The following is a 144,179-nucleotide window of genomic DNA, read 5'->3' as shown; positions in this document are numbered from 1 at the left end:
GGAGGCAGTTTGGTGGAGTTGAAGAGGCTTTTAGACTCATGAAGATGAAGGGAACGGAGGGATCTGGATGATACACAGGAGGAGGACATTTTGTCTAAATCAGCATCAAGATTGGCACAACATCATGGGCCGAATGGCCTGTCCCGTGCTGTACTGTTCTATGTTCTATTAAATGATTAACCAGACTGGGTCTGCGCACTCTCAAGGTTAGAAGAATGACGGGTGAACACATCGAAACATATGAAATCCTAATGGGCTTGGCGTGGGGATGATGTTTCCTCTGGCAGGTCTAGAACCAGGGACACAGTCTCACAGTAAGGGGACAGCCATTCAGCACAGAGATGAGAAGAAATTTCTTCACACCAGGGGTGATAATTCTCTACCCATGAGCTCTTGGAGGCTCACTGAGCATTCAAGAGAGGGGTCAAAGTTATTGTCACATGTACCGAGGTACAGCGAAAAACTTGTCCTGCATACCGATCATACAGATCAATATATTACACAGTGCACTGAGGTAGTACAAGGGAAAACAATAACAGAACACAGAATAAAGTGTCACAGTTACAGAGAAAGTGCAGTGCAGGCAGACAATAAGGTGCAAGGCCATAAAAGGTAGATTGTGAGGTCAAGAGTCCAGCTTATCGCACTAGGGGACCGTTCAATAGTCTTATAACAGCGGGATAGAAGCTGTCCTTCAGCCTGGTGGTACGTGCTTTCAGGCTTTTGTATCTTCTGTCCGATGGGAGGGGGGAGAAGAGAGAATGTCCGGGGTGGGTGGGGTCTTTGATTATGTTGGCTGCTTTACCGAGGCAGCGAGAAGTGTAGACAGAGTCCACGGAGGGGAGGCAGGTTTCCGTGGATATGAGGTTACTTCAGGAGGGTGACGCAGAGGTGAAAGATCTCTGATGTTATTGAATGGTGGAGCAGGCTTATTGCTGTGTGGGATCTTCTTGTGCACACACGTGTCACGGTGTTTTTTTACAGTCCAATATGATGGTGTTTCCAAACACCTCGGGACGTCCTGAGATTATGTGTGGTGGAGCAGCACTGTCCAGGGCTGAGGCTGCTCCAGTATTGGCTGGTGTGGTGGGGTGAGGGAGCCCTGCTACAACTGAACAGGTACTGGGGAGACCTCCGCTGGAGCACCAGCCACACTCTTGTTCTCCTTATCTCTGGAAGGACACCGGCACTCGTCTTGGGAGCGACACGCGAAGGTTGACTGCGTCGGTGGGTGGGAAGGGAGGGACGACTGTGTGAGGGTGCTCCAGTGAATGAGAGACTTTTTCACTGAGACGGAGACAGGGTCGGACAGGGGTGATGCTGAGTGTCTGTTTCCTCAGCTGGGGTTCGGGAACCAGGGACACGTCTCAGAATGAGGGAGCGGCCAGCTAAGGCAGAGCTGGAGAGGGTTGCCGATCCTTGGAACACTCCAGTGCTCGGTCATTGAGTTTATTCAAGGTTGGGATCAAAACTTCAGAGATGAGGATGGTGACCTCTGGATTCAAAAGTCAAGAGGTGAAGACTGATGCCAGAGGCAGAAACAAAGATATCCAGGCCAACCCTGCCGGTGCAGTTTCGTGGGAGAGATGTTGTCTCTGAGCTGAGATGTTACGGCTCACCTGATCTCTCCAATGAACTGAGAAGGTCCCACGGTGTATTTTTGACGAGGTGCAGGGGAGCTCCTCAGACCAGCAGTGTAGCGGTTAGCATAACGCTATTACAGCTCCCACGACCTGGGTTCAATTCCCGCCACTGTCTGTAAGGAGCTTGTATGTTCTCGTCCTGTTTGCGTGGGTTTCCTCTGGGTGCTCCGGTTTCCTCCCACATTCTAAACAGTGCGGGTTAGGAAGTTGTGGGCATGCTATGTTGGCGCTGGAAGCGTGGTGACACTTGCGGGCTGCCCCCAGAACACTCTATGCAAAAGGTGCATTTCACTGTGTGTTTCAATGTACATGTGACCAATAAAGAAATCTATCTACCTTCACCCTCCATACTAACAGTCACACCTAGTTTACCAGCGTCAGCAAATTCGGGAATGTGACATCAGGATCAGAATCAGGTTTATTATCACTGACTTATATGACGTGAAATGTGTTGTTTTGCGGCAGCAGTACAGTGCAAGGCATAAAATTACACTAAGTTACAAAAAATAAATAAATAGTGCAAAAAGAAGGGATAACGAGGTAGTGTTCATGGACTGTTCAGAAATCTGATGGCGGAGGGGAAGAAACTGTTCCTGAATTGTTGAGTCTTCAGGCTCCTGTACCTCCTCTCCGATGGTAGTAACGAGAAAGAGGGGCATACTTGGAGAGGGTGGGGGCGGGCAGACAATCAAGAGTCACAGAGCCCTACAGCATGGAAATTGGCCCTTCAGCCCAAGTGATCCATGCTGACCAAGATTCTAGTTTAATCTAGACCTTTAAACCTTTCCTATCCATGTACCTGTCCAAGTACTTATTAAATGTTGTTAATGTACCTGCCTCAACCACTTCTTCTGGCAGCTCATTCCATATACTGACCACTCTCTGGGTCAAAAATTTGCTCCTCAGGTTCCTATTAAATCTCTCCCCTCTTGTCTTAAACCTATGCCCTCCAGTTCTTGATTTCCCAACCCTGGGAAAAAGACTGAGGACATTCACCCTATCTATGCCCCTCATGATTTTATACACCTCTGTAAGATCACCCCTCAGTCTCCTACTCTCCAAGGAATAAAGTCCCAACCTGCTCAACCTCTTTCCATAACTCAGTCCCCTGAGTCCCAGCAACATCCTCGTAAATCTCCTCTGCAATCAACAAACTGCTGGAGGAATTCAATGGGTCAGGCAGCGTCTGTGGAGGGAAATGGACAATTGATAAAGGGCCTTGACCCGAAATGTCGCCTGTCCATTCCCCCCCACAAGTGCTGCCTGATAAACTGTTCCTTCAACAGTTTGCTTGTTGACTAAACTCTTCTGTGTGTCACAAACCAGCAACAAAAGAAACACACTGAGCATGATTCAGTGTTAAAAACTATTTTATTAATCACTACTTATGATAATACGTAAAATAAAAGTTAAAAAAATGTTAGTATGTTAGAATTCAAAAATGTTAAACCTCGAACGTTAACCCCAAAACTAAACTCTTCGTGTGTGTGTGTGACAAAGTCCAAAACTCCCAGTTCCGGAATGGTTCTTAAAGTTCGGTTCCGCAAGCCATAAGGTGAAACATGAGCAAGGGCTTCTTCAACAACCACCGTTGTCTGAAGATAAGACGTAGACGTAGAGAAACATAGGGAGAGTAAATACGAAATCCAAATGTTCCTCGATGGAACCCAAACGACACTTCAGTGTTTACTCGGTAGTGACTTCCTCACCCCGAAAAGCATCCGAACCGTGGTCGTCCACACACAAATACCTGTTTCCTTCTACAGGTCAGCAACAAAGTGAACTCCACCGGATTACTTCCAACTTCCATACATGGATTTCAGTGGCAAACACAGTTATTGTTTCTCATCCATCGATAGAGAAAACAAGCAGGCTGGTGTCTCTCTCCCTTCTCTCTCTCTCCTTCTTCTTCTAACCTCTTCAACAACGTCATTACGTCCTTTATCTTCTATTGACGTAAGCACGCCCCACACACACATACACACACACTCTCTACCTTAAAGGGACTTTCACTGAGTCCGTAACATGTGGAATCTTCGGAAAATCTAAATGCACTACATCTACTGGTTCCCCTTATCTATCCTCTGCTCACATAGAACATAGAACAGACCCTTCAGCCCACTATCGTACCTGTTCCCACCACCACCCCTGGCAGCCCGTTCCAGGCACCCACCACTTTCTTGCCCGCACATCTCCCTTAATCTCCCCCTCACCTTAAATACATGTCCTCTAGTATTTGACATTCCCATCCTGGGAAAAAGATTCCGATGGTCTACCCTATTGGTGCCTCTCATAATTTTATAAACTGCTATCAGGTGTCCCCTCAGCCTTCAATGCTCCAGAGAAAACAACACAGATTTGTCCAACCTCTCCTTATAGCTCATGCCCTCTAATCCAGGCAGCATCCTGGTGAACCTCTTCTGCACCCTCTCCAAAGCCCCCACATCCTTCCTGTAATGCAGAGACCAGACACACAATACTCTAAATGTGGCCTGACTGAAGTTTTATACAGCTGCAACGTGACGTCCCAACCGATGAAGGCCAGCACTCTGTACAATCTCTTACCCCATCCACTTGTGTTGCCACTTTCAGGGAGTGATGGACTTGGACCCCACATCCTCAAAGACCAACTGATTATTCAGCCATCATTTCCCTACATACTCCCATACCGTCTCTGCTCAATCCTATTATTCTCTTTAAGAGGTAGTGTGTTTATGTCTTTCGTGATGTGTGGTTGGGACAAATTGCTGGAGGAACTCAATGGGTCAGGCAGCATCTGTGGGGGGAAATGGACAGTTGATGAAGGGTCTCAATCTGAAACGTCGTCTGTTCATTCCCGCCCCACAGATGCTGCTGAACCCGCTGAGTTCCTCCAACAGTTTGTTTGCTGACTCAACTCTTGTGTGGAATCTTCTGAAAATCTAAATGCACTACATCTACTGGTTCCCCTTATCTATCTGTCCTAGAACATAGAACAGGCCCTTCAGCCCCCTATTGTACCTGTTCCCACCAACACCCCTGGCAGCCTGTTCCAGGCACCTACCATTCTCTTGCCCGCACATCTCCCTTAAACTCCTCCCTCACCTTAAATACATGTCCTCCAGTATTCAACATTTCTACCCTGGGACCAGGAAGGTGAATCCAAACACCTGCCGCATTCCCAGTGGTTGGCAGCAAATGCTGGAAACACTCAGCAGGTCAGGCAGCGTCTGCGGAGAGAGGAGCAGATGGAAACTGGGTGGGCAATGGTGTGGCAACTAATCTGACTCCCCCTCCACTGCCTTCCTGTAGTCACCCAGTGCTAACCCTCTCCTTCAGGGGGAATGGCCGGGTCTGGCGACGTCATAGGTGATTCCGATGATGTCACGAAGGCCCGCCTCCTATTTTGGGTCCAGATCTGAGCGAGATTGGGAAGGTCATCCAGAGATGGGACGGGGGTGGGGGGGGGGTGGAAATCAATGGGGGGGGGGGTGGGAGGGGGTAGCGAGAAGGGATGTGGGCGGTGGGCTTCAGGAAATGGGCCCATGGGGGAGAAGGGCTGCAGGATGCTCCAGGGGAGGGGTTTCCAAGGGAGGGGATACGGGTGAGTAGGGGCAGGAGCCCCAGGGGTGAGCACTCTGGGGCAGGGGTTCTCTCTTGGAGGGTTCTCTCTGGGTGGGGGGTTGGGGGCTCCAGGAGGCTAATCAGGAGGGGTGATCCAGGGGAGGGCAATGATTTCCTCCCTCACCCCCAGGCTCGTTCTATCAGCGGGCGGGGGGGGGGGGGGGGGTTGTGGGCAGACAATTCTTTTATCTCTTTTCTTGTTGATCAGGAGGACGAGAAACTGCCCCTGTCTCCCCTCCTTGCCCCTCACCACCCCTCCCTTCCCCTCCCATCCCTTCCCTATCCCTCCCTGCTCCCCCTCCCATCCCCCGCCTCGTACCCCTCCCCTCTTTCCCCTCCGTCCCCCTCCTCCCACTGCTCCTCCCCTCTTCCCCTCCCCTGTACCCATCCCCTACACTGAACCCCTTCCTCCCCTCCCCTCTCCACCCCTCCCAGCCCTCACCCCCTCCTCACCCTTCCCTGCCCCTCCCCTCCCCTCCCACCCTCCCTGCCCCTGTACCCTTTCTCTCCCCTCACTGCCCTGCCCTACCCCTCTTTCCCTTCCCCCCCTCCTCCCACTGCTCCAGTCCCATCCCAACCCCTCCCTTCCCCTCCCCCCCTCCCTCCCCTCCCCCTCCCCTCCCCCCCCACTCCTTCTGTCATTGGGAAGCCGATCACCTGGTTTTCCCACCGGAAATGCCCGCAGTTTCGTGGGAGCCCAGCAGAGAGAGCTGCTGGATCACACGTTGCTGGGAATGGCCTTGTTAACGACGTTCCCCCGGTCCGATGGACTGGGTCAGGAGACGTCAGATGGACACCCACCAGAGGAGCCCTGGGTCTTTGCTGCAGTTCTGTGACCCCCTGCTGGAGGGTGGTCTGTCACCGGTGTGTGTCCGAACCCAGATGGTGACTCTCCTCCTCCGGACCCCGCAGAGACACCTGTACGTGGGGAATGCGCCCCAGTGGTGACCCTCCACCTCCAGACCCCGCAGAGACCCCTGTATGTGGGGAATCCGCCCTGGTGGTGACCCTCCACCTCCAGACCCCGCAGAGACCCCTGTATGTGGGGAATCTGCCCCGGTGGTGACTCTCCACCTCCAGACCCCACAGAGACCCCTGTATGTGGGGTATGTGCCCAGGTAGTGACCCTCCACCTCCGGACCCCACAGAGACCCCTGTGTGTGGGGAATCTGCCCCAGTGGTGACTCTCCATTGCCGGACCCCGCAGAGACCCCTGTATGTGGGGAATGTGCCCCGGTGGTGTATCTCCTCCTCTGGACCCCACAGAGATCCCTGTACGTGGGGAATGCGCCCAGATGTCGTGCGCTGGCAACGTACGTTTTCAGCCGGGGGATGACACACAGTTCCCAGCAGTGAGCGTTAGCCGTGCTGCACCGCGGGAGCTGCCTGTCTGTTACCGGCACCTTTCCTGAGGGTCTGGGACATGGTGACCTCTGGTCAGAGCGCTCACTGGTCAGTGGAAGGAGGAGCTCTGTCTGCAAGGGCTGCCGGACATGGGGATGTGGGGGAACTACTGGCGACTGAGGCTTGGACAGAAGGACCCCAGTGGTCCCATCGCCTGGCTCCTCCTCTCACAGGGCACTCGGGATGGTCTGTGCAGACCGCTGGCTGATGGACTCAGAACACAGAACACAGAACGCAGAACACAGAACACAGAACAGTACAACACAGGAACTTGTACATATGACAATAAACTTGACTTTGACTTCGGCCCACCATGTCTGTGCTGAACACGATGCCGAATTAAACTAAATCTCTTCTGCCTGCACATAATCCACATCCCTCCATTCCCTACATATTCTGTGTCTGTCTAAAAATCTCTTAAACACCACTGTCGTATCTGCTTCCCCCATATCCTCTAGGGTTCAACATTTCTACCTTGGGAAAAGACTCTGACCGTCTACCCTGTCTCTGCCTCTGATAATTTTATAAACCTCTATCAGGTCTCCCCTCAGCCCCCGACGCTCCAGAGAAAACAACCCAAGTCTGTCCAACACTCAGCAGGTCAGGCAGCATCTGTGGAGACAGAAACAGATGGAAAGCCTTTGTCAGAAGAGTTCAATGTTGCTCCAGTCGTAAGCAAAAAGATGGACCCTAAAACGCGCTTCAGTGGCAGGTTTACAAGCCGCGAATTAGGAGCAGGAGTTGGTCCCTCAGTCCCTCGAGACCGCTCCACCACTCGATGAGATTGTGGCCGATCTGACTGCAAACTCAGCTCTACATTCCTGACCACCGAACCCCCTTGTTTACCAAGACTCTATCTACCCCCTGCCTTAAACATATTCCTAGACTCTGCCTCCAACGCCCTCTCAAGAAGAGAGTTCCAAAGACTCACCACCCTCTGAGGGAAAAAAAAACTCACTTCATCTCTGGCTTTAGGTGAACTCTTACTCTTAAACAGTGACCCCTCCCTCACCCCACAATTCACAAGTATAAGCAGATATTGCTGGAAATACTCGACATGGCAGACTAGGTCAGTGTGAAGAGAAACAGAGTTAGTGTTTCAGGCTGAAGACCCTTTTTTTTGACCTGAGACATTAACTCAGTTCCTCTCTCCACAGACGCTGCCTGACCTGCTGAGTGTTTCCAGCATTTGCTGATTTTATTTCAGACTTCAAGCATCTGCGATTTTCTTTTTTAGATTTTCATTGACCGTTCCCCACCCCCCCATTCTAGATTTATGTACGATAACACAGGTGGAGACCACTCAGCCCGTTGGGATCATGCCATCTCCGGCAAAGCAATCCTATTAATCCATTGCCCCCTTCTCACCTTCTTTCTCTGTGACCCCACAACTTACGTTCTCTCCCACATTCCCATCAACACCCTCCCCCAGACTCTACCCCTCACCCACACACTAGTGGCAGTTCACAGCGGCCAGTTAATCCACCAACCCGCACATCATTGGGATGAGGGAGGAAACCCATGCGGTAAATTGGTTTATTATTGTCACATGTACCAAGGTACAGTGAAAAACATTGTTTTGCATGCCGTCCATACAGATCATTTCATTACACAGTGCATTGAGGTAGCACAAGGGGAAACAATAACAGAATGCAGAATAAAGTGTTTCAGTTACAGAGAAAGTGCAGTGCAGGCAGACGATAAGGTGCAAGGTCATAACGAGGTAGATTATAAGATAAAATAAGGTAAGATATTTATTTATCAGTCACATGTACATGGAAACACACAGTGAAATGCGTCTTTTTGCGTTACTGAGAATGTGCTGGGGGCAGCCCGCAAGTGTTGCCACGCTTCCGGCGCCAACATAACATGCCCACAACTTCCTGACCCGTATGTCTTTTGGAATATGGGAGGAAATCAGAGCGCCCGAGGAAACCCACGCAGACACGGGGGGAACGTACAAACTCCTTGCAGACAGGAGTTGAACCCAGGTCGCTGGCACTGTAATAGCATTACACTAACCGCTACACTACCGTGCTGCTAAGAGTCCATCTTATCGTATTAGGGAACTGTTCAATAGTCTTATAACAGTGGGGTAGAAGCTGTCCCTGAGCCTGGTGGTACGTGCTTTTAGGCTTTTGTATCTTCTGCCCAATGGGTCACAGGGAGGACGTGCAAACTCCACACAGACCGCACCGGAGGTCAGGATCGATCCCGGGGTTCGAACCATGTGTAAGGTTCTCCCACCAGAGGAAGTCCCTCTCCATCACCACCCTGTTCAGACTCCTCAGGATTCCTTTCGTCTGCTGGTGCCCTTGGCAAACACCCTCGACGCAATGTCACATCTGAGGCGCAATATCAATGAAGCTGTTGTTGTGCCTTTGCAGTTTCCAGGAAGCAAGAGGTGGCAGAGGAAGTCGCAGGGAGCAGAGCTGAGCCTTGTGTGGAGAAAAACACGGAGCCTTTCCTCACAAACAGTGACCTAAGCTGGAGTTGGGACAGGGGGATAAACAGTGTGTACGGAACAGATATTGGGAACTGATTCCCTTTTGATGCCAAGCCTGCTTAAAGTGGCAGCATGTTATCGGATAGATAGTGGACGGCGATGTCCAAACAAACAAGGCTGGTGCTGGGAACAGGTGCCGAGCCCGTTAACCCTTTGATTGCCTGCCTGCCGTGGGGAATGATTGCATGAGGACACCGGGAGTGGTTACAGAGTCATAGAGCCACACAGGCCCTTCAGCCCAACTGGTCCAGGCCTGGCCAAGGTGGTCACTCACAGGTCCCGGCAGTGGGCTGTCGAGGTTCCGCCCAAGCCGACTGCCTGCCCCCCCCCCCCCCCCCCACTTCCGAGGATACGTCCGTGCCTGGGGTCCCTGGAAACGGAGCACAGTGTCCACTGGCTCTCTGGAGGTCTGGGACTGGTGGGCACCACAGGAGCTGGGATAATCCTGGATAGGGGTGGCGATGAATTCTTGTAAAAAAATTAATTGAGCATGACATAAATATAAAAGTAAACCACTTTATTAAAAATGGTGTGTGTGATGGGAAAGTGTAGAGGGAGCTTCACCCTGTGTCTGACCCCAGGAGTGTGTGATGGGACGGTGTAGAGGGAGCTTCACCCTGTGTCTGACCCCAGGAGTGTGTGATGGGACGGTGTAGAGGGAGCTTCACCCTGTGTCTGACCCCGGGAGTGTGTGATGAGACGGTGTGGAGGGAGCTTCACCCTCTGTCTGACCCCAGGAGTGTGTGATGGGAAAGTGTAGAGGGAGCTTCACCCTGTGTCTGACCCCGGGAATGTGTGATGGGACAGTGTGGAGGGAGCTTCACTCTGTGTCTGACCTGTGTTGTATTTGCCGTGTATGACTGATGGTGGCTCCTGTCTCTGATTCTGACTGTATCTGTAAAGTGCTGGGATATCCCAACACTGGTTCAGTGCCAGAGGATGCAGTTCAGTGTAACCACACCTGCACTGTTCTCCATGTGAAGCTGCCACAGACCATGAGAGGGTTCAGCGATAAGATTATCTCAGTGTAGCCACAGAGCAAAGAGTAAACAGAGGGTCTGTAGTCTGTGGGTCGGGCCACTGTCGACAGAAGTACCACAGCCCCATGTAGGACAGTACCTGGGTGGGGACACTGTGTCCTTGGCTCAAATGTTGCCTCGTTACTGGAAGTATCGGAATAACATCAATCATGGTGTCATGCTGCAGTTGTCCAGAACGTTTCCCTTCTTAGTCTATGGCGTGAATCTTGTCTGGTACTGCACTTGTTGTGGGAATATCTGCTGTGGTCCAGTTGTGTGTGTGTGTGTGTGTGTGTGTGTGTGTGTGTGTGTGTGTGTGTGTGTGTGTGTGTGTGTGTGTGTGTGTGTGTGTGTGTGTGTGTGTGTGTGTGTGTCTCTGACTCAGGAGTCTGTGGGTTCAACACTCAGCCTAGACTCCAGGTGTCCCACTGACTCACTGCGGGATACTCTGTGTCCCACTGACTCACTGCGGGATACTCTGTGTCCCACTGACTCACTGCGGGATACTCTGTGCCCCACTGACTGATTGCGGGATACTCTGTGCCCCACTGACTGACTGCGGGATACTCTGTGCCCCACTGACTCACTGCGGGATACTCTGTGCCCCACTGACTCACTGCGGGATACTCTGTGTCCCACTGACTCACTGCGGGATACTCTGTGTCCCACTGACTGTGGGGATACTCTGCACTCCACTGACTCACTCTGCAGAGAAACCTCTCAATGGCCTCCCTCCTCGCAGTGATCCTGGTCTGGACTCCAGCTTCCAGCTTCCAGCTTCCAGCTTCCACTCGTTTAATCAACTGCAACTTCCGTTTCAATGGCACTTTGTGGAATCATTTTCCTGTGTGTTCTTCAGAGCACAGAGACTGATTGACACCTGAGGGTGTCTTCTGTTTTACTTCTTGGTCGGTTGGATGCGGAGAGGTGGTTTCCTCTGGAGGGAGAGCTGGCTCACCGACAAGCACCAAGACCTCACTTGGCTGGCAGTGAGAGGGGCCCTCCCAGTCAGATCCTTCCCGCATGGTCGGAACCTCACTCCCAGCACGCACTGCCCCCGGGAGGACTGCGCTGGGGACGAGACAGTCACCTACCTCTTTGCGGGCTGTGGGTTTGCAAGGAAGGTGTGGCGAAAGATGTAAGGGTCCTTGTCATGGTTCATCCCCAGTAGCTGCGTAACAGAGGATTCTCTGATCTACGGGCTGTTCCCGGACACACACACACAGACGGACATCAACTGCTGCTGGAAGGTTATCAACTCAGTGAAAGATGCCCTTTGGTCTGCCCGAGACCAACGTCTCCCAGCAGTGCGAGATGTCTGTCGGGGAATACTGCCGATTGGCACATTCCAGGCTACAGGAGTACGTGCTGAGGGATGCACTGAAGCTGGGTGCAGCCAACGCAAAGGCTTGGTGGGGAAGGACTACAGTTTAGGGTTCTTCTGCCACTGGAGAGGGAGGGGCGGGATCAGGCAAGAAAGCTCCTAAATATTGTAAATATGGGACTGTGTAGCCCCCAGGGAGCCACACGTGTGGCATCAGTGCTGAACTAAGAGGGCACTGTTTGAAAATAAGGGAGCATCCATTTAAGGGAGATGAGATGAATTTTTTTTCTCTCAGTGGGTGTCAGAATGTTGAACTCCCTTTAAGGTGAGAGAGGGAAATTTTAACAGAAATGTGCGGGGCAGGTTTTTTACACAGAGAGTGGTGGGTGCCTGGAACGGGCGGCTAGGGGGAGCAGTGGAAATAGATACAACAGCTACTGAGAAACAAAGGACTGCAGAAGCTGGAAACTAGATGAAAACCACGATGATGCTGGAGGAACTCAGCAGGCCAGGCAGCATCTGTGGGGAAAAGCAGGCGGTCAACGTTTCGGGTCAGGACCCTTCTTCAGGACTGAAGATAGGAAAAGGGGAAGCCCAATATATAGGAGGGAAAAACAGAGCAGTGATAGGTGGACAGAAGAGGGGAGGCGGGGTGGGCACAGGGTGGTGACAGGTAGATGCAGATAAGAGATAGTGATGGGCAGGTGTGGGGGAGGAGGGGAGAGCAGATCCACCGGGGGATGCGTCAGAGGTAAGGAGGAAAAAAGGAGGGGGTACAAAGGGATGGGCAGGCACGGTAGTGTAGCGGTTAGCGTAACACTATTACAGCGCCAGCGACCCGGGTTCAATTCCAGCCACTGTCTGTAAGGAGTTTGTACGTTCTCCCCGTGTCTGCTTGGGTTTTCTCCGGGTGCTCCGGTTTCCTCCCACATTCCAAAGACGTACAGGTTAGGAAGTTGTGGGCATGCTATGTTGGCGCCGGAAGCATGGCGACACTTGTGGGCTGCCCCCAGAACACTCTACACAAAAGATGCATCTCACTGTGTGTTTCGATGTATATGTGACTGATAAACGTATCTTATCTTAAAAGTGGTGGGGGTTGGGGGTGTTGGGGGTGTTGGGGGAGGGGGTTGGTTGAAGAGATTTCTTAAAGGGGAAGATTTCAATGTTCATGCTGTTAGGCTGCAAGGTTCCAAGACCTTCAAAGGAACTTTGATCTGAAACGTTGACCGCCTGCTTTTCTCCACGGATGCTGCCTGGCCTGCTGAGTTCCTCCAGCATCACCGTGGTTTTCAGCAACATTTAAGGCACGTGAAGAGGCAGGGAATGGAGGGATACAGACCACGAACAGACAGATGTGCAGCTGAGACAGGCATTGTGGTCTGCAGCATCTGGTGGGCCAAAGGGCCTGTTCCTGTGCTGCACCGTTCTCTGTCCAAAGGGCAGTGGAAGGAGAGTATTGGAATAATTCAGAGGCAGATAGATTACTGATAAGCTTGGGCATGAAAGGTGACTGGGATGGGAGGTCACTGCCAGGTCACTGTATGAGGAGGGAAGGTATGATGGGCCAATTGGCCTCCTCCTGCTCCTTATTTGCATATGTCTGTACCCAATGTAAACTGACACTGAGCCACATTATGTGATATTGGCTGAAGTGATGGTCAGACAGAGGTTGGAGGAGATGTGGTATTGGTATTGGTTTATTATTGTCACTTGTACCGAGGTACAGTGAAAAACTTGTCTTGCAAACTGATTGTACAGGTCAATTCATTACACAGCGCAGTTACATTGGGTTAGTACAGAGTGCATTGATGTAGTACAGGTAAAACCAATAACAGTACAGAGTAAAGTGTCACAGCTACAGAGAAAGTGCAGTGCAATAAGGTGCAAGGTCACAACAAGGTAGATGGTGAGGTCAGAGTCCATCTCATTGTATAAGGGAACCGTTCAATAGTCTGATCACAGTGGGCTAGAAGCCCTCCTTGGACTCTGTCTTTACCTCTCGCTGTCTTGGTGTAGCAGCCAGCATAATCAAAGACCCCACCCACCCGGGACATTCTCTCTTCTCCCCCCTCCCATCAGGTAGAAGATACAGGAGCCTGAGGGCACGTACCACCAGACTTAAGGACAGCTTCTACCCCACTGTGATAAGACTATTGAATGGTTCCCTTATACAATGAGATGGACTCTGACCTCACCATCTACCTTGTTGTGACCTTGTACCTTATTGCACTGCACTTTCTCTGTAGCTGTGACACTTTACTCTGTACTGTTATTGTTTTTACCTGTACTACATCAATGCACTCTGTACTAACTCAATGTAACTGCACTGTGTAATGAATTGACCTGTACAATCGGTTTGTAAGACAAGTTTTTCACTGTACCTCGGTACAAGTGACAATAATAAACCAATACCAATACCAAAACCAGCACTGTTAAGGATCTTGGCATTACTAATGTACTGTACAGTGTAATAAACTCAACTTTGACTTTGACCTTGCAGTTCTTAACCGACAGAGCTTTGTTGGGTTGGGCAAAGATGGGGTTAAGCTGCAGGTCAGGGAGAAGGTGATCGAGGAGCAAAATGACCGCCCTGTGCTCCAACCCTTGATGGAGCGGTGGATCAGACCAGCTGCTGTTGTTCAGCAAAGGCATCCCTTACCCAGATGGGAAAACAATTTTACCCAGCAGAGGAAATGAAGGTCAGTTGTTTGAAGCTTACACCACCCAGTCCAGGAAGCATGCTGGTACGTTATGCAACTATCAGTGTTGAGGCACATTTCATCCTGGGTGCCATTTATCAGCTCAACAGCTGCAGAAATCTTTCACTGAAACCTTTTGCAGTTGCAAAGCCTTTCACAATAACATATTGTTCCGAGCTAAAGTGTTTATTTAGAAGTAAATCAATTGTATAAAGTAATTTCCGGCTCTTATGCACAGTTTTGCTTTGGACAGGATGCTGTGGGCAGTAGATTAGGAGTTTCAGTAATGGAATAGTTTGTCACCAGCCGGCTATGTTACAGCAGTGGGGGCAGTGGCAGTCATTGATGGTCAGGACATCGACAGTTCAACAGAAACAGTGAGGGGAGGAGGGGAGAGAGAGAGAGGCAGAGAGAATTAGAATCAGAATCAGGTTTATTATCACTGACTTGTATGTTGTGAAATATGTTGTTTTGAGGCAGCAGTACAGTGCAAGACATAAAATTATCATAAATTACATAGCTTCATTCTCCTAACCCCAAAGATCTATCTGCCCCTGCCTTGAACACACAGTGACTGAACTCAAGCAACACTCTGAGATAAGGAATTCCAAAGATTCAGTACCTTCTAGGTGAAGAAATTTCTTCCCATCTCTGTCCTGAATGACTGACACCTTATTTTGAGTCTGTGACCCCTGGTTCTAGACATCACAGCCAGGGGCATCATTACTGTCGCATGTACCGAGGTCCAGAGAAAAACCTCTTGCATACCTTTCACACAGATCAATTCATTCCACAGTGCATCGAGGTAGTACAGGGTAAAACAATACAGAATGCAGAATAAAGTGTTACAGTTACAGAGAAAGTGCAGTGCAGGCAGACAATAAGGTGCAAGGTCATAACAAGGTAGATAGTGAGATCAAGAGTCCATCTTATCATACTAGAGAACCATACAATAAGAGCCGGATAGAAGCTGTCCTTGAGCCTGGTGGTATGTGCTTTCAGGCTTTTGTATCTTCTGCCTGATTGGAGAGGTCTTTGATTATGCTGGCTACTTTACTGAGGCAGTGAGAAGTGTAGACAGAGTCCAGGGAGGGGAGGCTGGTGTCTGTGATGCGCTGGGCTGTGTCCACAACTCTTTGCAGTTTCTTGCGGTCCCAGGCAGAGCAGTTGCCGTACCAAGCTGTGATGCATCCGGATAGGATGCTTTCTGTTGTGCATCAATAAAAATTGGTGAGAGTCAATGGGGATGTGCTGAATTTCTTTAGCTTCCTGAGGAAGTAGAGGCACTGGTAAATTTTCCTGGCCGTGGCGTCTACGTGGTTGGACCAGGACAGGCTATTGGTGATTTTCACTCCTAGGAACTTGAAGCTCTCGACCCTCTTGACCTCAGCACCGTTGATTCGTGCTGGGCTTGATAAGTAGAGATATAGAGTTAATCTCTACCTTGTCAAGCCCAGCAAGGATTTTATAGGTTTTAATGAGATCGCCTCACATTCTTCCAGACAAGAGTTTCACCTTGCAGATTCGGGAGTTGGAGCAAGATCTGGAGCGGGAGCTTTGAAAAGAGGTGAGTCTCTGTGCCTGAGCTTGTGAGTTTCACCTTGTAGGAGTCTAAAAGAGGCACATTTGGAAATTGTTAGTAGCTGATTGGCTAATTAACAGCAGCCAATAAAAGGCAGGGTCCAGCAGAGTGGCCATTGTTGGATTGGACAATGGGGCGATAGAGTTGGGGAATGAGGCTTTGGCTCAAGAGGCTTCGGCAAGAGGAAGCTGAGGCAAAGGTATGTCTCTGGTAAGATTTTTTCTTTCTAATGCTAGGCTAGAGTGTGTAGAATTGCTCCAGGGTCAGTGGTGTGACAACCTTGTGAGATGTGGGAGTTCTGGGAGACTCCAATCTTCCTGATAGCAACATCTGTATGAGATGCATCCAGCTGCAGCTCCTTACAGACCGTGTTAGGGAACTGGAGCAGCAGCTGGATGACCTTCAGCTCCTACAGGAGAACCAAGAGTTCATAGATAAGAGCTATGGAGAGGCAGTCACTCCAAAGCTGCAGGAGGCAGGTAGCTGGGTGACTGTCAGGAAAAGGACAGAGAATAGGCAGGTAGTGCAGAGTACCCCTGTGGCCATTCCCCTCAATAACAGGTATAATAACAGGCTTTGGTAAGTCACCGGGTCTGGATGGGATATATCCAAGATTATTATGGGAATTTTCCCATTACTGAGTGATCCAATACCAGAGGGCATGTGTTGAGAGGGGGGTAGGTTCAGAACAAATGTGAGGGGTATGTTTTTTGCTGAGAGAGTGGTGGATGCTTGGAATGCGTTGTCTGATAGGGTGGTGGAGGCAAATTCATTGGGGGCTTTTAAGAGGGGCTTGGATGGGCACATGAATGAGAGGAAAATAGATGGATATGGGCATTCTGTAGGTAGGAGGGAATAGCTATGTCGGCACAACATTGTGGGCCGAAGGGCCTGTTCTGTGCTGTACTGTTCTATGGGAAGCGAGGGAAGAGATTGCTGCGCCTTTGGTGATGATCTTTGTGTGCTCACTGGCCACAGGAGTAGTGCCAAATGTTGTTCCCTTCCTTAAGAAAGGGAGTAGGGATAACCCTAGGAATTACAGACCAGTGAGTCTTACTTCAGTGGTGGGCAAATTACTGGAGAAGATTCTTAGAGACAGGATTTATGGGCATTTGGAGAAGCATAGGCTGATTAGGGACAGTCAGCGTGGCTTTGTAAGGGGCAGGTCGTGCCTCATGAGCCTGATTGAATTCTTTGAGGATGTGACAAAGCACATTGAAGGTAGAGCAGTGGATATGATTGGTGCACATGGATTTTAGTAAGGCGTTTGATAAGGTTCCTCATGGAAGGCTCATTCAGAAAGTTGGAGGCATGGGATCCAGGGAAACTTGTCTGTGTGGATTCAGAATTGCCTCGACCATAGAAGACAGAGGGTGGTTGTAGATGGAGAGGATTCTGCCTGGAGGTTGGTGACCAGTGGTATTCTGCAGGGATCTGTTCTGGGACCCCTGATCTTCGTGATTCTTATAAATGACTTGGATGAGGGTGTGGAAGGGTGGGTTAGTAAGTTTGCTAATGACACGAAGGTTGGTGGTGTTGTGGATAGTGTGGAAGGTTGCTGTAGGTTACAACAGGACATTGATAGGATGCAGAGCTGGGCTGAGAAGTGGCAGATGGAGTTCAACCCAGAAAAGTGTGAAGTGATTCACTTTGGAAGATCAAATTTGAAGGCAGGACTCTTAGCAGTGTGGAGGAACAGAGGGATCTTGGGGTCCACATCCATAGATCCTTCAAGGTTGCCACGCAGGTTGATAGGGTTGTATTGGTCTTCATTAGTCAGGGTATTGAGTTCAAGAGCCACGAGGTAATGTTGCAGCTCTATGGAATTCTAGTTAGACCACACCTGGAATATTGTGTTCAGATCTGGTTGCCTCATTATAGGAAGGATGTGGAAGCTTTAGAGGGTGCAGAGGAGAATTACCAGGGTGCTGCCTGGATTGGAGAGCATGTCTTATGAGAATAGGTTGAGTGAGCTAGGGAATTTCTCCTTGGAGAGGATGAGAGGGGACTTGATAGAGGTGTACAAGATAATAAGAGGCATAGATTGAGTGGACAGTCAAAGGCTTTTTCCCCAGGGTGACAATGGCTAACACGAGGGGGCATAATTTTAAGGTGATTGGAGGAAAGTATAAGGGGGATGTCTGAGGTAAGACTTTTTTTTACAGTGGTGGGTGCGTGGAACACACTACCAGCAGAGGTTGTGGGGGCAGATACATTAGGGACATTTAGGAGACTCTTAGACACATGAATGATGGAGAAATGGGGGGCTATGTGGGAGGGAAGGGTTAGATAGATCTTAGAGCAGGATAAAATGTCAGCACAACATTGTTGGCCGAAGGGCCTGTACTGTACTGTAATGTTCTATGTTAGGAGAATATGGACCCAGTCTGTTTAAGCTCTTCATAATACAAAGCCAGCCTTTTAGGTTTATAAAATTTGAGAGGTGTATATAGGGTAGACAATCAGAGCCTTTTCCCCAGGGTAGTTATGTCAAATACTAGAGGGCATGTATTTAAGATGTTGCACTGTACTGCTGCTACAAAGCAACACATTTCACATCAAATGTCAGTGACCTGATTCTAAATTCTAAGGTGAGGGGGGGAAATTTAAAGGACATGTGCAAGGCAAGATTTTTTTTACACAAGTGGTGGGTGTCTGGAATGGGCTGCTGGGGTGGGGTGGAGGCAGATACGACAGGGGTGTTTCAGAGGCTGTTAGACAGACACATGACCTGGCGGGGAATGGAGGGAGATGGATCATGTGCAACGAGATGGGATTGCATTAATTTAGAATCGTGGTCAGCACAGACATCGTGGGGCAAAGGGCCTGTTCATAGAACATACAACATTGAACACTACAGCGCAGTACAGGCCCTTCGGTCCACAATGTTGTGCTGACATTTTATCCTGCTCTATGATCTATCTAACCCTTCCCTCCCACATAGCCCCTTTTTCTATCATTCATGTAATGTCATTCTATCGTTCCTGTGCTCTACTGTTCTATATTTTGTGACAATGGCCATCAGAATAAACAGTCCAGAAAACAAAAGAGCTATGTTCAGAATTATTGATTTGTTTGAGTAAATGAGGAAACGTTTTCCTTTGAGCTCACAAAGAGTCATTAGCAAACCCGCATGGATTCAAGGTAACCAGCAAAAGAAACGGAGAGTTTTTAATGCAAATGCAGTGAGCTGCTGTGATGGGATGTGATGCCTGAAAAGGAAGTTTGATAAATATGCGACAAGAAAGAAATGCAGGGGTCTGGGGGAAGGGCAGGGAGTGTGAGAATAATTGAACAAAGAGCACGTGTGGGCACAATGTACTGAATTCTGTGTTGTGTGATTCTACATGGAAGGAAATCGTAGAGGCTTATTCCATGAATAGTGTTGATTGTCAAGGATGAAATTGAAAGGGCTTTTGAGTTTCAGTGCCTTCAGAGCTAAGCAAGTCCGACAATGCAGCCTAGCCTACGTGTTTGGGGAGCGAAACTTTCACAGGTCACAGGAGATAACGAGCAAACTTTCAAGTGGTCCAACCGGACTGTCTCCGCCACTGATCATCGATAACTGGGATGTTCGACCAGTGGAGATTCAGAATCAGGTTTATTATCACTGACATATATCGTAAAATTTGTTGTTTTGTGGCAGCAGTACAGTGCAAGTAAAAATTGCTATGTTACAAAAATAAATAGTGCAAAAGAAGAATAATGAGGTGGTGTTCATGGGTTCATGTATCGTTCAGAAATCTGATGGCAGAGGGGAAGAAGCTGTTCCTGAATCGTTGAGTGTGGGTCTTCAGGCTCCTGTACCTCCTCCCCGATGGTAGTAACAAGAACAGGGCATGTCCTTAGTGATGGATGCCGCATTCTTGGGGCACCGCCTCTTGAAGATATCCTCGATGGCAGGGAGGGTTGTGCCCATGATGGAGCTGGCTGAGTCTACAACCCTCTGTAGCCTCTTTCGATCCTGCGCATTGGAGCCTCCATACCAGGCGGTGATGCAACCAGTCAGAATGCTCTCCACCGTACATCTGTAGAAATTTACAAGAGCCTTTGGTGACATACCGACTCTCCTCAAACTCCTAACACTGGCGTGCCTTCTTGATTGCATCAGTGTGCTAGGCCCAGGATAGATCCTCTGAGATGGTGACGCCCAGGAACTTGAAGCTGCTCACCCTTTCCACCGCTGACCCCTCAATGAGGACTGGTGTGTGTTCTCCCGACTTCCCCTTCCTGAAGCCCACAATCAGTTCCTTGGTCTTGAGACTGAGCAAAAGAGAGGACAATGGGATCTGACCCACATGTTTTGGGGAAAAATTATGTAAAGAAATTGGAGACACCCTTCACCCCAGGAAGGAAATGTCCAAGTTGATCCAGAGTCGGGTGTAAGAATGAAAAACAAAGAATGTTGGAAATGCTCAGCAGATCAGGCAGCATCTGTGGGGAGAGAAACAGTGAATAATGCAGGTCAACGACCTTTCAACAGAACTAGGGAAGATTAAAAATCAAAGGTAGAACCACGGAGCATGGTAACCAGCCGTTCCATCTCCTACTGCCTGGACCACTTTGGATCCAATTTACCAACTTTCCCTGATCCCAAGGGCCCTAATCTTTTGGACCAGTGTCCCATGTAGGATCTTGTCAAAGACCTCACTGAAGTCCACGTAAACCACATCTACTACACTGCCCTCATCGATACACTTTGTTACCACTTCAAAAAATTCAGTCAGACTGGTCAACCAGGATCTGCCCTTGACAAAGCCCTGCTCGCTATCTCTGATTAGTCCCTGCCTTTCCAAGTGATCAGTAATCCTGACCCTCAGAACGCTTTTTCCAATAACTTCCCCACTACAGATGTTATGCTCACGTGTCAGTAGTTACCAGCCTTTCCCCAGCAGCCCTTCTTGAAAAGGGGACAACACCTGCAGTCCCCCAGACCCCCTCATAATAATAAGAAGATATCTTTATTTGTCACATTTACATTGAAACACAGTGAAAGGCATCTTTTACGTAGTGTTCTGGGGACAGCCCGCAAGTGTCGCCACGCTTCCGGCACCAACATAGCAGGTCCACAACTTCCTAACCCGTACGTCTTTGGAATGAGGGAGGAAACCGGTGCACCCGGAGGAAACCCACGCAGACATGGGGAGAATGTACAAACTCCTTACAGACAGCGGCCGGAATTGAACCCAGGTTGCTGGCACTGTAATAGTGTCACGCTAACCACTACACCAACATGTCTGCCCACCTTTGGGCCAAACACTGACAAATGGGACTCGTTCAGGTAGACGGCTTGATCGGCATGGACGATGTGGGCCGAAGGGCCTGTTTCCGTGCTGTATAACTCTGACCAGTTCTGATGAAAGGTCACTGATGTGAAATGTTGACCTCTTTCTCTCCCCGTAGATTCTGCCTGACCTGATTTCATGATTTCATGCACCTTCAGGGTTTCCCACTTGAGGTGTAAGGGATGAACATGTTTTAAAGTGCAGGGAGAGCTGGAGGGAGAGACCCGCGATAGGGCAGAGCACAAAGTGCAGGAGGATGGAAGTCAGTCATGAGGGAGTGATTCTGGAGTGGGACTTGAACCCACAAATGTGTTTTGCAAGCAGATCTATTCTCAGCAGTCTGGCATATATCTGGAACCCATTTGATAGGAGTACATAAAAGAGAATGGGATAAATATAAGATGGAAATTGCAAGGCACGGGAGAGAACAGGGAGAGGGACTGACTGGATGGCTGGTATAAAGAGCCACTCACACTTGACCACACCTCCTCCTGTGCTGTGCTATTCTAGAATCCCATGACGTGCTGAGCATCAGGCTAAAATGTGTGCAAATTTCATAGACTCCATGGACTCTGTCTACACTTCTCGCTGCCTCAGTAAAGCAGCCAGCATAATCAAAGACCCCTCCCACCCCAGACATTCTCTCTTCTTCCCCCTTCCCATCGGGTAGAAGATACAAAAGCCTGAAAGCATGTACCACTAGGCTCAAGGACAGCTTCTGTCCTGCTCTTATAAGTCTATTGAATGGTTCCCTAGTGCGATAAGATGGACTCGACCTCAATCTACCTCATTATGGCCTTGCACCTTATTGTCTGCCTGCACTGCACTTTTTCTGTAACTGTAACACTTTATTCTGCATTCTGTTATTGTTTTCCCTTGTACTACCTCAATGCACTGATGTGATGAAATGATCTGTATGGATGACATGCAAAACAAAGTTTTTCACTGTACCTCAGTACATGTGACAATAATAAACCAATTTACCATTTTACCAACCTATCTCCAGGTCCCACCTCACCTACACACGAGGGGGAACTTACAGCGGCTATTAACCTACCAACCTGCATGTTTTTGGGATGTGGGAGGAAATTGGAGCAGCCAGAGCAAACCCACACAGTCAGAGGGAGAACGTGCAAACTCCACACAGACAGCACCCAAGGTCAGGGTTGAATCCGGGTCTCTGGAGCTGCGAGGCAGCAGCTTTACCAACTGTACCACTATGCTGCCCAATTCTCATTGTATATTGGTGAATAAACCAGCCTCGTATACATTCCTGTGACTGACAGTCTTGCGGACTTGAAGCAGTTGCTTCAGACCACTACTTTAAACTGTTTTCAATCAGCTAACACAGAGGTGCAGTGTGATGGGGGTGTTCTCAGACCAGGCCATCGTGCAGGTTGTGTTCTGGAAGAACAGGATTTAAAAGCATAATGTGAAAGTGAATGAGTCACCCAGTAATCTCCCTGACAACACTGACTCCAGATATCTGTATTTTGAATCTGTCCCACCCACTGTAAATGGCAGTGAGAAAATTCTGCTTTCTCTTCCGTTCTCCCGTATCCCTTCATTGTATTAAGAAATCACTTTACAACACAGGAAAGTCGCCCTTTGTGACTACTTCTGGTTCTATTACCTATGGCAACTGTGGTTTGTTATCCCAAATTATTCTCTGAAAAGAACACGGAATACTTTCCAGCCTCTGGGAATTCACAAAACCCAGCTCACTGCATTCCACATTTACGGGGATAAGGACTGATATACTGCATCCTAACTCAGATCGTCCTCTGTGAAGCACATAGAGGGGGTGTTAAACCCTTACCTTGGTCAACTCACTTAGGTAAATAACCACACAAATCTCAACTAATTCAAAACTTGTACTTAATTGTATCAATGTAAATACCATGTAAACTTGTTATAATTGACCTCAATGGCTTAGATTCCTGAATCTGTTTATTATTGTCACATTGGTATTGGTTTATTATTGTCACTTGTACTGAAGTACAGTGAAAAACATGTCTTGCATACCGATCGTACAGATCAATTCATTACACGGTGCATCGAGGTAGTACAAGGGAAAACAATAACAATGCAGAATAAAGTGTTACAGTTACAGAGAAAGTGCAGGCAGACAATAAGGTGCAAGGTCATAACGAGGTAGATGGTGAGGTCAAGAGTCCACCTTATTGTACTAGGGGATCGTTCAATAGTCTTATAACAACAGGATAGAAGCTGTATTGTACCTTTTGCAGCAGTACTCACCCAGACCCCCGCTCCAATTTATAACACTGAAATAGGGGATCTTCTGTTAGCCAAACGATTGATCCTTCTCCTCCCTGCTCCTGGCACAGGGGTCTTCCTTGTGATAGTTAGTCTCCGGAGTTCCTGCTGCTCTACATCCGAAATCCTTCATTATGATTCTCTTTTCTGATCAGTTCTACACTGTTATAGAACACAGAACAGTGCAGCACAGGAACAGGCCCTTTGGCCCACAATGCTGTGCTCAACTAATTAAACTAGTAATTAAATGCCCAACTAAACTAATCCCTTCTGCCTACACAATGTCCATATCCCTCCATTCTCTGTACATTCACCTGCCTACCTAAGAGCCTCTTGAACACCTCTATCGTATCTGCCTCCACCACCACCACCCCTGGCAGCACATTCCAGGCACCCACCACTCTGTATGGGAAAAGCCTGCCCCACACACCTCCTTTGAACTTTTCCCCTCTCAACTTATGCATGCCCTCTAGTATTGGACATTTCGACGATGGGAAAAGACACCAGCTGTCTACTCTGTCTATGCCTCTCCTAATCTTATAAACTTCTGCTGCATCTTCACTATCTCCCCTGACCTTCCCCTCTTTGAGGCTGAACATTCTGTCCTCAGCAGGAGCCTTACCTTTGTCCCCCTGCACCCGCACCTCAACGAGTTCCATGCCCACCATGACGCTGAGCTCTTCTTCTGCTGCCTCCGTCTCCAGGCCTCCTCCTTTGGCGAGGATTCACCACCCTCCAACGATGACCCCTTCTCCCACCTTAAACCCTCTCCTTCCTCTTGGACACCTCATTCTGGCCTTCTGCCCGCTCTGGATCTCTTCATCTCTAACTGTCGATGGGACATTAACCATCTCGACTTCACCACTCCCCTCACCTATTCCAACCTCACCCCCTCTGAACGCACTGCCCTCCACTCCCTCCGCACCAATCCTAATCTCACTATCAAACCCGCAGACAAGGGTGGTGCAGTTGTCGTCTGGTGGACTGACCTTTACATTGCCGAGGCCAGACGTCAACTCTTGGACACCTCCTCTTACTTATCCCTCAACATGGACTCCACCACGGAGCATCAGGGCATTGTCTCCCGCACTATCAGTGACCTCGTCGCCTCCGGAGACCTCCCCTCTACTACCTCCAACCCTCCCCCACCCACCTACTTTCCACCTTTCACCTGGACTCCCCTATCCCCTGCCTGCGTGTGCTCCTCCCCCTCCCCCCACCACCTTATTCTGGCTTCTGCCCTCTTCCTTTCCAGTCCTGATGAAGGGTCTCGGCCCGAAACGTCAACTGTTCATTTCCCTCCACAGATGCTGCCTGACCTGCTGAGATCCTCCAGCACTTTGTGTGTATTGCTTATAAACTTCTAACAAGTCTCCCCTCAGCTTCCTCCACTCCAGAGAAAACATCCCAAGTTTGTCCAACTTGTAGCAGCTGCCCTCTAATCCAAGCTGCATCCTGGTGAACCTCTTCTGCACCCCCTCCAAAGCCTCCACATCCTTTCTGTAATGGGGCGAGCAGAATTGCACACAATACTCCAGATGTGGTCCAACCAGAGTTTTATAAAGCTGCAACATAACTTCCTGACTCTTGAACTCAATGCCTTGACTTATAAAGGCAAGCATGCAGTACGCCTTCTTTACCAGCCTATCAACCTGTGCAGCCACTTTCAGGGAGCTATGGACTTGGACCCCAAGAGCCCTCTGTACATCAACACTGTTAAGGGTCCTGCCATTAACAGTGTACTGTTCCTTTACATTTGATCTCTCAAAGTGCAATACCTCACATTTGGCTGGATTAAACTCAATCTGCCATAGGAGGTGGAAGGTTTAGAGGGGATCTGAGGAAGAATGGAATCTGGAATGCACTGCCTGAGGGGGTGGTGGAGGCAGAGACTCTCACAACAAGAAGCATTGACACAAGCTCTTGAATTGCCAAGGCATAGAAAGCTAAACGTGGGTAAATGGGATTAGTGTGGATGGGTACAGTGGTTGGCACAGACATGGTGGGCTGAAGGGCCTGTTTGTGTTGTACGCTTCTATGACTCAGTGGGCTGAATGGCCTCCCACAGCATGAAAGAAAGAAATATTTTGAATTCATCCGTAGGGCAGGCATGGTGGTGTAGTGGTTAGCGTAACGCTATTACAGCGCCAGCAACCCGGGTTGAATTCCCGCCGCTGTCTGTAAGGAGTTTGTACGTTCTCCCCGTGTCTGCGTGGGTTTCCTCCGGGTGCTCCGGTTTCCTCCCACATCCCAAAGACGTACGGGTTAGGAAGTTGTGGGCATGCTATGTTGGCGCCAAAAGCGTGGCGACACTTGGGGGCTGACCCCAGAACACCCTAAGCAAAAAAAGATGTATTTCACTGTGTGTTTCGATGTACATGTGACTAATAAAGAAATCTTATCTTGTCTTATCTTCCCCAGTGTCAGTCATGGCTTAGAGTGTCCACTCCTGACCAGGGCAAGGGGTTTTTGTGTCGGGCTCCCACTGCAGAGACGACAGCACAAGTGTCGAAACAAATTTCAGTCCTGCTACAGTGTGAGAGGATGAGATGTCACACCATCAGCTCTCTGAACATCACTCCCCCCACTGTTTTAGTTCAAAAAATATACATTATTTATATATACAGTGTGCAATTCTCAATGCCCCAGTACAGGAAGGATGAGGAGGTTTTGCAAAGGGTGCAGAACAGATTTAAAGCCAAAGTCAAACTGGAGTTTGTCATCTGCACAAGTCCATGTGTGCACAGGTGCAATGAAAAACTTACCTGCAGTAGCATCACAGGCACAGAGCATCATATAAGCAGCATTCACAAGAAAAACATAAATTAAACAAATTATACACAATTTTTACAGGAAAAAAAATCACAATTAGAACAAAAAGAAAGTCTATTTTAGTGCAAAGTGATCAGAGTGGTCACAATGTTGCTAAACTGTAGTGGTGATCAGGGTTTTGCTGGTTGGTTCAAGAACTGAAAGGTTATAGGGAAGTAGCTGTTCAGGGTGCTGCCTGGATTAGACAGTCTGAGCTATAAGGAGAGGTTGGACAAACTTGGACGCACAAGAGACTGCAGCTGCTGGAATCTGGAGCCACAAACAATCTGCTGGAGGAATTCAGCAAGTCGAGCAGCATCTGTGGGGAGAGAGGAATTGCCGACAATTCCCTTGCTCTCACAGATGCTGCTTGACCTACTGAGTCGCTCCAGCAGATTGTTAGTTGGACAAACTTGTTGTTTTCTCTGGAGCGTCGGAGGCTGAGGGGAGACCTGATAGAAGTTCATAAAATTATGAGAGACAGAGGCAGTCAGAACCTTTGTCCTCAGGGTAGAAATGTCAAATACATTTAAGATGAGAGGGGGAAAGTTTAAAGGAGATGTGCGAGGCAAGTTTTTTACACGGAGAGCGCTGGGTTCCTGGAACGGGCTGCCGGGGTAGTGGTGGGAGGCAGATACGACAGTGGTGTTTATAGACCCATAAAACCATAGAACAGTACAGCACAATACAGGCCCTTCAGCCCACAATGTTGTGCCGACCTTTAAACCTCGCCTAACATTATCTAACCCCTTCCTCCCACATATCCCTCTATCTTAAATTCCTCCATATGCTTATCTAGCAATCTCTTGAATTTGACCAATGTACCTGCCTCCACCACCACCCCAGGAAGCGCATTCCATGCCCCAACCACTCTCTGGGTAAAAAACCTTCCTTTGATATCTCCCTTGAACTTCCCACCCATTACTTTAAAGCCATGCCCTCTTGTATTGAGCATTGGTGCCCTGGGAAAGAGGCGCTGGCTGTCTACTCTATCTACTCCTCTTAATATTTTATCTATCATATACTCCTCTATCGTGTCTCGTCTCATCCTCCTCCTCTCCAAAGAGTAAAGCTCTAGCTCCCTTAGTCCCTCCTCATAATCCATACTCTCTAAACCAGGCAGCATCCTGGTAAATCTCCTCTGCACCCTTTCCAACGCCTCCACATCCTTCCAATAATGAGGTGTCCAGAACTGGACGCAGTACTCCAAGTGTGGTCTAACCAGAGTTTTGTAGAGCTGCATCATTACCTCGCGGCTCTTAAACTCAATCCCACGATTTATGAATGCGAACATCCCATCAGCTTTCTTAACTACCCTATCTACCTGTGAGGCAACTTTCAGTGATCTGTGGATATGAACCCCCAGATCCCTCTGCTCCTCCACACTGCCCAGAATCCTGCCATTATGAGGCTTTTAGACAGGAAAATCAAAATGCAGGGAATGGAAGGAAATGGATCATGTACAGGCAGAAGAGACTTAACTTAATCTGGCATTGTGTTCAGCACAGACATTGTGGGTACTGTGCTGTACAGTTCTATGTATGGTACACATCTTTCTTTACATTCATTGTTTCATCAATTCAATACATTTGGTCATAATATATCAACACCACTCATGTTTCCTTCTTAAACAATGCAGTGTGAAGTGTTTGCAAAGCTGTTACACAGGACCCAGCCCTTCAGTGCCCAGAGGCGGCAGGACCCCAGACTGTGGTTCCTCCCCACAGAGCCTTTGTGATGGCTGCACCATGTCCCTCAGCACGTACTCCCTGCACCTTGGAATGTGGCAGTCGGCAGCATTCCCTTGCAAGCATCTCCTTACTTTGGAAGACCAGCAAGTTTTAGGCAGACCAAAGTGTGCCTTTCACTGAGTTTGATAATTTTCCAGCAGCACTCGATGTTTGTCTCTGTGTGTGTGTCCCTGGGAATGGCCCGTAGATCACAGAGTGCTCTGTTATGCAGCAGCTTAGGATGAACCTCGACAAGGTCCCCTGCATCCTTTTCCAGATCTTCTTGGCAAACACATAACCCATGAGAAGGTGGACAATTGTCTCATCCTCATTGCAGTCACCAAAGTCCCAGGCGTACAGATTAAGAGAGTTTTACTGCAACTCTGTAATTTAACCACCGCCATCACTGTACCCTGTTGGTGACTATCTGAATGCTGCAGTTGTATAAGTTATTGGTGATGCTGCACTTAGAGTACTGTGTACAGTTTGGTCACCCTGTTATAGGAAAGACGTGGTTAAACTGGAAAGAGTGCAGAAGAGATTTACAAGGATGTTGCCAGGACTAGAGGGGCTGAGTTATAGGGAGAGGTTGGCCAGGCTAGGTCTTTATTCCTTGGAATGTAGGAGAATAAGAGGCAACCTTATAGAAGTGTTTAAAATTATGAGAAGGTGATGGTAACAGTCTTTTCCCCAGGGTAGGGGAGTCCAAAACTAGGGGGCAGAGGTTTAGGGTGAGAGGGGAAAGATTTAAAAGGGACCTGAGAGGCAACTTTTTCACGCAGAGGGTGGTGAGTGTATGGAACGAGCTGCCAGAGGAAGTGGGTGAGGCAGGTACAAAAGTATCATTTAAAAAGCACTTGGACAGGTACATGGAGGGGTGGTGCCTAGAGGGATATGGGACAAATGCAGGAAATTGGGACTAGCTGGTTGGGTACTATGGTCAGCATGGACTGGTTGGGCTGAAGGGCCTGTATCCCTGCTGTATTGCTTGATGACTCTATAAGTCTACCTGACCTTTATGCTTAGATGAATTCTCTCCTGCAAGTTTACCACACCAATCCTCATAAATCCTTTGTTCAATTTTAAAGAACCTCATAGAAACAAAGCTCCAAAAATATGAAACAGAAAGAATTCCCCACTCCTACCGAATCCTGTTGGTGTTTCTGTTGGAGAATTCCGCCCACAGAGGGAGATATGGATCTCAGAAGCTTCAGACCCAGTGTTCCCAGTGGGTGATGGGGGGGGGGGGGGGGGGGGGGGGGCTACTGGGCAGAAATTGGTGGAATTGTAATTGGCGGAATTTGAAATCCAGCATCCTGCTGGGATGTGTTCCCATTGTTAGCTTCTCCATTCCAACACAGGGAGGGTTTGGGTGTTCAGACCCCCGCTCCCTGGAGGCATGCAGAACCCCTCGTCCTCACCCATTCCATGGGGACCATTCCAGATCCTGCAGCACTTTCAGCGGGAGTGTTCTGTTCAAACAACTTTCCCACCACCTGACCTTACTGTACACCTGCAACCCCATCAATAAGCGTAGTTGCTTCTTCAGTTTAGGAGCAATTAGCAAAAGGGGCATAAATGCCTGCGGTGCCCATGAGGTGCACATCGGTGAATGAATAAGTCATGAGGGAAGTAAAAGCAGAGAGGGATTAACCACGGGGAAAAGGATATTAAATAAAACAGAGAATGCTGGAAATGCTCAACTTGCCAGGCAGCATCTGTGGTGAACGACAGCCCAGGCCGGACCCGCCCCCGACTCTGATTGACAGCCATGGTTGGACCCACCCCCCCAGCGCTGACTGACAGGCGGGATCCCCGCCCCCTTCGCTGACTGACAGCCCGGGAGACCCCGCCCCTCGGCACTGACTGACAGCCCCGGTCGGACCCGCCCCCGACCCCGGTGCTGACTGACTGTCCCCCCCCTGAGCCCCGCCCCTCGGCGCTGACTGACTGTCCCCCCCCTGAGCCCCGCCCCTCGGCGCTGACTGACAGCCCTGACCGGAGGGGGAGCCCCGCCCCCGGCGTTGAGTGACAGCCCTGACCGGAGGGGGAGCCCCGCCCCGCCCCCGGTGTCGAGGGACAGCCCGGCCGGTGAGGCGGGAAATGGAGTCGCTGAGCGAGGTGGAGGTTGGGCCCTGCCGCCACTCCCGCTTCCTGCGCCCGCTGCGGGTTCACTACACTCAGGTGGGTGCAGGCGGGGGGAGGCCGAGCGCCGGCCCCGGGGCCCGGGTCCGGGTCCGGGCCTGGGCCTGGGCCTGGGCCGGACCCCCGAGGCGGGGTCTGAGCCTGGCCTGGGGAGTGGCCTGGCTCCCGGTTCCGGGGGCTGAGGAAGGTGTTGCCCTTCTCGGGCCACCGACCTACTCCCAGCAAACTGCGGGAGGAATCAGCGGGTCGAGCAGCATCTGTGGAGCCGGAGGGATTTTGAAATAAATTTTATTGGTGCAAGATATGTGCAGGAAATACTAGAATATAAAACGCAGGTTATCTTTACATTGGTCGTGTGGTTCAGACATTTACAGCATGGAAACAGGCCATTCAGCCCGACTCATCCATGCTGACCAAGTTGCCTACCTGAGCTGGTTCCATTTGGCCCATTTCCCTCTCAGCCTTTCCTATCCATGGTACCCGCCCAATGTCTTTTACCAAATGTCTTGTAATTGTACTCACCTCTACCACTTCCTCTGGCAGCTCGTTCCATACCCACTGCCCTCTGTGTGAAAATTCTTCCCCTCAGGTCCCCTTTAAATCTTGCCCCCCTCTCCTTAAACCTATGCCCTCTCCTACCCTGGGGAAAAGACTGTGACCATACACTTTATCTTTGCCCTCCCTGTTATAAACCTCACCCCTCAGTCTCCTACGCTCCGGGGAAAACAGTCCAAGCCTGTCCAATCTCTCCTTATAACTCAAGCCTTCCAGTTCAGGCAACATCCTTGTAAATATTTTCAGCACCCTCTGTAGCTTAATCACACCATTCTTATAGTATGGTGACCAGAACCACACACAATATTCCCGGAATGGTCTCACCAACCTCTTGTACAGCTGTAACATGACATCCTAACTCATACTCAATGCCCCATCCAATGAAGGCAAGAATGTCATATGCCTTCTTCACTACTTGGTTTAACTGTATTGCTTTCAGAGAACTCTGTTTAAGTTCAAGTTATACCTTATTGTCATTCACCCACATGCTGTAAAACACATGGAGGAACGAAATGTCATTTCCCCCAGACTCTCACAACAGAGGACATACATAGAACAGAGGACGTACAATAAATGCAGACAGAAAAATTGTGCAAGCACAAATAGTGCAAAAAATGGTATATACAGGATACAAAATTAGTGCAAAACCGAGTTGGACAAAGAAAATACAGAACTCAGTGTATTGCACTAAGTGTATAAACATGTTCAGCAGCAGCCAAAGTTCTTATGCACTATTGTGCAAACCAGGACTTTTGACGTGGCATTTGTCTGAGACTAACCAGGTAGAAAAACTATCCCATTTCCCCTCTTCCCCCCCCCCCCCCCCCATTACCAGACTCTTCACCCTCCCCACCTGGTTCCATCTGCCCACCACCCACATACACGTGAGAATAATGTGGCATGTGACAGGCACAGTAGTGTAGCGGTTAGCGTGACGCTATTACAGCGCCAGCGACCTGGGTTCAATTGAACCGGCCGCTGTCTGTAAGGAGTTTGTATGTTCTCCCCGTGTCTGCATGGGTTTCCTCCGGGTGCTCCGGTGTCCTCCCACATTCCAAAGACGTACGGGTTAGGAAGTTGTGGGCGTGCTTTTTTTTTTCTGGGACCCCTGCTCTTTGTGATTTTTATAAATGACTTGGATGAGGATGTGGAAGGATGGGTTAGTAAGTTTGCTGATGATACAAAGGTTGGTGGTGTTGTGGATAGTGTAGAAGGTTGCTGTAGATTACAACAGGATATTGATAGGATGCAGACCTGAGCTGAGAAGTGGCAGATGGAGTTCAACCCAGATAAGTGTGAAGTGATACACTTCGGGAGATCAAATTTGAAGGCAGAGTACAAGGTTAATGGCAGGACTCTTAGCAGTGTGGAGGAACAGGGGGATCTTGGGGTCCACGTCCACAGATCCCTCAAGGTTGCCGTGCAGGTTGATAGGGTTGTTAAGAAGGCGTATGGTATGTTGGCCTTCATTAGTCGGGGTATTGAGTTCCAGAGCCGCGAGGTAATGTTGCAGCTCTATAGAACTTTGGTTAGACCACACTTGGAATATTGTGTTCATTTCTGGTCGCCTCATTATGGGAAAGATGTGGAAGCTTTAGAGAGGGTGCAGAGGAGATTTACCAAGATGCTGCCTGGATTGGAGAGCATATTTTATGATGATAGGTTGAGTGAGCTACGGCTTTTCTCTTTGGAGAGAAGGAGGATGAGCAGTGACTTGATAGTGTACAAGATGATAAGAGGCATAGATCGAGTGGACAGTCAGAGACTTTTCCCCAGGGCGACAATGGCTAACACGAGGGGACATAATTTTAAGGTGATTGGAGGAAGGTATAAGGGGGATGTCGGGTAAGTTTTTTTACACAGAGAGTGGTGGGTGTGTGGAACGCACTGCCGGCAGAGGTTGTGGGGGCAGGTACATTAGGGATATTTAAGAGACTCAGATAGACACATGAATGATAGAGAAATGGAGGGCTATGTGGGAGAGAAGGGTTAGATAGATCTCAGAGCAGGATAAAATGTTGGCACATTGTGGGTCAAAGGGCCTGTAACGTGCTGTAATGTTCTATAATAATAGACCTGAGACAGGTACAACAGTGTCGTTTAAGAAGCACTTGGATAGGTACATGGAGGGGAGGGGCTTGGAGGGATATGGGCCGAACGCAGGAAATTGGGACTAGATGGGTGGGCACCTTGGTCGGCATGGACTGGTTGGGCTGAAGGGCCTGTGTCTTTGCTGTGTTGCTCTATGACTAATACCATTGTTGCTGGTTCTTGTTACTTCGGGACATACTGCCAAACAGCCTCCTTACTCCATCCACCCTCTCTCGACTTGGGGTGCCAGTACCTCATAAACCAAAGCTCTCTTCCAGACACCACCCACCTAACCAGTTGTTGAGCACCTCGATCTTCTCTTCTCTTAACCTGGGCAATTAAAATCCATCTGATTTTACTTGCCCTGAAACATTTCTCTTTCCACAGATGCTGCCTGACCAGCTGAGGGTTTTCTGTTTTATTTCAGATTTTCAGCATCTAGGGTTCTTTTGATTTTCATTTACTCTTGAGAATAGAGGCCCAGCCTACTCAATCTCTCCTTGTACAGCATGTCCAGCATCTCTGGAACTAGAATGGTGAATCTTTGATGCACTCTCAATAGCTAGTGAAAAGGTAGGGAAAACAGAACTATACCATTGTAGTAAGGCATCTTGTACTCAAATCCTGTTGCTATAAAGGGCAACATACCACTTGTCTTCTTGACTGCCTGCTGAACCTGCATATTAGCATTCAGTTACTTGTACAAGGAGATACAGATCAAAAAACAAACTGCTGGAGGAACCCAGCAGGTCAGGCAGCACCTGTAGAGGAAATGAACAGTTGACGTTTCAGGTCAAGACCCTTCATCTGGACTGAAAGATGGAGGGGAGAGAGCCGGTATAAAGAGGTGAGGGGGAGGGGTGGGACAAGAGCTGGCAGGTGATAGGTGGATCCAGGTGAGGAGGGGTGATGGAAGGGTGGAGATAGTGACAGAGGCTGGGAGCTGATAGGTGGAGGCTGCCCACTCCCTTAGCTTGAAATTCCTTTGCATCCTCATCACACTCACATTCCCACCTGGTTTCCTTTCATCAGCAAACTTGGAAATATTACAGTTGATCCCCTAGATGTAGGTTGTGAATAGTTGGGGCCCAGAGTGCTGTGGGATGGGGTGAAGGGCACTCGTTTCAAGGGCAATGTCACTGTTGAGAATTTCTTCAAAGTGTTTCTTCCAGTGGATTCTGGCCGTCGGTTCTTGGTGGGGTGGGCTCTTGGGTGTTTGGATTATGGATGGTCTTGACTGCACTGAAAAAAACATAGGTCCTGGTTAACAGTGAGCTGCTGAGCCTCATGAGCTCTTTCAAGCATTCTCTCTCCCTTCATTAATGTACGTGCCGTGGGCTGTTTGTAACGCCGCAGTGAGGTGTATGCTAACCACCTTTCTTATTGGGATTTCTTCAGGGTTAGGATGACTTACTTCCATTCCGGTACTGTAGTTCCTAAGGTGACTGATGAGACCACTGTGAGGCCCCAGCCTTTGCCGCAGGAGTCAAAGCCGAGTTTATTGTACTCTGCACAAGTCCATGTGTGCACAGGTGCAATGAAAAACTTACTTGCAGCAGCATCACAGGCACATAGCGTCATATGAGCAGCATAAATTAAACATACTTTAACCACAATTTCTACAAGAAAGAAAACAATTGCAAGAACACAATTGGAACAAAAAAAGCAAAGGCCATTGCAGTGCAAAGTGATCAAAGTGGTCACAGTGTTGCTAAACTATTGTGATTAGGGTTGTGCCGGTTGGTTCAAGAACCGAATGGTTGAAGGGAAGTAGCTGTTCCTGAATCTGGTGGTGTGGGACTTCAGGCTTCTGTACCTCCTGCCCGATGGTAGCTGCGAGAAGATGGCATGGCCTGGATGGTGGGCATCTTTGATGATGGATGTTGCCTTCTTGAGGCAGCGCCTCCTGTAGATACTCCCGATGGTGGGGAGGAATGTGCCCGTGATGTATTGGGCTGAGTCCACTACTCTCTGCAGCTTCTTGCATTTCTGCGCATTCCAATTGCTGTACCAGACCGTCATGCAACCAGTCAGGATACTTTCAACAGTACATCTATAGAAATTTGTTAAGAGTGTTTAGTGAGAAGCCAAACCTCCTTCAACTCCTAAGAAAGTAAAGACACTGGTGTGCCTTCCTTGTGATTGCATCTATGTGCTGGGCCCTGGACAGGTCATCTGATATGTTAACGCCCAGGGAATTTAAAGCTGCTGACTCTCTCCACTGCCGATCCCCCAATGTAGACTAGCGCATGTTCACCCTCCTTCCCCTTCCTGAAGTCAGCATTCAGCTCTTTAGTTTTATTGACATTGAGGGAGAGGTTGTTGCAGTACCACTCACCCAGGTGTTCTGCCTCACTCCCGTAAGCTGACTGATCACCACTGTCTAACAACATCGGTGAATTTTTATGTGTCCTTGGAGCTGTGCTTAGCCACACAGTGATGTGTGTACAGAGAGCAGAGCAGGGGGCTAAGCACACAGCCTTGAGGTGCACCTCTGTTGACAGTCAGCGAGGAGGAGATGTTGTTACCAATCCTCACTGATTGAGGTCTGCCGATGAGGAAGTCAAGTATCCAGGTACAGAGGCCCAAATCTTAAGGCTTGATGACATTTGGATGGGATGATTGTCAATGAGCAGCAGCCTGACATACGAGTTCCTGTTGTCCAGGTGGTCCAAAGCAGAGTGAAGAGCCAGAGGAATCACATCTGTTGTTGGCCTGTTGTGGCAGTAGGCAAATTGGAGCAGATCCAGGTCATCTCTGAGGCAGGAGTTGATTCGTGCCATAACCAACCTCTCAAAGCACTTAATTACAGTTGATATAAGCGCTACTGGATGGTAGTCATTGAGGCAGGTCACCATGCTATTCTTGGGCACTGGTGTATAGATGCCTTTTTGAAGCAGGTGGGAATCTCAGAGCGCAGAAGCGAGAGGTCCTCGATGGGGTAGGTGGTTTGGGATGTGCGCACTCCCTTTGTTGTTTGCACTTGGCCTCTGTGTGTCCCTGGTTTAGAGACTTCAGATGTTCCTCCTTTAGTCAGAGTGGAGATGGGCCAGGGATTCCCACGAGTCGGTGAGCACATTACTACAAGGTCTTGAAAAATTCCTTGAAGTGTTTTTCGCTTTCCCCTGGAAAATCTCTCCTCGTGATGGAGCTCGGGTAAAGTGCTTGTTACAGAAGTCTGGTGTCAGGCATGTGAACAGTATGATTCACCCATTGGAGCTGGTTGTGTTTCAAACGAATTCTCGATACTGGCGCCAGAGAGGACAATGACGTTAATTTTCCTATTAGATCCTAGTTATCAAATGATTCTTGAGTTAAGATTCACTATGTTCATGGCATGGTCTCGACAGGCTGTGCCTCTGTGGCTGCTTGTGATTCCTAAGTGTGACTGGATGCTGGTCACACTTCTGTGGAATTCAGGAGTGCTAACCAATATTGTGTAACCCCCTGGCACACACCTGTGAACCCATGATGACGGCTGGTGTAAGAAAGTATTCTGCCACAACAGTAGGGGGTGCTCTGAGCATGTCCTTGAAGAGTTCTTGAGAGAAGTCTTTACTCTGTATCCAGCCCTGCATTTTTTCTTTTAAGCAGCAGCTCAGTGATTGTGCTCATTAACTATACAGTGGCTGCTCTGGATATGTTTGACGGGATTGTGTAAAGGGAGCTCTCCCCTGTACATAACCTGTGCTAACCCTGCTCTGGGAGTGTTTGATGGGCGGTGAAAGGGGAACCTTGCTCTGTATTTAACCTGCTCTGGGAGTGTTTGATGGGCAGTGAAGGGGGAGCTTTGCTCTGTATCTAACCTGCTCTGGGAGTGATTGAGGAGGAAGTGCAATCAGAGGATTAACAGGACATACACCACTGATTCAGACCATTTGATCCAACCAGTCTATTCATGCTTCTCTGGATTTTCCTCTCATCTTTCCTCACTTAAATATAGGAGCATAGGACTATATAAGTATAACTCCTATACTTGAATATAGGAGTTGGAATTGAGTATAGGAGTTGGAAATTGAGTATAGGAGTTGGAATTGAGTATAGGAGTTGGAATGTTTTGGTGAGGTTGGATAAGTCATTGGTGAGACCAAATTTAGAATATTGTGTGCAGTTCTGGTCGCTGAACTACAGCATGGATGTCAGTAAGATTGAAAGAGTGCAGAGGAGATTTACTAGAATGTTGCTGGATCTTCAGGAGTTGAGTTATAGGGAAAGATTGAGCATGTTAGGACTTTATTCCTTGGAACGGAGAAGAATGAGGGGAGATATGATAGAGGTTTAAAAAATGATGAGGGGCATAGACAGAGTTAATGCAAGTAGGCTCTTTCCACCTAGATTCGGAGAGAGAAGTACGAGAGGACTTGGCTTTAGGGTGAAAGGGGAAAGGTTTAGGGGGAACATTAGAGGGAACTTCTTCACTCAAAGAGTGGTGGGAGTGTGGAATGGGCTGCCATCTGATGTGGTAAATGCAGGCTTGCTCTTAAGTTTTAAGAGTAAATTGGATAGATACATGGACGAGAGAGGTCTGGAGGGGTATGGGCTGGGGGCAGGTAAATGGAACTAGCAGAATAATGTTTTGGCACAGACTAGAAGGGCCAAATGGCCTGTTTTCTGTGCTGTAGTTTTCTATGGTTTCTGAATCTCCAGTGTATTCCCTCCATTCCCTTGCCCCACATGTGCACGTTCAGCTTCCCCTTAAACACAACAATGCCATTCGCTTCAACACTCCCACGGGAGCCACTTCCACATTCTCACCACTCTTTGGGTTAGAGTGTTCTCTGTACTCCCTAATGAATTTATATAGAACAGTACAGCACAGGAACAGGCCCTTCAGTCCATGATGCCAAATTAAACTGATCCCATCTGCCTGCACATGATCCATACCCCTCCATTCCTTGTTTGTTCATGTGCCTCTCTAAATGTCTCTTGAACATTGCTATTGTATCTGCTTCCACCACCTCCCCTGATAAGGCATTCCAGGCACCCACCGCTCTCTGTGTAAAAAAAAACTTGCCCCGCACATCTCCTTTAAACGTTCCCCCTCTCAACTTATACTCTCTAGTAATTGACATTTCCACCCTGGGAAAAAGATTCTATCAACCCAACCTGTGACTGTCATAATTTTATAAACTTTATCAGATATCTCCTCAGCCTCTGATGCTCCAGAGAAAACAATCCATGTTTGCCCAACTTCTCCTTATAGCTGAAGCACTCCATGCCAGGCAACATCTTGGTGAACCTCTTCTGCACCCTCCATATCCTTCCCATACTGTGGCAAGGAGAAATGCACACAATACTCCTAACCAAAGTTTTATATAGCTGCAACATGATTAACCAACTTTTATACTCATTGCCCCAACCAATGAAGGCAAGCATACCATATGCTTCCTTTATCACCCTATCCGTTTGTATTGCCACTTTCAGGGAGCTATGAATTTGTACCCCAAGATCCCTCTATTAGTCCTCCTAAGGGTCCCGGCATTTATTGTATACTTTCCTCTTGAATTTGACCTCCCAAAATGAAACACCTCACACTTGTCCAGATTAAACTCCATCTGCCATTTCTCCATCCAAATTTTCAACTGATCTTTATATCCTGCTCTATCCTTTGGTAATGGTCCTCACTATCCACAAATCTACCAATTTTCGTGTCGTCTGCAAACTTACTGATCAGCCCACGTACACTTTCATCCAGGTCATTTACATATATCTTGCAAACAACAGAAGTCCCAGCATTGATCATTCACTGATATGTCCTATCCCCCTCTATGTAACATTGATATTACATTATTATTAACAGTCCTCTTTTTCAAACGAATTAACTTCTAGTGCAGAAAACATGAAGCACTTTTATCCAATAACATAAAGTGTAAGTGTAGTTTTAAGAATTTGATCTAGACTAATTCTATGCTATATATATCTGCCCCTTCTGAAAACATTCCACTGTTGAATCTCGACAGTATTTCTGCCACCTCCCCTAATCTCACGTTCTGCTCTCTAAATAGTAGCACGTGCCCTATTCCAATCCAATATCCTGTATTTTGTCTTGACTTTGTAATTCAAGTTTTAACCTGTTCACAGTACCATCACCGTACTCATTGTCCTTATTCGCCTCCAACTCAAGCCTTCCAAATTTTGTACTTTTTAAACAGGCTCCCCAAAATTTCTGCCAGTGAGGGCACAGAAGAGTCTACCTTAGAATTTCCTGCCCTTTTTATTTATCTCTCAGTTAAGGAACGGGTTATTAAATGCTTGAGGAATGCTAATTCTGTAATCTCTGCTCGCCTCACTGATCTGTCCACAGGTTCCATCCTGCGGTTTGCTAGGGGAGGGAATCTGTCATTAAACCCACTAATGGAGCAATCTCTACTTTTTATCTTTGATCTCTAATCACACTGATTGTCTGAATTCCTGTCATGTGCACCTGCCCTCTCTCCATCAGGGAATCTGTCTCCTGTGTCACCATTTTGTTTTAGACTGTTCTGGCTCTTAAATAAAATATTGCAACCTGATGAGTTCACTTTATTACCACCGCACTGTTTGCAGCCAAGCTTTTGTGTGATTAAATCTATATTTTCCTGTGACATTGTTTTAAGTTTCCCTGGTTTATTTTCCCACATTTCAAGCATTGTAATACATCAAGTTTTTTTATTCATATTTAACATAACTTCTTGAGCCTTGACTTATTTTTAATCACAGATTGTACTTCATTCCTTTATCTCAACCTTTCCTATTATTAAAAGTTAAATTGACCACCCTCTAATTTCCTTTGGAATTCTATATTCCTTTTGCTCCTTTATAAGAAAAAATTTGTGGGATTACCTCATCCATCACTACCTTTCTATCTTGCCACTTGAGTGCTTTGATTTTTCCTTCCTATTTGCTCAAATCTTTATGCTATTTCCAGTTCATTAGTTTGCTTCCTGTTCAGGCGTAGGCCATCTTTGCAGAACAACCTTTCCCCAGAACTGGTGCCAGTGCCCCATAAACGGAAGCTCCTTTCCTGACACCATTGTGTAGCCATTTGTTGAACTCCTGGGTCTCCTTTCGTTCCTCTTAATCTGGGCAAATAAAATCCATAGATTAGCACATGTGAAACCCTGCTCCTGAAAACTGCTGCCTGACCTTCTCAGCACCTTCTCCAGGAGTTTGGATTTCTCCTATATAATTGGTATTGGTTTATTATTGTCACTTGTACCGAGGTACAGTGAAAAAATTATCTTGCATACCATTCGTACAGGTCAATTCATTACACAGTGCAGATACATTCAGTTAGTACAGAGTCCATTGAAGTAGTACAGGTAAAAACAACAATAACAGAGTACAGAGTAAAGTGTCACAGCTACAGGGAGTGCATTGCAGGTAGACAATAAGGTGCAAGGTCACAACAAGGTAGATTGTGAGGTCAAGTCCATCTCTCCGTATAAGGGAACCATTTAATAGTCTTATCACAGTGGGATAGAAGCTGTCCTTGAGCCTGGTGGTACATGTCCTCAGGCTCCTGTATCTCCTGCCTGATGGGAGAGGAGAGAATAGAGAATGACCTGGGTGGGTGGGGTCTTTGATTATGCTGGCTGCTTCACCAGAGCAGCAAGAGGTATAGACAGAGTCCATGGAGGGGAGGCTGGTTTCCATTATGCGCTGGGCTGTGTCCACAACTCTCTGCAGTTTCTTGCGGTCCTGGGCAGAGCAGTTGCCATACCAAGCCGTGATGCATCCAGATAGGATGCTTTCTATGGTGCATCGATAAAAGTTGGTGAGTGCCAAAGGGGACATGCCAAATTTCTTTATCTTCCTGAGGAAGTAGAGACGCTGGTGAGCTTTCTCAAATCGAAAAAGTATATTAGCCATTCAGCTCCCTCTATTTCCCATAATCTTTTCCTGCCTTCCTGAAGTGTTTCTCACATCGAGGCCAACTGTGCTAGTGTTGCTTTCTTCAACTGAAACCAACATGTCTTCAAAAACAGAAGGTTCTGATTTATAGGGCTGTCACACTAACTTACCCCACTCCACTGCAGCAAAACCTGGACTGTATACCTTGGTAACTGGGCTGCTTAGTCGCCATCAAACACTGCTGTCTGAACTTGTTCAACGAAATGTTCTTTCCCAAGTCAGAGACACCTTATAAATCTAAACTGGTGCCATGGTGAATACACCAGAACAGACTCATTGGTTGTAAAATGCTTCGGGATGTCCTGAATTGCAAAAGAAGTGATACTACAAAAGTGCCAGGCAATGATGGTCTTCGACAAGAGGGAATTTAACTCATGACATTACTATTTCCAAGTTTCCCATCATCAACGTCTTGGGGGTCACCACTGACTAGAAACTCAATGCCACATAAATGTTATAACTATAAGAGGCTGGGCATCCTGCAGTGAGTGAATCACTTCCTGAAACCATATGGTCTTTCTACCATCTGCAAGGCATAAATCAGGAATATCGTGGAATGCTCCCTGGTTGCAGTACCAGCAACTTGATACTCTCTAAGACAAAACATCCCACTTGATTGGCACCCCGTTCACCACCCTAAATATTCATTCTCTCCACCACTGGAGTAGAGTGGCTACTCTATGCACCATCTAAAAAATGTCTTAGTTACTCTCCATCAGCTTCATTGAGTTATTCGCATGCCTGACGCCAGTTTCCAGGAGCATAATCCTAGTTCTGTCATGAGAGATTACCAGATAGACAAAGAAAAGGAGTGAGGAATGGGATCAAAGCTTCCTTGAAGATATGCAACGTCCCCATTGACTCCTGGGAACCTCTGGCCTATATCTACTCAAAATGGAGAAGGAGTATTCCAGAGCTCAAAGAACCCTGCCTAAGCAGTGGAAGGAGACATAAACCATGCACCCACCTGTCCCTGTCAGCCACCATCTGACCAATCCATGGAAGAGTCTGCATTCCAACACGGGCCTCATTAGCCACCACAGAACCAAGTGGAAGCAAGTCATCCTCGCTGCCGAAGAAGGCTGTGTGCTGTACTGGTCTCCTTATTTCAGGTAGGATACAAATGCATTGGAAGCAGTTCAGAGAAGGTATACTAGGTTTATAACTGGAATAAGCAGGTTATCTTGTCAGGAAAGGTTGGACAGGCTAGACTTGTATCCACTGAAGTTTAGAAGAGTGAACAGGGTCAATTGAAACTCCTGAGGGGTCTTGACAGAGTGAACGTCAAGAGAATGTTTCCTCTCATGGGAAATCTAGAACTAAGGGGGCCACTGTTATAGAGTCATACAATGCGAAAATAGACCCTTCAGCCTGACTGTGTTGCCCAGCGAGCTAGTCCCATCTGCTCATGTTTGGCCCATAGCCCTCTAAACCTCTTCTATCCATGGACTTATCTAGATGGTTTTTAAATGTTTCTCATGTGTCCACCTCAACCGCTGTTTCTGGCAGCTCATTCCAAATACACACCACCCTTTGCGTGAAGAAGCTGCCCCTTATGTCCCTTTTAAATCTCTTGCCTCTGATAAACCTATGCACTCTTGTTTTTAGCACACCTCCTCCCTGGGAAAAATAAGAAGTTCCCTCTATAAGGCAACATTTTTCTCTCAGAGAGACATGAGGCTTTGGAACACTCTTCCTCAATGGGTAGTGGAAACTGAGTCTTTGGTCAGACCCCACTTGGAGTACTGTGCTCAGCCTCACTACAGGAAGGATGTGGAAACCATAGAGAGGGTGCAGAGGAGACTTACAAGGATGTTGCCTGGATTGGGGACCATGCCTTATGAAAACAGGTTGAGTGAACTCGGCCTTTTCTCCTTGGAACGACGGAGGATGAGGGGTGACCTGATAGAGGTGTATAAGATGATGAGAGGCATCGATCGTGTGGATAGTCAGAGGCTTTTTCCCAGGGCTGAAATGGTTGCCACAAGAGGACACATGTTTAAGGTGCTGGGGAGTAGGTATAGAGGAGATGTTGGGTAAGTTTTTTACTCAGAGAGTGGTGAGTGCGTGGAATGGGCTGCCGGCAACGGTGGTGGAGGCGGATACAATAGGGTCTTTTAAGAGACCTTTGGATAGGCACATGGAGCTTAGAAAAATAGAGGGCTATGGGTAAGCCTAGTAATTTCTAAGGTAGGAACATGTTCGGCACAACTTTGTGGGCCGAAGGGCCTGAATTGTGCTGTAGGTTTTCTGTTTTTATGAATATTTATAAGGCAGAGGTTGATACTTCGATGTTTGACAATGGTGGAGCAGGCTTGATGGGCTGTGTTGCCTATTCCTACACCTAATTCACATGTAAGTTTGTAAATTTTGAAAAAAATATGCTACTGACAAGCTCGATGATTTTCCACCATTGACTTTATAATGAATCAGTTGCTCAATTATGTAGGAGAGTATGAAGGTAATATGTTTGGGTTGAAATTCAGGAAATGAAGAAGCAACAATCAGGGTTGTTCAGCTGGAAATGGAATGAGATCAGTTTCTGATAACTTGTGATTTATAGCTGAAGGTTGGAGCACAGCTGTCCAGCGTGTATACCTGTGAACTTGTTGTGGAGATTTAATAAGCCAGGGTGTTAATTATACCCCCTCCGTCATTACACTCCCATCCTGCAATGTGTTTGTGGCTGTTTTACACAGCAGCAGTTAGTTTTTACTTCTCCAGTACTCAGTAACGTGGAAACAGACTATGGGAGAGCTTCTGTGCAGTTTTGTCACATCAGAACAGACAAAGCCATTCAAACCTGTTCATCCTTTCTGTGAGCTCCCTATCTTAACTTCAGTTACTTACTTTAGTACCGTTACTCTTAATGTCCCTTGACATTGTACGCAATTGAGGTCTGTCATTCCCAGCTTGCACTTTGTAACTGACCCACAGCCTTGATTTTGTTGAGAGAGGGAGACACACCCTTTGAGTGAAGGACACTTTTCCTGCTTCCTCTAACAGCCAGGCTCTAATTTCAAGGTTTTACACCCTTATTCTGGACTCTGTCCATCTGTTTCTCTCAAACTTTGCTATAAAATCCTTTGAGTACCTGAATTATCATGCCCATTATTTTGATCCCTCTCTTCACTCTGGCAGGGTGGGGGTTGAAGTGTTGTCAAGCATTTAGGGGTGAGCATAAAACAGAGAACAGTACAGCACAGGTACAGGCCCTTTGGCCCACAATGTCTGTGCCAATCATGATGCCAAATTAAACTGCACATGACGTGGGTTCAATTCTGGCCGCTGTCTGTAAGGAGTTTGTACGCTCTCCCCGTGTCTGTGTGGGTTTCCTCCGGGTGCTCCAGTTTCCTCCCACATTTCCAAAGACGTACAGGTCAGGAAGTTGTGGGCATGCTAGGTTGGCGCTGGAAGCATGGCGACAGTAGCAGGCTGCCCCCAGAACACTCTACACAAAAGATGTATTTCACTGTGTGTTTCAATGTACATGTGACTAATAAAGATTCCTCATCTTACATGGTCCATATCCCTCAATTCCCTGCCTGCTCATGTCCCTGTCTAAATGCCTCTCAAGTACCAGTATTGTATCTGCTTCCACCACCTCCCCTGGCAGCCCGTTCCAGGCACCCACCACTCTCTGTGTAAAAAAAAATCTTACTCTGCACATCTCCTTTAAACTTTTCCCCTCTCACCTTATACCTATGCTCTTCAGTATTTGACATTTCCACCCTGGGGAGAAGACTCTATCTACCCTATCTATGCCTCTCATAGTTTTGAATGTGAGGTGTTGCACCTTGGTAGGACTAATGTCAAGAGGCAGTACACTCTTAAGGGCAAGACCCTTAACAGTGTTGAAGAGGAGAGAGATCTTCGGTTGCAAGTCCATAGCTCATTGAAAGTGGCTACACAGGTAGATAGGGTGGTTAAGAAGGCTTACGGAATGCTTGCTTTCATTAATCAGGGTATTGAGTATAGGAGTCAAGAAGTTATGATGCATCTCGATAGAACTCTGGTTAGGCCGCATTTAAAGTATTGCGTGCAATTCTGGTCACCTCACTATAGGAAGGATATCGAGGCTTTAGAGAGGGTGCAGAGGAGGTTTACTAGGATGCTGCCTGGATTAGAGGGCATGTGCTATCAGGAGAGGCGGGACAAACTTGGGCTCTTTTCTCTGGAGCGGCGGAGGCTGAGGGGTGATCTGTTGGAAGTGTATAAAATTATAAGGGGCATAGATAGGGTGGACAAGCAATATCTTTTCCCCATTATTGAGCGATCCAATACCAGAGGGCATGCACTTAAGGTGAGAGGGGGTAGTTTCAGAACAGTTGTTAGGGGTAAGTTTTTTTACTGAGAAAGTGGTGGATGCCTGGAATGCGTTGCCTGATAGGGTGGTGGAGGCAAATTCATTGGGGGCTTTTAAGAGGGGCTTGGATGGGCACATGAATGAGAGGAAGATGGAGGGATATGGGCATGTAGGTAGGAGGGATTAACTATGTCGGCACAACATTGTGGGCCGAAGAGCCTGTTCTGTGCTGTACTGTTCTATGTTGTATCAGATCTCCCCTCAGCCTCCAATGCTCCAGAGAAAGCAATCTAAATTTGTCCAATCTTTCCTTATAGCTAATACTCTCTAATCCAGGCAACATCCTAGTGAATCTCGTTTGCTCCCTCTCCAAAGCTTCCACATCTTCCCTGTAATGAGGTGACCAGAACTGCACACACTACTCCAATGGTATTGGTATTGGTGTATTATTGTAACACATACCAAGGTACTGTGCAAAACTTAGTTTTGCAAACCATCTGTACAGAACATTTCAAAACATAAGTAGTTTGAGGTAGTACAAGGGAAAAGCAATTAGCAGAATGCAGCATATGGTCTTACAGCTACAGAGAAAGTGCAGTGCAGGCAGACAATAAGGTGCAAGGGCAATGACAAGGTAGATTGTGAGGTCAAGAGTCCATCTTATCGTATGAGGGAACCGTTCAATAGTCTTATAACAGTGGGATAGAAGCTGTCCCTGATCCTGGTGGTACGTGCCCTCAGGCTTTTGTATCTTCTGCCCGATGGGAGGGGGGAGAGGAGAGAATGTCCAGGGTGGGAGGGGTCCTCCATTAAATTGGCTGCTTTTCTGAGGCAGGGAGAAGTGTAGATAGAGTCCATGGAGGAGAGGCTGGTTTTTGAGATGGAATGAACTGTGTTCACAACTCTGCAATTTCTAGAGAAACAAAGAACTGCAGATGCTGGAATCTAGATGAAAAACACGATGATGCTGGAGGAACTCAGCAGGCCAGGCAGCATCTGTGGAGAAAAGCATTTTGAGTCAACATTTTGGGTCAGGACCCTTCTTCACGACTGAAGATAGGAAAAGGGGCCCACCCCGCCTCCCCTCTTTTGTCCACCTATCACTGCTCTGCTTTTCCCTCCTATATATTGGGCTTCCCCTTTTCCTATTTTCAGTCCTGTGGAAGGGTCCCGATCCGAAATGTTGACCGCCTGCTTTTCTCCACGGATGCTGCCTGGCCTGCTGAGTCGTCAACAATCACTGTACCTCGGTACAACTGACAATAATAAACCAATACCAATAGTGTTTTTCTCTGCAATTTCTTGTGGTCTTGGGCAGAGCAGTTGACATTCCAAGCCGTGATGCATTTATAACAATTGGTGAGTGTCAATGGGAACATGCCAAATTTCTTTAGCCTCCTGAAGAAGTAGGAGTGGTATAGCACCTACGTGGTACGACAAGCTTGTGGTGATGTTTACACCTATGAATTTGAAGCTCTTAACCATCTCCACCTCAGCACCATTGAGACATACAGGGGTGTGTGCTCCACCTCGCTTCCTGAAGTCGATGACTAGTTCTTTTGTTTTGCTGACATTGAGGGAATAGTTGCAATCACGGCTGCAATCACAAAGAAGACATGCCAGCGGTTCTACTTTGTTAGGAGTTTGAGAAGATTTGGTATGTCACCAAAGGTTCTTACAAATTTCTATAGATGTATGGTGGAGAGCATCCTGATGTGTTGCATCACCGCCTGGTATGGGGGCTCCAATGCACAGGATCACAAAAGGCTTCGGAGGGTTGTAGACTCAGCCAGCTCCATCACGGATACAACCCTCCCCACCATTGAGGACACCTTAAAGAAGACGGCATCTATCATTAAGGACCCTCACCATCCGGAACACGCCCTCTTCTCATTACTCCCGTAGGGGAGGAGGTACAGGAGCCTGAAGACCCTAATTCAATGATTCAGAAACAGCTTCTTCCCCTCCGCCATCAGATTTCTGAATGATCCATGAACTATCTCATTATTCCTTTTGTTTGCACTATTTATTTAGTTTTGTAATTTATAGATTTTATGTCTTTGCACTGTACTGCTGCTGCAAAACAACACATTTCACATCATATGTCAGTGCTAATAAATCTGATTCTGGTTGTTGTCCTGACACCACGTCACTAGGCTATCTCTTTCCTGTGCTCCATCTCAGCTGCAACATGACTTCCCGACTTTTATACTCAACACCTCGACCATTGAAGGCAAGTATGCTGTACACCTGCTTTACCATCCTATCTACTTGTGTTACTACTTTAAGGGAGTAATATTAATTTCTGTTGTGTTTCTCATAATTACTTACAACGTAGCATTATTACTATTCTGTCCATCGGACAGTGCTGGATCTCAGAGCAACCCCTTCAGTCCCATTCACCCACCTATTTCCCAGTAACCTATTCTCTCTGCCCTGCTCATAATCTCTCCCTGCTTCTTCTGCTATGATAACATAGGCCCTAGTCTCTGATTCCTTTCAACCATTTATTGGTCTCAGTGACAGAAGCCTGTTTTCATGCAGGTAAATTTTGCCTAGGGGCATGATGTGGGAGGAGGTTAGAGAGGAGGAGGCGTTTGGAAGGCAGTCTCCAAGACCGGCAATAGGTCTGTTGTGGTCACTATTCTGCACAGAGGAACAGAACGTCAAGAAGCAATGTGACTGTTCCCAAGTGTGGTCAGCTGAGCTATGAGCAAGGAAAGAAAGGGGGAGAAAAAGAATCATATTATCTAATTAGTGAGAAACTGCAGAGTTGTGAGATAAAGAAAGATCAGGGTGTTAGTGCATGGTTCATAAAAGGCTATAACAAGGCATAGTAAGTCATTAAGAAACATAGCAGGATGTTATCTTTCATTATTTGGGGAATTGAATACAAAGTAGTGATGTTTTGTTGCATTTTCAGACATCCCTTGGGATCAACTTGCTTTGACAAAAGTTCAGTGGATTCTGTTAAGTTTCAACTTTTGGCTTTTGCAGACTTTGGTTCACTTCGCAATATCTCCATGATCCCCTGCACATTCCTCGCTGCTTCTCGAAGTAGTCAAGTAGCCACCCTTCAGATGTGGCTTCTTCCACTCGCCCTCTCATTCCTTCTCCCTCCTTCCCCTACTTTCCATGCCTTCTGGTTTGCGCTCCCTAGTCCCCATCTCAGAAGTCATTGCACCATTTCTGTTGCAACTTATTGTTATTGACAGGGTAAATGGGCTCAGAGGAGGCACAATCAGAATCAGATTTATTACCACTGACTTAGATGATGTGAAGTTTGTTGTTATGCAGCAGCAGTACAGTGCAAAGACATAAAGTTATGAAAAATTGCAAAAATAAGTAAATAATGCAAAAAAAAGGAGTAATCAGCTAGTGTTCGTGGACCGTTCATAAATCTGACGGCAGAGGGAAAGAAGATGTTCCTGAATCGTTGAGTGTGGGTCTTCAGGCTCCTGTACCTCCTCCCCGATGGTAGTAACAAGAAGAGGGCATGTCCCGGGTGGTGAGGGTCCATAGTGATGGATGCTGCCTTGTTGAGGCACCACCTCTTAAAGATGCCCTTGATGGCGGGGAGGGTTGTGCCCGTGATGGAGCTGGCTGAGTCTACAACCCTCTGCAGCCTCTTGTGATCCTGTGCGTTGGAGCCTCCAACCAGTCAGAATGCTCTCCACCGTACGTCTGTAGAAATTTTTAAGAGTCTTTGGTGACGTATCAAATCTCAAACTCTTAACGAAGTAGAGCTGCTGTCATGTTTTCTTTGTGATTGCATCATATGTTGGGCCCAGGATAGATCCTCTGAGATGTTGATGCCCAGGAACTTAAAGCTGTTCACCCTTTCCACTGCTGACCCCTCAATGAGGACTGGTGTGTGTTCTCCCGACTTCCCCTTCCTGAAGCCCACAATCAGTTCCTTGGTTTTGCTGATGTTGAGTGTGAGGTTGTTGTTGTGACACCACACAAATAAACAATCTTCCTCACTGTGTCCTTGCTGACCATCAAGGAACCATCTGTATAAACCCCATTTACCAGCATTTGGTCCGTAGCCTACTATACCTTGGCAGTTCAAATGCTTGTCTGGATATTTCTTAAATGTTGTGAGGGTCTCTGCCTCTACCCCTCACTCAGGCAGTGTGTTCCCAATTCCTCTTCGAATACTAGAGGGAATAGATTTAAGATGAGAGGGGTAAAGTTTAAAGGGATCTGCGGTGCAAGTTTTTTATACAGAGAGTGGTGGGTGCCTGCAACGCACTGCCGCAGTGTCGTTGGAAGCAGATACAATACTGGGGTTTAACAGGCTTTTGGATAGGCACATGAATACGCAGGGAATGTAGGGATATGGATCACATGCAGGCAGAAGGGATTTAGTTTAATTTGGCATGGTGTTCAGCACAGACATGGTGGGCCAAAGGGCCTGTTCCTGTGCTGTACTGTTCTGTGTTCCTCTCCCTGACTGGATGCTTGACCATGGATTCTCCCTTCAACAAGAAAGCAAATCAGGAACTCGACTTTCTGTAGCTTCATTAACATCCTCAGGATGTCCCAAAGTACTTTACATCCAAAAAGAAAGCACCAGGCATTTCCTGCTACTTTCACAGCCACGGAAGAGTCCAGGATCCTCGGAGCAAGTGGATTAACTTTGTCATGTGGTTGTTACACCTATCAGTCCTTTTGTTCTTAAAGGTGTAGCTCATTTACGAGAGCAATACATGGTACAATTTACTCGTGTCTGTTATCAAACTGCTGTGGAAGAGTTGGGCGGATATTAAAAAATCAATCTCAAGAAGACACAGGTGGGAGGATAGAAAGGGAGGAATGAATATCATTGGCCAAATGTTTATCTTTTTAGAAATTATACCGAGCTGATGGAGCCTTGAGTTGAGGGGCAGATCCTGTCTGTTTTTTGCAGTTTTGGTTCAGGACTTCCCACTGCCAGGATAAGGTTGGTTAAACCAGTAACCTTATCCCGTCCAGAAGGGCACTGGGAGGATGCGAGTTAATATCACTAATTTCCTGTTATGTTTTCCAGCTCCTTTTAAAGAGTTTTCTTGTTCCTAACTGGAAGGAAGTGCTCTCTACACCTTATCCTTGCTGTGTTGGGCATGATTTAGGATGTAATGCTTAATATGTCCATTTCTCTCAATCTTACTCTGTCTCTCTGCTTTATTAATGACAATTTTACTGTCATTAAAAATTAACCCGTACATTGTACAGCAAGGTCACCGAGACTGATTATTGTTCCAGGATGTGTTGTCTGACTAATTGGAGCTGGGCTAAATAAGAAAGTTAAACTTTCTGGATTCCTACTCCCTGGTCACCAGCCTCTGTCATAGAGTCATACAGCACAGAAACAGGCCTTTCATCCCAACTTGTCCATGCCGACTGAAATGCCCATCTAAGCTAGTTTCATTTGCCCACGTTTGGCCCATTATCCCTCAGTAAGGGTCCTGAGGGGCAACTTCTTTACGCAGATAGTGGTGCATATATGGAATGAGCTGCCAGAGAAAGTGGTAGTGACAGGTACAATAATGACTCTTAAAGACATTTAGACAGGTACATGGACAGGAAAGTTTCAAGATAAAAGATTTCTTTATTAGTCACATGTACGTTGAAACACACAGTGAAATGCATCTTTTGCGTCGAGTGTTCTGGGGGCAGTCTGCGAGTGTCGCCACGCTTCCGGCGCCAACATAGCATGCCCACAACTTCCTAACCCGTACGTCTTTGGAATGTGGGAGGAAACTGGAGCACCCGGAAGAAACCCACACAGACACGGGGAAAACGTACAAACTCCTTACAGACAGCGGCTGGAATTGAACCCAGGTCACTGGCGCTGTAATAGTGTTACACTAACCCCTCTCACCTTAAACTTATGCCGTCTAGTTTTTGATTCCCGTTCCCAGGGAAAAAGACTGCGTGCATGATTTTATAAACGTCTATAAGGTCACAACTCAGTCTCCTGTGCTCCAAGGAATAAAGACTTATTCCTTGCCCAACCTCTCCCCATAACTCAGGCCCTCAAGTCTTGGCAACATTCTCATAAATCTTCTTTGCACTATTTCCACTTCTGATATCCATTGAAGTGATTTGTCCCTTCCTGTCAAATCTGTCCATGCTCTCATTCCTCCATATCTGTGTAATCTCTTCAATACTCCACCATCACAGAGCTCCTTCAGTTCTGGTCCCTTCCACATTCCTAGATTTAAGCTCAACAGTATTGGCAGCACTGAGCTCCAGAATAACCTCTCTGAACTTCACTACCTCTGCTTCAAGGCTTTGAACCTTCCTCTTTTGGTCCTCAGTCCTAATGTCATTTTATGTAACACATCTAAATTTGAGTGATAGTGCTCCTGTGAAGTGCCTTGGAGTGTTTTTTTTGTATGATGCAGTATGAACACAGTTTATCTCTAGTGTAATACTTTGAACGAGTGGGGTGTTCATTGAAGGGTCACTTGTCAGTACTAAGTACATAGAGCTTAGAACAGTAAATTGGTAAATAAATTGGTAAATTGGTTTATTATTGTCACTTGTACCAACTTGTCACTGCGTACCATCCATACAGATCAATTCATTGCACAGTACATTGAGGTAGTACAAGGGAAAACAATAACAGAATAGAGAATAAAGTGTTACAGTTACAGAGAAAGTGCAGTGCAGGCAGACATTAAGGTGCAAGGTTATAACAAGGTAAATTGTCAAGAGTCCATCTTATTGTACTGGGGAACCGTTCAGTAGTCCTGTAACAGCGGGGTTGAAGCCGTCCTTCAGCCTGGTGGCTAAAGGGAAGTATTGAGAAGGAAAGCTTCTAAAATGCCTCTGGTCGGAAGAAGAGAGCCAGGATGGTGGGTGACTTGGAGGGAAAGGGAAGTCACAGAGTCAGACAGCATGGAGATAGGCCCTTCGACCAATGTCTGTGCTGTCTATCGAACACCCATCTCCACTAATCTCACTTTTCCTCTTAGATCCCCATTAATGCCACTGCCCCACCCGCAGATTTTCCTACCACTCACCTACACTGGGTGGTTGAGGGGGTGGGTGAATAATTTACAGCAATCAATCAACCGCTAAACCCACTCATCTTTGGGATGTGGGAGGAAACTGGAGTACCTGGAGGAAGCCCACATGGTCAGAGGGAGAATGTGCAAACCCCACATAGCACTTAAGGTCAGAATCAAATGCTGGAGTTGTGAGGCAGCGGCTCTACCAGCTCTACCACCCTTAAAGGAAGGGAATTGGTGATAAACTGTCCTCATAATGTCTTGAACTGTTTTGCCACCCATGACGATTTTGAAGTGTGGCCGCTGCTGTAATGTAAGGTATTGGGTGACCAATCTATGCATAGCAAGCTCCCACAAACAGGAATGTGACAATGGTCAGACAATCTGTTTTACATTGATATATATTGTCCCCAGGACCTAGAGAGAACTTGTGCTGTGGATGTTGCCCAAGAGGTCAGCTTAAGACCTCTTTTGACAGTGTAATTCCCCCTCAGTAGAGCATGAACTTAGAATTCTGTACTGAAGTCTCAGGAGAAGATTTGAACCAGATACCCTTCTGACTGAGTGATAGTGCTTCCCACTGAGTCACATCTGTTATTAGTCCACCTTCTCACCAAACCATCTTGAAACTGAGGTGGTGAAAGGTGTAAAAAAGGCCTCTTCATGGGGCATAAATGCTCCCTTTTCTGGCAATGCCCACAGCCTGCGAAGGGAATGTAGAAGTGTTGATCTTGTTGTGTCCCTGCTCCTGTTGGAGGCTGGTTGAGAAGTGCAGGTTATGGCTGCCAACAGCCTTTCCAACCCTAACCAAGCCTTTTTTGTTTGGGAGCTGCTGTAAGAGAAGAGAAAGAGTGTTGCAGATATAGCTTCAGTGAACAAGTTGATGATTACTTGGGCTTGGCCCCTGAATGTGAGTTGGTTTATTATTGTCACGTGTACCAAGGTATAGTGAAAAACTTTGTTTTGCATGCCATCCATACGGATCATTTCATCACATCAGTGCATTGAGGTAATACAAGGGAAAACAATAACAGAATGCAGAATAAAGTGTTACAGTTACAGAGAAAGTGCAGGTCAGCCAGACAATAAGGTGTGAAGGCCATGATGAGGTAGACGAGGTTGATGTACTCCGTCAATGAATGTGGTTGTGTTTACTCTCCAGCTAAAGAGGTTTTACCGTCATTTACTTTAGTTCCTTCATACATTTGGACTTAGGTTAACAACCAGCTGTTCGGTGCATTTTCATCCATAGTGGCAGATATGTGAATGTGCACATGGACAAGCAGCTTGATGATTGAAGTTGGGGTGACCTTGGCTCTAGAGTGGAGGCAGTATAGAACTATAGAACACTACAGCACAGAAAGCAGGCCATTCAGCCCTTCCAGTCTGTGCTGAAATTTTACTCCGCTAGTCCCATTGACCTGCACCCAGTCCATAACTCTCCAGACCTCTCCCATCCATGTATCTATCCAGTTTATTCTTAAAACTTAAGAGTGAGCCCGCATTTACCACGTCAGATGGCAGCTCGTTCCACACTCCCACCACTCTCTGAGTGAAGTTCCCCATAATGTTCCCCTAAATCTTTCCCCTTTCACCCTAAAGCCATGTCTTCTCATACTTATCTCTCCTAATTTAGTTGGAAAGAGCCTTCTCACATTTACTCTGTATCCCTCATAATTTTGTAAACCTCTATCAAATCTCCCCTCATTCTTCTGCGCTCCAAGGAATAAAGTTCTAACCTATTCAATTTTTCCCTGAACTCCCGAAGACCCAGCAACATTCTAGTAAATCTTCTCTGCACTCTTTCAGTCTTACTGATATCCTTCTTATAGTTAGGTGACCAGAACTGCACACAATACTCCAAATTTGGCCTCACCAATGTCTTATACAACCTCACCATAACATCCCAACTCCTATTATTGATACTTTGATTTATGAATGCCAGGATGCCAAAAGCCTTCTTTACAACCCTGTCTACCTGTGACGCCACTTTCAGGTAATTATGTATCTGAACTCCCAGATCCCTTTGTTCCTCCACACTCCTCAGTGCCCTACCACTTACTGTGTATGTCCTACCTTGATTCGTCCTTCCAAAATGCAACACCTCACACTTGTCTGCATTAAATTTCATCTGCCATTTTCTGGCCCAATTTTCCAGTTGGTCCAGATCCCTCTGTAAGTTTTGAAAGTCTTCCTCGCTGTCCACAATAAATGTCCACATTCTCTCTTCTTTCCTCTTCCATCGGGTAGAAGATACAGGAGCCTGAAGGCACGTACCACCAGACTTAAGGACAGCTTCTACCCCACTGTGATAAGACTATTGAATAGTTCCCTTATACAATGAGAAGGATTATGACCTCACGATGTTGTGACCTTGCACCTTATTACACTGCACTTTCTCTGTAGCTGTGACACTTTACTCTGTACTGTTATTGTTTTTACCTGTACTACATCAATGCACTCTGTACTGACTCAATGTAACTGCACTGTGTAATGAATTGATCTGTACGATTGGTTTGTAAGACAAGCTTTTCACTGTACCTCGGTACAAGTGACAATAATAAACCAATACCAATACAATACCTCCAATCTTAGTGTCATCAGCAAACTTGCTGATCCAATTTACCCCATTATCATCTAGATCATTGATATAGACAACAAACAACAATGGACCCAGCACAGATCCCCTGAGACACACCACTAGTCACAGGCCTCCAGTCTGAGAAACTACCACTCTCTGTTTTCTCCCACACAGCCAATTTCGAATCCAGTTTACAACCTCTCTATGGATACCTAGTGTCTGTACCTTCTGAACTAACCTCCCATGTGAGACCTTGTCAAAGGCCTTACTAAAGTCCATGTAGACAACATCCATAGCCTTTTACTAGATTTACAGCCTTATAGGTTGAACAGTTTTCCATTTGTCCTGTAGATTAGTTCCACTCCAGTGGAAGTCCTATTGGACATGAGATGGAATATTGCAGTGAAAGAGAATGAGGCAAATAGTGAACTGATGACTCAACCTTGCTTGATGTCAATCTGCACTGACATTGGGGCTGTTGTGGATCAGTTTGTTAAAGTCATTACTTGCATGCCATAAGATGGAGATGAATTTCTGTGTATCACTGATCCTTACTCTACACCACATGTCTGCCCCTATGGATGGAAATGCACTGAATAGCTGGTTGTTAACCTAAGTCAAAACGTATGAAAGAACAAAAGTAAATGACAGTAAAACCTCTTTAGCTGGAGAGTAAACACAACCACATTCATTGATGGTGTACAGTAAACATAAGGTGATTGATAGTGTGAGGTGCATATAAGATGATTATTGATGTGTTAAAAGATCCTTTTATCACTCACCTAACTCCTATCTGGGACATCTGAGTTACTTACAGGAAAGCAGGCCATGGAAGCATGTTAAAACACAATTGTTCATATTCTCTTGGATTGCAAAGGGAGTTAATTAAGAAAGTCTTCATTTAGCAGCAGTGCTATTCCAGGTTAGAGTTATGTGATTGGGTCAGTCAAGCCTGGTGACTAACTCACTTTAAGGGACTAGTTTGAATTGAAAATCAGGATGTGTTTAAGTATCCCCCAAACCTAGTTTCTGGTGAAAAATCCCTGCTTTGATTGGAAGTGGCTATCGTTGCTTTCACAGGTTCTGTTTTGTCCAGGTCTTCAATATGCTACCCGATCTAATCCCTTCTCCCTCCCTCCTCACACCCTTTAATACCCTACCCAGAGGACTCTCACTCTCCCCTCACTCCCCACACCCTTTAATAGCCTACGCACCTATCCCGCTCTCCCTATCCCCTTTAATATCCCGCACCAATTCCACTCACCCCTGCCCTCCTCACACCCTTCTATATACCACACTGTATCCCACCCTCCCCTCATTCCCCACAACCTTCATACCCCACCAGACTAATCCCACTCTTCCCTCACGCCCCGTAACCTTTAACGTCCCACACTGTCTGATCCCTCTCTCCCTTCAATCCCCACACTCTTTAATAGCCCTCTCCCTTCATGCCTAACATTCATTAACCCATGCAGTCCAACCCCATTTTCCCCTCAGTCCCTGCATGCTTTAATGTACAAACTGTTTATTCACCTCTTCCCTTATTCATCATACCCCTTTGTATCTCACCCAGACTAATCAACACCTTGTATTCCGCTTTGGTAGTCTCTAACCTGACGACATCAACGTCAATTTCTCTAATTTATGGTAACCCCTCCCTTCTGTTCCCCCGCCCCTGTTGTTTTCCCTCATTCATGTGGCCCCCTCACCCCTTCTCTTTCCCCTCCCTCGCCCTCATGACCTGCCCACTACCTCCCTCCTATTCCCCACCTCCTTCCCTTTATTCCATGGTCCACTGTCCTCTCCTCCCAGATTCCTCCTCCTTCAGCCCTTTGCCTCTTCCACCTGTCACCTAATCCAGCCTAATCCCACACACCCTTATTCCTTAACATTTCATCGCATCCAGATCCACACTCCCCTTACTCCCTCTTCAGCCCTTTGTCACTTCCACCTATCACCTCCCAGCTTCTGACATCATTCCCACTCTCCCCCCACCTGCCCACCCTCCCTTTCTCACCTGGATCCATCTATCACCAGCCAGCTCTTGCTCCACCCCCCCAACATCCTTTTATACTGGCTTTAGATTAGATTAGATTAGATTTCTTTATTCGTTACATGTACATCGAAACACACAGTGAAATGCATCTTTTGCGTAGAGTGTTCTGGTTCTGGGGGCAGCCCGCAAGTGTCGCCACGCTTCTGGCGCCAACATAGCAGGCCCACAACTTCCTAACCCGTACATCTTTGGAATGTGGGAGGAGACCGGAGCACCCGGAGGAAACCCACACAGACACGGGGAGACCGTACAAACTCCTTACAGGTAGTGGCTGGATTTGAACCCAGGTCGTGGGTGCTGTAAAGCATTACGCTAACTGCTACACTACCGTGTCTACCTTCTCCCTTCTTTCCAGTCCTGTGAAAGGTTTCGACCTGAAACTCAGCTACCTGACCGGCTGAGATCCTGCAGCATTTTGCGTGTTGTTCCCCTCACTCCCTTCCCCATTTAATACCTGCCTATTCTCATCCCACTCTCCATTTACACCCATACTGTTGAGTATCCCACCCAGTCTAATTCAACTCTCCCCCCTCACTATACCCTCTCTTGTTTCCCTTCCCTTTCACACCCACCCCATCTAATTTCACATCCCTTTCACTCCCCACACTAGTATCTACATATATCCCATTCGGAACCCTGTCGGATCTAAACCATGCTCCCCTCCTCCTGTCAATATTCCACCTATTCTAATCCCACTCTCCCCTCACTCCTGGTACTCTTTAATATCCCAAAGTCTGATTACTCCCCCCTCCTCCAGCCTCAATCCCACCCAATCTAATAACACTTTGTGTAATAGCGTGCTGTATGACTCTGACTTTCCCTTTACTCCCCACAATCCATAATATACCACATCCCATTCAGAATCCTATTGGATCTAAACCCATGCTCCCCTCCTCCTGTCAATATTCCACCTATTCTAATCCCACTCTCCCCCCACTTCCCATAACCTCCCCTCCAGTCTAGTCTCTCCCCCAACAACCTCGCTCCCTATGTTCTTCAAAATTCCAGCCAGTGTAATTACCCACACTCATGCACCTTCTAATACCCCAGAGCTGCTCATCCCACTCGCCTCTTTCCTCATGCCCATTACTAACCCACTTAGTCTCACTCCACGAAAATAAACTGCACATGCTGGAAATCTGAAATAAAAACAGAAAATGCTGGAAATACTCAGCAGGTCAGGCAGCATCCGTGGAGACAGAAACAGGGGTAATGTTTCAGGTCAACGACCCTTCATCAGAACTGAGAGAAAGATTAAAGAAAGGTAGATTTAAGTTGTGGAGAAGATAGTGATAGGGATGGATAGGGCAAAGGGAATTCCTGTGATAGGTGAGGCTAGGGATGCCGTGGGGATGTGTTGTAGGGAGGCAGTTAGAGGGTGATAACACAGACAAAACGTGCTTAATATGTTGCTAATAGTAAGGCTGTGAGATATGGGTAACATTGGTTTATTATTGTCATGTGTACTGAGAGACCTTATTTCTCTCAGGAAACAGAATAGTGTCCAAGCTACAGAGAAAGTGCAGTGCAGGTAGACAATATAAAGTACAACGGCGACGACAAGGCAGACTGGGAGATCAAGAATTCATCTTTAGTGTATTGAAATACAGTTTTGAAAATGCTAAAGCCTTCAAGGATAAAATCATGAGGGGCATAGATAGGGTGAATGCACTCAGTTTTTTTCCCAGGGAGGGGAAAGATTTATTAGGAACTTTGGGGGGAGGGGGGCCACTTTTTTACACAATGGGTGGTATCTGTGTGGAATGAGCTGCCAGAGGAAGTGGTTGAGGCAGGTGCAATAACTTTTAAAAGACAGTTTGACATTTACATGGATAGGAAAGGTTTAGAAGGTTATGGGCCAAACAGGACTAGCTTGAATGGGCATCTTGGTTGGCAAGACAATCTGGGTCAAAGGGCCTGTTTCTGTGCTGTATGACTCAATGAGAGATGCATTCAAGAGTCTGACAACAGTGGGATAGAAGCTGTTCTTGAGATGGTGGTACGGACATGCCCAGCAGTTAGGCTGTACTGAAGGAAAGAGAGGAAAAACTATGCATTGTCACAGGTTGCCTCTTTCTACTCTCCCCTAATATCTCCCTCATTCTAGCCCCTCACTTTTCCCACGTCCTTTTATATCCCACTGGGTCTAATCCAACACTCTCCCCGCTCCCTGCATCCTGCAATATCCCATCTAGACTATAAGACATAGGAGCAGATTTAGGCTATTTGGCCCATTCAGTCTGCTCCGCCATTCGATCAGGGCTGATTTATTTTTCCCTCTCAACCCCATTCTCCTGCCCGTAACCTTTGACGCCCTTACTAATCAAGAACCTATTAACCTCCGCTTTAAGTATACCCAATGACTTGACCTCCACAGCCCTCTGTGGCAATGAATTACACAGATTCACCACCCTCTTGGTTAAAGAAATTCCTCCTCATCTCTGTTCTAAAGGGACGTCCTTCTATTCTGAGGCTGGTCCTAGACTCTCCCACTACTGGAAACATCCCCTCCATGTCCATTCTATCCAGGCCTTCAAATATTTGGTAAGTTTCAATGAGACCCCCTTCTAAACTCCAGCGAGTACAGGCCCAGAGCCATCAAATGCTCCTCATGCATTAACCCTATCATCCCTGGGTTCATTCTTGTAAACCTCCTATGGACTGTCCAATGCCAGCACATCCTTCCTTAGATATGGGGCTCAAAACTGCTCACAATACACCAAATGTGGTCTGACCAACACCTTATAAAGCCTCAGCAGTATATCCTTGCTTTCATATTCTAGTCCTCTTGAATCTATTCTAATCCCACTCTCTGCTGACTTTTTAAAGTGGCCTCATTCATCTCTTTACCTGTTTTGCCTGTGGAGGGAGATCTTTTTTCTCTCCTTATCTTTGCATATGGGGTGAGTATGAGCTGTGGTGGCTGATGTCATTCAGGGCAGGGGCTGTGTTTCCTGGAAACACCCCCAGCAGCACTGAGTGGATTCATGGAGGGAGACAGTAAAGATTGGTCATCTTGGATGGATGTGGGTGTGGGGGTGTGTGTGTGGGTGTGTGTGTGTGGGTGTGGGTGTGTGTGTGTGTGGGTGAGTGTGTGTGTGTGTGTGTGTGTGGGTGAGTGTGTGTGTGGGTGGGTGTGTGTGTGTGGGTGTGTGTGTGTGTGTGGGTGTGTGTGTGTGTGTGTGTGTGTGTGTGTGTGTGTATATGAAGTTTTTAAGTCTCTGGCTGTTGTGCTTTTCTTTCAAAAGCTAAAATGGGAAAGATCTCCTAAAACTGAACTCGCTCATTGTGTGTGTGAAAGTGAGCATGTAGCAGCTCGTCCACCCAACTGTTTACATATAGACTTTGCCAAGGTAACTGCATTAGCTGGTTGTTTGGCTGAATTATTCTTACAGAAGACCAGGTGCTACCTACATGACTGAAGAATTCTAGTGTATTGTTTGCTTTCTCCCTCACCCACCTCCTCCTGTTCACCCCTTCAAATGAAATCACAACACAAAACTCTGAACACAGGAACACTTACCTCCCAATAACCAAAGCGTTACTCTCCTGCTTACACTGAACTGTCCTCTAGGTTGCTGAGAAATAACTTGTTCCTTGCCAGAGGAGCAGTTGCCCGGCTGAAAACTGGGGTAGCTTCTACACCCTGTGTCCTAGGAGACCCCTATGACCACCCTCGCTTCTACACAAGGTCCTGAAACGTGGGGAAGAACTTGGATTTACATTGCATCTTCCCCAATTTCATGGCATCCTAAAGTACTTTACGGCCGATGAGTGTAGTCATTCTTGCAATGTAGCAAAAGTAGCAGCCAATTTAGGTAAGCAAGCTCCCACAAACTAATATTGTTTTTTGACAGCTGAATATTGTCCAAAGACACCATCGAGAACTCACCTGTTCATCCTTCAGTCCTGAAGAAGGGTCTCGGCCCGAAACATCAACTGTCCATTTCCTTCCATAGATGCTGCCTGACCTGCTGAGTTCCTCCAGCATTTTGTGTGTTGTTTATCCTTTAAGGTGTCATAGAGTATAGAACAAGCCCTTCTGTGGCAATTTAAACTGCACATGATCCATATCCCTCCATTCCCTGCCTGTTCATGTGCCTGTCTAAATGCCTCAAATATTGCTATTGTATCTGCTTCCACCACTTCCCCTGGCACTGCATTCCAGGCAGCTACCTCTTTCTTTGCAATAAAACTTGCCTCATAAATCTCCTTTAAACTTTCCTACTCTCCTCTTAAAACTATGCCCTCCAGTATTTCATGCTTCCATTCTGGGAAAAAGACCATCTACCCTATCTATGATAATTTCATATACTTCTATCAGTCGCCCCCTCAGCCTCTGACACTCCAGAGAAAACAATCCAAAATTGGTGGTGTAGTGGACAGTGAAGAAGATTGTCTAAGGTTACAACAGGATCTAGATCAACTGGGAAAGTGGGCCAAGGAGTGGCAGATGGAATTTAACTCAGACAAATGTGAAATGTTGCACTTTGGTAAATTAAACCGGGACAGGATTAATACAGTAAATGGCAGGACCCTGGGGAGTGTTGTAGAACAGAAAGACCTAGGAGTACAAGTACATAGTTTCCTGAAAGTGGCGACACAATTAGACAGGGTGGCAAAGAACATGTTTGGCACACTTGACTTTATCGGAAGGGCCATTGAGTACAAGATGTCATGTTACAACCACAAGACGCTGGTGAGACCACACTTGTACAGTACTGTGTGCATTCCTGGTGGCCTAGCTATGGGAAGGATGTCATTAAGCTGGAAAGGGTACAGAAAAGATTCATGAGGATGTTATCAGGACTGAGCGCTTGAGTTATGAGGAGAGACAGGATAGGCTGGGGCTTGTTTCCCTGAGGCATAGGAGGCTGCCGGGTGACTATATAGAAGTTTATAAAATCATGAAGGGCATAGATAGGGTGAATACACTCAGTCTTTATCCCGGGGTAGGGGAACCAAGAACTAGAGGGTTTAGGTTTAAGGTAAAAGGGGAAAGATTTAAAGTTGGTAAACTGGTTTATTATTGTCACATGTACCAAGGTGGAGGCAAAAACAAAGGGACCTGAGGGGTAACTTCTTCATGCAGAGGGTGGTGGGTATATGGAATGAGCTGCCAGAGGGTGCTGGAGATGGGTACAATTACAGCACTTAAAAGAAATTTGGACAGGTACATGGATAGGAAAGGTTTAGAGGGATATGGGCCACACACAGGCAAGTAGAACTTGCTCATGTAGGCAACTCGGTCGGCATGGACGTTGGGCCAAAGGGCCTGTTTCTGTGCTGTATAACTCTGGCAATGGACTTGAACTTGCAATCTGGGTGATATCGTTGATTTGGGTGAGTGCACGTTACCCCCTAAAGTATGGCTGACATCTTTGGTTTTGTTTTATCTCCACCAACGATTTTCCCTCCACATGGGAATTGTAAACCCTACAGGTTCCTCTTTGGAGGTCAGCTGATAGCAAAAGCTCAGAGCATCCTTGGACCACTGGTCTCTGAGGCTTGTTTCTACGTGGGGTGGTGCTCTAACCAATGAATAACTGGAGAAACAACTAAATTCTAAGGATCAGGACAGTATATGATGTATGGGCAAGGGTAGAATGCTGGAACCAAAATCCCTGCACAGTGTCTAATTCAATACCTTCACCCAGATTATAAATATTCCCAAACTTTTCTCACCAATGTGTGTGTGTGTGTGCGTGTGTGTCTGCTCCAAAATGGGAGAAAGAATCCTGTGGAGACGGAGAGCAGGCAGTGTTGGATGGTGCTACAGAAGGGGGCACTCTTCATTAAGAAAAGCTGAAGTCTGTAGTGCTGACAATCCCTGCTGTTTCTGGCTGTGCTGTAGATTGTACAGCTTCATCACTATGGTGTTGCAATAAGTGTACATATTTTCATCGAAACACAGAAACCATACCTCATCCATGCCCACTGTGATGCCCATCTAGGCTAATCCCATTTGCCCATATTAGTCCCATATCCTTTCCTACCCAAGCACCTGTCCAAAATCCTTTTAAACGTTATAATTGTATCTGCATCCACTACCTCCTCTGGCACCTTGTTCCAGTTATTTACCACCGTCTCTGTTTAAAAACTTGCCCCTTAGACCTCCTTCTCCCCTCTCACCTTAAACCTGTGTCCTCCAGTTCTAGACTCCCGTGCTCTGGGGAAAAGATTCTAGCTATCTATCCTATCTATGCCCCTCATAATTTTGTAAACCTCTAAAAGGTCACCCCTCAGCCTCGTACATTCCAGTGAGAACAGACCCAGCCTGTCCAATCTCTCCTTCTAACCACAGCCCTCCATTCCAGGCAACATCCTGGTAAATCTCTTCTGCACTCTCTCTGTTGCTACCACATCTTTCCTAGAGGGGGAAAGTTATGATGTGATTGAAAGGGAATCATTACTCAGTACAGAGTGTTTCAGTCCTTATGATTAATCTCAGCTTCTTACTCTTTTTGATGCCTGAGCAAGGTAAAATCTCTACAAGGGACTTTTCTCACTGTCCACTATACCACCAATTTTGGTGTTGTCCACAGACTTGCTAACCATGCCTACTACATTCTCATCCAGATGGTTAATAAAGATGAAGAACAACAGTGGACCCAGCACTGATCACTGCAGCACACCACTTTATAGGGTTAACCTCAAGGTCACCCTTCAACTTGTGGGGGACTCCATGGCAATCCAGTCAAGGGACTCCAGGACAAGTGCGGTGAGGCTGCACTTGGAGTATTGTGTTCAGCTTTGGTTGCCCTGCTTTAGGAAAGATGTCATTAAACTGGAACGAGTGCAGAAAAGATTTACAGGGTTGCTGCCAGGACTTGAGGGACTGAGTTAAAGGGAGAGGTTGGACAGGCTAGGTCTTTACTTCTTAGAGCGTAGAAGACTGAGAGATGATGTAATAGAGGTGTATAAAATGAGGGGCATACATAGGGTGAATGCACTCAGTCTTTTTCCCAGAGTTGGGGTATCAAGAACTAGAGGGCATAGAGAGGAAAGATTTAAGAGGAACATGAGCGGCAACTTTTTTTTACACAAAGGGTAGTATTCATGTGGAATGAGTTGACAGAGGAAGTGGTTGGGGCAGGTACATTAACAACTCTTAAAAGGCAGTTGGACAGGTACATGGATTGGAAAGGTTTAGAAGGTTATGGGCCAAATGCTGGCAAAAGGGACAAGCGTGGATGGGGCATCTTGGTCGGCATGGACCAGTTGTTTCCGTGCTGTATGAATCTATGACAATCCTGGAATTAGTAAATCTGGTTCTGGGAAAAATTTTTGCTTTCCTTGGGAAATGTTTCCAGAGACAGAAGGATTGGTGACCAGAGGGCATTGAACTAAGATGCTTGACAAACGATCCAAAGGCATCAAAAGGAAACAGTATTTGGAGCATTGACTTGTGATCTGGAGTGCATTGCCTGGAGCTCAAGGAAATTCAGTAGTAACTTTCAAAATGGTAGTTAATGTATGCATGAAGGAAAATACTTTACAGAGCTGCAGAGAAGCGGCAGAAACATGATTCTCAATTGAGCAATGCCTCAGTTTTAAAATTCGGCTTGTTTTCAGATCTTTTTGTGGTCTCCCCTGCCCGGCTCTGAAATCTCCTCGAGCCCTATAATCTTCTGAGGTCTTTGTGCTTCTCCAATTCTGGACATTGTCATCCCCAAAACTTAATTGCTTCGGTCACTGAGGTTCTAAACTCCGGAATTCCCTCCCTCAACCTCTCCAGCTCTCTGCTGCTGTTTCCTTCTCGAGGACACTCTTAAGACTCCACTTTTGACCAAGCTCTTGGGCACCTCTCCTAACCTACTTTGTGTGATGAGTATCATAGAATAGTACAGTACAATACAGGCCCTTCAGCCCACAATGTTGTGCCGACCTTTAAACCTCGCCTAAGACTATCTAACCCCTTCCTCCTACCTATCCCCCTATTTTAAATTCCTCCATATGCTTATCTAACAATCTTTTGAATTTGTCCAATGTTCCTGCCTCCCACCACCGCCCCAGGCAGCGCATTCCATGCCCCAACCACTCTCTGGGTTAAAAACCTCCCTCTGATATCTCCCTTGAACTTCCCACCCATTACTTCAAAGCCATGCCCTCTTGTATTGAGCATTGGTGCCCTGGGAAAGAGGCGCTGGCTGTCTACTCTATCTGTTCCTCTTAATATTTTATATACCTCTATGTCTCCTCTCATCCTCCTTCTCTCCAAAGAATAAAGCCCTAGCTCCCTTAGTCTCTCCTCATAATGCATACTCTCTAAACCAGGCAGCATCCTAGTAAATCTCCTCTGCACCCTTTCCAACGCTTCCACATCCTTAGGACTCTGAGTTTAGTTTGATCCCACTGCTGTTGAGTAGATTAAATTTGCTGTTGTTGAGTTGGAATAATTGGACACCTCTCCCAAAGAGCTGCCATGGGCTGAATGGCCCTCTTTGTGTGGGAGTGTCATTCATTGGTGCTACAGAGGTACCATAGAGCTACTTTCTCTGATAGGTTTAATGGGTTTAGTGATCCAATGTTTGAGTGATGCCCAGGGAAAGGTTTTTCATACTTGTGTGAAATGTTTTCAGGACTTCTGTTTACTTAGTTGGCTGTAAGTTAATATACGACAGCATACTCTCTCTCCCTGTCTTTCATTAATGACTAGTGAACAAATATCCGGTGCAAACACCCTCAACTTACTTTTGTTCAGATTGATAATAAGAGCATTAATCATAGCTGGAGGGAGAATGAAAAGGCCTTGGTAGATCACTCAATTACAGGTACCTGTGATTTGAAGGAATCTAAATTGCCAGAGTCATAGAGCAATACAGCATGGATACAGGCCCCTTGGCTCAACCAGTCCATGCCGACCACGGTGCCCATCCAGCTAGTCCCAATTTCCTGCATTTGGCCCATATCCTTCCATGCCCCTCTCCTCCATGTACCTATCCAAGTGCTTCTTAAATTATACTATTGTACCTGCCTCAAACACTTCTGACATTTCATTTCCATATACTCACCACCTTCTGCAAGAAAACGTTGCCCCTCAGGTGTCTTTTAAATCTTTCCCCTCTCACCCTAAATCTATGCCCCCTTGTTTTGGACTCCCCTACCCTGGGGAAAAGACTGTTACCATCCACCTTATCTATGCCTCTCATAATTTTAAACAATTCTATAAGGTCACCCCTCAATCTCCTACGTTCCAAGGAATAAAGACCTAGATTGGCCAAGCTCTCCATAGAACTCAGGCCCTCGAGTCCTGGCAACATCCTCATAAATCTCTGCACTCTTTCCAGTTTAACCACGTCTTTCCCATAACAGGGTGACCAAAAATGTACACAGCACTCCAACTGTGGTCTCACCAATGACTTGTACAACTGCAACATAATGTCCCAACTCCTATACTCAGTGCCCTGACAGATGAAGGCCAGCGTGCTAAATGCCTTTTTCACCACCCTGTGTCCCTGTGACGCCACTTTCAATGAACTATGCACTTGTACTCCTAGGTCCCTCTGTTCCATGACACTCTACCATTCACAGTATAAATCCTAAACTGGTTTGACTTTCCAAAATGCATCATCTCATACTTAGTTGTACTGAAATCCATTTGCCGCTCCTTGGCCCACTTCCCTAACTGATCAAGATCAAGAGCTATCAAGAGGATTCAGGGACTGGAGCCAGAGACCCATCTAAATTACACGTCTCCGTTTTAAGTTGGGGGTGGGTAGATGGGTGGAGGGTGGGAGGGAGTGTGGTGGATGGCGCCAGCAGGTGATGGGGTAATGTTTCGACACAGCTGGAGGGTCGTTGAACACTGCCAGAAGTGTAGTTGGTCATAGTCCCCTGGGTCTACGGGGAGGTGGATTGTAAGCTGGACGCACTGGTCTCACGGAGGGAAGCTTGTAGTGTTGCATTGTGGAGGGTCAGGCTGTTATTGGGTACATGTTAAACCCATGAGGAGCAGAAGGTCAAAGCCCAGGCTTGCAGATTAGGTCTCTCAGATCTTCTCACTCCTGGAACTGGACAGGCTCTTCCAGCTGATTTGCTGGGAGCCAACACAGACCAAGATTGAACCTGATCTCAAAAGCTGTGGAGCTTCTTATCTCCGGTATAATCTGTGTCCCCATGGGTAATACTCGGCCCTGTATCAGAACGTTGTGGGTTCAAGCTTCACTCCAGAGGCACAAGCACATAATCTCAGGGAGTTCAGTGTTTGGAGATGCATTAAACTGAGGCCGGACTTGCTGTCTCAGCTGGGTACATAAGATCCCAGGGCACCCGACATTTATCCCTCAGCTAACATCTTTAAAGAAGAATAGTGATAGGATCTTTTATCTCCCTACTCCTTGCAGGGGCTTGCCCTGTACATGTTGGCTGATGTGTTCCCAAGTACAACCGTGACTGTGCTTCAAAAATATTAAATTGACTGCAAACACTTTGGGTGACCTGACACTGTGAAAGATGCTATAGAAATGTGAATCCTTCTCTCAACTTACCATAGTGGTCTGTGTACTTATGCTCTTAATATCTATTAAGTTGTTGGAGCTGAAGGCACTTTCAACCCTGGGTGCGTTGGCATTTTGTTTGCATTGTAAAGCACTTTGATTTTTGAATTGTACCTCTACATACTCCCTGTACATACTGGGTCAACACAGCAGACAGCATGGTGCAGACAGACAAACGATTCCTTGTCCATTGTACCTTAATCAAGGTGGGTGTCAGTCTCCCTGGGCCTTTGAGGGGTGTGGGGGGCAGAAAGAATCCCTGTCTCAACATACAACATCATCGCTGTTTTGGGGGGGGGGGGGAGGTGGGGGCACGAGAAGAGAATGTAGGTAGAAAGGCCTCCTCCTGTTGTAACAATTCAGTGATTTTGTGACTCTGATAACAAGGCTGTGGGGCTGCCTTTGTCAAATAGTCTTTGTACTACACAGTTTTGGCTCCCTTATTCATGTGCTGGAGATTCACTAGGCTAATTCATGGGATGAGAGTGTTGTCCTATCATGAGCCACTAAAGGAATTGAACCTACATTCTTTGGAATTTAGAAGGTTGAGGAGTGATCTTATCTTAAGGGGTCATAGTGTGGTAAATGCTGAGACGTTTCACTAGTGGGGGAATCTCAAAAGAGGAGATTACAGTTACAATATCAGTGTTGGTCATTTAAAACGTCTCCTCGCAGAGGGTAGTGTATCTCTGGAATGCAGAGTGAAGGCCTAGGGCAGGTGAGCCATCATCATTTTGAATGGTGGGTCAGATTTGAGGGGCCGAGCGACGTACTCCTGCTCCTATTGTCTTATGTTCTTACGTTACTGGATTCTGCCTTGGCAGCTGTGGCAGGCGCTTTTTTTCCAGTCTCCCGCCCTTTCCCTTGAAGTGGTTGCAAGCACTTTCCCTCTAATATGTCACTTGTGCAGTCAGTGGAACTTTCAGGTTGGAACATGCCGTGGCCAGTGGCTGAGCTTTCAACAATTAGAGCAGGACCACTCAGACACATCGGCTGCTGCTTCCTTCCGAAAGAAAACATTGCATGGATCAGATTACAAGCAGGGCACTTACTGGCCAATGTCACGCACTGTGGTTTGATTGAATTTCTTCCATTAGAGTGCATTTACCCTATCTGGGAAAGAGACTCTGACGGTCTACCCTATCTCTGCCTCTCATAATTTTATAAATTTCTATCAGGTCTCCCCTCAGCCTCCGACGCTCCAGAAAAAAACACCCTAAGTTTGTCCAACCCTTATAGCTCATACCCTCTAATCCAGGCAGCATCCTGGTGAACCTCTTCTGCACCCTCTCCATAGCTTCCACATCCTTCCCGTAATGGGGTAACCAGAACTGCACACAATACTCCAGATGCGACCTAACCAAAGTTTTATATACTTGTAACATGACTTCCTTACTCCTACACTCAATGCCCCAACCAATGAGGGCAAGCATGCCGTACGCCTTCTTTACCACCTTATCTATTTGTGCCATCACTTGTCTTGCCAAAATAACCCCTCCTCCACCCACACTATTCCCTTAATGTCTCATCTCATAGCGTTTGCCATCTGTGCTTTTAAAAAAGGGATGATAGTCCTTTCAGTTCCCATCAGCCGCTTCCCCCTCCACGCACACACCCGCGCGCGCGCTCACCTGCACACAGACCCACGCACACACCCGCGCGCGCGCTCACCCGCACACAGACCCACGCACACACCACCGTACTCACCCATGCACTCACTCGTTCACTCACTCACCCACTCACGCACCCACTCACTCGCACTCGTTCACTCACACACCCACTCACTCACTCATGCTCTCACTCGTTCACTCACGCACACGGTCACGCACCCACTCACGCACCCACCCACGCACTTGTTCACTCACGCACCCACCCATGCACTCGTTCACTCATGCACCCAGTCACGCACTCGTTCACTCACGCACCCACTCACGCACTCGTTCACTCACGCACCCATCCACTCACTCACGCACACACCCACTCGTTCACTCACGCACTCACTCGTTCACACATGCACTCGTTCACGCATGCACTTGTTCACGCATCCACTTGTTCACTCATGCACTCACTCACGCACCCACTCACACACCCACTCGTTCACTCATACACTCGTTCACATACGCACTCGTTCACGCACCCACTCGTTCACTCATGCACCCACTCACTCACGCACCCTCTTGTTCACTCACTCACCCACTCACTCATTGTGCTGTGTACAAAAATAGAGAGCCTTACTGTATACAATGCACAGTAAGTACTGTTGAGAGCAGCTTGTCTGAGGGAGTTAATGATTATCCAGCTCATTGGCAATGGGTCACACAGCAACTGAGCAAACAGAGTGAGCAAGCAAGGGAGGGAAGGAACCTGGGCCAGCTGGAGTCATCAGGCGATGGCATAGATCTGGGCTGGGATGGAGCATTGGCAGCCGCTGCAGAGTTCCCACTCTTTTGCTCCATTGTCCACCCAGCCTTTGTGTACCCAGCGTTATCAGGGACTGATTGAGTACAATCAGGGCAGGAACCTGTGAGCGGGCTTCCTGTCAATCACTTTGACAATAAATGCCGCCAGTCACAGATCAAAAGAAAGTGGCCTGTGGAATTTGTGATGTGGGGTAAGGGGTGGGGTGTGTTGGCTCCAAGCCTTCACATTTATCCCTTTCACATCTCTCAATCAACTGACTCTCCCAAACTCAAAATCAAACTGAGAGGTTGCTTTCTTTCTAATTTATGTGCAGAGTTAAGGAATTGGGCAGAGCAGTACACCTTCACCAGGTTGGTGAGCTGAATGGTCTCGGTATTCCTCGGGCTCTAGAAAGGGTCCAAACACTTGGGCTCCCTTTAACTTTAAAGGGAAATGTACATTCATTTAGCATTCGTCATGGCAGTAGCACCCTCCCAAGTCATTTTGCAGACAAAGAAGTATTTTTGAGGTGTAGTCGCTGTAGGATAAAAAAACATTTTGCACACAGTAAGCTCCCACAAGCAGCAATCTGAAAACGTGACCAGTTAATCTATATTCAGCATTGTTGGTATTGGTTTATTATTGTCACTTGTACCAAGGTACAGTGAAAAACGTCTTGCATACTGATCATACAGGTCAATTCATTACACAGTGCGGTTACATTGGGTTAGTACAGAGTGCATTGAGGTGGTACAGGTAAAAACAATAACAGTACAGAGTAAAGTGTCACAGCTACAGAGAAATTGCAGTGCAATAAGGTGCAAGGTCACAACAAGGTAGATCATGAGGTCCTAGTCCATCTCATCCTATAAGGGAACCGTTCAATAGTCTTATCACAGTGGGGTGGAAGCTGTCCTTGAGCCTGGTGGTACGTGCCCTCAGTCTCCTGTATCTTCTACCTGATGGAAGAGGAGAGAAGAGAGAATGACCCGGGTGGGTGGGGTCCTTGATTATGCTGACTGCTTCACCAAGACAACGAGAGGTAAAGATGGAGTTTAAGGAAGGGAGGCTGGTGTCCGTGATGCACTGGGCTGTGTCCACAACTCTCTGCAGTTTCTTATGGAACTGGTTAAAGAACAAGATTGAGGCCCAGACACCAGGGAGAACGTCCCTGCTTTTTACTGAGGTTGTGCTTAGGATCTCACTTCCTAAGGGACCATGGTTGAATCGGTGACACAAGAGAGACGGCAGATGCTGGAATCTGGAGCAACACACACAAAATGCTGGAGGAACTCAGCAGGTCAGGCAGCATCTATGGAGGGGAATGGACAGTCGATATTTTGGACCAAGATTCTTCATCAGTACTTCAGGTTGAATTGGTTGGGTTTTTATGACAATAACCAGATATGCTAGTAAAGAGGAGAGATGCTCTCAAATCCACTTTCCTGTGTATCTACAATACTTTAACATGCAATCCATTGAAGGTACACTCCCCTTCCGGTTGCTGCTTGCACCCACATGCCCATCAATCTAACAGACCTGACATGCACATGGATGTGGAGAGGATGTTTCCACTAAAACTAATGGTCACTTGTTTAAAAATAAGGGGTCATCCATTTAAAACAGATGAGGTAATTTTTTTCTTTGAGGGTCGGACTTCTTTGCAACTCTCTTCCTCAAAAGATGGTTTGAGCAGAGTCTTCGAATATTTTTAAGACACAGGTAGATTGGTAGACAGGTGGATGCCCATCCTTAAGGACCCTCACCGTCCGGGACATGCCCTCTTCACGTTACTACCATCGGGGAGGAGGTACAGGAGCCTGAAGACCCACACTCAATGATTCAGGAACAGCTTCTTCCCCTCTGCCATCAGATTTCTGAACTGTTGCCATGAATACCACCTCATTATTCCTCTTTTGCACTATATTTATTTTTATAATCTATAGTAATTTTTATGCCTTGCAGTGTACTGCTGCCACAAAACAACAAATTTCACAACATATGTCAGTGATAATAAACCTGATTCTGAGGCAGAGGTGAATGGTTATCAGAGGTAAAAGAGTTCAGATTTGCGGCTAGACGTGATCTTATTAAACAGCAATGCAGACTTGGGTGTCTGAGTGGTCTATTCCTGCTCTTAATTTCTAGACTGCTTTGTATGTTCCTTCCCTTTGTCTCTCTGCCTCACGCTCTCCTCTTCCTAAAGATTGAAAACGATCATCCTCCCTTATAGCTCTAAGGTGTTATTCTATACAGCAAGGCTGTTTTAGGACACGGTACAACTGCGCTGTTGAGAACTGAATTTTTTTTTAAGCCAAACAATACATGGCAAATGCTACAATGTGAGAATTGGGAATGGTGGTGGAGTGATTAGATCTTTTGCTATTTGAACCTCCTCTTACAAGCAAATAGCTTCACATGATCTGGCTGGTCTCTACCAAGCAATGATTCATCTTATGAAGAGGTATGTGGTGAAATGAGGTCATGGCTTGTAGATGAGGATGCAAACTTTGGATGAGTGAGGGTGAGAGAAGAAGCCAATGAAGGGCTGTGGGTAAAGGGCTGATGAAATGGGTGGGTCTTGATGTAAGAGGTAGAGTTTTGGATACGGTGGTTGGTTGTACATGGACGTCAGGAGACATATTAGGGTTGTCGCAGAGAAGGGAACACATACAGTTGATGTTGGACAGGACATCGGATTTGCGGAGACTGACAGAGACTGAATGAAACAAGTGGTGGTGATTATGGCTTGTAAAAAAAATGTCTGAAGGAAGCTTAACTCTGTCTTTACCTCTCGTCTTGGTGAAGCAGCCAGCATAATCAAAGACCCCACCCACCCCGGACATTCTCTCTTCTCCCATCGGGTAGAAGATGCAGGAGCCTGAGGGCACATACCACCAGACTTAAGGACAGCTTCTCTCCCACTGTGATAAGACTATTGAACGGTTCCCTTATACAATGAGATGGACTATGACCTCACGATCTACCTTGTTGTGAACTTGCACCTTATTGCACTGCACTTTCTTTGTAGCTGTGACACTTTACTCTGTACTGTTATTGTTTTTACCTGTACTATGTCAATGCACTCTGTACTAACTCAATGTAACTGCACTGTGTATTGAATTGATCTCTACGATCGGCATGCAAGACAAGTTTTTCACTGTGCCTTGGTAGGAGTGACAATAATAAACCAATACCAATACGAGATGAATTAAATCTGGACTTGCCGGAAGAAAAGTGACTTAAAAGTTCTGTTCAGTCCGCAAGGATGATCCTGAGCTTCCAGTTACCTACCACTTGAATTCTCCATCACACTCCACTCTGACCTCTCTATCTTTGGCCTTCTAGACAGTTTTCACAAAGTGCACTCTAATCAGTCTTTGTGGGAGTTTGCATAATTTCTACAGTATGCTTGGTGTCTGTACTTCACAAGTGTTTCAGGGGCTGTGAACTGTCTGAATGTACTGAAAGGGATGTGACAGGTCTCTCTTCCTCTCTCGCTCTCGCGCGCTCTCTCTCTCTCTCTTGCTCTCTCCCTCGCTGTCTTCCTCACTCTCTCTCGCTCTCTCACACACACATGCATACACATATGCGCATACTGACACACACACACTCACACATGTTCACAATCTCTCTCACACGTACACATAAACATACACACCACTGCTGAAATTCCCTCCCTCCATTTAGACTAAACTCCCTCCCAACATCCTCTGTCATCTTCCTGTGCCCCACCTGGATGAAATCAACATGGCACCCCTCTCTTTCCCATTCCATTGAGTGCAGTTCCTTGCCACTGTCTCGTTGCTGTTCGATAGAATCTCATTCAGCACACCAGATGCTAGGTGGCTTTTTGTGTGAGCAAATTCTAGACGGGTTCTGATGGGATGTTTTCAGAGCCATGGCTGTAGTCAGCTTTGGAAATTGGACTTCTGGACACCAAAACCTGAAAACCCTGGCGGGCTTTCACATTGGATGCCCACTGTCTCTTCTCTCTCCCTCCCCATCCTCCATGACTTCTTTCCGTAAAAGCATACAACCACAGAAAGCATCCTATCCGGATTCATCACGGCTTGGTACGGCAACTGCTCTGCCTGTGACTGTAAGAAACTGCAGAGAGTTGTGGACACAGCCCAGTACATCATGGAAACCAGCCTCCCCTCCATGGACTCTGTCTACACTTCTTGCTGCTTCAGGAAAGTAGCCAACATAATCAAAGACCCCACCCACCCCGGACATTCTCTCTTCTCCCCCCTCCCATCAGGCAGAAGATACAAAAGCTTGAAAACATGCACCACCAGGCTCAAGGACAGCTTCTGTCCCGCTCTTATAACACTCTTCCATGGACTTCTTGTATGATAATGATGAACTCTTGATCTCTCAATCTACCTCGTCATGGCCCTTGCACCTTATTATCAACCTGCACTGCAGTTTCTCTATAATGTAACCCTAACACTATATTCCTGCATTCTGTTCGTGCTTTTCCCTTTGTACTACCTTGATGTACTTATGTTTTGAAATGATCTATATGGAGGACATACAAAACAAAGTTTTTCTCTGTATCTCTGCACACATGACTATAATAAACCAATTCCAATTAGCTATTACTATACAGCATCAAAGGGGGCTGTTTGGCTCTGTACTAATGCCAGATCCATGGTAGAACTGTGCAAGTAATTGGTCTGTCCCCTTCCTCCCCATCCCCTCCCTCTCTCAATCCTGCAATGATATCGAATTCCCTACTGAAAGTGTGTTCATTGTTGAATCCATTATCGCTCTCCTTTCTATCAGTACATTACAGGACCATTTCTAGTGTTAGTCATTTGACAGTTCTGTTCTTCCTTTGATGTACGTTCATACAAAGTAGTTTACCAAGCTTCACTCCTTTCACTTTCTTGCGCTTCAGAGGAGTCTAACGTGTCTAATGTGGTTTTAAGATGCAGGATTCCCACACAAAGCCACAGCTGAAAGTGTGGCTAACGTGCCTGTCTGCTCATTTGGGAGATTTTATATCTGACAATTCTCAGCTTGCTGCACACCTTGGCTCCTGAAACATGCCTTTCTCTATTGTTTACAGAACGGTATCCGGAAGGAATGGGACTTCATGAAAACACACGACAGGTGAAGTTCTCCTGGAATGCCATTCGGCATTGTATGCACCCTCAGCCATCAGAACATCTTGTCCTCACTGCCGCCGGTGAAGTATAATCTAGATAGCTATTTCTTTCCAAATCATCACCACTTCTGTTGCTTCTGGTTGCAAAACCCCTCCCTGCAGCTTCTCTCTTCCTGTATCATGGTCATCAGCTGCCCAGGAATATTTGCCCATGGCTCCTGATTTTGGTTCTAAACAGAATGTTTCCAGGTTCATTACTATCATATGAAAAGGGACCCTGTTACCCCTGTATGATCTAGCGTATCTGAGACTTCACTCCACAATTAATGATCTCAATGGAGCTTGGTCATGAATTCTTCTCCTTCTTAGTCAGTCCTTTGTGTTCATAAAGTCATACAGCACGGAAAAAGGCCCTTCAGCCCAACTGGTCTATGCTGACCAAGATTTCCATCTCAGCTAGTCCCATTTGCCCACATTTGGCCCATATCCCTCTAAACCCTTCCTATCCATTTACCTGTCCAAGCACCTTTTAAATGTTGTTAATGTACCTGCCTCAACCACTTCCTAAGGCAGCTCATTCCATATACTGACCACTCTCTGGGTGAAAAAGTTGCCCCTCAGGTTCCTATTAAATCTCTTCCCTCTCACCTTAAACCTATGCCCTCTAGTTCTTGATTCCCCAACACTGGGGAAAAGACTGTGTGTATTTGTTCTCTCTATGCCCCTCATTATTTTATATACCTCTATAACATCACCCCTCAACCTCCTACGCTCCAATGAAAGAAGTCCCAACCCGCTCAAATCCTCCGCACAACTCAGTCCCTTGAGTCCTGGCAACATCCTCGTAAATCTCCTCTGCTCTCTTTCCAGCTTAATGGCATCTTTCCTATAGCAGGGTGACCACAACTGAACACAGTGTTCTAAAGTGGCCTCACCAGCATCTTGTACAACTGTAATGTAACATCTCAACTTCTGTACTTTACTGCATTCATTATTGAAAGGGACTCTCTTACCTTGAATGGTCCAACTATTAAGATAAGATTTCTTTATTAGTCACGTGTATGTTGAAACACACAGTGAAATGCATCTGTGGCATCTTTGGGGGCAGCCCACAAGTGTCGCCATTGCTTCCAGTGCCAACGTAGCATGCCCACAACTTCCTAACCCGTACGTCTTTGGAATGTGGGAGGAAACCGGAGCACCCCCCCCCATGCCTGCCCTTACACTACTGTGCCTCAATTAATAATCTCAGTGAGGTTGATAATGAATCCTTCTTCTTCACCAGTCCCTCATGGTCATACAGTCATACAGCACAGACACAGGCCCTTCGGCCCAAATGGTCTATACGATGTGATTAAGCTAGAGAGGGTGCAGAAAAGATTCACAAGAATGTTTGATGAAAAACACTGTGATGCTGGAGGAACTCAAGAGGCCAGGCAGCATCTGTGGAGAAAAGCAGGTGGTCAACGTTTCGGGTCAGGACCCTTCTTTAGGACTGAAGGTAGGAAAAGGGGAAGCCCAATATATAGGAGGGAAAAGCAGAGCAGTGATAGGTGGACAGAAGAGGGGAGGCGGGGTGGGCACAGGGTGGTGAAAGGTAGATGCAGGTAAGAGACAGTGATGGGCAGGTGTGGGGGAGGAGGGGAGAGCAGATCCACCGGGGGATGGGTTGAAGGTAAGGGGGAAAAAGGGGTAGAAAAAAGAGCTAGGCTAGGAAAGAGTGGGGGGTTGGTTGAGGGGGTTACTTAAAGTGGGAGAATTCAATGTTCATGCTGTTGGGCTGCAAGGTTCCAAGACGGAAAATGAAGTGCTGTTCCTCCAGTTTGCGCTTGGAATTCTCCTGGCAGTGGAGGAGGCTGAGGACTGACATATCAGTGATAGTGTGGGAGGGGGTGTTGAAGTAGCTGGCTACAGGGAGATGCAGATCGCGGTTACAGACAAAGCGCAGGTGTTCTGCAAAACGGTCACCTAGTCTGCGTTTGGTCTTGCCAATGTAGAGGAGGCCACACTCGGAGCACCGAATGCAGTAGATGATATTAAGGGAGTTGCAGTTAAATTTCTGTCTCACCTAAAAGGACTATTTGGGTCCCTGGATGGAGGTGGTGTAGGGGCAGGTGTTGCACCTATGGCAGGGGCAGTGGAAAGTCCCCAGGGTGGGAGCCAGATTTGGCGGTGGGGGGGTGGTGGATGGTGGAGGGAGGAGTGAACTAAGGAGTCGCGGATAGAGTGGTCCCTGCAAAAGGCAGAAAGGGGTGGGGAGCGGAAGGTATGCTTGGAGATGGTGGAAGTGGCGGGAATGATGTGTTGGATATGTAGGCTGATGGGATGAAATGTGAGGACAAGGGGGACCCTGTTGGGTCTGGGAGGGGTGCGGCTGAGAGCAGAGGTGCGGGAAATGGCAGAGGTGCGGGAAATGGCAGAGATGCGGGTGTGAGCTCTCTCGACCGCAGTAGGGGGGGAGCCACAGTTAGGCAAGAAGTTGGACATCTTGGATGTCCTGGAGTGGAAAGCCTCATCATGGAAGCAGATGCAGCGGAGCCGGAGAAATTGAGAAAAGGGGATCGCGTCCTTGCAAGAGACAGGGTGGGAGGAGCTGTAATCGAGGTAGCTGTGGGCATCATTGTTCTGAGATGGAGACAGAGAGATCGAGGAAGGAGACAGAGGTGTCAGAGATAGTCCGTGAATTGGAGAGTGGGGTGAAAATTTGTTGTGAAATTTATGAAACTGTCGAATTCCGCACGGGTACAAGAGGTGGCACCAATGCAGTTGTCAATATAGCAGAGAAAGAGTTGAGGAGTGGGGCTGGAGTAGGCTTGGAACAGAGACTGTTCAACGCAGCCAACAAAGGGGCAGGCATAGCTGGGGCCCATGTGAGTGCCCATAGCTACGCCCTTGGTCTGTAGAAAGTGAGAGGAATTGATAGGGAAGTTGTTTAGGGTGAGGACAAGTTCAGCCAGGCAGTGGAGAGTGTTAATGGAAGGGGACTGGTTCTGTCTCTCAGTCTCCTACACTCCAAGGAATAAAGTCCTAGCCTGCCCAACCTCTCCCTGTAACTCACATCATCTTATTAATGATTTAAACTCGACGGATGAACAATCTGTGTCCTCTGGTTACTGACCCTTCTGCCACAGGAAACTCTTTCTCCTTATTTACTCCACCAAAGCCTTTGTGATTGATTGATTTGTCCCTTCACCTTTGGCGCTCCAAGAACCACCCAGGATCTCGCCACATAACTGCAGTCCCTCATTCCTGGCACTGCTGAGGCACATCTCCTCTGCCACCTCTCCAATGCCTCCGAAAATGTGGCGCCCAGCGCTAGGCACTGTGCTCTCTGTAGCTGGGGCGTGGGCTGCCATCTGTAAACATTTCACACAAGTTCCCTGCTTTTGTACTCTGTGCCTTTATTTATAAAACCCAGGATTCTTTTGTTTAAACTGCCTTCTAAGCTGCTCCTACAGCTTCAAGGATTTGTGGAAGTACACACTAAATCACTCCGATTTAAAACTATCGTGTCAGGTCTATGAGAGATAAATTAGCTGCATCTACCGTGAACTGCACTTAAAAGAGAATTTCATGTACTCTACAACACCATGTCTGTGAGGTGCTACAGAACAGTTGCAAGAATTGGTTTTCAGTGGTGAACCAGTAATCCGGGGAACTGTTTGGTGGGTACGGGAGGGAATCCTGATTCCAGCTAAATATAGCCCATGCTCCGACTGTCCAAATAAAGACAGATGAGGCCTGCTTCTGTGCTTTTTTACTCTATGACTATGACCAAGATGCCCCATCTAAGTTAGTCCCCTTTGCCAGCATTTGGCCCATAATCTACTAACCCTTTCCAATCCATGTACCTGTCCAACTGTCTTTTAAAAGTTGTTATTGTACCTGCCCCAACCACTTCCCCTGGGAGCTCGTTTCACATACGCCCCTTCTGTGTAAAAAAAAGTGTTGCCCCTCAAGTTCCTGCCCAGAGTAGCTGACTGAGGGTAATTAGTGGCTCAATACTGGGGATGTTGGTCTGGACACTGATGTTGGTTCACTTGTCCTTTGAATGAATTTGGAGGATTTTGCAGAGACGTAGTTGGTCATATTTTTCCATTGCCTTGAGGTAGCTTCTGTCGGTAGTCCATGTCTTAGAAGCATACAGGAGGGCAGGTATCACAGCTTCCTGGGAGACCGTGAGTCCTGTGTCATGTCTGAAGTCGATCGTCAAATACCCTTTTTCTCAATCGACCAAAGATACTGCCGGTGCATTGTAGGTGGTGGTGAATTTCATCACTGATGTCTGCCTTCACTGAGGAGACACAAGAAAGCCACCACCTGAGGTACCCTTTCATCAGGGCAAATCACATTGATACAGATTGAGACACTGCCCTTCACCCAAACTGAGTGGAGAGATGTAACAAGTTACATCTGGAGAGATGTTGGAGTGTCAGTGTGCACAGTGCCTCTGTGTTCAGTTTGGAGTGTTGGTGTGGTACAGTGTGCCTGTACCCAGGTTGAGGAGTTAGTGTGGTACAGTGTCCTTGTACCCAGGTTGGGGTGTTGCTATGGTACAGTGTCCCTATACCCAGGTTGGGGTGTTGCTGTGGTACAGTGTCCCTGTACCCAGGTTGGGGTGTTGCTGTGGTGCAGTGTCCCTGCACCCAGGTTGGGGTGTTGCTTGGTGCAGTGTCCCTGTACCCAGGTTGGGGTGTTGCTTGGTGCAGTGTCCCTGTACCCGGGTTGGGGTGTTGCTTGGTGCAGTGTCCCTGTACCCGGGTTGGGGTGTTGCTGTGGTACAGTGTCCCTGTACCCAGGTTGGGGTGTTGCTGTGGTACAGTGTCCCTGTACCCAGGTTGGGGTGTTGCTGTGGTACAGTGTCCCTGTACCCAGGTTGGGGTGTTGCTGTGGTACAGTGTCCCTGTACCCAGGTTGGGGTGTTGCTGTGGTACAGTGTCCCTGTACCCAGGTTGGGGTGTTGCTGTGGTACAGTGTCCCTGTACCCAGGTTGGGATGTTGCTCCTCTTACAGGCATTAACGGGCATGTGGAGGATAGAAGTCGGCCCCCAAGCGCATCAGAGGGAAGGTCATGGTGAGGGTCAGGTGGGGTGTGAGGCAGCAGTAGGAGCGCATGCAGGAGCTACATGCAGCTGGTCACCTTGGCCTCCCCCCCCCCCCCCTTTGCGGGAGTGCTGAAATGTCCACAGATCGGTTTCAAGCCCCACTCGAGTTCAAGGAAAGACCAAACAAACTCTGTAGCTGTTTGGTAAATTACTGACCTCGAAAGCTGTAATGGATGACAGATTCCTTAGCTCCTGTACTTGGATCCCGACACGGCCAGGCACAGGAATCAGATTAAACTACTAATCTTAGGGACAGGGGTTGCTGAGACCTCTGGGCTTGGAATGGGAAAGGAAGTGATGTCTACATAACTTCTAACACTGGTGGGACCCAGTGGCTTAGCAAGTCAGCAACCAACCAGCCTTTGTAGATCACTTGGCTCAGCCAGTTCTGTCGTTCTCAGGTCTCCCCCGAGCTGAGGGAGAATGACACAGAGGGTGAAATGAGGAGCCTCTCACCAGGTATCCACAGACCGGCTGAGCCAAGTGGCCCATTCCTCTGTTGTATATTTTATTTAAGAACCTGATTTCATTTCAGAATTTTTTTTCCATTTCGAGAATATTTTTAAGTGGTTGCAAGAACAGGAAGACCTAGTGGTGTGAATTACAAATCACACAGTGGGGCAAGTTGGAGATTAAAAAATGCATATGGAATTATTTATAGATGCAAAGTCCAGCAGCAAGTAAGCTATGTAGGTCTCTATCAATTAACTTATTTCTTTCTGGCTGCGTTCCTTGTCCCTCTGTCACTCTCCTGTCCCTCTGTCGTAACTCCTCTCTCCTTCCCTTCCTCACTCTGCTCTTTGCCTGTTTTTCTACCCTCCATAGATTTTCATTCTCACTCTTTCAATTTATTTCTCCCTCCCTCCTCCCCCTCCCCACCCCATCCCTTCCCCCCTCCACCTATCCCTCCCCTTCCCCCTCCCCTTCCCCCTCCCCTTCTCACCCTCCCCCACCCTCCCCCTCTCCACCCCTCTCCCCACTTCCCCACTCTCCCCCCCTTGTCTCCCCCCTTGTATCCCCCGCCTCTCCCCGTCTCTGCCCTGTCCCACCCATCTACTCCTCCTCCCCCCCACTCTCTCCCCCTCACCTCTTTCCCTTCTCCCCTCTCCTCTCCCGCTCTCTCCCCCTTTGTCTCCCTGTTGTTCCACCCCTCTCTCCCCCTCCCCCTCTCCCCCTCCCCACCCTCTCTCCCTCTCCCTCGTCCCCCCATGTCTTTGACTGCCTGTGTCCTGTACTGTATGTCATATTGCTTTGCAACTAAGAAGCAGGTTTTTAGTGAGTTGTTCCACAGTGTAGGAAGTGTTTGATTGGCACTGTTTTCCAATGAAATATTGTGTGCATGATTGACAGGGATTTGTTCAGTGGAGACCAGTGGACTGGTACTCTGAAATGATAACCCAGGCACCACTCAGAAACTATCTAATAGTAAGTGTCATGAAGTGAAACAAACTTTTGTTTTCAAAACTCAGCCCTTGGTCTGAAGCCTAGTGAGGGAGCATCAGGTTACCTTGCTTGTTCTCAGTTTTGGAGACTACTAGTGCTTTCCCTGGAAGCACATCATATTTCCTCATGACGGGAATTCAAAATAATATTTTTCTCCAACTGGGTGAAGGCAACTGCTGCAGTGGAGCTTGTGATCAGTCATATTTCTGCTCCTTTCAGTAATAAATCTTTCCTGATCTAGGGCTGGACTTTACTCACTGTAGCACTCTGAAACATTAAATGTTGTTAATGTACCTCAACCACTTCCTCTGGCAGCTCGTTCCATATACCCACCACCCTCTGCGTGAAGTAATTGCCCCTCAGGTCCCTTTTAAATCTTTTCCCTCTCACCTTAATCATGGAAAGGAGGTGTTTAGAGGGCAGGCACGGTAGCGTAGCGGTTAGCGTAACGCTATTACAGCGCCAGCAACCTGGGTTCAATTCTGGCCACTGTCTGTAAGGAGTTTGTACGTTCTCCCCGTGTTTGTGTGGGTTTCGTCCGGGTGCTCCGGTTTCCTCCCACATTCCAAAGAAGTACAGGTTAGGAAGTTGTGGGCATGCTATGTTGGTGCTGGAAGCGTGGCAACACTTGCGGGCTGCCCCCAGAACACTCTACGCAAAAGATGCATTTCACTGTGTGTTTCGATGTACATGTGACTAATAAAGATATCTTATATGGGCCAAACTCAGGCAAATGGCACTGGCTTGGTGGGCACCATGGTTGGCATAGACAAGTTGGGCCGAAGGGCCTGTATTATTCTATGACCTCTGCCCTCTAGTATTTGATTCCCTTTCTCTGGGAAAAAGACTGTGTGCAATCACCCTATCTACGCCCCTCATGATTTTATACAACTCTATAATGTCACCTCTCAGTCTCAATGCTCCAAGGAATAGGGTCCTAGCCTGCCCAACCTCTCCCTGTAACTCACATCATCTTATTAATGATTTAAACTTGACGGATGAACAATCTGTGTCCTCTGGTTACTGACCCTTCTGCCACAGGAAACTCTTTCTCCTATTTACTCCACCAAAGCCTTTGTGATTGATTGATTTGTCCCTTCACCTTTGGCGCTCCAAGAAGAACCACCCAGGATCTCGCCACATAACTGCAGTCCCTCATTCCTGGCACTGTTGAGGCACATCTCCTCTGCCACCTCTGCAATGCCTCCGAAAATGGTGGCACCCAGCGTTGGGCACTGTGCTCTCTGTAGCTGGGGCATGGGCTGCCATCCGTAAACATTTCACACAAGTTAGAACATAGAACAGTACAGCACAATACAGGCCCTTCAGCTCACAATGTTGTGCCAACCTTTAAACTTCATCTAAGACAATCTAACCCCTTCCTCCCACGTATCCCCCTATTTTAAATTCCTCCATATGCTTGTCTAGTAATATCTTGAATTTGACCAATGTACCTGCCTGCACCACCGCCCCAGGCAGCACATTCCATGCCCCAACCACTCTCTGGGTAAAAAACCTTCCTCTGATATCTCCCTTGAACTTCCCACCCATTACTTTAAAGCCATGCCCTCTTGTATTGAGCATTGGTGCCCTGGGAAAGAGGCGCTGGCTGTCTACTCTATATATTCCTCTTAATATTTTGTACACCTCTATCATGTCTCCTCTCATCCTCGTTCTCTCCAAAGAGTAAAGCCCTAGCTCCCTTAGTGTCTCCTCATAATTCATACTCTCTAAACCAGGCAGCATCCTGGTAAATCTCCTCTGCACCCTTTCAAACGCTTCCACATCCTTCCTATAATGAGGCAACCAGAACTGGACAGAGTTCCCTGCTTTTGTACTTTGTGCCTTTATTTATAAAACCCAGGATTCTTTTATTTAAACTGCCTTCTAAACTGCTTCTGCAGCTTCAAGGATTTGTGGAAGTACACACCAGATCACTCCAATTTAAAACTGTATCGTGTCAGGTCTGTGAGAGATAAATTAGCTGCATCTACCGTGAACTGCACTTAAAAGAGAATTTCACGTGATATACAACACCGTGTCTGTGAGGTGCTACAGAACAGTTGCAAGAATTGGTTTTCAGTGGTGAACCAGTAATCCGAGGAACTGTTTGGTGGGTATGGGAGGGAATCCTGATTCCAGCTAAATATAGCCCGTGCTCCCACTGTCCAAATAAAGACACATGAGGCCTCGCTGCACCGTTATTAGTGCCTGCCTGTCAGCAGTCTGGCAACTGGTGATTCGTGCAGATCCCAGACTGCAACTCACTGAGCTCGGTGGGTTGATTAATGTCACTTCGCCACCAGTCATGTACTTCAACGGAACCGACTGCGTGGTTTCAGAGTCCTCCCTCCTTCTGTTGGTCCACACATTCCCTGCTCAACCTTTCCATCCTCATCCCTTCCTCTCCTCTGCCTCTCTCCTCACCTTTACGCCTCACCTTAATTCCAGCTCTCCTCTCACCCTCCTCAACCTCCAGTTTTCCCCTTCCCCTTCCCCTCACCTCCTTCCCCACACCCTCTCCCTTGCCCATTACTCCTCGCCCTTCCCCCTCGCCCTTCCCCCTCACCCTTCCCCCTCGCCCTTCCCCTCGCCCTTCCCCTCGCCCTTCCCCCTCGCTCTTCCCCTCGCCCTTCCCCTCGCCCTTCCCCTCGCCCTTCCCCTCGCCCTTCCCCTCGCCCTTCCCCTCGCCCTTCCCCTCGCCCTTCCCCTCGCCCTTCCCCTCGCCCTTCCCCTCGCCCTTCCCCTCGCCCTTCCCCTCGCCCTTCCCCCTCGCCCTTCCCCCTCGCCCTTCCCCCTCGCCCTTCCCCCTCGCCCTTCCCCTCGCCCTTCCCCTCGCCCTTCCCCTCGCCCTTCCCCTCGCCCTCACCCCTCGCCCTCACCCCTCGCCCTCACCCCTCGCCCTCACCCCCCACCCTCACCCCCCACCCTTCCCCCTCACCCTTCCCCCTCACCCTCACCTCTCACCCTTTACCTGACCCCTCGACCTTACTCTTCCACCCTCCCCCTCCCCTTCCCCAGAGAAGGTCATGCAGTATCTGTGGATAGAGATAGAGTGAATATTTCAGATCGATGACCCTACATCAGAACATGGAAATATAGGAAACGGGCAATCTTCTACCTGCAGAGAAAGGAGAGGAGTGAGGGCACAAAGGGGATGTCTTTGTTGGGGGGTTGACTAGGGGAAGGGGCTGAAGGCTTGTTAGTGGCACCTAATCTCTCTGAGGGAAATGTGATTATGCTAGAGAGGGTGCAGAAAGCATTCACAAGAATGTTGCCAGGACTGGAGGGCTTGAGTTATAAGGAGAGATTAGATAGACTGGGACAACTTGCCCTGCAGCGTAGGAGGCTGAGAGGTGACCTGTTTATAAAATTATGAGAGGCATAGATAGGATAGATAGTCACTGTCTTTACCTCAGGGTGGGGGAGTCTAGAACTAGAAGGCTCAGGTTTAAGGTGAGAGGGGAAGCATTCAAAGGGGCCCTGAGTGGCAAGCTTTTCACGCAGAGGGTGGTGGGTACAGTATATGGAACGAGCTGCCAGAGGAAGTGGTAGAGACAAGTACAATTACAATGTTCAAAAGACAGTTGGACAGGTACCTGGATAGGAAAGGTTCAGAGGGATATGGGCCAAATGCAGGCTAATGGGATTAGCACAGACAGGCATCTTGATTGGCATGGACAAGTTAGGCTGAAGGGCCTATTTCCATGCTGTATAAATCTATAAATAATTACAGAGGAGAGAACAAAATCGTATTCAATTCTCAACACTGGTGCCCCACGAGGCTGCGTCCTCAGCCCTCGACTCTACTCCCTATACACTCACGACTGTGTGGCCAGATTCTGCTCTAACTCCATCTACACGTTTGCAGATAATACCACCGTAATAGGCCGTATCTCAAATAATGATGAGTCGGAGTACAGGAAGGAGATAGAGAGCCTAGTGACTTGGCGTCATGACAACAACCTTTCCCTCAATGTCAGCAAAACAAGAGCTGGTCATTGATTTCAGGAAAAGGGGCAGTGTACATGCACCTGTCTGCATCAATAGTGCTGAAGTCAAGAGGGTTGAGAGTTTCAAGTTCCTGGGAGTGAACATCACCAATAGCCTGTCCTGGTCCAACCACGTGGACGCCACAGCCAAGAAAGCTCACCAGCGTCTCTGCTTCCTCAGGAGGCTAAAGAAACTTGGCATGTCCCCTTTGATATTCATCAATTTTTATCGATGCACCATAGAAAGTATCCTATCTGGATGCATCACGGCTCAGTACGGCAACTGCTCTGCCCAGGACTGCAAGAAACTGCAGAGTTGTGGACACAGCCCAGCGCATTACGGACACCAGCCTCCCCTCCATGGACTCTGTCTATACCTCTCGCTGCCTTGGTGAAGCAGCCAGCATAATCAAAGACCCCACCCACCCCGGACATCCCCTCTTCTCTCCCATCAGGCAGAAGATACAGGAGCCTGAGGGCACGTACCACCAGGCTCAAGGACAGCTTCTATCCCACTGTGATAAGACTATTGAATGGTTCCGTTATACGGTGAGATGGACTCTTGGCCTCACAATCTACCTTGTTTGACCTTGCACCTTATTGTCTGCCTGCAATTCACTTCGCTGTAGCTGTGACACTTTACTCTGTATTCTGTTATTTTTACCCTGTACTACCTCGATGCACTGTGTAATGAATTGATCTGTATGAACGGTATGCAAGACAAGTTTTTCACTGTACCTCTGTACAAGTGACAATAATAAACCAATACCAATACCAAGGTACAAATACGCAGTTGCTGGAAATCTGAAATAATGGACAATCCGGGTAAAGCCTGGCAGGTCAAATGGCAGCTGTGGAGAGAAAAATATTATATCAGAACTGCTGGGGATTGAAAAGCAAAAAAACTGCAGATGCTGAAAATGATGCACAAAAATAGAACGTGCCAGAAACACTCAGCAGGCCAGGCAGCATGTGCAGAGAGAAAAACAGTGGATGCCCCAGGCTAATGGACCCACCCCCACCACGGGAGGTCATCGGTCTGAAATACTAACCTTTCCCCTTTCCCTTAGATGCCCACTCACCTGCCAGGATCCCAAGCACTCCCTGCTGTTGTACCAGAACTGGCCAGTTCTAACAGAAACTGGAAAGGCTGGTTATCTGAAATTGTTGAAGTGGTAAATTGATTTATTATTGTCATATGTACCAAGGTACAGTGGAAAAACTTGTCATGCATACTGTCCATACAGATCAATTCATTACACAGTGCATTGAGGTAGTACAAGGTAAAACAATAGAGAATGCAGAATAAAGTGTTACAGTTACAGAGAAAGTGCAGTGCAGGCAGACAATAAGGTGCAAGGCCATAATGAAGTAGATTGTGAGGTCATGAATGCATCTTATCGCACTAGGGAACCATTCAATAGTCTTCTAACAGTGGGATAAAGGCTGTCCTTGAGCCTGGTGGTACGTGCTTTCAGGCTTTTGTATCTTCTGCCTGATGGGAGGGGGAGAAGAGAGAATGTCTGGGGTCGGTGGGGTCTTTGATTATGTTGGCTGCTTTACCGAGGCAGCAAGAAGTGTAGAGTCCACGGAGGGGAGGCTGGTTTCCATGATGTGATCAGTGGTAACCCCCAAGGACTGAAGAGTCCCTAGGCGGACGATGAAATGTTGCACCTCGAGCTTACTTTGCACTTTGTTGGAACAGTTTAAGAGGCCAGAGACTAAGAGGACGGACTGGAATGTAGAATAAAAATGACAGACAATCTGAAACCATACCTGGAGGCAAAGCTAATTATTGCACGAGACTGTAACTAACTTTCTTAATCTCCTTCCTTCACAGTGTTTCAGTGCTGATCTACCATACCACGCGGGACTCCTTTGTGCTGGTCAAGCAGTTCCGTCCAGGTAATGGTCTTGGCTGAACATACGTGTTACCTTGTCGGGGTGGGGTTGGGGTAGATAACTCAAGCTCTTGAAATCTATCTGGGAACGTTTGAACATAAGAAATAGAGGCAGGAGTTAGCCATTGGCCCCTTGAAACTACTCCACCATTTAGTGAGAACACATCTGATGTAATGGAGACACAAGAGAACGCAGATGCTGGAATCTTCAAACAAAAGGATGAGCTGCTGGGGGAGCTCAGCGGGACAGGCAGCATTAGTGGAGGGAAATGGACAGTCAACGTTTCGGGTCAAGACCATTCACCAGTCCAGGTCCATTGTCCATTTCCCTCCACAGATGCTGCCTGACCTGCTGAGTTCCTCCAGCAGCTCATTTTTTGTTACAACTGATCTGAACATAGAACAGTACAGCACAGGAACAGGCCCTTCGGCCCACAATGTTGTGCCGAACTAATTACATTAGTAATAAAATGCCCAACTAAACTAATCTCTTCTGCCTGCACAATGTCCATATCCTACCATTTCCCTCACATTCATGTGCCTATCTAAGAGCTTCTTGAACGCCTCCATCGTATCTGCCTCCACCACCACCCCCGGCAGCACATTCCAGGTACCCACCACTCTGTGTAAAAAAAACTTGCCCCACACATCTCCTTTGAATTTACCCCCTCTCACCTTAAATTCATGCCTTCTGGTATTAGACATTTCAACCCTGGGGAAAAGATACTGGCTGTCTATCTATGCTTCTCATAATTTTATAAACCTCTATCAGACCGCTCCAGAGAGAACAACCCCAGTTTGTCCAACCTATCCTCATAGCACATGCTCTCTAATCCAGGCAGCATCCTGGTAAACCTCTTCTGCACCCTCTCCATATGCCTTCTTTACTGCCCTATCAACCTGTGTAGCCACTTTCAGGGAGCTATGAACTTGGACCCTAAGATCCCTCTGTTCATCAACACTGTTACGGGTCCTGCCATTAACAGTGTACTGTCTCTTTACATTTGATCCCCCAAGGTGCAACACTTCACATTTGGCCAGATTGAACTCCATCTGCCATTTCTCCGCCCATATCTGCAACTGATCTGTATCCCACTGTATCCTTTGTCAGTCTTCTACACTATCCACAACACCACCAATCTTCATATCATCTGCAAACTTACTAACCCACCCATGTACATTTTCATCCAGGTCATTTATATACATCACAAACAGCAGAGGTCCCCGTCCAGCTCCCTAAGGAACACCACTAGTCACAGACCTCCAGCTAGAATAAGTCCCATCAACCACCACCCTCTGTCTTCAATGGGCAAGCCAGCTCTGAATCTAAACAGCCAATTCACCATGGATCCAATTCTTCTTAATCTTCTGGATGAGTCTCCCATAAGAGACCTTGTCAAACGCCTTACTAAAATCCATGTAGACAGCATCTACAGCTCTACTTTCATCAATCACCCTCATCACCTCGTCAAAAAACTCAAATCCAGTTGGCAAGGCACGACTTGCCCTGCAGAAAGCCATGCTGACTGTCCCTAATTAGGCCATGGTTTTCCAAATGCTCATAAATCCTATCCCTAGGTATCCTCTCCAGTAACTTCCCTACCACCGATGTGAGACTCACCGGTCTATAGTTACCAGCATTATCCCAGTTTCCCTTCTTGAATAATGGAACAACATTAGCTACTCGCCAGTCCTCCGGGACCTCACCTGTGGCTAGAGAGGACATGAAGATATTGGTCAAGGCCCCAGCAATCTCATCTCTCGCCTCTCTCAATAACCAGGGGTATATCCCATCAGGCCTGGGGACTTATCCACCTTAATGCTCTTTAAGAGACCTAACACTACCTCCTTTATTTCAAAGTGCCCTACCGTATTAGCATGCTCGACACTGACCTCCCTATCCTCCACATCCTTCTCCTTGGTAAATACTGATGCAAAGTACTCATTAAGGACCTCACCCACATCCTCTGCTTCCAAGCACATGTTCCTTCCTTTAACCTGGAGTGGTCCTACCCTCTCCCTAGTTATCATCTTGATGTATGTATTGAATGCCTTGGGATTCTCTTTAATCCTACTTGCCAAGGATTTTTTATGGCCCCTCCTGGCTTTCCTAATTCCCTTCTTGAGTTCCTTTCTGGCTTCTTTATAATCCTCAGGTGCTCTGTTTGATCGGAGCTTCCTAAGCTTTACATACCTTTCCTTTTTCTTCTTGACTAAATTCACCACCTCTCTCAACATCCAAGGTTCCCTCACCCTGCCATCCTTGTCCTTCCTCCTTACTGGAACATACCTGTCCGGTACTCTCTGCAGTTGGTCTTTAAACACCCTCCACATGTCAGATGTGGACTTGCCCAAAAACAGCTGTTCCCAATTAATTCTTCCTCATTCCTGCCTAACGCTCCCATAATTTGCCCTGTTCCAATTTATTTTCTCCCATAAGGTTCATATTTATCTGTAGCTATCTTAAAACTTAAGGAGTGGTAGTCACTGTTCCCTAACTGTTCTCCCACTGAAAGGTTGGTTACCTGGCCAAGCTTGTTACCCAACACCAGGTCCAGTACGGCCCCTCCTCTCGTTGGACTATCTACATATTGATTTAAGAAACCCTCCTGGATGCACCTAACAAATTCTGCCCTGTCTAAACCTCTTACACTAAGGAAGTCCCAGTTTATATTAGGGAAGTTGAAGTCCCCCATGACAACAACCCTATTAGTTTTACACCTTTCCCTAATCTGCCTGCATTTCTGTTCCTCAATGTCCCAGTGGCTATCAGGGAGTCTGTAGTATAATTCCATCAGAGCGATTGCAGCTTTCTTATTTTTGAATTCTACCCTATAGACTCAGTGGACAAGCCCTCCATTATGTCCCCCCTGAGTGCAGCTGTGATATTGTCCTTGATTAGTAGTGCAACATCCCACCCCCGCACCCCCCCCCCCCCCCCCTTTACCTCCCTCTGTATCTCTTCTAAAACATTGAAATCCTGGAACATTAAGCACCCATTTTTGTTCCTCTCTCAACCAAGTCTCTGTCATGGCCACAACATCATAGTTCCATGTACTGATCCATGCTCTAAGTTTATCATCCTTGCCCATAACAGTCCCAGCATTCAAATACACACATCTCAAACTGTCCGCCCCATCGTGTCTGTTACTTTGCTCCTGCCTGTTTTACTGGCCCTGACCTCTGCCTTCCTCTCAATCCCTCCACTTTCTGACCCGGTTCTCTAGTTCCCACCCCCCTGCCAAACTAGTTTAAACCCTCCTGAGAAGCACCAGCGAACTTCCCGGCCAGGATATTGGTTCCCCTCCAGTTGAGGTACAACCCGTCCCTCATGTACAGGTCACCCCTGCCCCAGAAGAGGTTCCAATGATCCAAGAACCCGAAACCCTGCCCCCTGCACCAGTACCTCAGCCACTCATTCATCTGTTCTATCTTATTCCTGCCCTGACTAGCACGTGGCACTGGGAGTAATCCAGAGATCACTCCCTTGGAGGTCCTGCTCTTCAGCCTCTTTCCTAACTCCCTATACTCACTGCACAGGACCTCTTCCCCGTTTCTACCTGTGTCATTAGTGCCAACGTGCACCATGACCTCTGGTTGCTCCCCCTCCCCCTTGAGAATATTCTGCAGCTGCTCTGAGACATCCTCGACCCCAGCACCTGGGAGGCAACACCATCCTGGTGTCTCTTTCACGGCCACAGAATCTCCTGTCTGTCCTCCTAACTATCGAGTCTTCTATCACCATTGCTCTGCCTGACTTTACCCTTCCCTGCTGAGCTGCAGAGCTGGCCACAGTGCCACTGACCTGGCTGCTGCTGCTGTGTCCTGATAGGTCATCCCCTCCAGCAGTATGCAAAGGGGACTGAAAAACACGATGATGCCGGAGGATCTCAGCAGGCCAGGCAGCATCCATGGAGAAAAGCAGGCAGTCAACATTTCGGGTCAGTACACCCCTTCAGGTCCTGAAGAAGAGTCCTGACCCGAAACGTTGACCGTCCGCTTTTCTCCACAGATGCTGCCTGACCTGCTGAGTTCCTCCGGCATCATCATGTTTTTTGTCTGGATTCCAGCATCTGCAGTCCTTTGTTTCTCTAGTATCCAAAGGGGTATGCTTGTTGCTGAGGGGATGGCCACAGGGGAACCCTGCACTGACTGCTTACTCCCCTTACTGCTCCTGGTGGTCACCCATCTATCTGAAGCCTGTACCCTGGGTGTGACCACCTCAGTGAAAGTCTCATCTATGAGGTTTTCAGCTTCCTGGATGGTCCGGAGTACATTCAACTCCAGCTCCATTTCCTTGACCTGGTCAGTCAGGAGCTGCAGCTGGGTGCACTTCCTACAGATGTAGTCATCAGGGAGACAGTGAGGTTCCCTGACATCCCACATCTTACAGGAGGAGCATTCACTGTCCTATCTGCCATCCTGCCTGCACTGAATCACTTCCAAAGATCTGATATTGGTTTAGCTCTATTTCCCTGACTGGACTCCTCACGAAGTCAAAGATCTGTCTCAGCCTTGGTTGTCTTCAACACATTCAATTTCTCTTCCTTCATAGCTTTTCTACTGTAGAGAATTCCAAACATATACAACCATCTGAGAGAAGAAGTTCCTCTGAGAACATACAACAGTACAGCACAGGAACAGGCCCTTCGGCCCACCATGTATGTGCTGAACATGATGCCAAATGAAACTAATCCCATTTGCCTGCACATGATCCATATCCCTCCATTCCCTGCACGTTCATGTGCCTGTCTAATTATCTCTTAGATGCCACTATCGTGTCACTTTCCACCGCCACCCCTGGCAGCGCAGTCCAGGCACCCACCACTCTCTGTGTAAAAAAACTAAACTATGCACATCTCCTTTAAACTTTCCCCCTCTCACCTGAAATCTATCCCCTCTAGTACTTGACATTTCTACCCTGGGAAAAAGACTGACTGTCTACCCTACCTATGCCTCTCATAATTTTATAAACTTCTATCAGGTCTCCCCTCAGCCTCCGCCGCTCCAGAGAAAACAACCCAAGTTTGTTCAACCTCTCCTTATAGCTCATGCCCTCTAATCCAGGCAGCATCCTGGTGAACTTTTTCTGCACCCTCTCAAAGCCTCCACATCTCTTTTGTAATGGGGCAACCAGAACTGTGTGCTTTGAAAGGATGGTGCCTTATACTGAAACTAAAATTATCAGAGAGACCTTGGAAAAGAAAGGAAGACTTGCACTCTGTAGCATCTTCCACATTTTTTAAGAGCTCCCAAAATGTCTTAGAGAAGAGCAGTGACTATCTCAATGGAGGGAGCAGGCAATTTGCATACAGCAAGATCCCACAAACAATGTGACGATGACCAATTACATTATTTTCATAATGTTAACTGAGGTATTAAGATCAGACTGATTATCTGGATAATTCCCTTGCTCTTTAAAATGCGCTGTTTTATTATTTGTGTCTACCTGAGGGTACAGATAGAGTTACAGATCTTTGGTCTCCTATGAAAGATAGCAGGTGTGACAATGCAGCACTCCCTGTACCACACTGATGTCAGCTTAGGTTTTTGTGCTCAGGTCTCTGGGGTGGGAAATGAAACCAGAATGGTGTGACTGAAGTGACAGCTGACACTTGTCTAGATCAGCAAATTTGGAGAAATGGAGGCAATATCATATCGTCAGGAAGTTGATGTATCACGGCTTGGTACGGCAACTGCTCTGCCCAGGACCGGAAGAAACTGCAGAGAGTTGTGGACACAGCCCAGTGCATCACGGACACCAGCCTCCCCTCCCTGGACTCTGTCTTTGCCTCTCGCTGCCTTGGTGAAGCAGCCAGCATAACCAAAGACCCCACCCACCCGGGACATTCTCTCTTCTCTCCTCTTCCATCGGGTAGAAGATACAGGAGCCTGAGGGCACGTACCACCAGGCTTAAGGACAGCTTCTACCCCACTGTGATAAGACTATTGAACAGTTCCTTTATACAACGAGATTGACTATGACCTCACGACCTACCTTGTTGTGACCTTGCACCTTATTGCACTGCACTTTCTCTGTAGCTGTGACACTTTACTCTGTACTGTTACTGTTTTTACCTGTGCTACATCAATGCACTCTGTACTAACTCAATGTAACTGCACTGTGTAATGAATTGATCTGTACGATCGGTTTGTAAGACGAGCTTTTCACTGTACCTTGGTACAAGTGACAATAATAAACCAATACCAATATAGCTACAGATAACAAGAACTGTGAATTACAAAGGTAGATTGGGAAAAAGGGGAGAAGTAGCTGTCTTTATAGAGATGGTATTGGCAATGGTATTGGAATTAGTTTATTATTGCCACATGTACCGAGAAACAGTGAAAAGCTTTTGTTTGCTGCTATCTAGACAGATCATTCCATCCATAATCCATAATTCCATCGAGGTAGTAAAAATAAAACAGAATGGAGAATATAGTGTTACAGTTACAGTGAATGTTTGGTGCAGATAGACAAATAATATAAGATATGCAAGGGCCATGTGGGGGTAGATTGGGAGATCAGAAGTTTAAGACTTCATTCTTTTAGTGTATGAAAGATCCAGTCAAGAGTCTGATATTAGTGGGATGGAAGCTGTTCTTGAGTCTGGTGGTTTGTGCTCTCAGGCTTTTGTATCTTCTGCCCGACCAGCATGGAAACAGGCCCTTCGGCCCAACTGGTCCATCCCAACCAAGATGCCCATCTAAGCTAGTCCCATTTGCCTGCATTTGGTCCATATCCCTCTAAACCTTCCCTTACAATTGCATACATTGACCACTCCCTGGGTGAAAAAGTTGCCCCTCAGGTTCCGATTAAATCTTTCCCCTCTCACCCTAAACCATGTCCCCTAGTTCTTTTCTCTTTGGAGAGAAGGAGGATGAGAGGTGACTTGATAGAGGTGTACAAGATCATAAGAGGCATAGATCGAGTGGACAGTCAGACTTTTTCCCAGGGCGACAATGGCTAACACGAGGGGACATAATTTTAAGGTGATTGGAGGAAGATATAAGGGGGATGTCAGGGGTAAGTTTTTTTACACAGAGAGTGGTGGGTGTGTGGAACGCACTGCCGGCAGAGGTTGTGGGGGCAGATACATTAGGGACATTTAAGAGACTCAGATAGACACATGAATGATAGAGAAATGGAGGGCTATGTGGGAGGGAAGGGTTAGATAGATCTTAGAGCAGGATAAAATGTTGGCACAACATTGTGGGCCAAAGGGCCTGTACTGTGCTGTAATGTTCTATGTTCTATTATTCCCCAACCTTGGAAAAAAGACTGTGTGAATTCACCCTATCTATGCCCCTTATAATTTTATACAGCTCTATAAGGCACCTCTCATTCTCCCACACTCCAATGAAAAAGTCCCAACCTGTTCAACCTCTCTCCATAACTCAATCCCTCAAGTCCTGATAACATCCAGAATGACGCAGTGGTCATGGAGAGAGTGATATAGCTCTCAGCAGAGTAAATGTTTATGAATTTTATTTAGAAATATCAGCTGTTACCAGCATAGCTGGTGAAATTTCTCTGTGTGGTTGATTACAACTACAGGATTTACACGTAAACACACAAGTCGCAAATTTTCTGAGGACTGTTTGTAGTGGTTTTGGAGCCTATCATGGGAGCATGAAATTATGATAATTACGTCCCACCACTTATACTGGGCAAATAGCTCAAATGACCAGTGCCAGGTCTGACCTGGCACATGGACAATCTCCATTGATATTAATGAATGGGAAAGATTATGAGGGATTAAGGCACACTTTAGTTAATTTGCATTTTTAAATTTATTTAATTTTTTTAGTGGTTTTGTTTTAATCTTTTTAAGTTTAATTTTAGGTCAAATAGTTTTGGAATGTTTTACATGTTTCTGAATGTCAGAAACACTCAAGTCTTTTAACAACTAAGACAGCAGACTAAACTGGGGACATGGCTGAGCCAGCTGTCAAAAATTATTTTCAGTTGTCTCAATAGCAGGCATATTTTGCCCCTATTCCCATAGTGATGATGGCATTTGTGCAACATACAAGATACCTGAACACTAATTTCAAAATTTAATTCAATGAAGGATTAAGCAATTAGTTGGCTAAAAGATTTAGGTTAGGGCATAAGGAAAAGGCATTCCTGCAATGAGTAAGTAGTATGTAAAATGTGAGACAATGAGGGAATTTGTTTCTGGATCCAGTAATGGGGAATAACCAGAACAGATAAGAGAAGTTAAAGGAGGGGAACATGCAGGCAATAGTGATCATAATGTAACGTACATTAGGATAACAATTGATAAAAATGTGAGCATGATAAGAGACTATTCTGTGAGGTTATGCATGGAATGTGGAAAATAAAATGGACAATATCGGTAAGTTAAGATATGGAAAAACAATGGCAAACATTTAAAATAGTATTTAACAAAGTTCAGGAAAAATATTCTTCAAAAAAAATCATGAACAGACAATACTAATGAGATTCTGTGGATAAGTAAAGGGAAGATGAGGGAGTAAGGCATGTACACACATCAAGTTCATGGACAGTAGGGAAAAACATCATAAGCACAACACAGACACTGGAACAGAACTCCAAATAACAACTTGGAAGACAGGGCGGAACAATGAAATTAAATCATTGAGTAACATAAAACCAAATAGCAAAGTATTCGATATGCCCGTAAATTAGAAAAGGAAAACAGGTTGGGAACAGAGCCAGTCAGGATAAAATCAGGCAGGGATCACGAAATGGCGGAAATATTAAATAATTACTTTGCATCAGTATTTATCAGGGAGACAGATCAGGTGGTCATGACATCAGAAAATGAGATTAGAAATGCTATAACTACATTTAAAGTAAAGAAAAAATGGAAAAATATTAAGTAAACTAATGGAACGAAAGGACAAGGTATTTATTTATTAGTCGTGTACATCGAAACACAGTGAAATGCATCTTTTTGCGTTACTGAGAATGTGCTGGGGGCAGCCCGCAAGTGTCGCCACTCCTCCGACATAGCATGCCCACAGCTTCCTAACCCGTACGTCTTTTTGGAAACAAAACCAGGAGAGTTACGTATATCTGCTCAGTTTTGAAGAATGCAGGGCAGAAGGACATAGTCGTGCAGCAGAGAGACAGGCCCTTCAGTCCATCGCTTTCTCACTGACCATCAAGCATCCATCTCCATCCCATTTTTCCTCTCACATCTGCGTTAACTACATTTCTGCTTCTCCTGCCACCGACAGGGACAATTTACAGGAGCCAATTGACCCTCAAGTCTTTAGGGAACCAGAAGACCCAGGGGAATCCCACTTGATCACAGGGAGAACATGCAAACCCTACACAGACAGCACCAGAGGCCATGGAGCTGTGAGGCAGCAGGTTTTATATGTAATAAATTTGTCAGGAAATGATGTAGTGCCAGAGGACTGGTGGAAAGCCAGACTATTATCTGTATTTTAGAGGAGAGCGAAGTGTGCTGCAGGAACTGGAGTCAGTTTAACATTGGTAATAGAAAGAAAAATAGATTCCCATCTAATGAGAAAATGGAAAGACATCAAGTCATCAGAAATATAGTAAAGAATTATCTGCATACATTGCTAAAGGAAAAGTCTGGGCAGAGCAACCTTATTAAATTCTTTGAAGAATCGACAAAGAAAAAGGCAAGGGCAACACAGTGGGTGAAATTTCATTTAGCTTTCCATTTACCGCCAGATAATAGGTCCAGGGTGATGTGTAGCAGAATGGACGGCTGGCTGCAAAATAGAAAGATAGAAAGTAAAGAGTAGGAGTAAAGGGAAATTGTTCAAAGTGACAGAAGGTTGATTTATTCATTTATTTATTGGTTCATTATTGACACATGTACCGAGCTACAGTGGAAAGCTTTTGTTTGCGTGCCATCCATACAGATCATGTCATACACCAGCGCATCAAAGTTAAAAAAAATGCAGGATATAGCATTACAGTCAAAGAGAAAGTGCAGGGCAGGGAGACAAATAAAGTTCAAGGGCCATGACGAGGGAGATTGGGAGATCAAGAGTTCACCTTTTAGCATATGCGAGGCCCATTCAAGAGTCTGATAACAGCAGGGTAGAAGCTGTCCTTGTGTGTGCTGTTACGTGCTGTCAGACTTTTGTGTCTTCTGTCCAACAGGAGGGGAGGAGAGAGAATGACCAGGGTGGGAGGGGTCTTTGATCATGTTGGCTGCTTTCCCGAGGCATCGGGAAGTGTAGACAGAGTCCGTGGAGGGGAGGTGATGGACTGGGCTGCCTTTACAACTCTCTGCAATTTCTTGTCGCCTTGGGCAGAGCAGTTGCTGTACCAAGCCGTGATGCATCTGGATAGGATGCTTTCTATGATGCATCTGTAAAAATTGATGAGGGTCATCAGGGACATGCCGAATTTCCCTCACATTCTGAGGAAGTAGAAGCATTGAGGGTGAAATTACAAGGAAAGACCAGGGAATTGGGTCTGATTTGAGAACTTTCCCAAAGTTCTAACAAAGGCATAACTGACTGTACAGCCTCCTGTGACTGAGCAAGTGATGGGCCTTTAATGAAAGGCATCTGTAAGCTTAAAACTGAGCCGATGAACAGCTAACAAGTTGAGGACATTAATACAAAAGCTTCTTTCTCCACAGGAGAGTAGGCAATTTGACACCATCAGAATTATATACATATATTGGCAGCTTTACAATGAGCTGGCTCAATACTGGTTGAGAAGGGTAGAGCTGAGAATTAGTGAGAGATCAGCCTCAATGAGACCAACTGGGCTCTTTGGACCTGCTCCACCATTCAACACATAACATAAACTATGAAAGAGTACAGGCCCTTTGGCCCACATGTCTGTGCCAACCATGATGCCAAATGAAACTAATCCCATCAGTCTGTGCACATGGTCTATATCCCTACATTCCCTGTTCATGTAAATTGGTAGTTGGTTTATTACTGTCACATGCACTGGGGTACAGTGAAAAACTTTGTTTTGCATGCCATTCATACAGATCATTTCATCACATCAGTGCATCGAGGTAGTACAAGGGAAAGCTATAACAGATTGCAGAATACAGTGTTACAGGTACAGAGGAAGTGCAGTGCAGGCAGACAATAAGGTGCAAGGCCATGACAAGGTAGATTGTGAGGTCAGGAGTCCATCTTATAGTACTAGGGACTGTTTAATATGTCTAAATGCCTGTTAAATGTCACTATCATATCTGCTTGCACCACTTCCCCCGGCAGCCCGTTCCAGGAACCCACCACTCTCTGTGTGAACAAACTTGCCCCACACATCTCCTTTAAACTTACATCCTCTCTCTTTAAACCTGTGAGCTCTAGTATTCAACATTTCCACCCTGGGGAAAAGGGCTCTGACTGTGTACCCTATCTCTGCCTCTCATAGTTTTATAAACTTCTATCAGGTCTCCCCTCAGCCCTCGACACTCAGAGAACACAAACCAAGTTTGTCCAATCTCTCCTCCACTCCAGTATCTTGTTCCCACCTCTCCCCTAACTCCCGGAGCACTTGTCTGATGCTGGTTTCTCCTGGCAGAAGCAATGCACAGGGCACCATTTGTATGCTTACAGCCATCAGTACTGTGTGTGGTTCTTGTCCCTGCTGACCCAGAATCTCATTTTATCCTGTGATCAGAAAATCTTTTTTGACAAAGCATTTAATTGAAATGCGTTTGTGCCTGATTTCATTTCCAACCAAAGCCTTTTTTTTGGGTTAGCCATTGGCTCACTATTATGTGTAAACTAGTTTAGTTAAACATACACCAGGATAAATTGCCTTTGATCACTGAAGCATTGCTTCAGCTAGCGCTGGTGTGTGGCTAATCTCTGGAATGATCTAATAGCAAGCAGTGGTTGGTCATAGTCAGTCTATTACTTTTCTATTTCCAGCCGATTGCAACTCGTTCTGACTTTGCTGATTGTGCATGCAGGGGGACCACAGGACAGGTAAGGGCTCTCTGCTCAGCGGCTCTGGGGGTGAAAACATCACCTGCTGCCATCCAATATCAGGTTCACATCCTTCTCCTGTCTTCCCACAGTCTCATCCCACCTTAAGTCAAAGTCGAGTTTATTGGGAATGCCAAAAGCGGACAAATGGGGCTAGCTCAGGTAGGCAACTTGGTTGGCATGGACAAGTTGGGCCAATCCCCATTCCTGTACATGTGTGCACAGGTGCAATGAGAAACTTACTTGCAGCAGCATCACAGGCACATAGCATCAGATACACAACATTCAGAAGAAAAACATAAATTAAACATAAATTATGCACAATTTTTTACAAGAAAGAACACAAAACAAAAAAAAGTTCATTGTAGTACTTAGTGCTCATAGTGTTGCTGTACTGAGGTAGTGATTAGGGTTGTGCTGATTAGTTCAAGAACCGAATGGTTGAAGGGAAGTAGCTGTTCCTGAACCTGGTGGTGTGGGGCTTCTGTACCTCTTGCCCGATGGGAGCTGTGAGAAGATGGCATGGACCGGATGGTGGGGATCTTTGATGGTGGATGTTGCCTCTTTGAGACTGTGCCTCATGTAGAAACTACCAATGGTGGTGCCTGTGATGTATTGGGCTGAATCCACTACTCTCTGCAGCTTCTACTCTCTGGCTTCCTGCAACCTATGCCCCATGGAACCTTTCAGTTAAGAGAGAGTTTTGCATGTAAATAGCACTTTTCACAGCTTCAGGGCACCCCAGGACAGTGAAACCCCTTTAATGTCGAAAATGCAGGAACAAGATCCCACAAACTAAATCAAGATAGTGACCAGATAATTTGTTTTTAGTGATGTTAGCCAGGATAAGTGCCCTATTTCTGATAGCGCCTTTCCTTGAATTGTGTTGAGAGAATTTTGTTTTAATGTCCTCCTTAGAGGGCATCTAGGACTTTTGGTTTAACACACAAAAAGTTGGGGGAACTCAATGGGTCAGGCAGCATCTATTGAGGGAAGTGGACAGTCGATGTTTTGGGTTGAGACCCTTCATGTGGACCATTCTGAAATGATGCAAATTGCTGGTCTAGTGAACTGCTTTTCACAAGAGAGCAACGTTCCAAGGGGATTCATAGATGTGAGCACACAAGTTCCACAATCAGGAGCTTGGAGCGGCCGAGGCTGAGGGGAGACCTGATAGAAGTTTATAAGATTATGAGAGGCATAGATAGGGTAGACAGCCGGTATCTTTTTCCCAGGGTCGAAATATCTGAAATGTCTAATACTAGAGGGCATGCATTTAAGGTGAGATGGGGTAAGTTCAAAGGAGATGTACGGAGCAAGTTTTTTACACAGAGGGTGGTGAGTGCCTGTGTGTACTGCCAGGGGTGGTAGTGGAGGCAAATATGATAGAGGTGTTTTAGAGGCTGTTAGATATGTGTAGAGAATGGAGGGATATGGACATTGTTTAGGCAGAAGGGATTAGTTTAGTTAGGCATTTAATTACTAATTTAATTGGTTTGGCACGTTGTGGGCCCTAGGACCTATTCCTGTGCTGCACTGTTCTGTGTTCTTGTCGCACTTCCAGCCCTCCTTTGCTAGATAGCTCACACAAAAGTGTAGGGTTAAAGCGGGCATTAGACAGGAAAGGGTTAAAAGAAAAATAGAATAACGTGACTGCACATTCTGAGGAGCTGAAGTAAATGTGATCATTTGCTCCTCACTCTCTCAAGCCTTTTTGGTGTGAGGATAGGTTTTATGAAGGACACTCTATAAAGTTGAACTAATATAGAATGCAGCCAGTGGTGAGGGACATTCATAGGGAGAGAGCAGAAACACTGAGAATCTTCTCTTTAGACCAGGTTAATAAAGGTGCTTCAAATTACATGGGGTTTTGAGAGAGAAGGCAGCTGCTGGTGAGGCAGTCGCTGGTGAGGCAGTCACAGATTTAGGATAGTTAGCTAAGGACAACAAAAGAGATTGAAATTTTATTAGGTGGCATGTGTGACCTGGCTTACACTGCCTGGAAATGGACTCAGATGCAGCTTCAAAAAGGAATTGAATAAAATGTTGGAAAGTGGAAGGTTTACAAGGGTATATTTATAAGCCTGTTACTGGGACTGGAGGGCTTGAGTTATAAAGAGAAGCTGGATAGGCTGGGACTGTTTTCCTGGAGTGAAGGAGGCTGAGGGGTGACCTTATAGAGGTTTATAAAATTGTGAGGGGCATTGATAAGGTGGATGGTCACGGTCTTTTCCCTAGGGTTGTGAAATCTAAAACTAGAGGGCAGAAGTTTAAGGTGAGAGGGAAGAGGGGACCTGAGGGGCAACTTTTCACACAGAGGGTGGTGGGTGTGTGGAACGAGCTGCCAGAGGAAGTGGTAGATGGGCTACAATTACAACTTTTAAAAGACATTTGGAGAGGAACGTTGATAGGAAAGGTTTCGAGGGATATGGGCCAAACGCTGGCAAATGGGACTAGCTCAGGTAGGCAGCTTGGTTGGCATGGACGAGTTGGGCTAAAGGCCTGTTTCCAAGTGGTATGACTCTTGTGCCTGCACTGACTCTTAGAAAGTGCTGTCCAATTGTATTCAATTTGGCCAAACTTGTCTGTGCCAACCAAGTTGCCTACCTGAACTCGTCCCATTTGCCTGCGTTTGGCTTAGATCCCTCTTAAACCTTTCCTATCCATGTACCTGTCCAAGCGTCTCCCAAAAGTCATTGCTTCCTTCAGTGCTGCTAGTTGCTCAGCATTGCACTTCTTTTTTTCCAGCTGTCTACATGTGTGAGTATGCACGGCAAGGTATTCTGCCCTCAGTCGACACAACATCCACTGAGGCAGATCCCCGAACACGTACACCAGTGCAGCTCTTACCTGCCTCTGTTGGCATTACATACGAGCTTTGTGCTGGAATTGTTGACAAGCCGGGTCTTTCACTGGAGGAGATAGCCAAGGAAGAGATTCGGGAGGAATGTGGCTACAGGGTGCCGGTGGAAAGCCTGCAGAAAATTACCTCATACAGGTGAGCACATTGGTCGCTGGGGAGAGGAACCGTTGCTACTGGGGGATCTGAGTCAATGCTGACTACACAGTGGAGTGGGAGCTTTCCTGTCTGTGTCTGTGCCCTGGAAGCGATTGATGGAGCAAAATTGAGGAGCTCTGGAGTCATAGTCATAGGGTGATATAGCATGGAAACAGGCCCTTCGGCCCAACTGGTCCATGCCGACCAAGATTCCCATCTAAGCAAGTCCTATTTGTCCATGTTTGGCCATATCCCTCTAAACCTTTCTTGTTCATGTAATGCAGAATCATCTGATAAAAACTTTGTAATGACCAGTGCTTATTCCCTGTCACTACAGAGAGATGATTTGGCCAATGTGTTTGAGGGAACTCACTGGGTTGCCCCACATTTTAACAGTGAAGGCACTTCAAGAATAGCTTCTCTGTGCAGAGTGATCTGGAAAATGCTGAGGAAGTGAAAAACACCATAAAAATGGAATTATTTTATTTTCTGCAAATACATTCCCAAAGATTACACTTCATAGTAATGGTTATCACCCCTTGCTGGCAACCCCTATCAGCTGCAAGGTAGCAATGAAATATTCAGCATGGTGCAATACCAAATCTGTGGCTCTTCAAACTCACAGTACCATCTTCAACACTACTACTAATGTAACATCCATCTCTATAAGGATGGCTGATTAACTTCAGCTAATCATATTGACTAAGCAAATCATGCATTAACCTCATCCCCCTCATATTCGAGAACTTGGAATTTAAAGTGTGATTTACAACTTCAGCATCTAACCTGTGCTGAACCTGCCCTGGGAGGGTGAGATGAAACGGTGTAGGGGGAGTTTACTCTGTGTTGAGCCCATGCTATCTCTGCCCTCGAAGTGTGTGATGGGATGAAACGGGGGAGTTTTACTCTGTATCTATTCCATGTCATTCCTACCCTTTAGAGTGTGTATAGACAACAGTTATCAGAATCAGGTTTATTATCGCTGACTTATATGACATGAAATTTGTTGTTTTGCGGCAGCAGCACAGTGCAAGACATTAAAATCTATAAATCACGAAAATAAATAGTGCAATAGAAAAGGAACAATGGGGTAGTGTTCATGGATCATTCAGAAATGTGATGGCGGAGGGGAAGAAGCTGTTCCTGAATCGTTGAGTGTGGGCTTCAGGCTCCTGTACCTCCTCCCCGATGGTAGTAGTGAGAAGAGGGCATGTCCCAGATGACACAATCAAGGCATTACTGAGGATATATTACAACTCCTTTGACGTTAAGAGACATTTAGGTAGGTACCTGGACAGGAAAAGTTTAGAGGGATGTGGGCCAAACGCAGGGAAATGGGATTAGTGTAGGTAAGCATCTTGGTAGATGTGGACGTGTTGGGCCAAAGGGCGTGTCTCGGTGCTGTGTTACTCCATAAATCTGTGACATATTTCACCTGATGATTTTCAGCCCTCCAGGATACCGTGTCACTATTCAGTGACTTGAGGAATGCTGCTTCTTGTTGGTTTTAACATTCCAGCCTATTTAAACGTGCAGTTACATTCGTATTATCTTCACTTAACAATGTGCTTTGATCAATTATTTGGTTCCCTTCAAGCAACTTTGAAGCCTTTGATTGTATTATAAATTGCATTTGTATCTCTACTCCCCTCTTGACAGAGGTATGAAGGTGACAGAAATTATGAACCGTTGTATCCAGCTGTCTCTGTGAACATAGAATATTACAGCACAGTACAGGCCCTTTGGCCCACAATGTTGTGCCGACATTTTATCCTGCTCTAAGATCTATCTAACCCTTCCCTCCCACATAGCCCACCATCCTAACCTGTACGTCTTTGGAATGTGGGAGGAAACTGGAGCACCCAGAAGAAACCCACATTCTCCCCTTGCCTGCGTGGGTTTCCTCCAACTGCTTTGGTTTCCTCCCACGTTCCAAAGACGTACGGGTTAGGAAGTTGTGGACATGCTTTGTTGGTGACGGAAGCGTGGCGGCACTTGCGGGCTGCCCCCAGAACACTCTACGCAAAAGATGCATTTCACTGTGTGTTTCGATGTACATGTGACTAATAAAGGTATTTTATTTTTCCGTTATTCATGTGCCTATTCTAAGAGTCTCTTAAATGTCCCTCTGCCGGCAGTGCGTTCCATGTACCCACCACTCTGTGTAAAAAATTTACCTCTGACATCCCCCTTATACCTTCCTCCAATCACCTTAAAATTATGCCCCCTTGTGATAGCCATTTTCGCCCTGGGAAAATGTCTCTGATTGTCCACTCGATCTGTGCCTCTTATCATCTTGTACACCTTTTAGCTGTGCCCTAGTTCAGTTTTGTAGTATACATGGCACTGAAACAGGCCATTCAGATCAACTAGCCCATGGCAGCTTTTATTCTCCACTCCAGCCTCCTCCCATTTATCCTTGCTTAAATCTATTGGAACTACCCTCTAATTCCTTCTCCCTCATAGGCTTGTCCTGCCTCCCCTTAAATTGGAATTAGTTTATTATTGTCACACATACCGAGATACAGTGAAAAGCTTTTGTTTGAGTGCCATCCAGACAGATCATGCCATACATAATACAGGGAGGTAGTAAAAATGAAAACAGAATGCAGAATATAGTGTTGCAGCTACAGAGAAAGTGCAATGCAGGTAGACAATAACGTGCAAGGGCCATAACGAGGTGGATTGGGAGATCAAGAATTCATCTTCAGTGTATGAGAGGTCTGTTCAAGAGTCTGAATACAGTGGGATACAAGTTGTCCTTGAGCCTGGTGGTACGTGCTCTCAACCTTTTGTATCTTCTGCCCGATGGGGGGGGGGGGGGGGGGGGGTGTGGAAGAAAAGAGAATGACCAGGGTGGGTGGGGTCTTTGATTATGTTGGCTGCTTTCCCAAGGCGGTGAGAAGTGTAGACAGAGTCAATAGAGGGAGGCTGGATCTGTACTATTTGTCTCAACACTTCCAATGTGAGCGAGCTTCATGTTCTCACCGTTCTTTGGTAAAGATGTTTGCTCTGAATTCCCAGTTGGATTTCTTTGCGACCATCTTATATTTGAAGGTCTCCAGTTGTGCCATCACCCACAAGTGGAAACATTTGGTCTTGACCCCAGTGTATCAGAACCCTTCATTATTTTAGAGCTCTGAAAGTTCACCCTTCAGTCTTCTGTTCTAAGGAGAAAAGAGAGCTGGTCTGTGCATCCACTCCTGATACATACACCTTCCTGCTTTGGTACCATCCTTGTAAACCTTCTCTGCACCCCTTCCAGTGCCTCTGTACTGTTTTATAATATGGTGGCCACGTGTATGTGGTCTGACCAAAGTTTGATACGAGTTTAGCAGAGCAACTCTATTTCTCTGGAAATAAAACCAGGTGCTTGTTTTGCATTTTTGTCTGGCCTTGCTAACCTGTGGCACATCTTTTAGTGATTGGTGTATTCTTCCTGAGCGATCCCATTGCTCCAGCTGAACTTGCACATTCCTAGTGACCTCCCTAATCTCACCACCAAAATACACTACTTTGCATTTACCTGGCAGTGTTTTACCCATTCAACAGTTTCATTCATGTCCACTTATACCTTGTGACAATCCTCTTCAATATCACCTCTCTCTCCCAATCTGATCTTATCTGCAAATTTAGAAATGGTGCCTTTTTATTTTTCATTTTTTGGGTTCTCGGCTTCGCTGGCAATGCTAGTCTTCATGACCCACTTCTAACTGCCCTTGCTGGGCCATTTCAGTGAGCATTTAAGAATTAACTTGTTAATGTGTCTGGATTCACATTATAGACCAGACCAGTTAAGATTTCCTCCCTTGCAAGGTCATTAGTGAACCAGATGTGTTATAGCAATCTGGTTATGTGGTCGTCATTACGAATGACTAGTTTTTATTTAAAATTCAGATTGTTAATTGAAACTAAATTCCACTGTGGGATCTGAATATGGGTCTAGATTGCTTGCCCAGGTGTCTGGGGTATTAGTCCGGTAATCCCCTAAATCTAATTTGTTGGGGGAAATTATAAGCAGCAGTGCTCCCAGTGCTGTTCCGTTTGAAACATCACCACCACCTTCACCCACTGTGAATAGCTGCCCTCTCTCCTACTCTCTGGAAAGGGTGCAAAAAAGATTTACGAGGATGTTACTGGGACTGGAGGATTTGAGTTATAAGGAAAGGCTGGATAGGCTGGGACCGTTTTCCCAGGAGTGTAGGAGGCTGAGGGGTGACCTCATAGAGGTTTACAAAATCATCAGGGGTAGAGATAAGGTGAATTGCCCCAGTCTTTTCCCCAGGATAGGGGAGGGCAAAGGTTTAAAGTGTGAGGGGAAAGTTGTAAAAGGGACCTGACGGGCAACTTCTTCACACACAGGGTGGTGGGTATATGGAACGAACTGCCAGAGGAAGTGGTAGAGATGGGAACAATTACAACATTTCAAAGACGGGTTTAGAGGGATCAGCCAAATGCAGGCAAATGGGACAATCTCAGTTAGGCAGCTTGGTTGGCATGGATGAGTTGGGCCGAAGGGCCTGTTTCCATGCTGAATAACTCTAGACTCTAACACTCTGCTTTGTGCTCAAGCCAACTAGCCAATCCATTCTGCTACCTGTCCCCCAATTCTACGTTCTCTGACATTAGTCAATGATCATCTTTAAGGTCCAGAATGATTTTGCTTCACCTATGCTAGTTTTTCAGATCCTCATAATGCCAGCATTGTAAAAACCTTGCACTGATCATCAGGCAAATGAGATAGATAAGGGGCTTTATCTGCTTGGCCCGTTTGAAATGGCCAGCTGCAATCATCGCAAACACCGCCACTCTTTTCTTTGCTCCCTCTTCAGCCTTGTCCTCTCTCTCCTGTGAGCATTAAGTTTCACTGGCCGACTGCTGCAGTCTCATCACCTCTCCCGAGTGACTGCTCTTCATGTCCAAGAGTGTCAAGGGGGTTATCATATTGTCCTCAGCCAACACCCAGTCTCCACCAGGGAGTCACTGTGCAGCAGTTAAGGCAGAACAAAGAAAATTTAGTAGGTGGATTTTTGGAATAAAGAGCAGCTTTATGAATAAAGACCAAATATATTTGGCCTATGCTTTCTGCTTTAAAAGAATGACAAGATATTTCATTTAGAGGTATAAGATTCTGAAGGGTCTTGACATGGTAATGCCGAATAGATATTTATCCTGCTGAGCTAATCTATAATCTGGGGCCATAGTCACATGACAAGACGATGTCCATTTAGGACTGAGAGGGAGAGATTACTTCGGTAGTGTAGCGGTTAGCGTAACGCTATTACAGCGCCAGCGACCTGGGTTCAATTCCTGTCACTGTAAGGAGTTTGTACATTCTCCCCGTGTCTGCGTGGGTTTCCTCCGGGTGCTCCGGTTTCCTCCCACATTCCAAAGACGTACGGGTTAGGAAGTTGTGGGCGTGCTATGTTGGCGCCAGAAGCGTGGTGACACTTGCGGGCTGCCCCCAGAACACTCTATGCAAAAGATGCATTTCACTGTGTGTTTCGATGTACATGTGACTAATAAAGAAATCTTATTTTATCTTATCTTTCTGGGGGCCATAAGAGGGGAGAGGTGGAGTCACTTAAGGCTAAGCTAGATTTTGGGCCAAGGGTGAATCAGGGTAATAGGGAATGAGCCAGGAGGTGGAATTGCGGCCCAGGTCTGATCAGATCCGTTGTGATCTAAGTCAGTGACGGAACAGACTTGAGAGGCCAAGTAGCCCACTCCTGTTCCTGTCCATAATGGAAACTGAAAACACTGGAAACACAGTTGGTCTGGCAGCATCTGTGGAGAGAGAAACAGTTAATGTTTCAGAGGGAGGGAGTATCGGGGGGCAGGGGGGAGTGGGTGTAGGAGGATGGTGGGAGGGGATGTGGGGTGGAGGGGTGGGGAGAAGGTGTGGGGGAGTGGGGGAGCAGGGAGGGAGTGTGTGGGGGTGGAGGGAGGGGGTGTGGTGGAGTGGAGGGATGGAGTGTGGGGGGGTGGAGGGCGAGGTGTGAGGGGCAGGGGAGGGGGTGTAGGGGCAGCAGGGCCGGGAGGCAGAGGGAGGGGTATAGGGGGCGAAGGGTGTGGGGGGTGGAGGGAAGGGTGTGGGGAGTGGAGGGAGGGGTGGAGGGGGAAGGGGAGGGGTTGTAGGAGGGGTGGGGGGGTGGGGCTGTAAGGTGGGGATGTAGAGAGGCAGGGGAGGGGCTGTAGGGGGCAGGAGGGGCTGTAGGGTGGGGATGAAGGGGAGTGGGGGGAGGTGGTCTAGGGAGGCGGGGAGGGGCTGGGGGAAGGGGATGTAGTAGGAGCAGAGACAAGCAGAATGTGTAACATTGAGATGTTGAATTGCATTGGATATGGTTTGGTTTATTATTGCCACACGTACTGAGGTACAGTGAAATTTTTTTCTTTTAAGTAGTCCATTCAATAGTCTAAGAACAGCGGGATAGGAGCTGTCCTTGAGCCTGGTGGTACGTGCTTTCAGGCTTTTGTATCTTCTGCCTGATGGGAGGGGGGAGAAGAGAGAATGTCCGGGGTGGGTGGGGTCTTTGATTATGTTGGCTGCTTTACCGAGGCAGTGAGAAGTGTAGACAGAGTCCATGGAGGGGAGGCTGGTTTCCATGACGCGCTGGGCTGTGTCCATAGCACTCTGCAGTTTCTTGGGGTCTTGGCCGGAGTAGTTGCCGTACCAAGCCGTGATGCATCCAGATAGGATGCTTTCTGTGGTGTATCTGTAAAAATTGGAGAGGGTCATCAGGGACATGACGAATTTCTTCCGCTTTCTGAGGAAGTAGAGGCTTTGGTGTGTTATCTCAGTGGTAGCAAGAAATGGTATGTACACATGGATTAGGAGGATATGCAGGGTAGACTTGAATATGAAATATCTCCGTGGATTGGGAAGCTGTGGAGGAAGTGGGGAGAAATTGATCTTTCTTGCTGAGACGTGAGCACGTGGTGGTGGTCAGCTGTTGGGGGGACTCACACCTACGTGTTGGCTTCCGTTGACTCTCTGGATCTGAATGTTAGCTGGAGGATTCGATCATAAGAGACCAGTGACAAATATTCCCCCACAGCACTCATTATTTATACAGAGTGTTCACCCTGCTACGCAGCATGTTGTACATAGGTGGAAGAGACTCTCCCTGAAGTGTCTTCAATCAGAATTTTAAGTAGGTTAAGATTGTGTTAAACTAAGATTGAAATCAGTTGTAGTGTAGTGACATGTGTGCACTGAGTAAAGGGAGCTGATTGGCTCCGTCCCTGTTGTCATGGTTGTTACTGTAGAGTCTGTTTAAATCGGTCAGTGCAAGGTTTGCTGCCCATTGGTGGAGCCCTGGTTGCTAAGGGACTGTTTATTGTTTTGCATGGGGTTTTGTTAGTGTGTAGGTGAAGGGCAGGCAGCTGCTACTGTCTAAAGCATCCAGAGCATTCAACCTTACGCAGGGAACAAATGCAAGTGCTTTGTGGTATAAGGTATCTACACCTGATTCCAGGGCCCCCAGTAGTACATTGCCTTCTCTTGCCTCTGACTTGGGTAATCTCACACATGCAAATTAAAAACTTACATTTGTTTGGTACCCTCTACATCCCTTTTGGGGCACCCACAAAAATATTTACAGGCAGTGAAGTACTTTCGAAACAGCGATGAGCTTCTAACCAAACAATCTGATAAAGTAGCCTTGACTGAGGAATTACTCTAGACCAGGACACTGGAGAGAATGCCCTTCACAACCCCTGGGAGACTAGCTGGAGCCTCGGTCTATCCTTTGATCCACGATGGACAGGCACTGTGCCCTCAGTCCCTTGCTGGTGTCTCAGTCTGCACTTTTTTGCATATTTCTGGAGAGGGGCTTACACTCAGAGTCTCAATGTCTAGAGTGCTGATTAGAGTCATACAGCACAGAAAACAGGCCCTTCGGCTCAACTTGTCCATGCCAACCAAGTCACCTACCTGAGCTGGTCCCATTTGCCTATGTTTGGCTCATATCCCTCTAAACCTTTCCTATCCGTGTACCTGTCCAAATGTCTTCCATTTGAACCCACCTCTACCACTTCCTCTGGCAGCTCATTCCATATACCCACTGGGGAGAGAACAGGTTGAGGTTGAACTTTATGAGGATTGTGGAGGACATGCATTTAAGGTGAGAGGGGGTAGGTTCAGAACAGACGTGAGGGGAAAGTTTTTTACTCAGAGAGTGGTGGATGCCTGAAATGCATTGCCTGATAGGGTGGTGGAGGCAAATTCGCTGGGGGCATTTAAGAGGGGCTTGGATGGGAGCATGAATGAGAGGAAGATGGAGGGATATGGACATTCTGTAGGTAGGAGGGATTAGCTATGTCGGCACAACATTGTGGGCCGAAGGGCCTATTCTGTGCCGTACTGTTCTAAGTTCTCTGTGTGAAAAAGATGCCTTTAAGGTCCCCTTTAAATCTCTCCCCTCTTACTTTAAACCTCTGCCCTCTCGCCTCCCCTACCCTGGGGAAAGAATGTGTGCATTCACCTTATCTACGCCCCTCGTTATTTTAAAAACTTCTATAAGCTCTGCCTTTTACGCTTCAGGGAAGAAAGCCCCATCCTATCCAGCCTCTCCTTACAACTCAAACCCTCCAGTCCTGGTAACATCCTCGTGAACCTTTTATCCACCCTTTCCAGTTTAGTGACATCCTTCCTATAGCAGAGCCCAGACTGCTTACAGCCCAGACCGACCTCTACAACACAGCTCAGTAGGGCATGTTCAGGAATGAGGGTGCTCCTTGCTCTTCTTCCCCTGATCCGATGGGCAGAGTCTCTGCAATTGCAGCAGAAAATGGATGTAAACCTGTTGGATATTTAAAGGAGACCAAAACTGTACATAGGTGGGGTCTCACCAAGGCCCCACATAATTGGTATTGGTTTATTATTGTCACTTGTACAGAGGTACAGTGAAAAACTTGTCTTGCATACCGACCGTTCAGGTCAATTCATTACACAGTGCAGTTACACTGGGTTAATACAGAGTGCATTGATGTAGTACAGCTAAAAACAATAACAGTACAGAGTAAATTGTCACAGCTACGGAGAAAGTACAGTGCAATAAGGTGCAAGGTCACAACGAGGTGGATCGTTAGGTCAGATTCCATTTCATTGTGTAAGGGAACTGTTCAATAGTCTTATCACAGTGGTGTAGAAGCTGTCCTTAAGTCTGGTGGTACGTGCCCTCAAGCTCCTGTATCTGATGGAAGAGGAGAGAAGAGAGAATGGCCCAGGTGGGTGGGGTCTTTGATTATGCTGGCTTCTTCACCAAGACAGCGAGAGGTAAAGACAGAGTCCAAGGAGGGGAGGCTGGTGTCCGTGATGCACTGGGCTGTGTCCACAACTATCTGCAGTTTCTTGCGGCCCTGGGCAGAGCAGTTGCCATACCAAGCCGTGATGCATCCAGATAGGATGCTTTCTATGGTACATCTAAGTTGGTGAGAGTCAAAGGGGACAAGCTGAATTTCTTTAGCCTCCTGGGGAAGTAGAGGTTCTGGTGAGCTTTCTTGGCTGTGGCATCTACATGATTTGACCAGGACAGGATGATCACTCCCAGGAACTTGAAGCTCTCAACCCTCTCGACCTCAGCACCGTTGATGTAGATGGGTGCCTCTTGTAATAAATGCCAACATATCATTGGCCATTCTAATTGCTTGCTGCACCTTCATGTTAGCTTTCTGTGACCTGTGCACACGAAGTACTGTGCATAGTTCTGATCGCCACACCACAGGAAGGATGTGGTAGCAATAGAGAGAGTGCAGGAGAGATTCACCGAGATGTTGGCTGGAATGGAGGGCTTTAGTAACAAGAAGAGATTGGATAGGCTGGATCCATTCTCACCGGAGTGTAGGAGGCTGAGGGAAGACCTTACAGAGGTTTATAAGATTATGAGGGGCATAGGTAAGACACATAATCAGTCTTTTTCCCAGGGCTGGGGAATCTATAACTAGAGGGCAGACGTTTAAGGTGAGAGGGGAAAGATTTAAAGGGGACCTGAGGGGCAACTTTTTTAACACAGAGGTGGTGGGTGTGTGGAATGATCTGCCTGAGGAGATGGCAGAGGCAGGTACAATTACAATGTTTAAAAGGCGTTTGGACATGTACGTGGATAGGAAGGGTGTGGAGGGACACAGGCCTAATGCAGGCAAATGGGACTAGTGTAGATAGGCGTCATGGTTGTCAGGGATGAGGTGGGCCAAAGAATTCTTGACTAGGTGACCTGGAAAAGCCATTGGAGCAGAGATTAAATGGAAACAAGAGAGAATGGGATGCATTGCTGGGGAGAGAACAGGTTGAGGTTGAACTTCATGAGGAGTGTGGATGATGGTGAGGTTGATGGTCTTACACTGAGCCCTTTGGAAAGAACACTGCCATATAGGACAGAACCTCCATCTAAACACTTGCCAAGATTGAAGTCTTTGTCTTTGGTTCCTGCCGGTGCAATGATATTGAGTGTACCGTCCGAGAGCTCTAAACTTAAGTCAAGACCTTAAGTTCTATCTGACATAAGTATCTACGAGTGCCCTCACTATAGGGAGCATATACTGTATCAACTTATGCTTCAAGAACTAGTTTACTTCACTACTTTAGTCTAGCTGTCAATAATCACTATTTTGAGCAGTGGATCCCTCCTCGCAAACAAGCAGAAGATACTTCCAGCTAATGAAGCAGTTTAAACACAGTTTATTTTATTTTAAGTGAGACTCATTTAATTCTAATAAGTAATACTTAACAACGACTTGTAAGTTACAAAGGGCTTCCAAACACAAGTACAATTCTTACAAACAAAGAAGTCATACCAACAGAAGACAGACGAACAAGTTGTCTGTCACAAAACGCAAAGGCAGAGGAATGAATTCTACGTCTTCTTTCTGTAACCCCAATAACCCCTTCTCTCTGTCATTCCCCCTCCCCTGACTGTTTTCTAACATTTATACTGTTTTAACCGAGTTGACAGCATTGGCCTGTGATGTTTTTTCAACCACATTTTCAGACCAGGTGACTGGCGTTTTTAATTAAGTAAACGTGGATCCCATTCTCTTGTTTATGTCAAGAGGCTGAGCAGGGAATATTTGTTAGAAATTTAACTTAGCAAACAACAATCATCTTGAGCCTTGGACAATTTGTGCTGTTTTTGCAAAAGGGATTTTAGCTTAATGAGCGTTTTGTGACAGACGACTTGTTCGTCTGTCTCCTGTTGGTATGACTTTTTTGTTTGTAAGAATTGTACTTGTGTTTGGAAGCCCTTTGTAACTTACAAGTCGTTGTTAAGTATTACTTATTAGAATTAAACGAGTCTCCTCTTAAAATAAAATAAACTGTGTTTAAACTGCTTCATTAGCTGGAAGTATCTTCTCGACCTTTGGACAGGTCATGCTGCTGTGCTATAAAGCTGAGGTTTTTAGCAGCAAACTCCTTTTGGGGTCTGGAAAATGAATATCCATCACACCGGTGACTCCAATTCTCCCCCTCCCAGCTGTCTGAGTCTGAACCAAACTGTGGCAAACCTGAGATGACCTTTGGACCAACTATACATAATCAGGAGGCTATAGGGAAGGAGGAATTAAAACAATCTCTAGAAAAAGAAGTACCAGGTAAAATAATGGGGCTAAAGACCTCTTTAGATCGTATAAATCTTTCGCCTCTTACTGAAGTATCCTAGACCTGACGTCTTGCATCCTAAGTCTTAAAGGAAGTGGCTGAAGGCATCGTGGATGTCGTGGGTCATTATCTACCAAGCTTCCCTGGATTCTGGAGCAGGTTCAGGGATTCGTAAATGGCAAATTTATTGCCACTGTTTAAGAGGGGAGGACAGAAAGCAGGAAACTGGCATTGGGAAAACACTGAAATGCGTTGTTATGGTAATAGCAGGAGATTTAGAAAATCAAGTACAGTAACTTAGCATTATGAACGAGGAATAATTTTTGCCAAATCTGCTAGAGCTCTTTAAGGATGCAACAAAGGGGCTGGATAAAGGGGAACCAGTAGATGTAGTATATTTGGATTTCCAGAAGGTTATGGCACAAGAACTCACAGGATTGGGGTAACGTATTGGTCTGGATGGTGGAGTGGCTAACTAACAAAAAACAGAGAATAGGGATAAATGGGTCATTTTTGGATGGAGATCGGCAGATATTTGACCTTTGAGGGAGTCAAGTGGTATGGGAGAGAGTGGGAAAGTGGTGTTGAGACCAAGATTGGATCAGTCACGATCTGACAGAATGGCAGAGCAGGCTCGAGGGGCCGAGCGGCCTACTCCTACTCCTGCTTCTTATGTTCTTGTACCCTCACCATCACCAAGCTTGCCCATTTCCACCTCGCAGTTGTAGCTCAGTTTTGGTCACCCTGCTATAAGAAAGATGCCATTAAACTGGAAAGAGCGCAGTGGAGATATATGAAGATGTTGCCGGGATTCGAGGGACTGAGTTACAGAGAGAGGTTGAGCAGGTTGGGAGTTTTTCCACTGGAGCATAGGAGAATGAGGGATGATATTATAGAGGTGTATAAAATTATGAGGGACATCAATAGGGTGAATGCGCAAGGTCCTTTTCCCACTAGAGAGCGTAGGTTTAAGGTGAGAGGGGAGAGATTTAAGAGGAAACTGAGGGTCAGTATATGGAAGGAGCTGCCAGAGGAAGTGGTTGAGGCAGGTACACTAACAATATTTGAAAGGTGCTTGGACAGGTACATGGATAGGAAATTTGGAGGGATATGGGCCAAATGCAGGCAAATGGGACTAGCTTAGATGGGAATCTTGGTCGGCATGGACCAGTTGGGCCAAAGGGCCTGTTTCCGTGCTGTATGACTCTATGATTCTATGGCTTTCTCCAGCTGTCTTCTAAAGTTTTCCTTAAGACGTAACTCTTTGGCCAAGCTTTTGGTCACCTGAGATTTCCTTTCATGGCTCAGTGCTGAAATTTACTTCATTCAAGGCTCTTTATAAATGCAGTTTGTTGTAGTGTTTAAAGCCTGCCAATGGTCCCCCTGAACTCTGATGAATACCTGGGGAGACGATGGAGAGTGTATTTGGTTCAACCTAAATCAAAGGTTGTAGTCAGGAGGAGAATTGGCTCGACTGGAGAAATACTCAGCAGGCCAGGCCGCATCTGTGGAGAAAGTTCCAGTGAAATGGCATTGAGCTGAAAGGTTAGCTCTGTTTTTCTCTCTCCACAGATGCTGCCCAACCTCCTGAGAGTTTGTGGCATTTTCTATTTATATTTCAGATTTCCAGTGCCTACAGATTTTTGCTTTTGAATTACTGCAGAAAGCGATGATCAGTTGAACGGGAAGTCCTGGTTTACCCCAGCAGATAGTTTGATAAATAACGGATTTAGAAGAATGAGAGGGGATGAGTGGTGGGGATCTGGTGAAGGCAGAATCACGGTGCATTGCTTCAGGAAGCCTAACAGTGTCGTCAAGGATGCCTGCCACCCTGGCCATTCCCTTTTCCCTCTTCTACCTTGAAAACCCGGACATCCAGACTCAAGAACAGCTTCTTCCCTACTGCTGTCAGACTCTTGAACCGATCACCTCCTTCCAATCCCCTTCCCGGTGGTGCTGCCACGTTCTCAGACTCTAAACTCCACCTCCTCCGTTATTGTCACTTTAGCATTTCTTTTTGCACTACTTCAGACTGCAGGACAATCTTTGCACCATTCTGCTGCTTTGCACATGTCCCTGTGTGTATTGCTGTATTTATTATTACCATGTATACTGTTTAATCTGTGAGCTTCAAGCAAGGAAGGAATTTCATTGCACCCTGGTGTGTATGACAGTAAACCGATCTAAATCTGAGATACCTGACTGCACCATAACCTTCATGGCCAGCATCCCAGAGTTGGAGGAAGAGGGGTTAGTCCCAACTGGTAAATTGGTTTATTATTGTCACAATGTACCAAGGTACAGTGAAAACTTTGTTTTGCATGTCATCCATACAGATCATTTCATTACATTAGTGCATTGAGGTAGTACAAGGGAAAACAATACGTAATGCAGAATAAAGTGTTACAGTTACAGAGAAAGTGCAGTGCAGGCAGACAATAAGGTGCAAGGTCATAACGAGGTAGATTGTGAGGTCAAGAGTCCATCTCATCGTACTAGGGGACCGTCCAATAGTCTTACAACAGCGGGATAGAAGCTGTCCTTGAGCCTGGTGGTACGTGCTTTCAGATTTTTGTATCTTCTGCCCGAAGGGAGGTGGGAGAAGAGAGAATGTTTGGGGTGGGTGGGGTCTTTGATTATGTTGGCTGCTTTACCAAGGCAGCAGGAAGTGTCATGGAGGGGAGGCTGGTTTCTGTGATGTGCTGGGCTGTGTCCACAACTCTCTGCAGTTTCTTGCAGTCCCGGGCAGAGCAGTTGCCGTACCAAGCCGTGATGCATCCGAATCGGATGCTTTTCCAGTTTGCATTGACTCAGTGCTTAAGTTTCAATGATTTCCTGATCCGGTAGAAGGAAGGGAAATTGGATAACTCATACAATAAGGTAACACAGTAGTAGCTACCTATGTCATTTACCATGCAGTGGGGTTCAGTCCTCTCCTCTTCCCCACCTCCCACCCCTGTATCCAGCTATAGAACTCTCTGAAGTAAATGGGTCTCTTGATCCTTCCCAACCAGTGCCACCCCTTCACCCGCCAAGAGAGTGGTGGTTTTACTGTCAGCCTTTCCAGTCACTGCTTTCTGTCTACAAGCAGGAACATGCTGATGCAGTTAACCATCACAAGCTTCAGGCTTCAGTGAAAACGTTGTGAGTAATTGAGGGAAACAATCGCCAAGTTTCTTGCTCTCCCGTTCCAGCTATTTCCCAACTCCAGTCACACCTAAAGTCAGTTGCAGAAACTTTGCACAAGTATTTCCTGCAGGGAAAGTAGATACGGTGGGTTGGGCAAGGTAGGGGAATGTGTGGATAAGTGCGGCACAGGTGTGGGAGCAGTGGGGATTTGGAGTAAGGAAATCTAATCTAGTGCCAAGCTATCTGGACATGCCAGAGTTCAACTGTCAGGGTGATCCCATTGAGGAAATGACACTACAAAACACCTCCACCCCAGGCCCTTTATGCTGTTTCTGACTGGTTTCCTTTCTGTGGATTTCAGCAACTCATTTTGTTTCATATTAATTAAACTTCACCAGAGCAGATGTCCAGATTCCTAATTGCAGATCACAACATATAATGGCAGGAATAATTAATCACTAAACTGCTGCTCTCAACCAGCCCGTTCTCTCTGCGGGGAGGGGGTGCTAAAAACAAGAGGGCATAGGCTTAAGATCGGAGGCGAGAGATTGAAAAGGGACATCAGGGGCAGCTTCTTCACGCAAAGGGTGTTGCGTATTTGGAATGAGCTGCCAGAAACAGTGGTTGAGGTGGACACATCAGCAATATTTAAAGGCCATCTAGACAAGTACATGGATAGGAGAGGTTTAGAGGAATGTGGGCCAAATGCAGGCAGATGGGACTAGCTCACTGGGCAACACAGGGCAACATGGAGGATTTGGGCCAAAGGCTCTGTTTCCACGCTGTGTGACTCTATGACTCCTCACTGACGTCCAAATGAAAATGAGCGACTTCAGCACAGACCGGAATGTTTCCATCTTGGGAGAGGCAGGGAGCAAGTTTTGAGGAGGTCCATCTTTCTCTCTCAGTTCCTCCACCTTCCTTCCTCTTATCCCTCTGTCCCTGCATCTTTTCTCTCTGGCCCCTCTCTCTGCCTGCCCGTTTCATATTTCTCTCTGACGCTCCATCTTTTTTCCTGACTTCCTCACTGTCCTCCGTTTTCACTCTCTGACCCTCCCATCTTGCTCTCTGTCCCTCCATCTTTCCCCCTTTCTCTCCATTTTCTCTCTGTATTTGCACGGCAGTGTAGCGGTTAGCGTAACACTATTACAGCGCCAGCGACCTGGGTTCTATTCCTGCCGCTGCCTGTAAAGAGCTTGTACATTCTCCCTGTGACTGCGTGGGTTTCCTCTGGGTGCTCCGGTTTCCTCCCACATTCCAAAGACGTACGGGTTAGGAAGTTGTGGGCATGTTATGTTGGCGCCGGAAGCGTGGCGACACTTGCGGGCTGCCCCCAGAACACTCTACACAAAAGATGCATTTCACTGTGTGTTTTGATGTACATGTGATTAATAAAGATCTCATATCTTATGTAATCTCTATCTCTCTATCTTTCCGTGTATGTCATTCTTACTCTCTCTCTTTCTCTCTCTCTCTCGCTTTATCACACACTCATTTACTGTCTCTCTGTTTCTTGCCCTGACAGTCTCTTCTCTCTCTGTTTTGGTGTTTTTGTCTCTCTCTCTCTCTCTCTCTCTCTCTCTCTCTCTCTCTCTCTCTCTTCTCTCTCTCTCTCTCTCTCTTCTCTCTTCTCTCTCTCTCTCTCTCTCTCTCTCTCTCTCTCTCTCACTCTCTCTCCCTCCCTCCCTCTCTCTTGCTGTTTACTTATTGCTGATTTATGACTTATTTCCTTCTGAATTGCCCTCGCACCTAGTCTGTGCTTCAGTACACTCTGTTCCCCCGGTAAGTGTTCAAGATGTACTCTAACCCATTCATTCCTGAGCCCACAAGACCTCTTCCTCCTACGCTCTCCAAACGTTTCAAAGCCAAGCCTGCCCAAACCTGACCGCTACCTGCAGAATCGTCTTTGCTTCTCTCCTCCCCTTTGCAAACCTGGTGCCGTCCTTTACCAAGGGCCATGGGAGATAGGGATTGAGAGGTGAAAAGGCACAGATTGTTTTTCTGCCACACAGAATATGGAGCTGGTGACCAATCCCAGCCGCCAGCTCAGTCACTGAGAGTACCGCACATCCAGAGGTGTGATGTGAAGCCCCATGTATGTGATGCAGAACACAGCAAGAACTTGGTAATCGGTATAGAGTAGTGATGTTATACACTCTACTAAGTTTATTAAGCCCTTGTGACATGCACAGCTAACATTGTTAGTAACCACTGATGGGGTAATGTTTAATGTGTCAAGAATGTGGTAAACGGTTTGATTAAAGCTGGTTGCCATGGTGATTTGTCACACGAGAGGAGTTACAATCCACATGACAGGAAGTTAGAGTCGTAGAGTTTCACAGCATGGAAGCAGGCCCTTCGGCCCAACATGTCCATGCTGACCAAGATGTCCATCTAAGCTAGTCCCATTTGCCCGCGTTGGGTCCATATCTCTATTATTTCCTACCCATGTACCTTTTTAATATCATTTAAATGTTGTTATCATACCTGCCTCAACTACTTTCTCTGGCAGCTCGTTCCATATACCCACCACCCTCTGTGTGAAGAAGTTGTCTCTCGTGTCCCTTTTAAATGCTTCCCCTCTCACCTTAAACCTATGCCCTCTGGTTTTTGATTCCCCAATGCTGGGGAAAAGACTGTGCGCATTCACCCCATCCCTGCCCTGTGTGATTTTGTACACCTCTATAAGGTCACCACTCAGTCTCCTACACTCCATGGAATAAAGTCCTAGCCTGCCCATCCTCTCCCTATAACTCAGGCTCTCGAGTCCCGGCAGCAGCTGTTTGATCATGTGTCTAAAGCAAGGAGATATTCCACTGAGTGGCCTTGTCCTTTGGACCAGGCTCGCGAGTGGTGCCAAGGGCTATAAAAAGAGAAGATGTGCTTTAATTCACTGTCACCAGAAGTCCATGACAGCAGAAGGGATGCATGAAAGAGTGAGGGTCGGGGTGGTCACTCCAGAGCTCAGTGATGTGGGAATGGGACTCAGGTGTAGACAGATCTGGATGAGCTTAGAGATCCCGACAATTGCAAGGCCGAGACAATATGGGATCGGAAAATGGAGATGAGGGAGGATTCTGGAAAATTCAGGGAGGACTGAGAGAGGGAGGATTCTGGAAACCACTGAGAATGATCTCATTTACTCTTTTACAAACCCGTTTGTTGCCTCATGGGAGAGATTATCAGTTTGGAACTTTCGGATTGGGTCTCACTGCCTGTGATCCCCATTCCCTGGAACTTACCGTCTCTAGATCCAGAAACGAGATCTCCACCAGCTGATAAGTTCCTTGGAGCCACACAGTGAAGCCTTGAGCCATGTGACCAGCAAACGTGGACAAGTCAGACCAAGCCCCACCCACAGAGCTGTGATTGGCGGCGACACGCTCCTCCTCCACTTTGCTGTCTGTCAAACCTATCGAGGTTTCTCAATTTCTCTGATATGCACAAGCATTTAAAAAGTCTAAATAGTAATATAAGCAGGCACAGTAGTGTAGTGGTTAGCGTGACACTATTACAGCGCCAGCGACCCGGGTTCAATTCCGGCCACTGTCTGTAAGGAGTTTGTACGTTCTCCCTGTGACTGCGTGGGTTTCCTCCGGGTGCTCCGGTTTCCTCCCACATTCCAAAGACGTACTTAGGAAGTTGTGGGCATGCTATGTTGGCGCCTGAAGTGTGGCGACACTTGTGGGCTGCCCCCAGAACACTCGACGCAAAAGATACGTTTCACTGTGTGTTTCGATGTACATGTGACTAATAAAGATATCTTACCTTATCAAAAATTATTTTAATATGTTAAAACATTTGTATTTAACATTAATTAATATTAATATTAACATATTAATATGTTTAACATAAAATTATCAATAAAATAAAAAAAGAACTTAAATAATGAATCAAATATAAATGATCAAAAAATTAGAGACAGAGGGACTGCAGAGGCTGGAATCTGGAGCAACAAATAAGATGCTGGAAGAACCCAGCGGGTCGAGCAACATGGTCCTGATTCAGGGTTTTGTCCTGAAACATCGACAATTCCTTTCCTCCCACAGATGCTGCCTGACCCGCTGAGTTCCTCCAGCAGATTGTGTGTTGTTCTAGTTAAAAAATTAATTCTTACAGTTCTTCCTTGCAGCCCTCCTGTCCTCGTCCAATAAGTGACCATGACTCCTTCTTCAGAGCTGATCTGGCATTGGGTTAATGAGCAGTTCCCCGGTGTAACTGCTGGGGCTATCAGCAATCCCCGCTCTGTCACTGGCTGGAACACACCAGGGAAATTGCGTGGAGTCTCTCCTGTAACTACAGGCGTTCCAGCAGGAATCCCAAAGCATGCCGGCGTCTGGAGCTGCTGGAACCCCCAGCAAACTCTGGGCTACCGTGTGGCACACAGTGTCACATTGTGTGGGACCAAAGAGCTGAATTCCTGAGGTGTGGTGAGAGTGACTGCCCTTAATTTCAAGGCAGCATTTAATTGAGTGTGGCATCACAGAGCCCCAATAAAACTAACGTCAATGGGCATCCGGGGAAAGCGCTCCAGCTTGTGTTTTACTCTCTGTTTTCTGTTTCTATTGTCGTTCTTTTTCTGAATTCCTCCATTTGCCTCTCTCTTCTTTTTCTGTCTGTTCTCCACTCTCCTAATACCCACTCACACTCTCCCTTACCCTCTCTCTCTCTCCCTCCCTCCCTCTCTCCCCTCTCCCTCTCGCCGTCTCTCCCCCTCTCTCTCCCCACTCCCTCTCTCTCCCCCTCCCTCTCTCTCCCTGCCTGCCTTCTCCATTTTTCAATCTTCATTCCCTCTCTCTCCATCTTTTTTTGCCTGTATCTCTCTCTCTTTCACTCACTGCCTCCGTTTGTCCCTCTCCCTCTCCATCTGTGCCTCACTTTATCTGTTCGTCCTCTCTGAACCCCTCTCCTCCCCCGCAGCTAGTTGGTTACTTTCAGCAGCCGTTGAACTGCTGGTGCGCAGCTCCCCCAGACTGACATGTGTCCTTCCTCTCACAGGTCGGGTGTTGGATTGACGGGATCCAAGCACACCATGTTTTACGTGGAGGTTTCAGATGACATGCATGTAGGAGCGGATGGTGGGAATCCCGAGGAGGGAGAGCTCATTGAAGTGGTTCACCTCCCCCGGAAAGACTGGCAGACCTTTGTCTTCAACGAGTGCATCCCAAAAACAGCAGGCGTGAATTTTGCTTTCATGTGGTTTCAGGACAGGATTGCCCCCCGACTACAGGCCCCCAATGTCTCTTGACTTCCTCGTGATGGAGCAACAGGGGAGCGCATCTCTCTGGATTGTGGCGGAACCAACGAAAGCCGGCTTCCGTTTGTAAGGAGCACTCGGTGACAGGGCCTCCTGGCTGTAGGGGACTGCTTAAAAATTAAACAAAGTTCACTTTAAAATGTTCTTAAAGTTAGTCCTCTCTGATGTTAGACAAGTAAGTATTATTGTTAAAGTGTGAGATCTTCACTAGGTAAAGTTGATCAGAGGAGGTCATAGTCATACAGCACGGAAACAGGCCCTTTGGCCCAACTGGTCCGTGCTGACAAAGATTCCCATCTAAGCCAGTCCCATTTCTCGCGCTTGGCCCGTATCGCTCTAGACCTTTCCTAACCATGTACCTGTCCAAGTGTCTTTTATATGTTGTTATTATACCTGCCTCAACCACTTTTTCTGGCAGCTTGTTCCATTTACAGACCAACCTCTGGGTGAAAAAGTTGCCTCCCAAGTTCCTATTAAATCTCTCTCCTCTCACCCTATGTCCACGATTCCCCAACCCTGGGAAAAAGACTCTAATTCGAGGTAGATGTGCCCAGCAAATGTTCGTCCCTGACTGATCCAGAGGTTTGAACACAAACTTCTAGCTGGAAGCAGCAGGTAGTAAAAAGCATCTGCTCTCATTCCTGCCCCCACCTCTCCAGCCGTGTTTCAGTCCCTCATCAACACAGCCACTGAGATTTACAATGAGCCTGAAGAGGGAGACTGAACTATGACCACATTGAGCCACAGGCTTCAGGGCAAGGTCAACATGGGAGGGAGCCTCTCATGCACTGAAGGTTACAGCCCACGTGCAACAGGCCAGCTGACAATCTCGCAGTGTATGTCAGATCAAGGACTAGCCTTCTCCACGGCTGGGACTGTGGTCAGACTGGTTAACAGAATCTCTCAAACAAACAAACTGGAGGAACTCAGCGGGTCAGGCAGCATTGGTGCTGGGAAATGGGTGGGAAATCAGATTTATTATCACTGACTTAGATGACATGGTTTGTTGTTTTGCGGCAGCAGTACAGTGCAAAGATATAAAATTACTATAAATTACAAAATAAATTGTGTAAAAAAAAGGAATAACGAGGTAGAATTCATGGTTTCATTAACCGTTCAGAAATCTGATGGCGGAGGGGAAGAAACTGTTCCTGACTCATTGAGTGCGGGTCTTCAGGCTCCTGTACCTCCTCCCCGATGGTAGTAATGAGAAAAGGGCATGTCCCGGGTGGTGAGGGTCTTTAGTGATGGATGCCGCTTTCTTGAGGCACCACCTCTTGAAGGTGTCCTCGACGGTGGAGAGGGTTGTGCCCGTGATGGAGCTGGCTGAGTCTACAGCCCTCTGCAGCCTCTTGCAATCCAATGCATTGAAGCCTCCGTACCAGGTGGTGATGCAACCAGTCAGGATGCTCTCTACCGTACGTCTAGAAATTTGCAAGAGCCTTTGGTGATATACCGAATCTCCACAGAGCCACTGGCGAGCCTTCTTCATGATTGCATCAATGTGTTGATTGATCTCTGAATGTTGACGCCCAGTAACTTGAAGCTGCTCACCCTTTCCACCGCTGAGCCCTCCATGAGGACTGGTGTGTGTTCTCCCAACTTCCCCTTCCTGAAGCCCACAATCAGTTCCTTGGTCTTGCTGACGTTGAGTGCGAGGTTATTGTTGTGACACCACTCAACCAGCCGATCTATCTCACTCCTGTACGCCTCCTCTTTGCCATCTGAGGTATTGTGAGAGTCTCAGCCTCCACCACCCTCTCAGGCAGTGTGTTCCAGATTCCAACCCCCCTCTGGGTGAAATACTTCTTCCTTATATTCTCTCTATACCTCTTACTCCTTCCCTTAAACCTGTGCCTCTGGTACGGACATCTCTGCTATGGGGAATAGTTTATTGCTCTCTATCCGATGTATTGCCCCTCATAACTTTCTGCACCTCTATTGTGTTCCCTCTGGCCATCCTCTGCATCAGATCTGTGATGCTATCGATGGATGGTATGACGGCTACATCATCAAATGTAATCTCTGTCTGACATCCATCCCTCAACCAACATAACTAAAACAACTTACCTGGTCATTGTCACGTAGATATTTGTGGGATCTTGCTGTGTGCCAATGGATTATCAATTTTCCAACCTTGTAACCATTGGTGACATATTTATGTGTAGTTGATTGGCTGTGAAGAGCTATGAGACGCCCTGAGGTTTTTGTAAGATGTCTTTCTCCATTCCAATGCCAAGCGTTCACATGGTGCCAATAGTCCAGTACAGAGCGTCTTCGAGTAATGAACGGGTTCTGCTTTTTCAGATGCCCATAAATCGATTTTGTCTGTAAGGTGGAAAATGAACAACAGTCACCGTTACTGTACTTGGTGCATCTCTGCAGCCAGGTGGAAACACTGGAGAAATACATCAGTACATCCCCGTCACCGTGTGACTGACCCCTCGATGGTGTGACCCTGTCTCCGTGTGACTGACCCCTCGATGGTGTGACCCTGTCTCCGTGTGACTGACCCCTCGATGGTGTGACCCTGTCTCCGTGTGACTGACCCCTCGATGGTGTGACCCTGTCTCCGTGTGACTGACCCCTCGGTAGTGTGACCCCGTCACCGTGTGACTGACCCCTCGATGGTGTGACCCTGTCTCCGTGTGACTGACCCCTCGATGGTGTGACCCTGTCTCCGTGTGACTGACCCCTCGATGGTGTGACCCTGTCTCCGTGTGACTGACCCCTCGATGGTGTGACCCTGTCTCCGTGTGACTGACCCCTCAGTAGTGTGACCCCGTCACCGTGTGACTGACCCCTCGGTAGTGTGACCCCGACACCGTGTGACTGACCCCTCAATAGTGTGACCCCGTCACCGTGTGACTGACCCCTCGATGGTGTGACCCTGTCTCCGTGTGACTGATCCCTCGGTAGTGTGACCCTGTCTCCGTGTGACTGACCCCTCAGTAGTGTGACCCCGTCACCGTGTGACTGACCCCTCGGTAGTGTGACCCCGTCACCGTGTGACTGACCCCTCGGTAGTGTGACCCCGTCACCGTGTGACTGACCCCTCGGTAGTGTGACCCCGTCACCGTGTGACTGACCCCTCAATAGTGTGACCCCGTCACCGTGTGACTGACCCCTCAATAGTGTGACCCCGTCACCGTGTGACTGACCCCTCGATGGTGTGACCCTGTCTCCGTGTGACTGACCCCTCAGTAGTGTGACCCCGACACCGTGTGACTGACCCCTCAATAGTGTGACCCCGTCACCGTGTGACTGATCCCTCGGTAGTGTGACCCTGTCTCCGTGTGACTGACCCCTCGGTAGTGTGACCCCGACACCGTGTGACTGACCCCTCGGTAGTGTGACCCCGTCACCGTGTGACTGACCCCTCGGTAGTGTGACCCCGACACCGTGTGACTGACCCCTCGGTAGTGTGACCCCGTCACCGTGTGACTGACCCCTCGATGGTGTGACCCTGTCTCCGTGTGACTGATCCCTCGGTAGTGTGACCCCATCACTGTGTGACTGACCCCTTGGTAGTGTGACCCTGACACCGTGTGACTGACTCCTCAATAGTGTGACCCCGTCACCGTGTGACTGATCCCTCGGTAGTGTGACCCCATCACCGTGTGACTGACCCCTCGGTAGTGTGACCCCGTCACCGTGTGACTGACCCCTTGGTAGTGTGACCCCGTCACCGTGTGACTCCACCACCCTCTGACAGTGTGGCCGCACTGTATCCTGGACGGTACAGCCATTGACCTTACTGTGGTGCTGCATCCTGAGTATACTCAGCTGTAAAAATGAACAGTATCTCAGACAGTCTAAACAGAGTCTACACTGTGCCATAACTTATACTGCAATGTGAGCTGTGTCATTATCTTTGTCTTTTGATGACAGGAGAGGCGTTTATCTCGATTGCTGTCAGACGCACATTGATTCACATCATAACACTGGCTCAGTGTCCCAGGGGCGATCAGTGATGAGTCTGCAGTGTCGGCCACACCCTGTCGTTTGATCAGATGGAGCGGCTGACCGCTTGTTATCATCCTGTTTCCTCTCAGCTGGTCTGATGATGACTATTTACCCAGTGCAGGAGTACAGATGAGGCATGCCTGGGTGTTGCTGGGCTGGGCAGTGTGAGGGATGTTTGTCTAGACTGCTGTTGTCTTTGGACGATGTTGGAAGGTTTAATTGAGGTGTAAGACACTGTGATACCTGGACAGAATGAAGGCTAAGGAGGTGTTCATGCAGTGGAGAGAACAGTAACTGGTGACTCAAGTTTATCTTCATTGGCAGGAGGATCAGAGGGGAATTGAATCAGAATCAGATCTGTTATCACTGAGTTAGATAATGTGAAATGTGTTGTTTTGTGTCAGCAGTACAGTGTAAAGACATAAAATTACTATGTTACAAAAATAAATAAATAGTGCAAAAACAAGGAATAACAAGGTAGTGTTCATGGACCGTTCAGAAATCTGATGGCGGAGGGGAAGAAGCTGTTCCTGAATCGTTGAGTGTGGGTCTTCAGGCTCCTGTACCTCCTCCCCGATGGTAGTAACGAGAAGAGGGCATGTCCCGGATGGTGAGGGTCCTTAGTGTTGGATGCTACCTTCTTGAGACACCATCTCTTGAAGATGTCCTTGATGGTGGGGAGGGTTGTGCCTGTGATGGAGCTGGCGGAGGCTACAACAATCCTGCAATCTTGCAATTCTGTGTATTGAAGCCTCCGTACCAGGTGGTGATGCAACCAGTCAGAATGTGCTCCACTGTACATCTGTAGAAATTTGCAAGACTCTTTGGTGACGGACCGAATCTCCTCAAACTCCCACTGAAGTAGAGCTGCTGGCGTGCCTTCTTCATGATTGCATCAATGTGTTGGGCCCAGGATTGATCCTCTGAGATGTTGATGCCCAGGAACTTGAAGCTGCTCACCCTTCCCACCGCTGACCCCTCAATGAGGACTGGTGTGTGTTCTCCCGACTTCCCCTTCCTGAAGCCCACAATCAGTTCATTGGTCTTGCTGACGTTGAGTGCAAGGTTGTTGTTGCGACACCACTCAACCAGCCGATCTATCTCACTCCTATACGCCTCCTCATCGCCATCTGAGATTCTGCCAACAACAGTGGTGTCATCGGCAAATTTATAGATAGTGTTTGAGCTGTGCTTAGCCACATGGTCATGAGTTTAGAGAAAGTAGAACAGTGGGCTAAGCACGCATCCCTGAGATGTGCCTGTGTTGATTGTCAGTGAGGAGGAGATGTTATCACCAACCCGCACTGACTGAATTAGGGAAAGATTCCCTATTTCCTTACAACATAGAAGGGGCCATTCAGCCTATCGACTCCATACCACCTCAGACTAACCGAGACACAAGAGATTTCAGGATGGAATCTGGAGCAACAAACAATCCCATTCCCCTGCAGATTTCTATTTGACCTGGTCTCCCACCTTCCCAGCAACTCGCACCGCAGATTCCCACTCACCCACACACTGGGAGGAACTCAGCGGGTCGAGCAGCATCTGTGGGAAGAAAGGAATTGTCGACATTTCAGATTGAAACCCTGGATCACGACTGTCCTGGTGCGGAGTCTCGACCCGAAACGTCGACAGTTCCTCCCCCCCCCCCCCCCCCCCCCAACCAACAGAAGCTGCTCGACCCACTGAGTTCCTCCAACAGATGGTTTGTTGCATCTGAGAGCAATCCCATTCCCCTGCAGATTTCTATTTGACCTGGTCTCCCACCTTCCCAGCAACTCCCACCGCAGATTCCCACTCACCCACACACTGGGAGCAATTTACTGCAGCTGATTACCTAACTGACCAGCATGTCTCGGGCTGTGGGAGGAAACCGGAGCACCCGGGGGGAAACCCATGCAATCACAGGGAAAACGTGCAAACTACACACAGACAGCGCCTGAGGTCGGGATCGAACCCGGGTCTCTGGAGCTGTGAGGCAGCGGCTCTACCTGCTGCACCAGAGTGCCTCCCACCCAAAGGTGGTTGAGGTCCAGAATCCACTCTCAGTGAAGGATGTCATCAAACCAGAGAAGGTGCAAAAAAAGATTTATGAAGATGTTATTGGGAGGGTTAGGTTATAAGGAGAGGCTAGATAGGCTGGGACCTGGTTTCCCTGGAGCGTAGGAGGCTGAGGGGGTAACCTTATAGACCACAGCACAGGAACAGGCCCTTCAGCCCACCATGTCTGTTCTGACCATGATGCTAATCCAACTATTCCCATCTGCCTGCACATGGTCCGTATCCCTCCATTCCCTGCCTGTTCATGTGTCTGTCTAAATGCCTGTTAAACGTTGCTGTCGTATCTCCCTCCACCACCTCCCCTGGCAGCCCGTTCCAGGCACCCACCGCCCTCTGTGTAAAACAACTTGCCCCCACATCTCCCTTAAACTTTCCCCCTCTCTCCTTAAAGCTATGTCCTCTAGTGTTTGACATTTCTGCCTTGGGAAGGAGACTCTATCTATGCCTCTATCTACTCTATGTGTGCCTCTCATAATTTTATAAACCTCTATCAGGTCTCCCCTCAGCCTCCGAAGCTCCATTGGTATCGGTTAATTATTGTCACTTGTACCAAGGTACAGTGAAAAACTTGTCTTGCAAACCGATCGTACAGGTCAATTCATTACACAGTGCAGTTACATTGGGTTAGTACAGAGTACATTGAGGTAGTACAGGTAAAAACAGTAACAGTACAGAGTAAAGTGTCACAGCTACAGAGAAAGTGCAGTGCAATAAGGTGCAAGGTCACAACAAGGTAGATGGTGAGGTCAGAGTCCATCTCATTGTATGAGGGAACCGTTCAATAGTCTTATCACAGTGGGGTAGAAGCTGTCCTTAAGTCTGGTGGTGCGTGTCCTCAGACTCCTGTACCTTCTGCCTGATGGAAGAGGAGAGAAGAGAGAATGACCCCGGTGGGTGGGGTCTTTGATTATGCTGGCTGCTTCACCAAGGCAGTGAGATGTAAAGACAGAGTTCATGGAGGGGAGGCTGGTGTCTGTGATGCGTTGGGCTGTGTCCACAACTCTCTGCAGCTTCTTGCAGTCCTGGGCAGACCAGTTGCCGTACCAAGCAAGAGAAAACAACCCAAGTCTGTCCAACCTCTGTGAGGCTGTGATCTTATCAAATGGCAAAGTGGGATCGGGAGACTGAGCACCCTCCTGTACGTTTTCCTGACCGAGGAGTGTAGCAGCTGCAGTCTCGAAGTATCTGGTGGGCCATTTGGGATTGAGATAAGGAGGAAGTTCTTGGAAGGTGAATGTTTGGAATTCTCTACCACAAGTGGCCAGGGTGGAACGAAATCCAGGAGAGGGAGCATAGTCACGGAGTTGGACAGCACAGAAACAGGCCCTTCGGCCCATCACAGTCCTTTTTGCCCGTCTACACTAATCCCATTTGCCTGCATTAAGACCATATCCCTGCAGAGTGTTCAAAACAGAGGTGGATAGATTTCTGGATGTGAGCGAGGTCAGGAGATATAAGATAAGATTTCTTTATTAGTCACATGTACATCGAAACACACAGTGAAATGCATCTTTCGCGTAGAGTGTTCTGGGGGCAGCCCGCAAGTGTCGCCACACTTCTGGCACCAACATAGCACGCCCACAGCTTCCTCACGTGTATGCCTTTGGAATGTGGGAGGAAACCGGAGCACCCGGAGGAAACCCACGCAGACACGGGGAGAACGTACAAACTCCTTACAGACAGCGGCCGGATTTGAACCCGGGTCGCTGGCGCATATGGGGATATGGGGATGGGGCAGGGTAATGATGTTGAAGATCAGAATGGCTTCTGTTTGTCATGTGAATCAACATCATATGGTTATCCTTGATGTGACATACACTGCTTCTGGTGTGAGTTTGCTGGGTCTGTATTGGCTGCTGTATTTGTTGGCTATGAACACTAAAGTTTAAAGTCGGGTTTATTGTCATCTGCACCAGTCCATGTGTGCACAGGTGCAGTGAAAAATTTAAATTTTCAGATAAGCAGTACTCACAAGAAAAACATCAATCAAACATAAATTATACACAATTTTTACAAGAAAGAACACAATTTGGACAAAAAATGTCCATCTTAGTGCAAAGTGATCAAAATGGTCATCGTGTTGCTAAACTGTACTGATTAGGGTTGTGCCGGTTGGTTCAAGAACCGAATGGTTGAAGGGAAGTAGCTGTTCTTGAACCTCTAGGTGTGGAACTTCAGGCTTCTGTACCTCCTGCCCGATGGGAGCTGTGAGAAGATGGCACGGCCCGGATGGTGGGGATCTTCGATGATGGATGTTGCCTTCTTGAGGCAGCGCCTCCTGTAGATAATCCTGATGGTGGGGAGGGATGTGTCCGTGATGTATTGGGCTGAGTCCACTTCTCTCTGCAGCTTCTTACGTTCCTGCGCATTCAAATTGCAGTACCAGACCGTGATGCAACCAGTCAGGATACTTTCAACAGCACATCTGTAGAAGTTTGTTAGGGTGTTTGGTGACGAGCTGAACCTCCTTTACCTTCTAAGAAAGTAAAGACGCTGGCGCGCTTTGCTTAGATTGCATCCATGTGCTGGGCCGAGGACAGGCCGTGCGATATGTTAACGCCCAGGAATTTAAAGCTGCTGACCCTCTCCACCGCCGATCCCCAAATGTAGACTCGCTCGTGTTCGCCCTCCCTCACCTGCCTGAAGTCAGCAATTAGAAGTTGTTGTTGCGGCACCATTCAGCCAGGTGTCCTGCCTCACTGAGGGTTGTAGTGAGTACAAAGAACAAGCTGCTGGAGGGACTCAGCGAGTCAGGCAGCATCTATGGAGGCAGAGGGATGGGTGAAGTTTCTGGTCGAGACCCAGCATGCAGTGAGGGCACTTTGGAATGGCAAGGTCTCTGTGCCCGTGGAGGCCAAGGTCTGTTGGCATGCCACCTGCTTCTGGCACAGCTCCCACAGGACTGTCTCCTGTTGCTCCACTGTGTCAGCCTCGAGCAGCCATTCACAAACTACTCTGGGCTTCGGAGGCTGTGGATTGGAGGGATTGGAAGACAGGTGGACCAGAAGCAGCCAGTGGACCTCCTCCTGGAAGAACATCCAGATCTTGCCACGCCACCCATCGTCATCTCCTCTCAGGCAGAGGGGAGTTAGGGTGGGTGTGCCCCGTTCTCCGCACAGCCAGTCAGGGCCAGTCTTTACAAAGAGGAGACACAGGAGACTGCAGATACTGGAATGTGGAGCAGCACACGAGATGCTGCAGGAACTCAGCAGGTCAGGCAGCATCTGTGGAGGGAGGTGGACAGTCACCGTTTCAGGTCGAGACCGTCTGGATTGGATCAGTAGTTGATCAGTAGACCTGATGAAGGGTCTCGACCTGAAACATCGACTGTCCACTTCCCCCCACAGATGCTGCCCGACCCACTGAGTTCCTCCAGCACCTTGTGTGTTGCTCCAGTCCCTGCAAATGTGCCTTGTTGGTGAGACCAGGTCTTTCATACTGTGGCTGAGTTGTAGGGAGAGAGTGGGCAGGCTAGGAATTTATTCCTTGGAGCGTAGCAGACTGAGGGGTGATCTTATAGAGGTGTGTACGATCATGAGGGGCAGAGACAGGGTGAATACACACAGACTTTTTCCCAGGGTTGGGGAATCTAGAACTAGAGGGCATAGGTTTAAGGTGAGAGTGGAAAGATTTAATAGGAACCTGACGGGCAACTTTTTCCACATAGAGAGTGGTCAGTACATGGAACGAGCTGCCAGAGGAAGTATTGAGGCAGGTACATTAACAACATTTAAAAGGTTCATGGGTAGGAAAGGTTTAGAGGGATATGGGCCAAATGCAGGCAGATGGGACTGGCTTAGATGGAAGTCTTGTTTGGCATGGACCAGTTAGGCCGAAGGGCCTGTGTCCGTGCTCTATGTGCAACACACACAATGCTGGAGGAACTCAGCAGGTCAGGCAGCATCTATGGAGGGAAATGAACAGTCGAACTTTCAGGCCAAGACCCTTCATCAGGACTGGAACAAGAGGGTGGGGGGAGTGGGAGGAGCAGGAGCTGGCAGGTGACAGGTGAGTCCAGGTGAGGGGGGCAGGTCGGTCTATGACTCTAACTGTCCAGCCATCTCTGCAGACTCTGCCAAGGCCCTTTGTCTCTCCCCTCCCGCTCTTTGACTTTATTCTCCCATTGCAGTCCCTCCACACACTTCCCCGCCCCTCTGATGTGCAGTTGAGCCCCCATACAGCCCGAGCGACAATAGATTCCCGTTCGGATTCTCCTCGACCCTGTGAATTGAGTAACTTCCCGTCACTTAGCAATGCAGTCACCTGGAAACTGAGAAGTGCTGAAAGATATCAGTGATTAATTCGGGTGCACCCCAGCGAATTGCCTCCCACTCCCAAAAGCAATTTGGCAAGGCCCCCCGCGGACCACGGCGACTCCAGAGACTCAAGTCTTGAGCAACTTGCTCCATTCCTTTCCACTGGCAACCTCTTCACCTCCCAGAGACTCACTCGGCAAGATCCTTCTTAAAGGTGCGCAGAAATGTCCACCAAATGTAGGCCTGCATGTCCCCAGGAGTAATGTCTCTGGAGAAAGAGCCAAGGCTTCTTCAACAGCACCTGCCAAGTTACAACCTCCACAGCTCACAGGGACGAGAGAAGCAGGAGCCTGGGAATTCAAGAAGCTCGATGCCACAGAGCAGCCTGTGCGATCGACACCCCATCCCACCACCCTGAACACTCCCTCCCTCCGCCACTGGCACACAGTGGCCGCAGTGTGCACTGTCTACAAAATGCACTGTAGTTACTCACCCAACTACTCCGACAGCACCTCCCAAGCCCCCCGTCCTCCACCACACACCACCACCTGCAGGTTCCCCTCCCAGTCCCACACCACCCTGACTTGGAAATGTACCACCATTTCTTCACCGTCACTGGGTCTAAACCCTGGAACTCCCTCCCCAACAGCACCGAGGGACTGCAGCGTAGAACATAGAACAGTACAGCTCAGGAACAGGCCCTTCGGCCCACTGTATCTGTGCTGACCACGATGACAAATTAAGTCCTCCTGCCTGCACATGATCCATATCCTTGCATGTCTATGTAAAAGCCTCTTAAACTCCACTGTTGTATCTGCCTCCACCACCACCCCGGCAACCTGTTGCAGGCACCCACCACTCTCTGTGTAAAAAACTTACCCCACACATCTCCTTTAACCCTTTTTCTGTCACCTTAAAGCTATAGCCTCTCGTATTTGACATTTCTACCCTGGGAAAAAGACTCTTGACTGTCTACCCTATCTCTGCCTGTCATAATTTTATAAACTTCTATCAGGTCTCCCCTCAGCCTCCGACACTCCAGAGAAAACAACCCAAGTCTATCCAACCTCTCCTTATACTCTCTAATTCAGGCAGTGTCCTGGTGAACTTCTTCTGCACCCTCTCCAAAGCCTCCACATCGCTGCTGCAATGGGGGTGACCAGAAATGCACAGAATGCTCCAAATGCGGCCTAACCAAAGTGTTATACAGCTGCAACGTCTTAGAACTCTTGTGGTCAATGCCCCGACCGATGAAGGCAAGTGTGCCAGACGCCTTCTTTACCACTCTATCCATTTGTGTTGCCACTTTCAGAGAGCGATGGACTTGCACCCCAAGATCCCTCTGTACATCAATGCTTCCAAGGGTCCTGCCATTAACTGTATACTTTCCTCTCACATTTGACCTCCCAAAGTGCAACATCTCACACTTGCCTGGATTAAACTCCATCTGCCTTTTCTCTGCCCATATTTGCAGCTGATCTGTGTCCTGCTGTTTCCTTTTACAATTTTTCCCACAAGTTCAGGAGGACAGCTCCCCACCACCTTCTCAAGGACTGTAAGGGATGGAGAATAAATGCTGCCCTTGTCAACAAGGCCGAGATCTCGAGAGTGAACAGAAAGAATATAATGGGAACTTTTGACAGGAAGGGCTGGCCAGAGGTCGTGGCAGGACAATGGATTGAGGTTCAGACGGGTGACACAGTGGCACAGCTGGTAGAGCTGCTGCCTCGCAGCTCCTGAGACCCAGGTTCGATCCCGACCTCCAGCGCTGTATGTGTGGAGTTTGCACGCTCTCCCTGTGACCACATGGGTTTCCTCCAGGTGCTCCAGTTTCCTCCCACATCCCAAAGACATGTGGGGTCGGTGGGTTAATTGGCCTCTGTAAATTGCCCCTAGTGTGTGGATGAGGGGTAGAATGTGGGGGAGTTGCTGAGAGTGTGGGGGGAAGGGGATTAATGTAGGATTGGTGTCAGCATGGACAGTGGGCTGAAAGGCCTGTTTCCATGCTGTATGACTCTATAAAGGTTTTGAATGGATACAATGATAAGGAAGGTTTAGAGGGATATTGGCCAGAAGTTGGCAAGGGCACTAGCTCAGGTAGACATCTTGGCTAACATGGACGAGATGGGCCGAAGGGCCTGTTTCTGTGCTGTATCACTCTATGAATAGCCCAGAGATTATCCAGCAGTGCTGGGCTTTGGGCACCGTTCTAAGGAAGACACTCTCCGTCGTCAGGAAGCGTGTAGCCCAGGTTCACGGAATGAGACCAGACGAAATGAGTTTGTGTCTACGAGGTGCACGTTCCCATGAGTTTGGTCAAGTGATGGTCCAACTGAGGTGTTGAAAGCATACTTCCCGCCGGCTGGTGGGAGTAGCTTGCATTGTTGATGACTGGGGATTGGGGCCAGATCTAAATGAATGTGACTGGGAAGGATGGGAGGGGTAGACTGTGACAATCTGTTCCATTGTTTGGCTTTGACTGCTGCGTTTGTAGCTGATTTCCACCAGTGTAAATTATGGCTTCACCGTTTCACACCCATCTTGGGTCTGGCCCAGCTACTGGTTTTGTGGGCTGTTGTCTGAGCTGTATCCAGCCCTTGTTTTAAAGGATTGACTTGGTAAGGTGGATGCAGAGGACCTGCTGCCCTCGGTGGGGGTGTCAACAACAAAGGCCAGCGTGTCTTTGTGGTACCAGTGGCGCAGCTGGGTAGAGCCACTGCCTCACAGCACCAGAGACCCTGGTTCAACCCTGACGCCAGAGTCTGCGTGTTCTCCCTGTGACCACGTGGGTTTCCCCCGGGTGCTCTGGTTCCCCCCCATGTCCCAACGACATGCGGGTCAGTGGGTTAATTGCCCACTGTAAATTGCCCCCAGTGTGTAGGTGAGGGGTAGAATCTGGAGGGTGATGATGGGGATGTGAGGAGAATAAAATGGGATCAGTGTAGGATTGGTGTGAACGGGTGGTTGAGGGCTGGCATGGACTCGGTGGGCTGAAGGGCCTGTTTCCATGCTGTATCTCTCTATGACCCCAAAATTAAAGCTGGACTTTCTGGGTTTAGTCGGGATGCCTCATGTCACACTTGGGTGGGATGTTGGAAACTCTTCCCAAGCAGATACTGAGGTCCAATTGAAGCTTCAGTCAATTGTTATTGGTTCTGAGGGAGGCATACAGTGTTAGGTGACTTTCTGCCAACCAATAGAACCCATTTACCTGAATCAGAATCACATTTATTATCACTGGCTTAGATGACATGAAATTTGTTGTTTTATGGCAGCAGTACAGTGCAAAGACATAAAATTACTATAAATTAAAATAAATAGTGCAAAAAAAAGAATAACAGGGTAGCGTTCATGGGCCATTCAGAAATCTGAATCCAGAGGGGAAGAAGCTGTTCCTGAATCATTGAGTGTGGGTCTTCAGGCTCCTGTACCTCCTCCCCGATGGTAGTAACGAGACAAGGGCATGTCCCGTATGGTGAGGGTCCTTAGTGATGGATGCTGCCTTCTTGAGGCACTGCCTCTTGAAGATGTCCTCGATGGTGGGGAGGGTCGTGCCCGTGATGGAGTTGGCTGAGTCTACAACCCTCTGCAGCCTCTTGCGATCCTGTGCATTGGAGCCTCCATACCAGGTGGTGATGCAACCAGTCAGGATGCTCTTCACTGTACGTCTATAGAAATTTGCAAGAACCTTTGCTGACATACTGAATCTCTTCAAACTCCTAATGAAGTAGAGCCCAGGATAGATCCTCTGAGATGCTAACACCCAGGAACTCGAAGCTGCTCACCCTTTCCACTGCTGATCCCTCACTGAGGACTGGTGTGTGTTCTCAGTACAATGTGTGAATCCAGTCAAAAAGTGTGGAACCTAGGTGGGGGACTGGATTTAAAATAAGGGTCTGGCATGATCTTGGTGATGCTTGCTGGAAAGGTTGCCCTGGGATCAGAGAGAGGCCGTGCTCCGATAATGTCCAGAGATATCTGGTCACCACCATCATCTCTACTGTCAGACCAGGATTGGTGGATGGATCCTCATGGTTCAATAGCCCATACATGGTCATAGAGTCACAGACAGAAGCAGCCTTTGGCCCACCGTCCCCATCAACAGAAACAAATATATTGTGAAAGGTCATGGCTGTCATGTGACACCATTGAGCACATGGTCGAAAGCCACACCACTGTCAAACAAGGTCTGGTTCCACCCACCCATTAGCGTACACACTTCACCATTGGCCTTTGTAAAACACCTTTGCACCTGGCCCTGAGCCATTGGCTTGTTTGAATTACCTGGGCTAGACCACCCAGCCCTCCAGCAGTGTAAAGAGTGCCACGTGCGTGGTTCTGCCTTTTTGTCGTCTCCGAGGGATGTCAAAGTAAGCTGTGCACTGCTTAAGAGTAATTAGTTAGAATATCCCTCTAGCCCAGAGCTGATGCTTGCACTGAGTCAAGGGGTGGCAGACGTTGTCTTGTTTCTTCCCTGACTTGTTTGTACCCAGTTTTTTGTGTGTGTGTGTGTGCGTGCATCTCATCCTTGTTGTGATTCCCTCCCCCCCCCACCCACATTCGTGATCACGTTTGTGTATGTGTGTATTGCCCCCGTTATCCTGTCCCGTCTTTGTCTTTTATAAATAAATCACTTTAACTCCAAAGACTGTGTCCGGAGTCCTTGCCCTTCGAGACCTTTCGAACTTGTCTTACAAGAACAAATCAGATTCAGATGAGTTTATTGTCACATACACCAGGGTGCAATGAAGTTCCTTGCTCACATAAAGCTCACAGTATACGTGGTAATAATGAATACAACAATAAATACAGCGACATGTGCAAAGCAGCAGAATGGTGCAAGGATTGTCGTGCCATCTGAGATAGTGCAGAAAGAAATTCTAAAGTGACAATAACAGAAGAAGTAGAATTAAGAGTCCGAGAAGGTGGCAGCACCACCGGCAAGGGGATGTGACAGAGGTGACTGGTTCAGGAGTCTGACAGCAGTGGGGAAGAAGCTGTTCTTGAGTCTGGATGTCAGGGCTTTCAAGGTAGAAGAGAGAAAAGGGAATGGCCTGGGTGACAGGTATCCCTGATGATACTGTCAGCCTTGCTGAAGATGGACGGGATGGAAGGAAGTGGCGACCCTGTGATGGACTGGGCTGTGTTTGTCGCTCTCTGCAGTTCCTGATGACCCACACTCAATGGCTCAGGAACAGCTTCTTCCCCTCCGCCATCAGATTTCTGAATGGTCCATGAACCCATGAACACTATCTCGTTATTGCCTTTTTTTTACACTTTATTTATTTTGTAATTTACAGTAATTTTATGCCTTGCACTGTTCTGCTGCCGCAAAACAACACATTTCACGACATATAAGTCAGTGATAATAAACCTGATTCTGATTCTGTCAGGATACTTTCTATCGCACTTTAAACTCTGAGAGAGTCTGAGGGCACAGCACCTCTTTGAGGTGAGGGAGCACCACAACCCTGTCAGAGGGGGAGACGGAGCGAGATCTCTCCACTCTGGCCCAGGGCTGCTGAAAGGGTTAAGTGAAAGCAAGAGGTGAAATCTCTCCTGGCTCAGGCATGTCCAGCCCTGTTGTGTCACCAGATGCTGCCGCTAATTAAGCTTCCAACACTGAGCTCCAATCCCTCTCCGATGCCTGATAACCACTGGGGTGAAATCACCTCCCTGGCAGCTGGCGATTGTGTCAACCCGCTGCCTTGTCACCTCTTCGATATTTCAGAGAATTACACCAACCTCAGCTCCTGCTGCAGCCCATGTTTACCGTGTCTCCACGGAGATGGTTTGAGGTGCACGTTTCGCTTGCTGTGGGAGCTGGCCACTGTAGGCTACACCCGTCAGCCCTGCCCCCCTCCTCCTGACACACCTCGTCCACGTTCAAGCCCAGACAGACAACAGCTACTTGACTTCCTCCCGCCTCCCCCTCCTTGCCCCCATTAACTGACACACTTCAGGCCCAGTGTCAGCTGCGGCTCATTGTCTGCTGCTCCTGACCCGTCAGGAAGTTGTGGGCACAACTCCCACTCCAGAGAGTGAGGGCGTAATCCAGACCAGCAGCGCGCAGGGCGGGCAGCTGTGTCTGAGGTAGCACCTACCGGATGAAAGGTAAGACAGCCTCATCTCCCTGCACCCCATCACAGAGAACAACACTGAAGAGAGGAGGGAGACCTCCCCTGTGTCGTTAACTGATTATTGGGACTTAAGAGTAAAACTCTGATAATCCGGCACCGTCAGAATTTTGGTGGTGCCAGACTATTGGCCATTCCAACCATTAATCCCCCGGCACACTTTTTTCCAGTGGTATAATGAATTTTCCAAGGAACCTGGTGGGAATTTAAGAGGGGCAGGAAATGGCGCCCTGGTGGACGTAAAGGAAAAGATTGGGGAGGGGGGTGTCCCAGGTGAGTTCAAATGGGAGCGCAGGAAGCCGGACCCAGTGAGCTGGACAGCAAGCCGTCGAGACTCCCAGACAATCAGGCTACTGGACTATAGGAGTTTCACCGCGGCAACCTCCCCGCCGCGTTGCTCGTGGGACCTTGCTGTGCGCAGTTCGGCTGCCCCGACTCCTACCACGGCGGCTGCGCCTCTTCTGCAGAAGACGCGCGGTGGTCTCGCCCGGTCAGGCGATCTCGCCTCACCGGCCCGTGACGTGAACCGGTGGGGCCCTTGTTCTCTCTGCCTGCCTGCCATGGCCAGTTGCCAGGGCAACACAAGCCAGAGGTGGAGGCCTCGTTCCTATCCCGGGCCGGTCCGTCAGCCGCTGTGGGGAAGGGAGTGCCTGTCAGTCTCTCACTACCCCAGGGCTCCCTGGCACACCATCTCACAACACGCACCCAGCTCTCTGTTTATAATAAATCAAAGCTTCTTTTAGAGCAACCTGTTCCGACAGAGTCGAAATTAAATAGGATTGTAAAGAATGATCCTGGCGGAATACTTGAAGATTAAAATCATTAAGGCAATTCTTTCAAGCTGTCCTGGGTTGTGGGGAAGAGGTGGGTTGTGTAAACTTAGTTGGGAGGGAGGGAGGGAGGGAGGGAGGGAGGGACGGAGAGAAGGAGGAAGGCAGGGAGGGAGGGCAAGAAGTAGGTAGGGAGGAGAGAGGGGAGGGAGGGAGAGAGAAAAGAAGGGGAAGGCAGGGAGGGAGAGTAGGTAGGGAGGAGAAGGAGGGAGGGAGGGGGAGGGAGTATGGGATGAACGAGGAGGAAGCAAAGAGGTGGCTATTTGGAGCTGAGCTGAGGGATTTGTTTTACTGAAGGGTTGTAAATTTTTGTCATCTCTGGGCTAGGCATTAATGAGGGGGGTGGTATTGAGGGGGATTGAGGGAGTTGGCTGAGGACTGGGGTTGGGTGTTTCTGTGGGAGTTTGTGGTTAAACAATGAGCTGAGGTTTGGAGGGGGTGCGGGGAGGTTGTTGAAGGGTTGAGGGGATTAGGAGGGGTTGGTTTCAGCTGGGGCTTGACGGGGTTGTACTGGAGGGTTGGGAGCAGGGTGGGATGACGAGTTGGGGTGTTGGTTTGCGCTGTGGGTTTGGTGTATGGGGCCTTGTGTTGGACGGGGATGGGGTGGTTGGGGTTTGGAAGGGTTTGGACAGTGGGGGCTGAGGTGGCTGGGGGCATCTGGAGGTGTTAGGGTGGTTGTGTTAGGGTGAGGGTTTGGAGGGGTGGGTGAGCTGATGTCACCAGCTGGACCAGCAGGGGAGATGATGTCACCAGCTGGACCAGCAGGCAATGGATGTGAGCTGGTGAGATGTGATGATTTTGGGAGCTCAGTAAGTACGGGTGACTTAGAACGATCATATTTTCCACTGTGCTCCACAAACGCACTGAAGTTTTCTCTGCCACCGACTCACCGAGCTGGAGGTCGTAGAAACAGGCCCTTCAGCCCACCTTGTCCTTGACGCCTGTTGTACCTACCGGCACTAATCCCAATAACCCACGTTAGGTCCACTGCCCTCTCTGCCTTGTATCTGGACGAGCCTCAAATACCCATCCAGATACTTCCTAAATGTTGTGAGACTCAGGCAGTGGGATTCAGACTCCAGCCACCCTCTGGGTGAGAACGTTCCACCTCAGATCCCCTCTAAACCTCTGACCTCTCACCTTCAACCCATGCCCTCCTGTTGTAGACACCCCCATGGCTTTGGGTCCACGCAGTATTTTGTGACGATGTTCAGATACCTTTGTTGAAGCATCTGATGTGGCCTCAGCAAAGTAACTTCCCAGATATCCCACGGGCTGTAGTGACTGTTGACTGCGTTTAAATAGCAGCCTTGATCTAATTGAATGACGACACAGGCAAGTCATTCATGAGTCATTCCTGTGTCCTTCTGAGGTATCCACCAGACAGGCCTTGACAGATCTCCCGTGGACTGACCGGGATCTGAAACAATCCCAGCTCATACAGTACCCTGACAATGAGGTCTCTGCACTGGCATTGGGGAGCAAACTCAGAAATCGGAGGTACAAAGGGACTTGGGAGTCCTAGTGCAGGATTCCCTGAAGGTTAACTTGCAGGTTGAGTCAGTAGTAAGGAAGGCAAATACAATGTTAGCATTCATTTCAAGAGGACTAGAATATAAAAGCAAGGATGTAACGCTGAGGCTTTATAAGGTGTTGGTCAGACCACATTTGGAGTATTGTGAGCAGTTTTGGGCCCCATATCTAAGGAAGGATGTGCTGGTGTTGGAGAGGGTCCAGAGGAGGTTTACGAGAATGATCCAGGGGATGAAAGGGTTAACGTATGAGGAACATTTGATGGCTCTGAGCCTGTACTCACTGGAGTTTAGAAAGATGACGGGGAATCTCATTGAAAGCTACCGAATATTGAAAGGCCTGGATAGAGCGGACGTGGAGAGGCTGTTTCCAGTAGTGGGAGAGTCTAGGACCAGAGGGCACAGCCTCAGAATAGAAGGATGTTCCTTTAGAACAGAGGTGAGGAGGAATTTCTTTAGCCAGAGGGCAGTGAATCTGTGGAATACGTTGCCACAGACGGCTGTGGAGGCCGTCATTGGGTATATTTAAAGCAGAGGTTGATAGGTTCTTGATTAGTAAGGGTGTCAAAGGTTATGGGCAGAAGGCAGGAGAATGGGGTTGAGAGGGAAAAATAAATCAGCCATGATGGAATGGCAGAGCAGACTCGATGGGCTGAATGGCCTGATTTTGCTCCTATGTCTTATGTGGAAAGACCTCACATTGAAGCATGTTCAAGGCCAGCCATCCCACAGGGACAAGGTTAACGTGGACTGGGACGGCACAGCAGGAGCCCACTGGACCGCTGTACCACAACAACGTGACAATGAACTGATTGTCTATTTTCTCAGTGGTGTTCATTGAGGCAATGAATATCGTCCATTGTCACTGAGTCATCTCGCCTTCTCCTGCTTTCACACAAGGGCTTGAGAAAGTAGGTGCAGGTGTCGGCCACTCCGCCCCTCAAACCTGCCCCAGACCACAATCCTCTACTGCGCCAGTTCCCCATGGCCCTCACTTCCCCGATCTTCCAAATATTTATCTACCTCCTCTTTAAACATGCCCAGTGATCCAACCTCTACAGCGTTCTGGGGCAGAGAATTCTGGAGATTCGCCACCCTCTGCGAAAAGTTCCTATGCACCTCCATTTTGAATGACTGCCTCCTAATCTTGTCCTAATCCTTCGAGGAACAATCAATCTGCTGGAAGGACTCTTGGACCCTGATGCAGGGTTTCAAGTTAAGTCAAAGTCGAGTTTATTGTCACCTGAACAAGTCCATGTGTGCATGGGTGCAATGAAAAACTTACCTGTTGCAGCATCACAGGCACATAGCATCAGATACACAACATGCACAAGAAAAACATAAACATAAATTGTACACAATTTTTACAAGAAAGAACACAATTCGAACAAAAAAAAAGAGCATTTTAGTGCAAAGTGATCAAAGTGCTCATAGTGTTGCTAAACTGTAGTGATTAGGGTTGTGCTGGTTGGTTCAAGAACTGAATGGTTGAAGGGAAGTAGCTGTTCCTGAACCTGGTGGTGTGGGACTTCAGGCTTCTGTACCTCCTGCCCGATGGTAGCTGCGAGAAGATGGCACGGCCCGGATGGGGGGGATCTTTGATGATGGATGTTGCCTTCTTGAGGCAGCACCTCCTGTAGATACTCCCGATGGTGGGGAGGGATGTGCCCGTGATGTATTGGGCTGAGTCCACTACTCTCTGCAGCTTCTTACGTTCCTGTGCATTCGAATTGCCGTACCAGATCGTGATGCAACCAGTCAGGATACTTTCAACAGCACATCTGTAGAAGTTTGTTGGAGTGTTCGGTGAGAAGCCGAATCTCCTTCACCTCCTGAAGGAAGTAAAGACGCTGGTGTGCCTTCTTCATGATTGCATCGATGTGCTGGGCCCAGGACAGGTCATTCGATATGTTAACGCCCAGGAATTTAAAGCTGCTGACCCCCTCCACTGCCGATCCCCCCAGTGTAGACTGGTGCATGTTCACCCTCCTTCCCCTGCCTGAAGTCAACAATCACTCTTTAGTTTTACTGACATTGAGGGAGAGGTTGTTGCAGTACCACTCACCCGGGTGTCCTGTCTCACTCCCGTAAGCTGACTCATCGCCACTTGTGATTTGACCCGAAACATCAACAATTCCTCTCCGCCCCCACCCCCCCCCCCCAACAGATGCTGCCCGACCTGCTGAGTTCCTCCAGCAGATGGTTTGTTGCTCCGGATTGCAGCACCTGCAGTCTCTTGTGTCTCAAATACATTCCCTCCTTCAGGATTCTCGCACAAGTGGAAACATCTCAACATCTGCCCTGTTATGGCCCCTCATGTTCTTAAATGTTTCAACGGGATCACTCCTAAAAGTTCTTTCTTTCTTGTTACTAATCGGCAGGGGGCAGAAGGCATTGGTGGGAGTTGTGTCCAGCCTCCATTAGTGGTTGCGATGTGGGGTCTGGTACAGATAACAGATTAAACGTGTGTGTAACACGGGTAATCTGGTGAACATTATTCTACATATAGACCAGGCAAATCAAAGTCTTGCCAACAGCGCAGAGGAGGGCTCCTGGGATGTACACCACATTTCTAGACCAGGAAATGACTGGGCTCGTAACGTGCAAGAAGAAAAGGTTAATTAATAATGTTTTATAAAAGGAGGTGATGACCATAATGTGACAGAATTTTAAATGAAGTTCAAAAGTGACACGGTATCAGAAACCAGGGTCTTCAATCTACACCAAGCAAACCATGAAGATATGAGGGGCAGGTTGGCTGGGGTGGACCGGGAAACATGAAAGGATACGAGAGTGGGCAGCACTTAAAGAAACAATGCTCGATTGCAACAAGTGTACATTCCTCTCAGGCACATAGACACAACAGGAAGAGTGTCCAAGCAGGAGAAAACACAGATCGTATTAAACCTAAGACAAGGGTTTACAAAGTGCCAGAAAAAGCAGTGAGTGGGGATTGGGAGTGTTTAGAATTCAGCAAAGGAGGACCAAGACATTGATAAAGTTAAGATAGAACAGGTTGTAAACCAGTGAGAAATGTCAGCTCTTGCAGACTTTAAGTGCTTCAATGGGCCAAAGTCGAGGTTTTTGTCATATGCACACGTACAGAAAAACACAATTTTTACAAGAACACAATTAGAACAAAAAAAAAGTCCACCTTAGTGCAAAGTGGTCATAGTGTTGCTAAACTGTAGTGATTAGGGTTGTGCCGGTTGGTTCAAGAACCGAATGGTTGAAGGGAAGTAGCTGTTCCTGAACCTGGTGGTGTGGGACTTCAGGCTTCTGTACCTCCTGCCCTATGGGAGCTGTGAGAAGATGGCACGGCCCGGATGGTGGGGATCTTCAATGATGGATGTTGCCTTCTTGAGGCAGCGCCTCCTGTAGATACTCCCGATGGATTGTAAGAGCTTCAAAGGGTAAAGGGAAAAAAAACTGGCGAGTGCAAATGTGGGTCCATTCCAGGAGATGTTATAATTTGGAATAAATAGCAGAGGAATACAT

The 144,179-nt window shown here is 47.5% G+C and overlaps 1 protein-coding gene across 1 annotated transcript; it reads left to right on the top strand.

Annotated features, from left to right (window-relative positions):
* The first annotated feature begins 29,914 nt into the window (after positions 1–29,914).
* On the top strand, positions 29,915–122,040 carry nudt14 (nudix (nucleoside diphosphate linked moiety X)-type motif 14). Its single transcript, XM_052019957.1, has 5 exons — positions 29,915–30,070; positions 74,491–74,534; positions 86,910–86,974; positions 101,662–101,911; positions 121,638–122,040. Exons 1-5 carry the CDS (start codon positions 29,990–29,992, stop codon positions 121,885–121,887), a joined length of 690 nt encoding a protein of 229 aa, XP_051875917.1. The 5' UTR covers positions 29,915–29,989; the 3' UTR covers positions 121,888–122,040.
* The last annotated feature ends 22,139 nt before the right edge of the window (positions 122,041–144,179 follow it).

Source organism: Pristis pectinata, chromosome 1, assembly GCF_009764475.1.
Source record: "Pristis pectinata isolate sPriPec2 chromosome 1, sPriPec2.1.pri, whole genome shotgun sequence".
NCBI classification, from domain to species: Eukaryota; Metazoa; Chordata; class Chondrichthyes; order Rhinopristiformes; family Pristidae; genus Pristis; species Pristis pectinata.
Note: the sequence above shows the minus strand (reverse complement) of the source record. Positions and strands in the feature narration are given on the sequence as shown.

Coding starts and splice junctions, on each gene's coding strand:
- nudt14 (XM_052019957.1), top strand. CDS start 29,990: ATGGAGTCGCTGAGCGAGGTGGAGGTTGGGCCCTGCCGCCACTCCCGC. Junction 74,535..86,909: donor TTCATGAAAACACACGACAG/GTGAAGTTCTCC, acceptor CTTCCTTCACAG/TGTTTCAGTGCTGATCTACC. Junction 101,912..121,637: donor CAGAAAATTACCTCATACAG/GTGAGCACATTG, acceptor TTCCTCTCACAG/GTCGGGTGTTGGATTGACGG.